Source organism: Cololabis saira, chromosome 2, assembly GCF_033807715.1.
Source record: "Cololabis saira isolate AMF1-May2022 chromosome 2, fColSai1.1, whole genome shotgun sequence".
Lineage (NCBI taxonomy): Eukaryota > Metazoa > Chordata > Actinopteri > Beloniformes > Belonidae > Cololabis > Cololabis saira.
The window spans coordinates 39,888,326-40,003,108 of record NC_084588.1 but is presented as its reverse complement, the minus strand read 5'-3'; the positions used below and the strand labels follow the sequence as shown (position 1 = coordinate 40,003,108).

Here is a 114,783-nt window from a genome sequence, read left to right as displayed (position 1 = left end):
AGACACCAAGGGTGATTGGTGCAACACTTGATTCACAATTCCTTTTACTCTGACGCTCCTCTCATCAAGGAAGAGGGGAAATTTTAACTCACCAAACCACATGAACGCTTTCCAGATTCCAGTCTTCCTGCTTCCTGCTTAATTGAAGGTTGTTTTTTATTCCTCTAGCTGGGCTTACTCATAAGTGGTTTTCTTAAAACTACACCGCTGTGTACTCAGAATACCGCTAGTTTTATTTTGTTGTATGTGGAAATACTTGTGTTTTCATGGGTCTTTCTGTTGATTTGAACAAAAGTCTAAATGATCACAATCATTCAGGATTTTGTTTTTTTTTCCCTCAATCCCATTTCTTCCTCAAAGATAATAGTTCAACTGTCCTTCCAGGATTGTTGGACAGTTCTTAAAACAATTGTATTAGTTTCAGCATGTCCTTATCTTTTGTTTGCTTGACGCAGTTCAGTAATTTGACCTTTCAAAATAATAGAATGACATAATTTCTACAAGTACAGGAAGTGTCTTTTGACATGGATGTTTAAGGAACGGGAAGCTCCTTACTGCAACAATCAGTTCAAATTAAACAATACTATCATGAGTGCTTTTCCAATTATTGCTTAATTAAATCTGGGTTGTGACTTATTTTCTTCTATTTTTATTTGAGGAAGTGACAATACTCAAGATGCTCAGCTTTCTAGATAAAGGTTGGTCTGAGATTGATCTGTTCAGTAAACATTCATGATGTTAGAGTATACTTTAATTCAGAATAAATAACATATTTAAAATGATTTGTTCAGAGAGGCTGGCCTAAAACCCTCCCATTGTGGATGTTCTGTACAACCTAAAGTTTCAGCCTCTTTAATCTGGCTTCCTGATCATCTTAGAATCAGTTGTCAAGACGCTACATGGTCTGATTCCTTAGCATATCTCAGATCTTTTATCCTTTGGTAATCCTGCTCACACTTCAGGATCCTCAGACACCCATCTGGTCCGAGCTCTCCTCTGAAGAAGCAGCTTTTCAACTTTTAAATCCAATAAATCCTTCTTTTGCATATATGGCTAATACCTTTTTTTTCCCCTATCTAAATCTTGTTCCTGTATTTATCATGAATGTCTCTTTTCTCACTGTGATTTGTGTTTTCTGTTTATTCTTCAAGTAAAACAAAGCCATCAACATAAAGAGATTAGACATAGTCTGGAATTTCGTGGCATATTTGCACATGTTAGGTTTAAAAGGCAGAACATTTTAATAATGAAAAGATGTCATTAAAGATTCTTAGCTCTGTGCTCTAAAACTGAACATTTGTTTCTCTGTTTCTAACTCTTCCCTCTACCTCTCCACAAGCAGCCAGGCAGGCTGTGCCACCACTGTGGGTAACACAAACACACGCAGTCCCCCGTGGACACCGCAGTGGAGCAGCAGCCAAGAACTGTGCCTGCCTGTTTTACTACCGGGACATCTTTGGTAGCACAGGATAAAGGTTTTTTTTTTTCTTTCAAACTTTTACCAGTTTTCTCTGGTCAAACCCGTATTTGTATCAACATACTAAAAACTACTAATACTATCAACATACTAAAAACTACTAATACTATCAACATACTAAAAACTACTAATACTATCAACATACTAAAAACCGCAAGTGTTGTAAAAGGTCATGTGATGTGACTAAAAACTAGGTCAACTAAAAATATTAACTTGAATATTAGCAAAAGCAGACGGAGAGGGAGAGAGAGCACAAACATTCATAAGTGAGAAGCTTGGGATAAAGTTTATCCTCCCCATTTATGATTTTCTTAAGACTTTTTTTTCCTTTAATCTTTCAGTCTATTAAATGAAATAAAACTTTCCCAGGGTGATAATAAGGCTGATAAAGCATTTTTTAGTTTAGCTTTTTGTTTTCTGAGCTTTAACCAGTTTTCTCTGGTCAAAACCTTATTTGTATCAACATAAAAATATTTTAGATCCAGAAGAGCTGGATCTTTAGAGCTGATAACTTTTGAGAGCCAGAGGGTTTAAACCAACATGGATTAGAAATTACAGGGACCGCAAGTGTTGTAAAAGGTCATGTGATGTGACTAAAAACGAGGTCAACTAAAAATATTAACTTGAATATTAGCAAAAGCAGACAGAAAGAGAGAGGGAGAGAGAGCACAAACATTCATAAGTGAGAAGCTTGGGATAAAGTTTATCCTCCCCATTTATGATTTTCTTAAAACTTTATTTTTTCCCTTCGACCTTTCAGTCTATTAAATCAATGTAAACTTTCCCAGGGTGATAGTAAGGCTGATAAAGCATTTTTTTTAGTTAAGTTTTTTGTTTTCTGGGCTTTAACCAGTTTTCTCTGGTCAAAACTTTATTTGTATCAACATAAAAAAATTTAAGATCCAGAAGATCTGGATCTTTAGAGCTGATAACTTTTGAGAGCCAGAGGGGTTTACATGGATTAGAAATTACAGGGTTGAGACCGCAAGTGTTGTAAAAGGTCATGTGATGTGACTAAAAACTAGGTCAACTAAAAATATTAACTTGAATATTAGCAAAGCTAAAAAGGTGTGCGTGTGGTTGTGAGTGTGAGTGTGCTTGTGTGCATGGTTTGTGTGTTTATATGTGGCCCTGCGATGGACTGGTGACCTGTCCAGGGTGTACCTGCCTCTCACCTGAAATGAGCTGGGATAGGCTCCAGCAGACCCACGTGACCCTGAAAAGGACAAAGCGGGTATAGAAAATGGATGGATGGATGGATGGATTAGCAAAAGCAGACAGAAAAGGAGAGAGAAAGAGAGATGGAGAGAGAGCACAAACATTCATAAGTGAGAAGCTTGGGATAAAGTTTATCCTCCCCATTTATGATTTTCTTAAAACTTTATTTTTTCCCTTTGACCTTTCAGTCTATTAAATGTCATTAAACTTTACCAGGGTTGTGATAAGGGCGATAAAGCGTTTTTTTAGTTCAGTTTTTTTATTTTCTGGGCATTAACCAGTTTTTTTCTGGTCAAAACCTTATTTGTATCAACATAAAAATATTTAAGATCCAGAAGATCTGTAGAAATTACAGGGTTGGGACCTCAAGTGTTGTAAAAGGTCATGTGATGTGACTAAAAACTAGGTCAACTAAAAATATTAACTTGAATATTAGCAAAAGCAGACAGAAAAAGAGAGAGGGAGAGGGTGAGAAGCTTGAGATAAAGTTTATCCTCCCCATTTATGATTTTCTTAAAACTTAATTTTTTTCCCTTCGACCTTTCAGTCTATTAAATCAATTTAAACTTTCCCAGGGTGATAATAAGGCTGATAAAGCATTTTTTTAGTTCAGTTTTTTTATTTTCTGGGCATTAACCAGTTTTTTTCTGGTCAAAACCTTATTTGTATCAACATAAAAAAATGTAAGATCCAGAAGATCTGGATCTTTAGAGCTGATAACTTTTGAGAGCCAGAGGGTTTAAACCAACATGGATTAGAAATTACAGGGTTGAGACCGCAAGTGTTGTAAAAGGTCATGTGATGTGACTAAAAACTAGGTCAACTAAAAATATTAACTTGAATATTAGCAAAATCAGACAGAGAGAGAGCACAAACATTCATAAGTGAGAAGCTTGGGATAAAGTTTATCCTCCTCATTTATGATTTTCTTAAAACTTTATTTTTTCCCTTCGACCTTTCAACTTTCCCAGGGTGATAATAAGGTCGATAAAGCGTTTTTTTAGTTCAGTTTTTTATTTTCTGGGCATTAGCCAGTTTTTTCTGGTCAAAACCTTATTTGTATCAACATACAAATATTTAAGATCCAGAAGATCTGTAGAAATTACAGGGTTGGGACCGGAGGGAGAGAAAGAGAGAGCACATTCATATTGTGAGAAGCTTGGGATAAAGTTTATCCTCCCCATTTATGATTTTCTTAAAACTTTATTTTTTCTCTTCGACCTTTCAGTCTATTAAATCAATTTAAACTTTCCCAGGGTGATAATAAGGCTGATAAAGCATTTTTTTAGTTAAGTTTTTTGTTTTCTGGGCTTTAACCGGTTTAAAGTGTCTCTGGCGCCCCCATCGTCTAAACACGGACAATAAAAAAAAGAAAAAGAAAAATCACACAGCACGGTTGTTCCCCTTCCACAATTTTTCCTGAACATTTGTGATAATCTCCCGGAGGACCAGCCTCCTCCTCCATCAGAGCAGCCGCCTCCAGCGCGGCCCCGCACGGCCCCGCACGGCCCCAGCCCCGCTCCCTCCTCCGGGACCGCCGGAGCCGGCGTCTGATTGGATTAGAGGCGGTGAGCCTTTGCCCTCTAACCCCGCTGATGTCTGCTCGCTGCTTCCTGCTGCCTCCGCTCCCCCTCGCCGACTGACGGAGCCTGCCGACGCCGCACGGCGAAGCGCCACGCACGGACACAGAGCGGAGCGCAGCGCCGGCGGAGCCAGCGCGGAGCAGCAGCAGCCAGCGCGGGCGGGCGGAGACCAAACCGAGCGAACACCACACAACCTCGCAGCCATGCGGAGGAAATCGAGGATCCTGCTGTGCTTTGCGGTGCTGTGGGTGCTGGGGATAGCCTACTACTTCTACTCGGGGACAGCGCTGAATCGAAAGGTAGGAGCTCCGTCCCTCGACTGCCTTTTTTTTTTCTTTTTTTCCCCCAGCCAGCACAAAGCAGGGGTTTTATTTCCCACAAATGCCTCTTTTCCTCCTCTCTGTTGCGTTAGTTTGTTCTTTTTTAATTATTATTGTATATATTATACCATTTGTGGGATGCTGTGCAGATAAAGGGACATTGCTTGCCATCCGTGCAGGCTTTGATTTGCGGGAGATGTTGCGGGGCTGCGGGGCGGCTGGTCTGCGGGTCGGCGTGTTCAGACCCCCCTGCTCCTACCGGCGGCGGCGGGGGGGGGGCGGAGTGCGGGCACTGGGCGGCTCTTTTACGGTGGCCGTGCCGGTTAATGCGCGGCCACGTTACAGATGCAGTGCTTGCATGTTTATTGATACGAGGCTGCTGGCCTGGCTGTCCGGGGGTTGGGGGTGGGAGTGTGTGTGTGTGTGTGTGTGTGTGTGTGTGTGTGTGTGTGTGTGTGTGTGTGTGTGTGTGTGTGTGTGTGTTGGGTTTGGGGGGGATGTCTATAGAGCACGTCAGCACAAGCTACTGCTGCCAGAGTAAAGCCTGATTTATGGTTCCGCGTTAAATCGACGCAGAGCCTACGCCGTAGGGTACGGCATGTATACGCGTCGCCGCGTTCCTTACGTAGGTTCTGCGTTGGTGTAACGCGGAACCATAAATTGGCCTTAAGCAAAGATCATGAAGTGTGCACAAACTAACATATATGTCAGAGTGACCATCCTTTTTGTTCATTTCTTCTGCTGTGAGATGCACAGATTTCCCCTTTCCGTGGAGACATTTCTCATGTTTTGTCTACGCCTATTTGTGTGAACAAACCTGAGCTAGTGTCATTGCAAATCTCAGTTTCTCATTGCAAACCTTAGTGACATGAAATTGTCTCTTTCATTTCTTGGTCCCATCAATCATCTGGATTGCTGTCGATAGCCTCATCAAATCATGCAGCGACAATCACATTGATTCCCGTGAAACCACAGTAAGTGGTGGTCCTCCCCTGAGGATGAACAAATGTGGGAATTTATTTTTCTTTCCAACTAAATGACGATGGTAAATTGAAAGTCTGTGGATCTCTGGACTCATTGTTGGACGAAACAAGACACATGATGGCATTACCTTGGAAACTGTGGCTGTTTCACTGTTTTAGCCTTTTTATAGATTACTTCAATGACATGGCAGATTAATCAATAATGACGATAACTCGTATTTGCAACCTAATTACAAACGCTCTAGACAATAGGAATCAACAGCATCACAAACCACAACCGTGACCTTCATGAATTTCCGGACTGCTGGATTGGACTGGGTTCGTTGTTAGCCAGTTCCTGTTCCTGTCCATCGGTTTCTTTAGAGGATTATTTCACATGCTTATCGTTTACCATCTGATGGCTCTTTGTTGGTGCACTTCTCACTGACACCATTGTATGAGGTGGCTTGGACTCCACAACTGCACAACACACCATGTCTGCACACATGTCCTATGTTATGTGCAGTACTGGAGTTGAAGGGGGATGAGGGGGGATGAGGGGGGATGGCATCCCCCCTGAAATAAAAACGGTCCAAATCATCCCCCCTGTAAAACGGCCATCCCCCCTTTCCATCCCTTATGTCATTTCATCAATGAATGTGGTTTTACTGCTATTTCAACATTTAGAGTCATCACCAGAAAAATAACACCAGAAAAATAACTTATTTGACAATTTTCACCTGTTTCAAGTAAATCTTCACTTGAAATAAGTAGAAAAATCTGCCAGTGGGACAAGATTTATCTTCTTATTACAAGCAAAAAAATCTTGTTCCCCTGGCAGATTTTTCTACTTATTTCAAGTGAAAATCTACTTGAAACAGGTGACATTTTTTGTTTTTTCTAGTGATGAGTCTTGCTTTAAGTGTAATGAGGTTTTTTTTTTTACTAAAATGAGACATTTTAACTAGAAATAAGACAAATATTCTTGTTAAGATTTTGAGTTTTTGCAGTGATCCATTTTACTTATCCTGTGAAGGACAGAGTCATATTGATAAGTTCAGAAAACTGTTTTTTATTGTTGTTTTGATGTATTAGATGTAAGCCCAGTGGATATTTAAAGCTTACAGAAGGCTGCATTTAACTGCTGCTATGTCATTCCTGCAGTATTTCTGCAGGTGTTTTGGTCAGTGCTATTATTTGTAATATATTATATTATTTGTAATCAGCACAAATTATCTGTCCCCGTATGATAAAATCCACCATCCCCCCCTGATTTTTTTTTTTTACAACTCGAGTACTGGTTATGTGAGACATGCACGTTAGAAACCCTCCAGGTGAGACAATAAGACATGGCAGCTTTTGTACTTATGCTTGTTTCTGGTGTGGGTGTGTCTTCCAGAGCTGATGCAGGCCTGCACATCCTGCTGTGTGTATGAGTGAAGTCCAGAGTGTGGGTGGTTTAGTGCACCATACACTGCTGTCTGTTGCCCCTCTAGATGTGTGTGTGAACAGCTGTGTGTGTTCCACCTGTCTCTCGTCTTGCCCTATCTTCCCCTCTGTGTTTGCTTTACTGCAGTCAACCAAAGCAGGCCTTTTGCTTTTCCATTAGGCTGATAGTCCCACTTGTGTGTGTGTGTGTGCGTGTCTTGTGTATTTATTTGAGCTTCTTAACAGGGTCATAGTGAAACACAAAGATAAGCGACTTTCTCTGGGGTTTGCCTGTGATTGGCATTAATATGGATGATGGGGTGCAGCTGCCAAGTGTTGGTACACAGAGGGACAGTTAATCTGTTTAAACAACAGCTCTGTTTCCCAGGTGAAGTGTTGTTTTCAGTCATGTTCACTTGCTGTTTCTGGGAGAAACGGTATTTTCTCCGGTGTCATGAGGGGAACTTTAAATTTCTAGATTTATGAATTTCTCTCGAAAGCTTTTAAAAATGCTCAACAGATGGGTGGAACTCTGGGGCTTATGAAACTGATTTAACCTAAAACTCTGTCAGCATTTGGAGATGGTTATATTATAAGAATATATATGTTTATAAGAATATTGTGTTACGTTTTTGTATCATGCATGAAAATCTGTTAATTAATAGATTGAAGTTAAATCTTCTTGAGAGCAAAGTGTTGACTGATGACCCAGAATGCACAGCGACGTTTCACATCAGTGGAGCTGGACATGGTTATTGTGTTTCTTAACAGATTATTCTCGAGTTAAAACAACCCTTTAGTCTATTGTCAGACGGTAAAAAGTGCAAACTTTTGTTAGGGACCAAAATGAGGTTAAATTAAGAAGATTTGAGTTGGAACAGTATATGTGTTTGCAGCAAAGTGCTGCACCACATTTCTGTCCTCACCTCCTTGTGTATCTGCAGACATAGGTACAACGAGCTAACTTAAAATAAAATGCTATTTTAAGGCTCTGCCAAGACTCAACAATGTAATTCTGCCTAAATGATGATGTCTACAGGGTCTCCAGATGCAGATCAAGGTTATTTCGATTGTGACTGTGTACAAAAAGTACATAAAAAGTACCATTTGTACCATCGTTGGTGTCTGGTTGCTGGCAACTTGCCAAAGATCCGAACAAGTCAACTACCGATGTCACAAACTACAGTCAACAGATGCAAAAGGAAGAGAGTTCATAGCATCTGGTTGCATAGACCTGGATTTATGAAAAAAATAGGGTGTTAGAAACAGGAAATTAACGCTTCTCAATTTGCAGTCTATTGAGTAGTTTCTGTGAAATTTGTACCCGACTTGATCAGACTTGCAATAAGATAGAAGCAACTGGACACGGATGCCTTTACAAACATTATTCTCATACAATTCCTGTATATGTACACAGTTAAAATAACCATGGTTTGTCTGTCGGGAGCGTAGCAACTCAATCACTAAAGTGCAATTACATTTTTGAGTCTTAGAGACATAATTGACCAACTGGCTTCAAACACATATTCCCTATTATCTCAAAACTCCTTAATTTCCCGTTGTTTTGGTCTCTGGAACAAATGTTTGATCTTACTGTCTACAAATAGACCTTGGGTTGTTTTAACGCCTGAATGTTTCTTTAAACTGTTTATGTCTAATTAAGTTTTTAGCAGCTTGTTCATTAGCAGTGGATGTACTCTTTATACTCTTTAGTCGTTTATACGCGGCCCACTCCTCGGCCATCATCTTATATTGCTGGTCATACTCGGCGCAGAGCTGCATGCTGTTGTTGTCATCGCTGTTCCCGAGCACAGCGAGGTGGATTGGGCGCGCTGATGGCTGGTGTGAGGAGTTTGTCTCTGTGAGATTCAGCTGGCTTCTTCAGCTCAGTCACAGTGGGATGATACTCCGACTCCTCAGATCAAAGTGCTCGCCAAACAGCGCTCCGGTTCCCATCTGCTGAAAAGTCCCCTATGTGGGGAGACGTATCTCTTCATGTGGGTTGTATGCAAACTGGAGTTTTGACTACATTTGAATGCAGTAGTGCCTGTCTATCACAGTGTTCACCGCAAATATAAAGGGTGTGAGTTTCTGACAAATGATTTCTTTTCTTTGTGGCAACGCATAAAAATACTTAAACTCAAATTTAATATGTCTTCAAGATTCAAGAGCAGCCTTTTGCACACATTTGTCATTTTCATGCTCAGAGACTGAGTGCAGTTTTTTTCTTTCCTGGAGCTTTTCGCTTGATTACATTGGGTTACAGAGTAAAATGAGAGCACATGAGTTTATAACTGTTTGGCAAGGTACTTTTTAAAGAGCAGGAGGGAGAAAAATTAGATGCATTTTTTCATTCATATGTAATCTTTTAGTAGCCTTGCATTGTATCTAGCTTACAGAAAGAAAGTGATTTCTTTTTTTAAAATTTTTTTAATTTATTTATTTCCTTTCCCCATTTTCTTCTCCCACAATCACTCCTCCTTATGTGAAATTGCAGGAAGCTTTAGGAGACAACCAGCAGCTGGACTCGGACAAATGAGCCAGGTGCCTCACTCGGATGACCTATTAAAATATTCCTCTTTGGACAAACCTAAGAGGTTTCTTTTTTTTTTTTCTTTGTCAAGAGCCATGTTTTCACTGTTGAGTGCACGTTCCCATCGAAACTGAATGGCAGATAGAAGAGGGTGGCAACCAAACTGCAAGAAAACAAAATAGATATCATGTGCTTCATCAAGAACTGCATCATGTCTTTGATGACACATCACAGCTGAACAAATTGATTTGGTAAGAAGAGGTGACATACATTTGCGTCAGGACCCAGATGTATTCTCAGAAGTACAAACCAGATTTCCAGTGACACGAAAAGGAGTCAAAACAAAGTCTGTGTGTGCGACGAAATCACAAACTCATGCTGTAAGTAGTCTCGCCGGAGTCATCCGAGCATATGTTAATGAGCGCTGTTGTTAGGGTTTGCTCTCATCCGGCGCTGCAGCACAACCTTGAACTGCAGGTATTTTCTGACTGTGTTTCTGGATCAGGTTCCTCTTGACGGCAGCTTAAGCTCTGCCAGTTCTTCGTCATCTACAAAGCTGAAGAAAGGGAGAAAAAGCAGACATGAATCAGCTCAGTAGGGATTCTGGCTGGTTGAGGACTTCGTGAGGGTGCGTGTTATCTGCAGCTCTTGGTGTTCAGCCTCTACCTGTAGCTGCACGTCAAACCCCGGCTTTATCAATACATCTGTCATCGCATACGTTCTCTTTCTTTGACTTTTTCTTTCAAGCATACGTTTTCAAAAAAAAAACCTGAATCTTTTTTCTTCTTTTTTTGTTCTTCTTCAAACAACAGCATATGTGGGGTGAAGGTGATGGTGCATTGTGGGTAGAGACTATATTTCTGTGATTTTAGCTGGTGGTATGCAGGGCAAGGTGGAGGCAGGCGTCTGTTCCTCAGAATAGGAGCGTTCGCCGTCTGTTGTGAGTCCTGAGTCAGAGATATCACTGTTGCCAGCTCTCTCAAACACATACTTTCAAACAGACTGGAATCTGTATTATATAGAGGAAAAGTTTAATGAATTTCAGCGGCTACTATTCTTGAAAGGCCTTTTGTCATTTCCGGTGATATTGAGCTGATAAGAACCTTTGTATGTTATATGTTTGGTGATTTGTACATTTCTGCCTGGTATCCTGAAACGTGAGGTTGCTATCCTGCCCAGGTCTCGGTGGGGGGGGGGGGGGGGGGTTGTCAGTGAACTACCTGGTTAAATAAAGGAAATAAATGGCGTACATTGTATCTGAACACACGCTGCTTCACTCATGATATTGATTGCACCTGTAAGAGTTCCTGCTGTTATGCAGCTACAGTAGAGTCCCATCTCTTTTAAGACCTACGGATCTGAAACCACTGGAGGCTCCAGCAGCTCGATATGTTTACAACGGCAAAATACAATGTGATGTCGCCCGGCGCGCCGATCCATTATCGCAAACTAAGTAAATGCAGCTTGACAGAGCAAGCACATGAGTCGATGAGACTCAAAATCCAGCTGGATCCAAGAAGCTTTTTCAGATGTGTAGTTTTTGTTTGAGGTATTGATTTCTTTTTTTCTTTTTTTTATGTGTGTGAGTGAGAGCAGCATATGCTCTTTTAAATCTTCATTGCTTCTGACAGATGCTCCAGTTATTTCAGGTGTTGTTGCATTTTTTTAAATTTTTTTTTAACTTGTAGTTAAATGAAATATCAGCAGAAACACCAAAAAGTCCTGCTGCTCCTTTTGACGTTACAGGAGACCTCATGGCAGCTTCCCTGGTCAGTTTTCTCTTTGGCGAGGTGTCAGGGATGATTTAAAAAAACCTTTCTTTCTGTGAATGGGATAACCCCACAGGAACAGCTAAACTTTAAACCCAAGAAAAACGATTACAAGAGCACAGTAACCATAAAACTGGATAGGATTTGTTGATTGAGAAATCAACTAGTGTAAGAATCTAAAACTGTTCTGCCGTGTTAATGAGAGGAACAGTTGCCCGGCTGTTGAACACCAACACTGATTTGTGTTCGCGGGCTCTTCTTTCTTCATATTACACCAGATTTACAGTTGGACGTTCTATTTGAACTTGTAAATTCATGTGTGTGTTAATGAATCAACTTGTACTCTTGAGTATTCAGGTCCATTAAAGGCATGTGCTGCTGAAATTTACAAGGTGATTTGTTGCATTTTATAGATGACACATTCGACCGAGTCGCTGAACGTGATTATGTAAAATTGTCACGGGGGATGTCTGAAGTGTCATTTTTCCTTCCTTTAAAGTGAGAGTTGTGCGTATGGCGTCTTCAGGGCTTCTGAAGAGAGTCTGTAGGCCCCTTCACCTGCCTGACATGTGGTGTTTACAACATCTTAGGAAGAGATTCTGTAATGGGTCTGAATTGGTCGGGTGTGCACATGACTCTCGGTGTCATAATCACTGGTTGCCTCGTAATAAAAAAACTGTATATGTGATAGTTAATGAGTGGAGAAGTGTGGCGTTGGGACACAGCTCAAAGCTCACGGTGTGGGTTAACAGTGCTTTTTAAAAGGCTGTTAGAGCCGCAGTTACACAAGTCAGATGATGCTTTCTTTTTTTTTTTTTTTTTTTTTAGAACCTGGAAGCTTTCATTCTTCCGTTGCATCCATGCCAAGCATTTAGGGCTTAAAATACACATGGAATCGATAAGCTATCACGTCTCCTATGCAGGGCATTGATAACCGCCGCTGCCTTTATAAGGCAAGTTTATTTGTAAAACAACTCAGCAACCAGGCAATTTATAGTGCTTTACATCATTAAAACATGAAAAGTAAAAAGAGGGAGGGTTACAGTGCGAAGGCATAATAAAGACAAGTTAGACTTAAGCTAGAGGTACAGTGTAAAAGTCAGCTGTAAACAAATGATTGAAAGGAACTGAGGGGTTCAACGTTCCTGCAGTTTTCTGGAAGTTTCCTCCAGATCTGTGGAGCGTAAAAGCTGAATCCTGCTTCCTCGTGTTTGCTTCATGGCGGAACTGATATCCATTGTTGAAAGAGGACTGTGTCTAGCGTGCCAAACACCCAGCTTTTCTGGATACCCACTCGCTTTAATTGCACGACAAAGGCGTCAGCAAGGGATAATGCAAAGCCTCAGACACACCCACCGTCCAGCACCGTGCGAGCCTGCCAACAAGTCTATTTAATCGAAACATGAGCAAGCTCAGAGAACAGCTCAAAAAACTTTATTGCTTGTCAAATTATTTTTATTTATACATCTGTGTGTGTGTGTGTTTTTCATTTCTTTTTGGCAGAGATTATAACTCTAAAAGGCTTGAATCAAGGCAACTGGACTCTCTTTTTTTATTTTTGATTGTGTGGACATTGTGATACTTTCAGAGTTTCCATGACCCAAATGACTGAAAGTCATTGTTCAGTCTTCACAAAAGAAAATACTTGATAGGTTGTAAATAAAACGTTAAACATCTCAGTCCAGACTGATCTCCCACATCGTTCCTCAGTAGTGGAGCAAGTCACCGCTCTCTACGTACCAGAAGGTGTTGAAAACTGTCCTCCTAGATAGGGCTGGGCGATATGGACCAAAAGTCATATCTCGATATTTTGTAGCTAAATGGCGATACTCAATATATATCGATATTTTTTCTCTGCCATAATTGGGGTTTCCCCCAAAGCATTATAGCATAGCATCTCTGTTAGCTTAATTTTTTTCTGAGGCCACCCCTTATTAAAACTGTCAGTTTTAATACAAAGCCTCGTGCCAAATGTCACACGGGTACCTTTATTAACAGAGGTCTGCACAAGATCAAGATGTATAAAACAAATGAAATAAAAATAAACTGCCTGCATATATAAAAATGCTTCTTGAACAAAATAAAACAAATATCCCTTTCCTGCATAACAATTAAATTAAAATACACTGTGCAATTAATACAATGTAGACAGTAACAGGCAGACTTTTCCACTGAGGTTGACAGTTGTGCAAATAACAAAACGTTTGTGCAAATCTCAAATAAAACATTCAAGTCAATTTGTCACAAAATAAGCTATATCAAAATCATAATTTTTTTTATTATATCGATATAAACGATATTGTCTCGTACCATATCGCGTTTGAAAATATATCTATATATAATAAAATCTTGATATATCGCCCAGCCCTAGTCCTAGAACACCTTCTGTCATGAACTGTGCTTCTCCTTTACGTCCCCCAGCACTTGAATGTCTTCTTCATGGCACTTAGCTGCACTTTTTGAAATACTGTCTTATCTGCATCTACTTTGTGATCCACCATGTTGCTGTGGCCTGATTGTTTTCCTCCGTTATAAGTCGGATTGGATAAAAGCGTTGCTAAATGTAATGTAAACATAGAGCTTGGCTAATAGGCAGTCAAAACAGTTATTTTGATCTCACTCCACTAAGAGGGGAAAATTTCAGAAATATGGAGATGAGAAGCGAAAAGAAGCAAGAAAATGGTTGTAAACTTAATCCAACTCAGGTTGTAGCTGCTTTGAGAGGTTTTAATTCCCCCAGTTGGGGGGAGCTGGTGCTGATGAGGAAGCTATGAAGCCAAGTGGCCTTCAGAAGGTTTTGGAGTTACCGGGAGATAAAGGCTGAGGGAGAGCTAAAAGTTTACATTTTGGTTTAACCAACAGCATGTTGCATATTACTGTCCTTTTACAGCGATTTTGTTCCTCTGGAGATGAGGTCGTGTCATGAAAAGGTTTAAAAAGAGGGCATCCACTGTTCACGGAGCCGTATGGGGACGAGAACAACATCAGTGGGAAACGCAGCGCTCTTCTTGTTCAGTTTATCATTGGGGAGCAAAGGTTTGCTGCCATTCCCCATCCCAGCCTGCAGAGCTTCACCGTCAGGCCTGCAGCAATCTGTGCTTCTGTTATCAAATTAAACTATTCAAATAGTCCCCTGATATGACTGCACAGGTGACCACGGTTTGCAGGATGACCTGTCTGTGACAAGGATATTCAAATAAAGAGTATTGCTCCTGAACTTTTCACTCACCAGACTGATCGCTTTTTTAAATACAATGATTTACTGACGTGTCCTTAATTGTAAACCCTTCCTCTGTAATCCAAATAGGTGTGATTTAAAGCTGGCGTTACCTCCTGTTTTCATCTTTGGACATGTTTTAACAGACATCAGTGTATGCGTCAGATCCTTCATTTTTATTTATTTCTTTTTTGCTCTGAGGCTTCTCCATCTGTCATGCTCTGTTATTTGCTACAGCCAACTTACAAAGAATATGTCATATATAAGCAAAACAGATCAAGGGAGATGCAAAAATCCTGTCCACCCACCTATTTCTCACTCTTCGCCGCAGATAAGCGTGTGTGATGTGTCACGATTGAGTCTGGGGATCCTGAGGTTTACGATGCTCCGTACATCTGCCTCCATCTCGGAGGAGCGGCACATCTTTATTTTAGCTTTTTCTTCTTTTCTGAACCCAACTTTCTGCAACATGCAGAAAACAAATACCCGTAAGGAATTGCTTTAGAACTGTATTTTAACACACCTGCAGACACTTAGGGGTAAAATGGTATATATTTTTAAATTAGATTTTCATTATAAGAAATGCTGTGTAGAAAAAAACAATAATGGCTTGATTCATTAGAGATAATTATGGCACATTCAGCAGTGACACCCTGTTTTAATTAAGTCTTCAGTGTAAATGAGAGAATCTTAAACAACAGAGTAGATTTATTAAATGCGATGTGGTTGTATAGCACAGTGCCGCTACTCCAGTGCTTAAATCAATTCTTCAAAATAAAAGATAATAGTTGTGAATCTGTCAAAGTGGTGGGCTGGTTTATAGATTTTTAAATTGAGCCTTCTGGGATATGTTTATTTTTCACTTCATTTCATGGCTGTTCAGTTTTCAACCCCCCTCCCCAAACTGTCTGTATATACTGTATATTAGTGGTTAGTGTCGTGATTTTGTAAAATCCTTTATCCATGACATATATATGCATTTTAATCTTGCAGCAGAAGTTAATGTTTTTAAGGTGCGTGAATCTGTGTGACAGTGTGTGTACAGTATGTGTGTGTGTGTGTGTGTAAGTGTGTTGTTCACCAGCCCTCTTCGACAGTCTCATCTAACATATTTTTTTAACATTTGAATTCCACACTCTGACAGAGTGGACTAAAATCACAGATGTGAAACATGAAAGGACAAGGCTGATAGGATGACAAGACAGTGATGGGAGCAGTGTGTGTAGTGTGGTGATTGCTGTAGTGTGTGTGTGTGTGTGTGTGTGCTAATGGTGACATTTTGTAAAAAAGGATGGCTATCCTAACATTGGACAAACAGACATTCATAGTAATAATGATAATAGTGACAGAAAAGACATCTACAGCAAAAACAAGGCCAATAATAACTATATTAACAATCCTAGTATCATTATTGCTAGTATTATAATTAGTATTATTAGTGTAGTAGTACTACAAACAAAACCATGGTAGTTATTATCATCATCGCCGCCATCCCGCCAAAATGCCATCCCTTTTGAGAAGAAAAATCCTCCAAGAGAAGTAAAGATTTTTGGAAGAAGGGAGAAAAAAAATCTGTCGTTTTAGATGCAATTAGATGCTCTCATTTAATATAATTTTCTTTCTGCCATCTTTAGCTTATTGTTTCTGTCAGGTTGAATGAGGGAGTGGCATTTTCTCGTTTTGGTTCTCAACAGTTGTAAGGAACGTGAAGGACAGATATTATCCTCCGAACGCGTCGATAGACAAGAATCTGAAGTAAACACACTCCCACACAGGAACAAATAAATGGCTGCAGATTCCACTGTAAAGTTTTAATGTACTTGGCCAACACTTTTAAAAGAAACGGCTCATAAAGTGTATGGTGAAATGGTTTTCAGGAAGCAGAAGTGCTGACCTGGCTCTTCCAGCTTCTTCCAGCTCATTTTAAATGGAGGAAGAAATGGGCTGAATAACTGACAAAGCGGCCATGGGAAAGACTTTTCTGACTAATCTCACATTCTTGTTTTTACAGCCTGCTAAGAGTCATCAAACTGTGGATGGAAGAAGATTAAATGACTATTGTAGAGAAATTTGAGTTTTGTGGGTGTGTATGCATGACTGACGGGCCATTTCCCACTGAAAGACACATAATTGAACCTTTGTGTCTATATATGTGAAATTGTAGCTGGAAGCAACTGTGAATTGGAGTTGTTTCACATACCAGTAATAAAAAGCAATAATGCTCCTGAGGCTGCTTGGCGAGTAAAACAGGCTGCTACTGTATGGCATGTTCCTCTGCTGACAGAATCCTTGGTTGGCAGTCCTTTAAAAATAGATACAGTAAGCATAATGGTAAAGTATGCCTCTGTTTAAACATAAGCCCTTCATTTGAACACAAACTTAGACTAAAGTCTCCACGTGACTCCTCGAAGGCCGACTTCTTCCTCAGGACTGCAGTTTTAACCATATGACTTAATTTACAGTGGTTTCTCTGTGGTAGGAAACTCTGCTGCTTCATGCAGGCTGCAGTGCCTGTCACTTCCAGTCAGGAATACTGGCATCGACATAAAACATTTAAACCCATTCAGAATTCCTCAATTTAGTAGAGCAGAATGACGAGGAATACATGAAAAGCACGTGCGACCCAAGTCCTGTTCATTGCAATTTTTGCATCTTAGTCCAGCTTTCTTTAATATCGACATTAAACAGATATGTTCGTACATTTAGGAGACTGTAATTGTGTCTACCATTGGCAGTAGAACTCATCCAACATTATATTTTCATAATAATCTGCCAGAGAAGCCACGTGGTTTTGGTTTGCAGCTTGAAACCAGACTTTCGTGCAGTCCCGAGAATTGCCTGAACCCGATGGCTTTGTACTGGGGAGGGAATGATGGGGGGGTTGCAGGGAAGGAGAAGCCCAGTAAGATGTGCCAGGCCGAAAACAAACCCAGGGATAACTCACTCAGACCTCCAGGTATAGATTTATTGACTGTCTGTCCTCATTAATGATTGAGTTTGAACTCAAGGAGCCTGTTTTTTTTCTTAATCAGAATGCTATCTTTGGTCCGGAATACTTCCTCTTTTTCTGGACTGTCTGTAAACTACATGTTGCAAGTTATAACAGTTAATGGCTCTGGATTTATGTATCATGTATTTGACCTGTTAATGTAGAATCCATTATTTAGATTTTTTTAAAAACATTTGAAAGTAATATCCACACTTTGTATTTTTTTAAGCTTGTACTTGCTTGCTGGAGTGACCACTGAAATGTTAGGATGTTCAACGCTTCACCTGCACTATTAACTTGGCAAAGCCTTACCTACTAAGCCAATGAGTCATTTTACAGTGATTTGATTGGTTCTTTGCCTTTAAATGAAAAAGAAACAGAAACTGATGGGAGTTGGAACCATCTTTTCCTTCTAAGTTATGATGCAGAGATGATTTCGCCTGCATTTCGTGTGTGTGTATATATTAAATTTGCTCGTTTTCTTTAACTCAGACTGCATTTAAACTTATCTCTAAAAACCCATATGGTAATGCAGTTATTCCCCTTGCTCTCTCCAGCCTTCATCCCTTCCTCTTACATTTCCTTTTTTTTTCTTTTCCCATGCATACTTGCTATTTGTTTTGGAGTATTTCTGTGTAAATTGTTTTTTCTTTTGAAGCGGGCCAGAAATTCAATCAGTCACCCTAGGAGCCAATTAACTCACCGGAAGCAGGAGAGCGGCCCTGACTTTGGGGCCCTGGAGCCACAGTTTTAGAAACCAGACTCGTGAAAAAAGTAGTGAAGTAGCCTGAGCTCTTGGAACAGCCCAGCATTATGCTGTTCTTCTGTGTTTCTGCCTTAAAAGGTAGCTTTGATTTATCTGTGCTTTTAGCTCGGCTGGAGTGGTGCAGACACAGCTGTGTCACACCCCATCAAGACGGGCTAAGAATAACTACAGCCATCTAACACCTTAGTTTGGATTGGTTTGAAACGGGCAGTTTCACGCTTTCTTTGCCGTCTGTTAATGCACACTGATATCTGATGTCATCTTTGTGCTGTTAACACACTCTAAAGAAGACACGACGAGCTGGAGTCGGGCTTTGGAAATGAGCCCGAGAATGAAGTTGTTTGTGAGACTGGAGGCTATACTTTTGCTTCTCACTCGCTATTTGTGGATTATGTAGTAGTTTTATCTTTTTTTTTTACAAACACATGAGCTGCTTGCTCCCATCTTTTCTTTTTTTCTCCTGAACACAGTTTCACCTGTCGGCCTCCTCGTCTTTCTGCTGTGTTAACGTGACAGCTGCAGACTGCACGATGGTGTCAGAGGTCAGAGTTTACCTGTCGGTGAATATTTGACCCAACGTTGCGTAACTACAACAGCTCACTAATTCCCACCTTTTGACGAGCATGAGGAAAGTCTGGGATGAATCTCCCGTCAGCTGACTGATTAAAATGTATGAACGCAGTGAAATGAAATGAAATTTACTCTGTCGTAACCATAATGTCAGGACTGAAATAAATTGTGGCACCAGAGTTTGTGTTTGGGCTGGACTGCAGACGGTAGATTAGTCAGCTCTCACTTGCTCTCAGTTTTCAGACAGCAGCAATACTGACACGAAATCAGTAAAGGTCTGTATACCTGAATTCACTCGGTTTGTCCACTGAATACTTTAAACTGTAGTGGAAATTCAAGGCAGGAGCAGGATGTTGATTTGCTCTTGCATTATCTTTGCAGCTTGTCTGCTAGTATTTTGTTTTTCTAACAAAAGAAAAAATCTTAAGGATGACGAGGGAGAGACCAAGTAAAGAACTGTCACCTGTTATATAGAAAGCGTTGATGAACACCGCTACCTGTGGGATTTAGACGGGTGGCAAGCGATTTCCTGGTAAAACCTCAAATCCAAGAGCAAGTTAAAGTGAATCATTAACTTAAAAGTCTGTTGACACATGCAAATACTTAACACTGGCTGATAATACAATGACCACTTTTGTTTGTTTTGTATCACTCGTGCTGCGTTATCAATTTTCTGAGGGTGCAATCTTGAAATTCACAAAAAATGACACGAAGTTAAGAAAGAAAATGCTCTTAACGTGGCATAAGCTTTCCTGACTATTGTAACTATTTACTTTTTACTTCAAATATATGGTATGTAAATGCTGCTTGCACGTCACAGATGCGACAAAACTGGTAAGGACTCTTAACTGAAGAGTTCTAGTCTTCAGCCAAATATTTGTCACAGCTGAACCCAAGTGAGCAACACACCCCCAAGCTATCGGACCAGTTCATGAAAATACTCCGATAAAGGTCTTTAATCTGTCACTGTCTCGTTTCCTTAAACTCTGTGTAATAACTCGGAATGAGACGTATCCCTCTCCCTTGAGGGAGGTTTGTGATGAAAGTGGCAATTTCTTTCAAAGGGACTATATTTCATTATAAAGAAGGATAGGCTTTTGTGTGCATGAAAAGTTGCAGAAGTAGAAGTGAAGCATGTAATTATCCCTCGTCAAAAGTCTCATGTCTGTTCCTCTCCTGCTACTACAGCCCGCTGAAGATGTCTGTGAGGTTTAATGTAAGCTGAGTTTGTGTCGTGATCCTGTCTTAGACTGACAGGCTGTGTGCTCGCTGTGTAACACACACACACACACACACACACACACACACACACACACACACACACACACACACACACACACACACACACACACACATACACACATACACACACACACACACACACACACACACACACACACACACAGGAATGAGACACACTCGTCCATCAGAGAGGCCTCCGTCGGGACCAGACATGTTAATGATGCGCTAAAGGAGGGAACGTGTCACAATAACACATGAAATTTCGTATTTACGTAAAAAAGAGCATGGCATGAGCTCCTCCGTGGGTTCTTTCAACGCTTCTTTAAAAATCGCTTTCGTTTCGCAGCTCAGTCAACTGGTTACACGGGGCGCTGCACTCTGACACAGATGGTGATGTCATCAGGAGGGTGTCCTGATGACATCACCATCCATTACAGCAGGCAGCAGGAATCAAGCCCTTGACTGATTGCTACTGTTTTGTGTGCACGATGAATGTGTGTGATAACCTATTATGACATTTTTTTTCTTTTTTTGTGTATCTTGACCTGGAAAGATCATGAGTTGGTTTTGAATCTTGACAGCTACGTTTTTTCTGCAGGGCCGATTTAACAATATACCACCCTGTTGGTTTGATGTGTGTAATGAAACATTAAAAAGGACACGGGAACTTTCACAGGTTTTATTTCAGATTGTTCCCCTATAGGCATGGAGTTTAATTCAGATTTTATGACAGTGTCCACTGTCCAAAATGTTCTCTTATTCAACCTCTTGATTGGTCAGCCTCGTTCTTTCATAGTTTTGCTCTTAGTCACCGCCAGGTCCATCAGTAATAGTTACAATAGTCAGGCATGCTTATGCCACACATTAAGAGGATTTTTTTCTTAACTCTATGACGAGTATGACCAGGACAAGAGCTCAAGGGGACTTGGGATGGTTTTAGTTGATAGGTTTTAGGTGGGGATGGGACATCAGAAAAATGAGACAACACTTATAATTAGGGATGGGGATCGATTCAAATGTCAAGAATCGATTTGATTCCGATTCTTAAGATTCAGAATCGATTATCAAGATTTGGTTCCGATATTGATTTGGGTTAGTGTTATTAAAACTGTTTTTTGAGCTGTTGCATAAATTATATGACTGTAGTTCTGCAACATATTAGTATTGTATTGAGATTAAACAGCAAGTATTGGCAGCTAATGATGCTGTAAGGACCAATTACCTCCCAGAATGCTGATAGAACTGCTTTCAGAAGCATCGTGTTGGTCAGAATTACCAAACAGATCCAGGGCAGCAAACAGAGACGGATGAAATCGGTTTTATTTTTTCCCACATTCGGTTTTTATTTGTTCCATTTTCGGTCTATTTTGGTTTTTAATTTTTGAGCATTTGGTTTTTAGAATTTTTTGCAAATGTAACCCCAAGAAAGTATATAAAGTAATTAAATATAGACAATTTATACAATTATAACCTAACACTTTAATGTTTTCATAGCTTTAAACACATTTAAAGGCAAAAACATGGCACCAATTATTCTCGTGTCCAACAAAACATGCCTTTTTTGGGGATAAACAAAAAAATAACCAAAAGTTGTAATGTAATGATGAAAAAAAAAATACATAAATAAATAAAAGAAGAAAAAAAAAACCCAAAAAATCGATCTTTAAACATATGAATCGATTTTTAGGAATTAATATGAGAATCGATTTAGAATTGGGAAATCGATTTTTTTCAACACAGGCCTACTTATAATCATCCATCCATCCATCCATCCATCCATGTGTCAAAAGAGGCCCAGACCCGCCTCTCTCCGGCCACCTCTTCTAGCTCTTCCAGGGGAATACCAAGGCGTTCCCCAAGCCAGCCAAGAGATGTAATCCCTCCAGCTAAAAATGTGTTTATGTGCTTAAAGCTCCCTTTTATTCTCACTTAACGCAATCCGACACACTCTCATGATAAAAGAAGCACGTGGTGGGCTGTGATTTAATTTGCTGTTGGGACTCTCACAATCATGAGCTCAGCACTATTTAAAGGTGTGAATTCATCTGACGTTCATTTGCATAGAATAGCACATTAAATTCACTTTGAGAAACACAAAGAGGAGTCATTTTCACAAATGACAACCCTTTTTGTTGTTGTCATAATGAACATTATGAAAAGACGCTGACACATACAGACGGATTTAAAACCTGTGGAAACTCCTGTGTCTGTAATCGCAGCGCGCCAGTGGTGGTTGAGGAGGGACAATAAGTTACTTTTAGACGGGAACAGGAGAAGCAAAGGGAGGAGGGCATCAAAGAGCAAGGAGGAAGAAGGAGCTGAAAGGAAAGAAAGGAGAGGAAGCAACTGGTTGATGAAAGCGTTTGTACTTCTGAATTCAGGATTTCAACACCCCCGTCCGCGGTACCCCACCACCCTGACCTACTTCTCCCTCTACCGATACACACTCAGATGATTCAGCATTTCACTCCAGACTCCCCCCTGACTTAATTCTCACCCTCACATTCACAGTTTTTTTTTTCCTTCCCTCCTTCCTCCTTTGTCTTGGTTTGAAACAGCCCTTTTTCTGTTTTTCCAGTGCCGCCTTCCCTTCTTCTGAAAATTGAATCTGGACTCGGCCTTTATTAGGAGTCGGTTGTTCAAATGAATTCTTAAACTCCCATTGACTACAATAGGGAATAAGTCGCTTTCACTGAGCTGAAGTATCGCTGTCACCATGTGAAACACTTGACATTTTGAAAGGGTTTTTTTTTTTTTTTTTGGATTGGCTTGACACCAACAGATGATAATGTTAAGAAACCTTGAGTGCTGCTCACTCACCACATGATGGATCATGTTTAAGTCCAGGTAGAGGGATGAAAAGCGCGTGCTTGTACAGAGAAGAACTGGCCTCTTGTTACTCGCCCACCCCTGCAGAACTCCTCACCACCCCGTCAACAAATCTGAATTGACTCAGCTTTCTTTCATGCATTGTTTCTTAGTTTTTTTGAGTGCACTCCTGGACAGAACTGCAGCGGGGCCCGTCTCTGTCCCCTCTTGCTCAACATGAAAAGAGTGTGTGTTGCTTTGAAAGCGTTATGTTTATTGTAGCAGTTGAACTATTACTGACAGAATACTGGTTAGTAGTTGGTTGTCTTGGACTGTTTTCTGGTAAACTGGCAGAACTCCTGCATTTACCGACTGATGATCCTTCACCATACTTATGCATCCTAGTAAATATTAGGATTGATCTGAAGTTGGATATGAAATGACTCTGTTAAATATATTGATTGTAGTCATTGTTGTGCTTTGCCTGGTGTTTGGAGGCTTGTAGATGATCTGCGTCAACTCACTAGAAGTAGGAAAAAGTCCTGAAACCAGAAAAAAGTCTTTAGATTTTGATATGAGAGAGGATTCTCTGTACACTAGGAATGGGCGATATTTTACCGTTCACGATTTACCGTCCAAAAAATTCCTCACGATAAGAATTTATCATCTCGCGGTAAAAACGATAAATTCCTGTTGATAAAGTTTTTGTGTAAAAATGATTTATGGTTCTGCGTTGAAGGAAGGAAGGAAGGAAGGAAGGAAGGAAGGAAGGAAGGAAGGAAGGAAGGAAGGAAGGAAGGAAGGAAGGAAGGAAGGAAGGAAGGAAGGAAGGAAGGAAGGAAGGAAGGAAGGAAGGAAGGAAGGAAGGAAGGAAGGAAGGAAGGAAGGAAGGAAGGAAGGAAGGAAGGAAGGAAGGAAGGAAGGAAGGAAGGAAGGAAGGAAGGAAGGAAGGAAGGAAGGAAGGAAGGAAGGAAGGAAGGAAGGAAGGAAGGAAGGAAGGAAGGAAGGAAGGAAGGAAGGAAGGAAGGAAGGAAGGAAGGAAGGAAGGAAGGAAGGAAGGAAGGAAGGAAGGAAGGAAGGAAGGAAGGAAGGAAGGAAGGAAGGAAGGAAGGAAGGAAGGAAGGAAGGAAGGAAGGAAGGAAGGAAGGAAGGAAGGAAGGAAGGAAGGAAGGAAGGAAGGAAGGAAGGAAGGAAGGAAGGAAGGAAGGAAGGAAGGAAGGAAGGAAGGAAGGAAGGAAGGAAGGAAGGAAGGAAGGAAGGAAGGAAGGAAGGAAGGAAGGAAGGAAGGAAGGAAGGAAGGAAGGAAGGAAGGAAGGAAGGAAGGAAGGAAGGAAGGAAGGAAGGAAGGAAGGAAGGAAGGAAGGAAGGAAGGAAGGATTCCCGTTGATGACGATTTGTGTAACAAACATGGCGGATCTGAGAGCGAGATAGATTTAGAGTTGAAAAGGTGGAGTTGAATTGGTATTTTTTTAATCGTTATGGGGATAAATGCCGGAAATTATCGTGATACATTTTTTTGTCCATACCGCCCATCCCTACTGTACACCCTCAAATAATGACTTTAAATAAGGGGCTTGCAAATGTAAGAACCCATTCAGACCTGGCATTAAACCAATCACAAATGATACAATGCTTTTGCACGGTCTGAACTCCTTCAATTCAGATCCAATTCTTTTGGATGCATTAGGTGGTCTGGAACACTTAAAGCATACTGGGATTAATTTAGATAGTGCTTAATAAACTAATGTCATGGGCCTGGGCAGTGACTCATTTGACTATTACATGTCAATGGTTTTCATAATTGTGTGTCCTTCATTGTATTGTACACACCCTGGTTTGCGCAGTCTTTCCTGAATTTAGCAAGAGAAAACAGTTACGACAGCATCTACTTTCTTATTTACAGTTTTTTTCCCTCTGCTGTCTCTCTTGTCTCAGATACTTTGTTGCCAGTGTTGTTTGATTTCTCAGGATGGATGTTAATGCGCAGTCTGAACACGGTGTAAGACTGCAGCTTTCTGATTTAATCCATATCCCACAAACGTGTTTGAGCAAAAAAAGTCTCAGTCCCACAGTCTGACATATAAAGCCTGAGTCTGGCATCTGCGTATTTTAACTTGATTCATTTTGTTTCCTTAAAGGCTCTATTTCCCCCCCATTGGTTTCCTTAATCCTGCTCTTAGTCCATTCCTCCACATGAATGCTTTTAACTATTTTCCATTGTTTTCCTAGTAGATTAATCGATGGCACTGATAAAGAGCACCTTCACACAATGCAAAGTCATGGAGTAATTAAACAGCAGCCCCCCCACCCCACCCCCATCTTTGGTGTTGGTAGGATTTAATTTAAAGAAACAAGCTACTACGCCAAACTAAAATGAATATATCGACGGACTCTTTGGTGTAAACTGAAGATGACATTAACTCGTTTTGATTGGACTAATAGACCAAAAACCAAAGGCACCAAATTTACTATCACAGAAAGCAAAGGAGTAGAGAGGAATGTTTGACATTTTTGTCTGTACAATTCTTGAGCTATCAATCACTTTTAAGAGAGGTTGCTACAAACATATTGGGTATTAGAGAACGACACTTGCGTGGAACATTATCTGTCCAGAGCCGTTAAGCTGCAGCTGTGGAAAATCAATGTAGCAGACGGCTCAAATGCTTAAAACTTGATTTCTCCCCAGAGATTGATGTTCCACTGAGTGGATATTTTTTACCAGTGCTTGGTGCTTTGTAAAGATTAATAATTGCCAATGAAAGCAGAAAAGTGTCAGTTCCGATAAACACTCTTTAGTACAATAGATGGTGCATGTGGAGGCTTTGTGACTGATGTGGCTCAATAAATTGCTTCCGTGTGGCAGCTCAACAGACTCCAGTTACACAATTGTTTCAGAAGAATCTGATGTCTCACACCTCAGCTGTGTAAAAAAAAAAAGAAAAAAGAATGCAAACTCTTTACGATTTGTTAGACTTGTTGGAGATGGTGTGCGTGTGTGTGTCGGATGCAGATGGGGTTTTGGGAAAGAGGCCAGCGCAGTGAGCGCACACAGTTGTTCCATTGAGCTGTGCTGCAGTGCCAGAGTGTCTCTCTCTCTTTCCCACTCTCTCTCTCTCTCTCTGTCACACACACACACACACACACACACACACACACACACACACACACACACACCCTGGTGAGACTTGTCACAGTTTGCTCTGTGCAGTCTGAGGTCTCAACTGAGTGATTTGAAAGCCCTTCAGCGCTTCCCTGTGGATTTTACAAATAGCCTCTTATGCTCTTATGATGTTTTATTTTATTGTTCTCTCTGCCTTCTCTGACGCTCTCGTAGTTTATCATTTGTTTTTTTGTTCAACACAGAAGGATAAAGGTTAAGCCCCTAATTTTCAAGTTAAAAACGGCCTAATTGGCTGGTCCACCTGTTTGAAGCAAAGCAGTTACTTCCTGCAGCCATGAGTCTGCAGGAATGTGTGTGTGTGTGTGTGTGCGTGTCTCTTTCAGTGAGTCTGACACACTTCTGATACTTCTTTTTTTTCATAACTTCAGTCCTTATTAAACATCAGGGAGTCTGTATGGTGGTTTTTTTATTTTACCCTGCTGTAGTCCAGGGTGCACATTAAAGTTTCTCTCTGCCACAGTCCAGGGCGAGAATTTAAAGAAAACTTATGGTACTTAAGTTTGGGCTATATTTTGCTCTATTTATGATTGACTCAGAAGACAGAAACTGAGACAGATGGAGCCTTTTTCGTCCATATTCTGCATCGTTTACGCACATAATTTGGTCAGTTTCCGGGGCCCTTGCAGATCCATTGCTTGATGCAACAAACAGATCAATACCACCGGAAAGCGCGCCAGGGCAGTGTTGAACAGTATAGCTAACATGCGACCATCAAAATGAACAAACTAGAGAGGAAGAAGACAATCAGACCATCCCCGTCTACTGCGCTGCCTCTTTTTATGTCTTTACAGGACTGTCTCAGAAAATTTGAATATTGTGATAAAGTCCTTTTATTTTCTGTAATGCAATTTAAAAAAAAAAAAAAAAAAAAAAAAAAAAAAAAAAAATGTCATACATTCTGGATTCATTACAAATCAACTGAAATATTGCAAGCCTTTAATTATTTTAATATAGCTGATTATGGCTTACAGATTAAGATTCCCAGAATATTCTAATTTTTTTAGATAGGATATTTTAGTTTTCTTAAGCTGTAAGCCATGATCAGCAATATTCAAATAATAAAAGGCTTGCAATATTTCAGTTGATTTGTAATGAATCCAGAATGTATGACATTTTTGCATTACAGAAAATAAAGGACTTTATCACAATATTCTAATTTTCTGAGACAGTCCTGTAAGAGCGTGCATTATCTCCTCCACCAGCACCATGTTTGTTGAAACTTTATTCTTCTTCTGGTGTTTTTGGGGTGTTGCAAACAATTCCCGTGGTGCATTTCAGCCAACAACCAGTGTCTGAAACTGACATCAAAATGCGGAAGTGAACTCTGAATTCAGCAATGCCCACTTGTGGGTGTATTAACTTAACAACTAAGGCAACATGAAAGCTGCATGTGAGGGCAGTGACGTATGACAACTCTTGAAACGGTTGTGGCTATTTACCTACATAAGGGAGCGTAAATGGGCCTTTACTGTGAATAGCTGAGTCACTAAAAAATGTCCTGACTTCCAAAAGAGTTGAAAATTAAACATTTATTTCCTACTTTAGACAAGACAATACTTTTGTTTGCAGATTTTACAGTTTGATAATAAGCTTAGTTGGTCAATTTCAGGCTTCTGATGCTGAATCATTGGGTGTGGATGCAGGAAGGCTTTCGTCTGATGACTAAACCTTAAAGGTCATGATTATGGTTATGGTTTCTCAGTAGAAGAGTAAACCACACCACTCAGTCAGCAAGTTAAAGTCAAACCATGGGATGAGTATTTCTGTCTAAAAATCTCTCTCTACCAATTTCCCGTCTACCTACTTTCTAAAGGCTACTAGTGCCACAAAAAAAAAAAAAATATTTGAGCACTTATTTTCCTGAAAATGTTCCTTGTTTTCTGGATTTCAACTTGATAACTTGATCTTCATCATGGCTGTTAACTATTGTTCCTTAATGATGACTTGGTGGAACAACTGCCAGAACATTTCTACAGCCATCTCCTGCCGTACAAGCATCAGCTATTTAGACTTTCAGGGAGTTAAGCAGCTGCTTTAGAGGGTAATGATTGTTGAAACAATAATTGAGGAGCCTTGGTTATAAAAATTATCTTGTTGTTTCCACAAACTCCTGTTGATAAGTAGCACTAACACGATAATTAAAACCTCATTAAAGGGTATATTTGCACTCAAATCAGTCAAATATCAAACATGTTCATGGCTCTAATCCGTGAATTTTCAGATATTGAACTGTGCATAACGAAAACCAAAGCAACAATCTTAAAATATTAAAAATAATATTCAATATCGAATCTAATGTAAAAGCATGTTAAAATAATATTCAATATGTAATGTTATACCTTTGGCATATCAGTACTCGCTTAAATATTCATAGGAACCAAATGTGTGTTCAGACCTGGCACTAAAATGTGGACAAATAAACAAAGTTTGCTTGCAAATACCAAATACATTGTTATTTAAAAAAATCAAAGGCAGCAGCTGAGGGTAATGCAGTAACATGCAGAAGAAAACAAATAAGAAGAAGTTGGAAATAAGAGAAAGATCTGCCAAAAGAAATCTTTTAAAAAATCAATTGATTAATTCTTTTACTTTTTTCCCAAACTTTGTTCAACAAAACAATGCACAGCAGGGTGTATACAATTCAAAGAAAGATTAGCATCAAACACAATGACATTTTATTGTATTTAATGGCACACAAAATTCAATCATTGCAAGCCAGTGATGTTAATTTATTAGCTGGTCCGTCCCATGATGCCTTTGTGTTCAGACTATGAAGAGAATGTGGACAAAAGTGTCTGAGACCACCTTAAAATGTATCCTACCTAGGGGATCAGGTCTGAATCCATCTCAAGACATGTTCAGGCGTCAGTCTTGGTCACTTGTGACTGGATTTCCTGGGATGCATCTTAATGCCAGGTCAAACTGAGGATCTACATTTAGGTAAACAGACTAGCTAGTGGCTACACCGCTACATCTCTGGATCAGTTGTCAGTGTATCACTAAAAATATTCAGACATGTTGCTTCCATCGATATCTTGATATTTCAACCATCATGCCACACTTTTTCCATTTTCTCTTTTTAACTTGACAGTAGTAGAGGCCTGGATTTCAGTCCAGATGTCAGTGTTCATGTTGTTATGCATCAGAAGACCTGCTAATGAAGTGAAAAGAATTGCAATCTTTTCAGTATTGACAGAGGGAAAATATTTCATGGTCCACTTAAGCTTCTCATAAGTATTTATAAATCTGTCATTGCCTGAGGCTATGTGTTACGGAAGAGTATTAGGGCCAGGCAGGACAAAAATAAAAATATTTTAGAGGAGGAAGATTTTTTTTTCATTATGCACTTCGAGAAAAAAGTCTAAATGTCGGGGAAAAAAGTCAAAAAGTCGAGATTAATGTTGAAGTAGAATTTCGAGAAAAAAGTCGAAATGTCGAGAGAAAAAAGTCAAAATGTTGAGGAAAAAAGTCAAAATTTCGTGAATAAAGTTGAAATGTTGAGAAAAAAGGCGAAATTTTGACTTTATTCATGAAATTTCGACTTTTTTCTCGAAGTGCACAGTAAAAAAAATCTTCCACTCTCAAATTTTTTTTTCTCTTGCCTGGCCCTAATACTCTTCCGTAATGTGTACACCCTATTCTGTATTCATTCCAAAACACCATTAAAAAAAAAACAGTTTGAATGATCCCCATCCCCATATTATCTAGTCAGTCATGCTCACTGGGCTAAACAAGCTTTTACTGGAAACTAACATTTGTTTGAAGACTGTCCTTGTAGTAGCTCACAATCTTTACCTTTGTATGGATGTAGACTGTTGCAGAGCTATTAAATACAGCCTTTGGCTGCATTACGGCTGATACCAAGGACGACAAAGTCAGCAGTACTTGTTGTCCTGTCTTCATTTTATCGGTTATATCTTCTTTAGTCTGTGTGTTATCATTCATTTATGGCCACATAATATCAGAGAAGGATACGTAGTGATTATAATGACCAAGAAGACAAAATCATCATGCAAATCAGTGCAATCACATCATCATTTCCAAACGTTTACAGTCTTTATTTCACTTCAACAGCTGCATTTAGAAACTGAAGTGGGATCAAAACCTTTCAGTTTTCAAGGGTGGAATTTGCCAGAGTGGTGTGGATGGCAGGTGTAACTTGCTGGTGTGGATGTAGACTGATAGACAGTTTGAACACTGCTATTTTCAACGAAGACACAAATGAGTAGTAGGAACACGTCTATGCAGTAAAGCATGATGACGTCAATTAAAACTTTTCTGCCTTTTTGGAGAACTTAAGTCAGAGTATTGCAGTCTCTACTGGACACAGTTTTTAAATGTGACATTTTGCCGTTTCTTTGCTCTCAATTGGAGGTGGTACTGAATACCACAGTACCTTGATAAGATGGCAGGCTTAGCTTTTAAAATGTCAAATGCTTTTCTTCCTCACGAAAGGAAGAAAAGCATAAAAAGGAATAAAAAGTATTAGATGCAGGCTGATTAGTGCAAATGGCATGTGGAAAGGGAGTGGAGCTGCAGGGGGGATGGAAGCTGGATGAGGGACGTTAAAATGAAGTCAAGTTAGGAGACAGCGTAAGGTGTGCTCTTCTGTCACAGTTTTCCTCTAAATCAGCTGTCACAGAGGCCTTGAACTAGTTAATTTCAGCAGGTCGTAACTCCAAAACTGTACTGTTGCTGAGCTGGGTGATGAAACAAAATGAGAGCAAATGCCAGAGGCCTTCATCTGTATCTTCTTTCCCTTGTCTAACCTTGCTCTCCTGCTGTGTAATGACATCCCATTTATTGCCCACTTTTTTTTTAAGCCTTGTTTTCAGCAACAAGCTTCTTTCGCTTCTTTCATCTTTCATATGCTGAGCTGCTGCCAGAAGTCTGTGTTTGTGGGCTTGGAGTGTGTTTGTGAGGCCTGAGGACAGAGTTGTGATTAAAGAGGAAGAAAAAAAATGTGACTTGTTCCAGATTATGTCCTCTCCTGGATAAACAACTTTCAGCGTTAGCCAGAGAGGGTGGCGTTCCCCCAGGCAGTATCACTAAATCTGGGATGTGCTTGGAGCCTCGCACTGCGAATGCTCCCAGGTCCCCCGACTCTCGTGAAGACGCATTCACAAACCCAATTTTGTGTGCCTGCCCATGCGCTGGAGGATGGAGGGGTTGTGCAAGAAGTAGAGAAAGAAGTACAAGCCGGCAATCCAATGTAGCTTTTCCAACTTGTTGTTGCCTTAAAGCTAGTTTTATGACTGTTTATGATAATTACTCATTTTCCTCTACACATTTTGAGTTATACAGTGAATTAAAAACGTTTTAGTAATCCTCTATCAGTTGTTTCCGCACATTTATGCCCTCGTGGTTGACTTTGTGCATATGAAGGTAAGCGAGCAATATGCTTTGGTAGACTTTGCTTAAAGGGGACCTATTATGACATCTAATACCTATTTTAAACAGGCCTTGAATGTCTTAAAAACAAGCTTTTGATTTTTTTTGCTAAATAAATTAGAAATTCAGCCTCTGAGCCATGTCTTTAGCATCCCAGTCTCTAACCTCATTATCTATGCAGGATTCTGAGTGGGCGGGGCTATGATAATAAGGCACTGTGCTGATTGGCTGCATGAATGACGCGATACACCGCTACGAAAAAATGTCAGAAGCTCCGGCCGGTGGAGCTAGTTGTGGGCGTGGTTTCACGCATTGCTCCCATCGTTGCGTAACGACAGGAGCAGAATCTGAACGGCTCGTAGAAGCCACATCACACTGGATGGATCATCCGGGCGGCTGTACAGACCCTGCAGAATTTGGTTGCTTTCCTCCTTCTCTGAGTTGGCAGGCTGAGGGGAGACCACTTTATATATTTTAAAGGAGCATGAGGCTCCTTTTAAGAAATGAGACTCTCTAGCGCCACCCTTCACCACGACGGCCGTTGGGGGTACTGCAGCCAACAGCGAAGCCGGCACGGGAGAACGGGGAGAACGCACATGCAGCGTCATGTGACGTCACATCTGCAGGACAGCGCAGGAAATTCGGACTCCGAATTGCAGCACATTTTGCAGCACACAGCCTGTTCAAGGCAACGGAGAGATACACTAGAGGGCTCATTCTTTTTGGTTTGGAACGCTTCATCTGACATTATTACTAGAAAACTTAAAATGTATACAAATTCTTTTCATAAATCCTGCCTCCATCCTGCCTCATGCTCCTTTAAAGCAAGCAAGAGAAACGTGTTTTCATAAAAGGTCCCCTTTAAAGTAGCAGTTGTGATTTAGACAGTCATGTGAGGTACCGGTACCTGTTTGAGTTTTGTGTTCTCTCATTCCCTGTGATGGGAGATGGCTGATGACCTCTGTGACTTCAGAGAGAAAATCATTCCTGAGATAATTTTGATCCTGATGTGACTTGGCAGGCCGGTTAGCTTCCTCTCAGTTAGAGATGGGACTGTTGTTCTGTGTATTCTTTCCTTCTCTCTTTTCACTCCTCGGGGAAGCTTGAGTTAAGTTGAGCCTGCATTCCCAGGGCTGGTCTGGAGTCTGGACCCTGCTTCTTGCTTAAAGGCACTACAGCAGGACAGATGCTGGGAGTCACAGGGACTCTGACCTCAGTCATTCAGCTGAAGGACATTTCTAATCAGAAACAGCACCGCTGATGCACATCTGTCTGCTGGGGAACAGCCTGCAGCAGAGGGATTACGGGAAAATACCTCTTTGATGATATTAACAAATTTAATGGTAAAGAGCACTCCAAAAATGACACATTAAGACAGCATAAAGGCGCAAAGTGGGTGTTAATGGGATGATGACATTTCAAGTAAAAACATTGCTGCTTCAGTAGGTGGTAAAGGGAATGTCTGTGAAATTAAAGGGGGATATTTCACTGTTTACAACCCTTTACTGATGATGCACTGAGTCATTTTAAACAAAAAAAATATATATATATTTTGCAATCCTAAAACAAATAATAAAAAAAGAATATTAGAAATAGAGATCTTCTGATTATATATATTTTTTTCTTAATTTTAGATGTTGCTTCTGATACCTGTGCTCTGGGTCTCAGCCGGTACTGTAGCGATCCGATATCAGCCTTGCTCTGGACCCCATTTGTATTTACCACAGACCGGCTCCAGAGCGTCACTTCTCTGGGATGGGAGGCCTTCATTTATTCCACTTTCAAATGTTCCATGAAAATCCAACATTATTAATGGCTGACAGCAGCTTGTCTTTCAAGACATTTTGGCTGTTATCACTTTGCCTTTTTGGCTTCATTTGGGGGTATTTCTGAGTTTTTGAAAAGGAAAACTCCGTGGTTTGCTGCTGAGATCTCCTTTGACTGAGTGAAGTGCTTGCATCCTTTCACCTGATTCCTTCTTAAAGTCTCAATAAAATTGCTTGTTGCATTTAGCAACATTCGTGCCACATTTTTTTAAACCGAATCCTTGTATAATGACCGTTTAACATAAAATAACACCATATTGCCAACATAATGCTAAATAGCCAGCTCAGGTCCGCAATTCACATCTCCATTTGCTGACTCGAAACAGAAATAACTTTCTGTGCTAGTTTTTAGAGCAAAGAAGACAAATCGTGGTGTTTTTACAAAGATTAGGTGGTATCAGTCGGTGCATGGACATAAATACTCAGATCCCAATACCCCTATTTTTGACAGGCGATTATATCCAATGCTGGTAACAGAATTGGAGCAGCTTTAGCTAGAAATGACTGCATCTGATGTCACGGTATGCATCCCCCCCCCCAATCAGTGTTTCATCACCTCCTATGCCTGCTGCTGCAGACAGCTGGTTTCCTGCCCTTATCTGTTGTCTGTTGGTGATACTGTGATAGATTAAATTTCCAGGGAAAATCCCATCATTGGCACAACTTGTCATATCAGAGACATGGTTTCATTTGGAGTCTCACTGGGAAATGAAATCCTGGTTTGGTTTCGTTGTCAAAATGGAACTTGTGACTTAGAATAATGTATTTTGTAGAGATTTGGAGATGTTTGGACATAGCTGCCATGTATGGATATGTCTCCCACCTAGATGTGCTGTAGTTTGTGTGTGGAGGTGTTGGTGGACTTGACTTTTATCTGCAATAATCTATCAGTGGATGTACCGGTAATCAGATTACTGTGGATTATCCTGACTATTAAAGGCTTGGATAAGATTAGATAATACACACTTGCAGACATGCAGTGATCATACAAGCTGACAAATCCTCACATACATAAATATAAGATGACACTTGTTAATATGCACACGCACTTACACACACTTGGTCTGTTCGTCATCAGAAAAGCAACGGTGTCAACTCGGTCACTTTGAAAAATGTTTAGAGTAAAAATCATGAGCTTTTAATACATTTTTTTTAAATATAAGAGATTGGGAGTCAGTTCTGAGTGTCTGCGACTGTTAAAATGACTGACTTCGGGTGCTGTAACAGCACGCTCTCTAGTCTAGACATTGTGAAAATGTCGCTAGTTTCCTGTCGGGTATCGTTTTCTCCATTTGGTCTTCCGTTGCCAAAGCACGACTCAGAAAGTCCTTAAACTCGCACACATCTTTTTAACACACACACACGCATTCCTTATTGCTTTGCGTGTAGTGAGATTGTTATTTCTGCCGTACATGAACCAAAAACCAAGCAGAGAGGTAAAAACACACCATAGGGACACCACAAGAGTTGTTAGCTGCCTCACGCCAGAAATACAAGCCAACCACCGCAAAAGGAAAATCCTGAAAAGGCAGTTGAAGCAAAAGACAAAGCAACAACACAAAGCCAAGGGGAACTAAATCTTGTACATACTTGAAACTGCCCTCTAAATTAGAGCCCAACTGCTGGATGAAGTATCGGCCAGATATATTGGTGCTGGCACATGTTTTCAAGTAAATGACAGGTTTAACAGAACATAATGGCAGAGTACAGTCACAGCTGAGCGGACAGTGTTTCATACTGTATCTTCACTTTAAGTCTCTTAATCCGCGTATAAAATATGTTCTTTGATAATCAATTAATTCAACTAATCTATAATTTGGTATGGTGATCTTGTTGGCAGGAGGCTGGGCTCCTGGTTTGATTCAAAGCTGAGTTCTCTTTAGCAAACCTTTAAGAACGTTGCCAAGGAGCAAGGAGCTTGGGTTTCACTCTCATAAAACCTCACTCATACTCTTGAATGATATAGTGTTAAAATCCCTTCACAAAGCTGGAACTTATCATTTGAGGGGAACAAAAATGACCACAGGTCTCTTTTCAGCACTGTAGCCAGGCTGACTGTTCTGTCTATACATTTTCATGAAGGTTTCTGTTCAAATGAAAAAAACAAAATGTATCTCAGACAGTGCAAGTTCTGCTCTACAAGTTTGACTGCCCTTACACGGGGTGTAAGTCCATTCTTAACTCGATATTTTCCAAACCACTTATCTAATCTCAAGGCATTTGCGAGTATGTGTGACTTTCCCCTCGCCTTCTAAATAGTTCAGTGTGCAGCTTTACTGATAAATTATGTTAGGATTCCAACATGGTCGTAAAAAAGCTCACACGAACACAACTAAGAACACCTCACTGTTTTGCAGGAACAACCACTTCACTCTCAGATTCCCTACCAGCTTGATGCCTTTTGGGTTTTGTTCAAAACCAGCCATGTCGGCCGGTTCTGTGTTGAATATATAGCAGCCGTTTATATCTATCTGTTCCTACTACAATATTGCTGTTTTAAAAATAAATTCCTGCTAACAAGATTAGCACCGAGACTGCATTGCTGATGTTTCCCGTTGCCTTGCCAACGAAGGGGAGAGGGATGCATGTCACCGTTTGTTGAACCACACATATGCCAATACACATTTATTGCAAGTCAAAAACTTCAAAGTTCCAATTCACAGATAAACATCACAGACGCAGTAAGGGACAATCTTGACTGTGGCCGACGCTTTCTTAAAAGTTTGTTTTCAGTGCCCAAAAGTTTGCTTTTGGACAATAGACTGAGCGCAGGAAAACAGCATTTTCTAAATAACCCAGGGATGTGTGAACTAACTTAATGAATGTAATGTAAAGGAATGCAATGGAGTAGAATAGAATAGTTCTTTATTGGAGGAATACAAATCGTGCCACTGACCCGTCATCAAGCAGAGCTTTAGAAAGAGCGGTTGAACTTGACTCTGTTCCCGGTCCATTCATGAAACAGGCACGGGTCATAAATGAGGTGATTTAGAACTCCTGCTTCTGCAGTAAAATGAATGCAGCATGATGTCAAGGTCTGGGTGGACATAAAAATAGGCTGAATTTAGGATTGGAGCTCTGGCTGTCACTTCGGTGCTGTCAGCATTTCTGAACGTCTCCTTTAAAGACACTTTTTAGACCCCGGCAGACTCAGGAAAAGGGTGAGGATTGGGTTCCATCAGAGGTTTAGAATTGGTCTCTTCACAAACCAAGATGATGTTAGTGACAGAAAAAAGAATGTTTATCTTTTTTTCTGTGTGTTTCCTGGAAATCGGCTTTACATGAAAGTAAAAAGGGGAAAAAATGAATACAGTTTCTCAACGCGGCTTTTTTGTGTAATGAAACGTGAGATTGGTGTGCGTATGTGTGAGCATCACTTCAATCAGTCATGTTTTATTCACAGAGGCGAGGTAGATGGGTGCTGCTGAGGCCATTTTCACTATGAGCCATTCATGTGATGCACATAGGGGGAATAGCTTTTCAACATCTGCTCCCCACATACCATTTTAAACCATGATTCAACCAGTAATCAGTCATATTTACAGCAACCATTTGCAGCGTTGTTAGTCTGAAATGGTCCTTTTTAAAGCAATGAATTGTTTTGATCTTCCCTGAACATTTCCTGCCTTGCTGTTTCTTGTGAAGGACTGGAATCAGAAGTACAGAAGTAACCACAGGGCATCTGGAGTATTATATTTACTATCCCACTGCTCCCTGTTGCTCCCTGTTTTCTTGATGTATATATTTACCTACAACCTGCTTCCACTGTGTATGAATGCTGTGCTTTTTTTCCATCACGCCCATTTACTTCACAGTTACCCATCAGGGGGAATTAGGGGTTTAACATCTCGCTTAAGGACTCTTTGATATGCAGACTACAGATGCTGGCGATCAAACGACTGACCCTCAGATAAAGGCAATCTCATGAGCCACAGTCGCTCCATTCCATCAGACTCCTAGACCTTAGTCAAACGTGGCACTGTGATTGATGGCACATGGCTGATGCTTTGGCTAGAGCTGTTAAGTGTTTCACACTCAACTTCTCAAACGCAGGTGTAGGTGATACCAGCTAAAATGCAGGCAGGAGTAGCATTCATGCCCTGTTTTTTTTCTTTTATTGAGATTTTACGCTTACTACTCGTCGTAGCGGTTCTCCATAACATTAGCTTTTTCAGTTTTAGGGGTCCTGGTGATGTTGCTGCTGGTTTACAGTCACTTCTGTCATGACTCACTGACACCAGACATGTGCTTTTCCTCCTCACACAAGTCAACACGTGAGGATGCCCGCTCATCATGCTTGCTCACTGAGATGATTTGATTTACAGTAAACCTACTGCACATGGACACACTGTTGTACAGTTATGACCAGGGTGCGATTTGCCGGTGGGGATGGTGGGGATTTCGTCCCCCTCTGGTTTACACGTCCTACCCTCTGCTGAATTATTTTGATCCTCGGTGGGGACAAAATGTATCCCCCCCACCCAAAGTATTTTCACCATTACATCGTAATTATTAACAAGTAATAACAACCAAAATACACAGAGTCCGTGTTCATTCTGCTTGTGCTGTGATTTTGGTACCGGGAGCGAGTCAGAGCCACAGAAAGCAGTTTTATTTTGAAAACCATCCGGATTTTCTTGCATTCCAAAAGTCCGACTTCCGGCCCGCCAAAATAAAAGAAAAAATGTGACAGAAGATGAAACCAGATCTGACATTGCTGATCGGATGGTGGACAGCATCATCTCCCCGGCTGAGGAGAGCTCCCATGTTTTCTGTTAAATTGATATCGAGAAAGAATTAAAAAAATATTAATTTTGTTTATTTATTTTTCATTTGGCACATTTAAAAACAATATTAGGAGAAAATATTCCTGCAAATGCAGCGATTCAGTTCACGTCCAAAATAGACCTGCCGCCTACATTATGTAGCTTAAGTGTAAGGTTTACACAAGAAACAAGTTTTCATATAGCCTATACTGTTGGGTGGTAATTTTTCTTTATAAAAATTTTTCTCAAAATTATCGCAGCCTGGTTATGACTCACTTAAATGTACCAGAAGTATTTTCATTTAAGCGATTTTTGGATGAGCATCCAATAGAACTTTGGCCTGACTCAAAAGTCGGTTGATAAAATCAGATTTATCTCATCACGACTGTCTTGACGAAGCTGCCTCTCGGAGCCATGTGCCTCATCCATGGAGCATCTCTGTGCAACTTCTAAGATCAACTTTATACATTTGCATCAGCGCTCACGATCCTGCACGTGGGCGCTGATGCTTATGATGCAGGTCACAGGAGACGGAGTTCCCACATCGGTGTTTGGCAGGAAACGGCTTCTATGTTGCAGTGAGCTCTGAGCAGCGAGGCATCAAGGCGCACGTGGGTTTACCGCTTTTCAATGTTTAACACTCCAAACCAGAGAAGATACATGGAGGTTTATGAGGCAACAGGGTCTGTTTATAGTTGTAATCTCAATCATAATGAGCCTTTGCTACAAATTTTGAGACATGAAACTATTTAGTTTGAAGTTGACTGTAATATATCAATAAGGTATTTCCATAAAAGGTCCTGACAATGCAAAAGTCTAAAGCTATTATGAGGTATTATTTTACCTGACAAGGTGCTCTCTTTTCTTTCAGAAACTGTCAAACTCTATTTCAGCAGGTAATAAACCTGCCAGTACTGGTTTTCATCCAATAGTCAGGATTTACTGCCAACAAGCACTCATCTCTCCTCCAGCAAATTAGAACATTTGACAGAGAGTGAAATGAACAACAGTCACACAAAACAAAAAACAGGCATTTTGTTACTTGATATAGAAATGTGTGACATAAAAGCATTTTTTAAAAAAGACCAATGTTGAGGAAATGCTTATTTTTAAAGGCGCTTGTCTCAAGTGTAGAGCTGCTCTGATAAACGCTGTGCTTGTGACAGCTCATTGTCTTAAAGCAGTAAATCAAATTGATCAATAAGACCTCTCTGAGAGGCTGAAGGTGAAGCCCAGCTACAGAACCAGAATAGAAAGAGTTGAACAATAGTTTTATCGAGCTGAGGGCGGCAAGCCTGGCAGGGACTGTTGGATGAGAATTGCTCGGCCTCCACGGTTATTGATCTGGAGGATTTAATTGTAACATTTGGACACCAGAATGACTTGTTTGGAAATCTATCTATTTGTATAAATGGGCATGATATGACTCTTTTTCTCAGTAAAACTTAAATGAATTAATGTAATTTTTGTGAGATGATGTAGCCTGGTCCACATGAATAAAGGGAATCAAGCTAGATCTGAAGTATCAGTGAGTGAAGTTATTATTTTTTTTTTTTTAATTTTTTTTTATTATTAGTTTGCTGGATGTTCTTCTGGATTAGATGATTCCTTCTAGTTGCAAAATTATTTTTCTTAAACTTTGATCTCATCAGATTCTTATCCTGTCTCACAGTATCAGCTTTCGGAGGCCACGATCTCTTTCCTACCTTCTTCAAAACATGTTCAGAATTAAATAAAATATCTATAATCTTTTTTCAGGACCATTAAAAGTAGTTAAATGTGTCTGATCTTCTCCATCTTGTACTTTTCACAAAGTTGTCATCTGATTTGTTTTTGTCATATAGATTTGAATGCATCTGAGGAATGTTAAATTGTATTTCTGTTGCTTTCAGGATGAGTGGGGATCCAGTGATTTGTCCAATAAAGGCCGATCTCAGAATTCTGATGACAAGCTCCACAGCCTGGAGACTCTGCCACCAGGTAGGAAAATGTTTGAATCACCACAAGTCCTGTCTTAATCGTTACATGATCACTTGATTTAAGGGTCTTCTCTGTTCACCATGTAAAAGCAGCCTAATGAAACTCAATAATCAACTTTTGCATGTCTCTTTCAACGGCTGTTCCATCTCTCCTGCCTCCTCCTACTAGAATGTGACGGCTTTTGAAATCAGCCAGTCATACTTTGAAAACACATGTAAACACTTTTTGGGTTTACAAGAATAGATCCTGATAACTAAAGACATGTTTTGTTGGCCAGAAACAAAGTTGTCATTCAAAGGTAGATATGAGAATCAAAACCTACCTCCCCCTCAGCACCAGCTCATGAAGCAGAGGAACTCTGCGCCTCTCAAACATAAAAGTGCTCAGCTCCGGTGGCTGTTGAAAGTGCACATAGCGTCACTACAGATAAGATGTAAGACATTTACATTAAGACGCAACAGTGGAGAGACAGAATAGCAGATTGTATGTGCTTTGTGGTTGGAGAGATGCTGGTCTGGAGCTGATGAGAGAGAGTCGATAAAGGATCAGTTCCATGAGCAGAATCAATACTGGTATGGGTTTTAATATAATTCAATGGTAGTAACACTATGATTTAAAACTAACAGTAGCATAAAATAAATAGAGGATATAGCAATACTAATAATTGTGATGTGAATTTTTTCCATTAAAACTGTCAACTAAAATGTCATAACCATGACAACCGTAACTACAACCTCTTGCAATTTCATGCAAAGTTTATTTATAATTTTACACAATGTCCTTTGAACTGCCACAAAAATGTATTTTTACTTTTTTATGTGGATCAGAACACTTTCAGGACTTTTTCTGATCTGTGGATCGGCTCTAAACTCTCGAAAGCCGCAGCCCACCCCACTCCACACGAACCTCCTCAGGGGCATTTCACACATTTTGGAGTGAACTAGTTCATATTCATAGAACTTTCTGATATGAATATGAGGTATGGGGTCATTTACTTTTTTCAGTTTTTCTTTAATATCAAGATTTTAAGCTTTTCTACATCATAAGAACCCCCCTTTACTATCCATTATCCATGCAGCCCACGGCCATCACTATAGCCAAAAGATAATGAATTACAGTGTATTACTAAAGAGTCAGAGGATTTAATTTTGAAAAGTTGTGGGGGGAAAAAAAAACAATCTCTCATAATGGGAAACGCCAAAATCTCTGAGTTTTGATTCTGATGCTTCAGCAACATCGGTCGGTCACTGGCAGATTTCCCCAAACTAACTGGACGTTGAAACTTGATCCGATAGAGCTGGATGCCAGTGTGACAGAAGTTTGGGCTTACTGGGTTCAGCTGTGACGTTAGTTGTTGCGCTGTTTTGAATTTCCTTCAGCACTAGTCATGCTAGAGAAATGAAATGTTTACAATCTGCTCTTCAAAGCATTTCAATGAACCTGAAATCCTTTACTGCGTTTGCCCATGAAAAGCCAAATGATCAGGAATACCTTCTGTCAGTAGGCAGTTTTATAATCAGAATCTGAATCAGAGTTCAGGTGTGATTGGACTAAAGGGAAAGAAGAACTATATTCCAGCTGCTGAACATCTGCATGACAGACACTGCACTTAGTATTCACACTGTATGCATTCATTTCCCAGATGTTTCTCCCACAACCGAAGTCATTTTCCTAACTCAAGGAAGAAAACAGCTCTGTTAAGAAAGAACAATGGAGGACACACTTTCTTCTTGACATGAAGAAGCTGGGCCTTACCTGAGGAACCACTTCAAAATGGGGCATCACATGTGTATATATACTCATCACATGGAAGTGATGAACCTTAGAAACAATCTACTGATTCTTCCTCTGTACCAGTGTGGTACGCTTATACTTTCTGATAATACAAAAAAACGAATTCCTCTTGATGGAAATGGGCTGAGTGTGACCCATCACACAAGTACACCTAAGGATGAGTAGAAGAGAGACAGACAGGGGGAAAGTATCAAGAATAAGAAGAAGGAATAAGGAGGGAGATTGGAACTGTAGAAGATTATCGAGAAAATAAAAAACAAGATAAAGGCTAGAACAACATCTGAAGATGGACATCAAAGAAAAGTGCTCTGCTTTTGTGTTTTGCCTCTCAAACGGCTGCAAAAAGAAACTAGTAAGTGACACTTAAGTTAAAAAAAATCCTTAAATGCTCAGTGGGAAACACTGGTAGCATACAAATGAACTAACCTTGTTTCAGTAAAAATTTTAATGCCTATTGGGTTTCTTTAATTGCTTTACGCTTTTTGAAAGTGCTTTATCTTTCTTCAAAACAAGTTGATTGCATGCTTTGTGTTGCAAACTAAAAAACACAAACACATGTATTCCATTTAAAAAAAAAAAAAAGATAATTAATGCTTTAACGATGTAGAGATGCAGTGTCGCTCTCTGACGGTGTCCACACCAGAGTGTTTTTATCTGAGCTGCTTTGTTCGGTGTTGTAGCCGCCAGTTCTGTCCGGCGTGCTCGTGTAATGTGCATCTCTGCTGTTGCTGTGCATTATTAAACGGGGGACATCAACATTTTACCGCACTGAATAAATCACATCCTTGAGATAAAAATACACACTATATTCAAACCTGCTGGACAGATGCTGATCACAGTTTTAGGCCCAAGGCCCAAAGGGATATTTTTTGTTTGTTTATTAAACATAATTCTCATACTTTGAGAAGCTGACAGGAAATACATGGGTTCTTGCTATAGTCGTTTAAATCATTATTTAAATTGCCGTTATTACTTAATTAACTGAATTTAATCATTTGACTTGCGTTGAAGAAAACATTGCATCGTTAAGTAGATTCTCTGTTGGCAAAATATAGCTGCAAAGATACGGCTGCTAAGTTGTGTGATCTTGAGGTTTCCTTTTTTCTTGTTTCTTACTTGCATTCAGAAATGATTATTTTTATCCCACAGCATCTTAAAATCTGTATGAGTTTCATGAAAAACACAGTGGCTGTGAAGTATGCAACGAATGCTCTAAAATTCACAGTGAAGTCCACAGATCTGGCGCGCTTCCAAGCGGCGTATTTCATCTTTATAGCCTGGAAACCAGACAAAATCTGACTGGTTCTGTTTCCTTTTTCTCCGGCCAAAAGTGTGAGCTCTCTTCCGCTCAAGCAGACTCCCACAGTGCCCTGTCCAATCACAAGCATTTATCTGATTTGGGGCAGGTTGTAAACGTAAATGAACAGCGTAGCGGGCCCCTTGCGAGCAGCCAAGACACCTGCCTTTTATACCAAAGCATCTTTTGAATCCTCCATTGTGTTGGTGTTTATGATCCATTGTGTCAGACTTGTGGGAATCTGTTCTCCTGGCAGTTTTGGCCGGTAAGAACGGAACAAAACAAGATGCCGTCTTGACACGTCTTTCTGGCGCTCCAGGCCACCGAGTTTAGTTATGAAACAACAATCGCCAGGGCAAAAAAATAGAGAAAAATTGAAACGCATTATGAGGCATCTGGTGTTTGCATCTTCTAAGCTGATGATGGGTAGTGTCATCATCGTTTGGTTGCGTGACAGCACTCGGAGAGACTGAGAAAATGTTGCAAAAAACCCAGCAGCCTGTTAGAAAAAGTGGATTTGAAATGCTGTTAAAACAGCTGCAGTAGCAACACACCGTACCTTTTTCACCAGCAACACCACCCACACTAAGATGGCAAATCACCTGGATAAATTAGATGTGTGTTTCTGCTAAAAGGGCTTCGGAGGACTGCAACCAATGTCAGTCTAAAGCTTGAGTTATGGTCCTGCGTCAAAACGACGCCGTGCCTACGGCGTGTGATACGCGTCGACGCAGACCACACGCCGTCACTGACGCCGTCACTGACGCCGTCACTGACGCCGTCACTGACGCTGTCACTGACGTGCACCTCCCGAAAATTTGTAACTACACGTCGAGACCACACGCAGACGGAGAGGGCTGTGATTGGTTCGCTTGGTAGCAACGCATTTCTGGTTTCTGTTTGAAGCAGTCGTGAACTTTCAGTGCTCTTTTCTTCGTGTATGTGATTGTTTTTTGCACAATAGTTGTCCTTATCTCTTTGATTCACTGTGACCGGAAGAAGTCGGATAAACCACTCAGAAAGGATTGCGAATTAGTGGTCACGGGGGGTATTGCACTGCGGAGAAATGGAGTCATGGAGAAGTCCTAAGGGTTCACGTGTGCTCTGCGTTGGTTTGACGCAGAACCATAATTCAGGCTTGACAGAAAGAAGGTGCTGAGTTGCTTTTTGGTTCATCACAAATCAAACAAGATCATTGAAAGATGAACCACCACAAAGACTGAAAATGATCCAAATAAATTACATAATGCTAATTACTTGCTTTCCATCACCACAGATATCAGCAATGACATCGTCTCCGTCACGTAGAGCAATCTCTCGAGTTTTGTTATATGATCACAAGCAGATAATTGCAAGCTTTTGTAGTTGGATGCTGCCAGGGAGGACACACACACACACACACACACACACACACACACACACACACACACACACACACACTCTCTCTCTCTCTCTCACATACTGGTTCACTTTCCCCTCGTCCGGCTGTGTTCTTCTTTCCTTCATGCACAAACTTAGCTGTGCTGAGAGGTGCTGTAATAATCTCTCAGTGCCATATGCTTAACACAGCTCATTAGCATAGCAGCTGCACTCATCTAATGAGTTGCATTATTATTCCTGGGCGCCTGTGTCTCGGCAGTCAGCGATAAACTGTGAAATTAAACATGACAACTTTCTCAGTTTAGTTCGCTGTGATCTCGGTAATCTGGGAGGACTCCACCTGAAAATAGTGTGTGACGGTTTAATGATGTGTTGTTTTTTCCCAAACACGTCGTACTAATTACTTAAATCCCATTTTTCAAAGTGATATTTTAGACTGCAGCAAATTTGCTAAATGTGGAAATGTATGTGGTTTTGTTTTTGTGTTTTCTGACTCACTGCGGCGCATAATAAATGTTTTTTGTGTTCTCCGGCTTCGCCAAAGTAGACTCGCCCCGTCTCCTGAATTCTGCTCAGCATATTCTTGCACACAGGCAGCATACATTTTCTGTCAGCTTTCCCGACTGCCGTGTTGCTGTCTTGTCAAGCAGCCGCTTGAAGGGGCAAGCTTTCATTCCCGTCACTCTTGAAGGATTCTTGCATCAGTGGGGCTTGCTGCCTGCACTCCACACATGTATAATCCCAGTTATCCCTGAGACACACTCTCAGCCTTTTGTGACCATCTTTGGTGGCAGCTTTTATTTTTTGGAATATGTTGTGTTTACTTGAGACTTGTTTTTGTTCACTAGAAAATTGCTTTGAGAAAATGTTTCCTCAGAAAATCCTGACTTATAGCGTTTGCCATATCTACATGCAAGTTTTTAAAACATTCTAGTTTTTCTTCATCCTGTTTGATCTCTGTTTTGACAACACAGAAGCTGTTGCACTCTATTTTTACACAGAAAAACACACAACATATCTTCTATGGACTTTTATGGGGATTTTTTTCCCCAGTCCACAAACTTTGCCCTGGTGCTTAATCAGGACGGGGGATTGTATCGAATGAATGTTTTGATGCAGTCCGTTGGTTTCCTTAGTGAAGCAGTGATTATTATTGTTATTTTATTGGCTTTGTATCAGTGGGACTGATTTGGAGTTGAACCGTATTGCTGAATGGCCTTGAGATTACATTTTTCATGATTCTGCGTTTTATATAAATACATTTATTCATTCATACATTTATATTTATTATTCCTTCAGTTAAAATTGTTGAAATTTCATGAACTAGTAGACTATAGTATTCTGCAAATTATGTTTAAAGCTCGTAAAAAAACTTTACCAATCAACATTCAGAAAATATTTGAAAAAAGAGAAAGCAAGTATAACTTAAAAGGAACAGAGATTTTTAAAAAACCAAGATGCAGGACAAAATTGATGGAACGTTGCGTTTCTGTGAAAGGAATCAGTTTATGGAACAATCTGAATAAAGAAAACAAAGAATCCAAATCAAACATTACATTCAAAAGTACAATTAAAGCCTGTATGTTAAGTAAATATAATGAAATATGTTAGTTGAGTTTGATTGACATACCCATAGGCGGCGGTAATTTAATTTAATTTTATTTTAGTTTTTTTATTCACTTATCTGTTGTTTTTTATTATTAGTATTTTTAATTTATGTTATTTGTGAAGTTATTTCTTGGAAAAAGGGGCTGATCAGATAAGATTCTTCTTCTTTCTGCTCCCTTTTCATTCACAATTTAAGAACATTTGTATTTGTATTGAATTATTTTATTTTTTTTGAATGAAATAAAAAATTAAATGAAAAATTAAATGAAATTTGAATTGAATTTTACTGGACCATTTGTTGACGTGTGTGTGTTTGTGTGTGTAGGTAAGGTGCGCTGGCAGGATTACGACCAGGATCTGTACGTCGGAGCAACGGTAGTCCGGCCAGGTCAGGACCCCTACGCCAGGAACAAGTTCAACCAGGTGGAGAGCGACAAACTCCGAATGGACAGAGCCGTACCCGATACAAGACATGATCAGTACGTGACTGTTTTTTAAAAATTTTCTTTAAACTGATTTTGAACATCATTATAACAGCAATCATAATGTTGCCCCTCTTAATTCCTTCTGCATGTGTGATTGTGTTTGCACATGCTGTCATTCGTCACCTGTCAATTTGACTAATTGGTAGCAGACTGGATACGATCTCCCGGGAACTCCCTCTATTGTTGTCTATCAGATGAAACCAGGAAATAGCTTCTGATCACACTCGCTGTACTCTTTGTCCTCCAAACAATAAACGCCCCCTGTAGTGATGGCTGATTGCCTTGTTTGTTTAATGAACAAGGGGACAAAAATAAGTTGTAACGTAATATCTGCTGAGGAAATGATGTCTTCACAAAGCTGAATGTCATGCTTGTTGCATGTGGATTGTAAACCTCAGAGTAGATGTAAGTGTACGTGTGTAAAACCCTCATGACGGTTTGAGTTTACTACATGGCTCTGCTCCTGATCGTTGCCAGCTTTCTTTGATCAAGAAAAACTTTTAATAATGTTTAAGATGCATTTCTGTTTTTGTTTTTCAAGTGGGGCCCATTTTCCCGTATGTTAGGATGCCTGATGTAGCATATTTGATACGCACCTTTCTGAGACCTCTGCACCCACCCCAGAATCAAAATAATTATAGATTGATAGATAGATAAAAATATATACATTTATGCAATTAAAAAAACAAACAATAGAATTCATAGAAAAATATTCTTTAAAAAATAGCCAATGTATTCATAGAGATACAAAAAACAATCTTAATTAGAAAACTGTTGAAGAGAGGATTGGGAGTATTTTTAATTTCAACATGTGTTAAGGAGTTAAAGATGAACACTTTTAAAGGTTAGTAACCACCTGTCAACCAGGCAGTTGTTCATTTTCTTTGACTAAAGTTGATGGTGTTTTCTTTCAGAGCAAGACTTCTCCTAGTACAAGACTTAGTTTACATGTGTAATGCATATCTTATATCTTAGCTGTCCCGTAGAAATGTTGTTAATAACAGCCTGTTAATAACAAGTGCTCAGTCCCATCATGGTTGCTGGTTACACTACTGCATGGATTCCAAATACTTTTTCTTCTGCAGTAATTGTGAAAAATAGAATTCAGGTTTAAAACTACTGCAACTTACCATGGAAGCTTTCACATAAGGAACATGGTTTAAACGTCCCACTTGTAAATATAACATCCTCAAACTCTTATTGTCCTTTGGATGTATCCACACAGCTATGACTTTGTTTTATAGAACTTCTCATTTTGTATTAAAGCAGCAATAATCATGATTTCAAAATCATGAAAAATTGCTTGGGAAAAAAGGAAAGCTTCTGCATGAGATGCGTGAACCTGATCCGGGTGAACCCGATCTGGGTGTGTCTTATTTATAAAGTAGTAATAGCTTTACTTTGGTTCACCTGTATTGTTGATCCAGACATCGTGTTTTTTGCCAGTGTCTTATGTTATCTTGAGAAATGGAGAAACTTTGGAAACTATTCACATTTGAAATGAAGGACATATTTAAAGTAACTTCTTCCTTTTTATTTATTTATTTATTTATTCATTTTAAGCATTTAATAGCTCTAGCATTTATGAGCCCCTCATTTGAAATTTCACATCCTCCTCCTCCTCGCACTGTAATCTCATTTCAGATATTGATACGCTCCTGTGTTTCAGCAGGAACGTTGAGGGCGGTTAATTTCAACTGTATAATTCATCGTAAAAAAGATTTTAATGTTTTTGAACAAGCACATTGGGCTGCGTGGATAAATTAACCTGAGACACAAAAAAAATAAAACTGCTGCCATCATTGTTGTCTTAATAGCATGCCATTAAACTCGGTCGGTTGTTTTATGCCAGCAGCATCTGTCAGGATTCAAAGGCCGTTACCGTAAAGCAATCACTGGCCTTCGCTCATATATTGACTTAACTTTGACAGTCGGATCTATCGGCCCTGAAAACGTGGTATGGAAGTATCTCCTACTGCCTCTGACTCATGTCATTTGTACAGTATTGTGTTGATTACAGTGTTGATTGCTTGCAATATACAATCAAAATAACTTTTAGGCTTGCGATAGGTTGTAATGAAAGAGCTTTTTCTTTTTTGGTTCAGTTTTCTTGGCACGAGTACTTTTAAGTAATTGAAGACATGAGTTCGAGACATGCGTGCATGGTTTTGAGATTTTTTTTTTTGTGTTCAGCACTTCAGCCAACTGTGTTGTTTTTAAAGTGGTTTGTAAATAAAGCTGAGCTGAGAGTTGATCTGGTCGCAGCATCTCTGAAATTTCCGGTCTTGTGGTGTGTGGCTGGTGCGCCCTGGTCAGTGTCCTCCAAAAGTGATGCAAGGAACAGTAACTAGTAACCAGTGATGCTAAAGGCTAACTTTCTGGTATTGTGAGTGAAGGCTGACCGGTACTTTTAAGAACAACATCTACCAAAAGGTTTTGGTAGACCATGGCCGTCCCATCACTGCAACAGCGGGCCCTAATGGAAGTGATTTCTTTCAGCAGGATTACAGGGTCTGCAGTGTGACAACATTTGCTCAGTGATGTGTTAAGAAATACTCCACAGGTCTCAAACCATCTGTCCTGGAAAAAAACGAGTCCGGCCGCAGAGGCTGAAATTCAGAATTAAAAGGACTCAAAGGATATGCTGCTACATCTCATCAAGCCCACTCTTGAATGAGTTAGATTTGTTTTGACAGAACAAGGAGGTCATTTGTTTTCATTTAGTTACTCATCAGCGTGAATATCAACTATCCTTATTTTTTACAGATTGACTATATTGTTACGACCTTCACACGTGTCCTTCCCCCCTTCTGGTGTTACTGATGTTCCTTAGTTATAATTTGGAGCAGGATTTATCTCATTTAAATGTGTGTGAGCTCACACACACACACACACACACACACACACGCGCACACGCGATTGCTCGGGATTTTGCTCCATCATTGTCAATCCCAGCTTCAGCAGAGCGTTGCCTTGCAATTCTGTCTCTGTGTGTTTGTGCGTCACCTTCGTGTGTGTGTGTGCGTGTGTGTGTGTGGGTGTGTGTGTGTGCGCACCTCATTGTCGGTGTGTGCAGAATCTCACTTATTGTTGTCAAGGATTCGAAATCTTTTAGGGACCGGTTCCAGCTCACAGCTTGGCTTGCACTTGCAGCATCATGCTTGTGGGTGAACAGGCTTGTCATTTCATATCTCTCCGTTTAGTTTTTTCTAATTTGTGGCATTTCTGCTTGTTTGTAGCTGCAGACATAAACAGTGGAAGTCAGACCTGCCAGCCTCCAGCGTTGTCATCACCTTTCATAATGAAGCTCGGTCCGCCCTGCTGCGGACTGTGGTCAGGTAGGTGAAAGGCTGCTGTCATTTTCTTTCTTTTTACTTCATTTCATTTCTTTCATTTTTTTTTATCTGCAAAATTATTCATACTTCATCAGCATTACATACATGTTCCCCTTTCCCTCTGTTTAGTGTCTTGAAGAAAAGCCCCACTCATTTGGTGAAAGAGATCATTCTGGTTGACGACTACAGCGATAACCGTAAGTGTTGCTGTGTGTGTGAACGCACTAAACAAACCAGCAGATCCATGTCAGCGGATAAGTGCAAGTCAAATGTGCTTGCGTGTTTTATTCTAGCGGAGGACGGGGCGCTTTTGGGGAAGATTGAGAAAGTGCGCGTGCTCAGGAACGACCGCAGAGAAGGTAGCAAGAAGAAATTTACAGATACAAGGATTGGAATGATTTTCCGTGAACGTGTTGGATGAAACCGGTTTTGTTTGTAACTTCCCCAGGACTGATGCGGTCGCGGGTCCGTGGAGCAGACGCCGCCACAGCGCCGGTCCTTACCTTCCTGGACTCTCACTGTGAATGTAATGACCACTGGCTGGAGCCGCTGCTGGAGCGAGTGGCTGAGGTATGCGACTATGCGCACACACCGCGGCAGAGCGCAGACATGCTATTAATACCAGTTCATGATCACATTTATGTGCAAATTCCATAACCGGTAGCTGAAAGTAACAGAACCCTTTTATTTCCATCACATCTCCAACACCGCCGACAACTATCCACTTCTGCTCTGCTTTAATGGGACTAGCTTTTACCTTTGGGCACTTTTAAAGGTGTTGTATCAAGCAAATCCGCTCCAGCGCAGCAGAGTCTGCATGACCTGAATGTCATCATCAGTAATCCTCATCAGATACCGACGCTCTAATCGATTTCTTCTGCCCGCTCAAACCTTCAGTCTGATTTTCACTGCACACACGTGTGTTGACTGTTTCCGTTGATTCCCTTCTATAAGAAACACCATGAAGGTCCGTTTAAACTGCAGTGGCACATAAAGCTAACTAAAGACCCCTCATGTCCGTGCTCTGTTATAGTGTTCATGGGGGATTGGGGGGAGCGTGTTGCAGTAGATCACGCTCTGCAGAAAGAGTTATGCTTCCCCTGTGCAATATCAAGCAAGCGTTATTTGTTGTGCAGGGATACAACTAAATGTCAGGAACAGAGCCGTCTGCAGAAAGCAGCGCACTTAGCCATTACCCTCTGACATTTACGTCATGCACACCTTATCGGAGACTCACATACACAAATGTCTCCTGGTCAGTGTATGCGTGTGATTCTGTAAGAGCACTTTCCCTCTGATACTCGAGGGTGAGTTCTGATGAGGATATATTTACATTCACGTCATGGATCTGCAACTGACAACAATATTACCCGGTCATTTTTAATTCGGCAACTTGTTGGTTTTACATTTAAAAAAATGTAATATCTAAAACTAATAGGGACCTAAAATACAAACTAAAAATATAATTCAATAATATAAATTGATTATGAAGTGTTTTATTTTCATATAAAAACGGCACTATATTATTCTGACTTCTTAATGATGTGAAATACAAGGATCACATGACATCACTTGAATTTGAGTTTTCACAAAGGTTTGGAATCTGTTAGTATTAAATAAAACGTATATTTTCACTGCACCAAGTCCTTGTTTCTTCTTTGTGTCAGGTTTTCTTTTTTCTGTATTTTGTTTATTGAAGCAGAATATTCTAAACTATTAGACGTGAACAGCAGTCAGGCAAAATTATTACGTTCATCTTAAATGGGCTTCTGTCTGGAAAAGAGAGAGGTCTTTAAATATTTATCCGATTCGACTGAAAATAGTCTGATTCTGCTTTTGATCCCCACAACGTGATGTTTTGTTTTTCTCAACTTTAAAAAAGAAAATAAATGCCTGGAGCCAGAACTAAAACATTTCCCCGTCAGAGTAATTGACTCAGCGTTTCTTTGCTTTAGCTGCGTTTCTAAATAATACATCACTTCTCTCCATCGCTCCAATGAAGGAAGAGATGCAGGCCTTGTGATTGCACGGTTTTGTGTGTCGTATTAAAATGTTTCTGGATTCTCATTTCTCTCTTGTCATTTGGGTCACTTGAGCAGTTCTTTGTCTGAACTGCTGCATGATGTAGATCAGGGAGTTTTGCAGCCACATCAAACAGCAAATCAGGGTGGGAATGACGAAGCAGCTTTATTTTCCATTACACTTCTTAAATACAGCAATGAACAGAACGGAACATAAACCAAACATGTGACTCATTGGTATTTTGACTTTTTTTTAAAAATCTCTGCATCACTTGCTCCTCCTGTTTGACTTGAGCCAGATTTCCTGTTCTAATTTTGTCTTTAGCGGCTGATGATATTTTCCTCTTATTTTTGTTTCTTTTTCTTTTTTTGAACCTTTCCCTCCCTAGGATAAGACCAGAGTCGTTTCTCCTATCATTGATGTCATCAACATGGACAACTTTCAGTATGTTGGAGCCTCGGCTGATCTGAAAGGAGGTAAAGTGATGAAGCGGAGAGGCACAGAGTGGCACTTGCAGAAGTCCTGTGCAGTCAGTCAGTAGGACTTGGCGATGAATCTGTGTTCAGTGTAGTTGCAGAGGACTGGTTTAGAGGGAACATATGTCATTATCTTGACAGAAGCATTAGTATGTGTTGTTTTGGCATGCAGCACTCTGCCTCAGGAGCCACTTTCTCTGTTGTTCATTTTCACACTCAAAGCCAACTCTTCTGCCAAGCACACATCCACCGTATTTAGTTTAACAGCTTACTGGATGCAAAGTCCTACCGCCACACTGGTGCATGTTAAAGCAGTCTAGGATTAGTTTTTCTATATACTTTTCATTTTGTAAACTGCATTAGCTTGTCAAACAGGGTTTTTGATGGATACTGTTAACGCACCACTCAGGGCAAATGTGCCAATGATCCCAGTCGGCTAATAAAAGCCGGCCAAATCTAATTACAAGGAAACAAAGTTATGTGGTCCAACAAATAGTCCTAATTATACTCTTTTGTCTGCGTTCATGTTGGTAGGCTTCGACTGGAATTTGGTATTTAAATGGGACTACATGACTCTGGAGCAGAGACGAGCCAGGCAAGGCAACCCCATTGCCCCCATTAAGTAAGAGATCACGGATAAAAACAGAATCACTTGTACTGTCACGTGAGTATTCACACAGCTGACACATCTGGCTTCTCTCTTTGGTCTCTGTCCTTCCAGGACACCAATGATAGCAGGAGGTCTCTTTGTCATGGACAAGGACTACTTTGAGCTGCTGGGAAAGTATGACATGATGATGGACGTGTGGGGAGGAGAAAACCTGGGTGAGTACTGTGAAGACTTAAGAATAACTTTGGACTGATGATGATGACTAGGAATGGGCGATATTTTACCGTTCACGATATACCGTCAAAAAAAATTCCCCACGGTAAGAATTTGTCATCTCGCGGTAAAAATGATAAATTCCCGTTGATGCCTGATTTATGGTTCTGCGTTAAATCGACGCAGAGCCTACAGCGTAACCTACGGCGTAGGCTCTGCGTCGATTTAATGCAGAACCATAAATCAGCCTTAACAAACATGGCGGAAGGCGGATCTGAGAGCGAGGAGCTCGTTTTTTAAACGAGGCTCCAGCTCCATTATCTGGAACTGGTTTGGATTTAAAAAGAGTGACGAGGAGCAAACATCATCTATTATATGCAGAGTCTGCAAAAAAACAGTGAGTGCAAAGGATGGCTTTTATTTATTTGTCCTGTTTCTTTATTTATCAGGTTGTATCTTTTTTCTACTTTTTGATTTTATAAGCTAAGAAAACTTGAAGGACAATGGTACTTTTGCTGTTTGCACTGTTATCCCACTATTTAAGCCGATACAGTTTGAATAAATGTTGAATCTGTTCTTACATTTCAAACTTGTTTCATTTGAGTCATTACAGTTTTGCAGTACAGGTGTACTAATTTAGTTGGTTTTTATTAATTCAATTTAATTGGTGTAGTTTAGTAGCATTTAGTATTCTTTTAGAGCAGTGTTTTGGGGGCTCCAAAGGCTGAATGTGGTGATAGATTTATAGTTACAAAGGTGGAGTTGCATAACGATTTATCGTTATCGGGATAAATGCCAGAAATTATTGTGATACATTTTTTTAGTCCAATACCGCCCATCCCTAATGATGACTCGATCACTTGTTAATTGAGGTTGTGGAGCCACACTAGCACACAGCCAATACCACAACAGAACAGATGGGGCCAGCACATCACAAGAACATTAATGCGTCATGTCCTAGCGTTGGACACAATAAAGTGCACTGTTAACCACAAGCTCTAATCATCTAACTCATGTGGTACTAAGATTCATTGACCACTAGAGGCTGGCTCCAAAGCGGGGCAATCTCCGTTGGCTCCCATGTTAAAATGTCCAGCTTTGGAGCAGAAATAAACAGTTACAGCCTGATTAAAAAAACATTTTGGTCTTAATCATTTGATCTCGCATGCAACTCTGAAGGGGTGAATTTCTGACTAATTGACAGACTGATGAACTGATTAGTGAAGCAATCAGAAGTGTGTACTAACCCAGCATTGGCTAAATGTGATAGTAATTGATTGATTTTGCCATCGAGTCAACATAACATAAACGTCTACCGGCAGCCCTGCAGATATTTCGGAAACCAAAATATCTGCAGGGCTGCCGGTAGACGTTTACATTAATGCTTCGTCCATTGTTTTTACAGTCTTTGGTTCACAACAGCAGCTGTAGAAATACAGCACAATTATTATTCAACTATAATTAACTATTAATTAACACTGACGTTGGTTTCCTTTTTTCTTTTTATCAAAAAGCCGGCCAATGTTTAATGTGTTTTGTTTGTTTAATTGTTTGTCTCCCTCCAGGAGATTCCCGTTATCTAATTTTTATCAGTTCATTCCTTATCCTCCAGATATTTAGCATACTTGATATTAATTGGGCGTTGGAGATGACTCTGACATGAGTGAGCTTCGTCAAGTCCTAATGACGACCCACTACTGAACCATTCGCCCTGTGACTTGTCTATCTGTCTGTGACTCGGTCTGTTCGAGAAGACTCAACATGATTGACATGCGAGTAGAGTACACCCTCATCCAGTGTAACTTCCTCTTCTTCAGTGGGAAGTATGAATGATTTACATCACGTCTACTTGTAATGAAGTGCTATTCCGAGGCCAGATGGAGCATCTCTACTCCTCAGCACAGTAGAGATGAAAATTTAAATATTTTTAAATATTGTAAAGAGTAAATCTTACAGCTTGGGAATAAAAAATAAAAAAAAATTAAATTCTTGATGAGTGAAAGTAACATGAATCAAATAAAAGCTTACAACGGAGTGGAAAATTGACTACTATGGCGGTTACAGAACACCAACAATATATTTTGAAGGATAACTTGAATGTTTTGGGAAACATACAAGCTATTTTTTTCCACCGAAGGTTTACAGTACTCCCCTTCGTCAAAATAAATAAAAGTTGTCTTCCTGTTTCTAGTCTTAGTGCTGAGATAAACTACTGATGGTTGTTGCTAAATATTTACCACGCAGGCAGCGATGTAGTATCCCTCTTCTAATTTCATTCTCTGCAAGAAACTGTTCATTTATTTTCCCCAAATCTTTATATTAAAGTAAAAAAGAAGAAGAAAAGAATACAGTGGACATTTTTTTTACTCCCAAAGTCTGTGTTTGGCCCACTTATAACACCTCCGCTCCCCTGTGGGGTTTGGTACTGAAGCAGCGTGTGTGTGTGTCTCAGGCTGCGGGCAGAGGTCAGCTGCATTTCCGTGCCAAAAGCATGAAGAGAAAATGCTTCAGAAGTTGTTGAATCTACATAAAAGAGTCTTCCACAGTTGTGCTGTGATTATTGATCACACTGAAAACCACGTCTACACAGTGGAGATCATTTGCAAACAGTAGAAGCACGATACAGTATAACGAGTGAACACGCTGCTCTCAAGCCACTACGAGTTCTGACGCTGTTGGACTATCGACACACTTGGGACATGTATTATGTTAAGAATACCAGGCTCAACTGTGACACAAGTCTTCTTACAAAGGGCCTCTAATAATTCACAGACATGTTTTTATTTTGACGTGTGTTTGTGTCTTTAGAGATCTCGTTTCGTGTGTGGCAGTGTGGCGGGAGTCTGGAGATCATCCCCTGCAGCAGAGTTGGCCACGTCTTCAGAAAACAACATCCGTATACCTTCCCCGGCGGCAGTGGGACTGTGTTCGCAAGGTAACACACACACACACATGTCCACATATACACTTAACACATTAAACACTGATTAAGCAGCTGGACTTCATGTACCGTATTTCAATTATGTGTTTACTCAAGCTTAACATTTTATTTTATTTATTTATTTATTTTATTCTTTATTTCATTCAAAAAAATAAAACAATTCAATACAAATACAAATGTTCTTAAATTGTGAATGAAAAGGGAGCAGAAAGAAGAAGAATCTTATCTGATCGGCCCCTTTTTCCAAGAAATAACTTCACAAATAACGTAAATTAGAAGAAAAAAAAAAACTAAGTGAATAAAAAACTAAAATAAAATAAAATTACCGCCGTCTATGGGTATGTCAATCAAACTTAACTAACATATTTCATTATATTTACTTAACATACAGGCTTTAATTGTTCTTTTGAACGTAATGTTTGATTTGGATTCTTTTCTTTATTCAGATTGTTCCATAAACTGATTCCTTTCACAGAAACACAACGTTCCATCAATTTTGTCCTGAATCTTGGTTTTTTTTAAATCTCTGTTCCTTTTAAGTTATACTTGCTTTCTCTTTTTTCAAATCTTTTCTGAATGTTGATTGGTAAAGTTTTTTTTATGAGCTTTAAACATAATTTGCAGAATACTATAGTCTACTATTTCATGAAATTTCAACAATTTTAACTGGAGGAATAATGGATTTGTTGGATCTCTATATCGTTTTCTACTGATTATTCATTTCCCTGTGTTTCTAAGTTTTGCTTTCTCTGTATGTATGTGTATGTGTGTGTATATGCATAAGTGTCAGTGGGTAAGGCAGATATTATCATGTTTTGACATACCAGGACACATGCATAAGATTCCCTCTGACACATGAATTCAGTTTGATAGTCTAACTTCAACATTGGGGGCATTTCTAGAGCAGGTGAACAAGATGTCTTTGTTGAGGTTCAGAATTTACTGTAGAGCGTTTTTACCAGCTGTGCTAGCCGTTTAGTTTGCCACGGGACGCTCACATACAAATGAGTTGTCATCCTGGTGGATGCTTAACAACAACGTGCACCATGTTGCTCTGTTAATTCCTGTGTTCAGGGAGGACGATTACAAAAAGCAGAGGTTTCTGTTAATAATTGCCTGCCAGAACGGCACTCTTACTTACAAGTGGTTCAGGTTTTTCTTCTAAACACAAACCAGGACCTGTCCATAAACCAAAGCCAGTACCTAACCAAACAGTTTATGATAACAGATTTATGTAAAGTCAGTTGAATCTAAAATGAATAATTCAGCATTTCTGATATCAGATATTCTCATGAGATTGACACAGAGAGGTGTAAATGTTCTGGTTTTGCTCAACTAATGTTTAGTATTTAAAGGCTCCAGAAAATCTGCCAAAAGGAACTTGTAGGATTAAAGGTTACATTAACTGCAGGACTTTAATGTCAACAACTCCTTCAAGTGTTTAGAGGAATGAGAATTGAAACATCAACAATCCTTCAACAACTTTGTAAAAATGTACGGACAGTAGATGAAGTCCATGCATCGTGACTGAAGACCTCAGGAGAGCAGCTAAACGGGAACGTGGCTTCTCTCTAATTAAGCTCCATCATTTTGTGGTAAACAGTAAAATGTCATGGATTCATTTAATCTACTGACATCTAATATCGGGGAGCTCTTGTTCGTATGTCATTTCCTCTCATATTTGTAAGGAACCTCACCCTCAGTTTGACACCATATATATCAGTACTTTAATCGTAGTATAGTCGGCTCCAAGTTTCATTGTATGGATTATATGTATTTTCTGCAGCTGTGGTTTCGTAATTGACCAAAGAAACATGATTTGGTTTTCTTAAAGCTCTGAGAGGCAAGACTTCTGTAGGAGAATAAAAAAAAACATTGGTTCAAGACTTCTGCTAAATATAAAAAATGTGTTGCTGCATATTCTGCTCTCTAGAGAGGCAATTAATGTGACATATGACATGCAATATAAACAGCGAACACGAGTAACGAGTAATGTGATACATGGATAGATATGGATCTGTCCTTTAAAAGGTCTCCACGCATGAGTGTTTCCTGGAATCGAGCCCATTCAACCCACATGCTCTTGATTAAGACCATATGAGTGGATCTCCAAACTGATAAGAGTGAATTTTAAATGCCAGCGTTTTGGCTCTGGTCTTTTTAATAAAATGTGCGTTTAATGCCAACTCTTCGTCGTCATCCGTAATTGTGAAACAGGTGATGGATCCTCTGGCAAATGCAGGAGAAAATCGCTTGAGTGCTCCTGCAAAATATGGCACGTCCGGATGCCAAAATGAACCTCACACGACACACGATGTCCTTGTGCTTTAACGCTTCCTTCTAAACTGCGAAGCAGATCTTTCTCGGCAGATGTTTAGTTGGGCAAAGCGCTCAAAGACAAACCTCTGTGGATATGTTTGAACTTCAGCATTAGATCATGCGGTAGCAGAGTTAAGACACCATCTGTAGGCTACAATCCCTCTATGTTTTCTTCAGTTACAGACTGACGCGTAGGGAATTACATTATCTCCTCCAGCAGTTGGAAATGTGTGCAGCACTTCTCTTCTTTTACAGCATCGTTTTCATTGAGGTAGCTTTAGTTCCCTGTCTCTCCCTTCAGTTTGGATAGAGTCCCAGACTGGGTCCCTGTGGCTGCCGGTGACTGGGGAGCTACGAGACGCCACTTGCTTTGTTTGCCTGGATGTCATTATAGCTGTTCTTCAGGGAGCAGCATTTCTAACACAGCCAAGTTACAATGGGCTGTCTGAAACGTCGCCAATTTACAAAACAAGTATCTAAATAAAGACTGCTCAGGGTATTGAGGATTAAAAAAAAAACAGAATTTCAGCCGAGCGCAAGGGTATTTGGTACATTGAAAGTACTCGCACGTTAATTCCTTAAACCGCACCTCAGACATTTGTAGCATCGGTTTAGATGTCGGGGTTGTCTGTACTAATGTTTTCACTGCAGTGATTGAGTGTTGTTTTAGAAATGTGTGCTTGCAAAAGCTTTAGGAAGCCAAAACTGCTTTTGAAATCTGCTCGCAACAGAGAGGTTTGCTGCAGCAGAGGTTATATTTCCTGGGCGAGTTGTAAAAATTAACTTTTTCTCCAGAAAAGAACGTCAATTAAAGCGCAATACTGAGGGACGAGTTTGCAAATTAAAGTCTCATATTTGTGTGGTGTCCCAGACAAAAGCACTGACGGCAGCTTCGTGACATTTCAGAGGCTCACTTGTGCACATTGTGCCATGTCTGGAATAGACCGTGGCTGTTTTGGATTGATAGAGACATCAAAGCTTTCCTGTTAAATTCCAGCCACGGCCTCTGGATCGTTCAGAGCAGAATCTTAAGGTTTCTGCCATCTTCAATTACTCAGATAAGTCTCTTCTGTGAATAAAAGATAAGGATTTTTCTTTAATATCAGTTGTTTGAGAAACAAGAAGAATGACCTGTAGCAAATCACAGCCAATGCTTTTTGTAACCACGTAAGAGCATCATTGAAGATTCGGGTTTGCTATGCATCACTGCGCAAGAGTTCACCAGTTTTTCACCAGTCAGTTGGTGTTTTCTGCCTATATTCAAACATTTTTAAGAGAGGACTTAAAACCCACCTTTTCAGCAAATCATACGCCAGCTATGATCAATGATCTGCCAAATTTATTTATTTTATTTTATTTTTTTATCTTATGACTTTTTTTTACCTTTTTCTTGTAGCACTTTGAGATTCACCGAATGGAAAGTGCATTATAAATTAAATTTATTATTATTATTATTATTATTATTATTATTATTATTATTATTATTATTTTCCTTATTATTATTATTATTATTATTATTTTGCTGTCATCTTATAATATAATACATAACCGTTGCCGACAGTGTCCAACTTTTAAAAGCTCTGGAAGTCGTAGGATCTGACCAGCTTGTACGTTACTCAGCCAGGACGAGATCTGACCGTCAGTTACAGACCCAGAAAAAGTAACGCCAACACTTGAACCACACCAACTCTGTTGACCAGTGACTGCAGCCGCAGGAAATACCAGTAGAAATCTGCCCTCTTCTGGCGAAGAGACGTGTGAGCAGGAGGCGATACACATTTTTTGTCCAGCCGCAGCTAAACTACAACTCAGAGATGACTCATTATGTCTGAGCACATCTCCCCAAGCAGCCGAGGCACATTCCTCTGCCCAGCTGTGATTTTGTTCTCCTCACTTCCTCTTATTCCTCCTCCAATCCTCATCTTCCCTCACAAACCCCTGCTCTTTTGTCTGTCATCACACCTGCCTCCACAACCTCTCATTTTTCTCCTTCCCGCCCTCTCTCGCAGGAACACAAGGAGAGCCGCAGAGGTGTGGATGGATGAGTATAAGAACTTCTACTATGCTGCTGTGCCTTCAGCAAGAAATGTCCCCTATGGAAAGTGAGTAACTATTAGCATGATCTGCTTCGTTAATAAGTAAACACCAGGCAGCTAATTAGGCTAAAATAAATGGAAAAATCCGATTGTTACATGCCTTCATACTCAATGCCCCAAAAGGAGTGATGTGAAATTGTGATGGCAAATACCAAGTGAAAGGAAGATGAGCAGATATAAAACTCTTTCATATGAGCATGTGTTAATAAAACCGTTTTTGCTGTCTTAAACATTCAGAATTAAAAATGGCTAAAGAAACGGTTGAATTGCTCAACACTGATGTTCTCAAGTGAACATGCTGACTTTATAATTCTCTAATGTGCGATAAGCAGGTCAAAGCAGCACCTGCGTTTCTTCCGTTTGTTTTTTTCTACTTGTCTCCAAGTTATCTACTACATATCGTCACAGCAAGTCCACACAGCGCTCTCACATCTGTAAATTGTAGATTTGCAGCAGTAAGAATGCTTATTATGCAGCCTTGTGGGAACAATACTCAGCGTCTCCTCCTTGAAAATAACAACATGAGTTGTTATTCTCCCCAAAGGATTTGACGTCAGACATGCCACGGGCCTCTGCCGTCTGCCTCAGAGTCCCTGGCAAAGACCATCATTTGCTCAGACTTTGTGAATGTATTGAAAACCACAAGTGATCAACCAAGATCCCCCTCCGTCTCTCCCTCAGTATCCAGAGTCGTTTGGAAATGAAGAAGAGATTAGGATGTAAGCCCTTCAAATGGTACCTGGAGAACGTCTACCCTGAACTGAGGTGAGAAAATGCTGACACGCTTTCACTAATGTGACATGACTTACGTTATCAAAATAGAAATTTACAAAACGTCTCACCGCTCAGGAAGTCCAGTTTGAAGACAACATCCTGTGTGCTTCAGCGTTAACACCCTCAGAGGAATGCAGAGACATTAATAACTCACAGTTTCAGCAGTTATTACTGAGGCACATCAGTACTTTTTTTTGGCAGATTTGCAGTTTGTCTCTTAGATTAACAAGTTTAATAACAGACAGAGGTGGGTAGAGGAGCCAAAAATTGTACTCAAGTAAAAGTACTGTTACTTCAGAATAATATGACTCAAGTAAAAGTAAGAAGTAGTCATCCAAATAATTACTTGAGTAAAAGTAAAAAAGTACTTGGTGAAAAAACTACTCAAGTACTGAGTAACTGTTGAGTAACGTCTGATTTATTTTTTTAACACAACCATTCAAACAGAAAAAAGTACAAAATAATCATCTTCAGGTAAATTAAATCAATAAAATAAATTAAAATTAATGAAAAATAGCTTAAATTAAAATAATCTTGAAGTAAATTAAAGTACTTTAATACATAATAAAATAAATAAAATAATAACAGAATACAAAATAAATTAAGCACAAGTAGCACAAAATTTCAAGCCTTTGTACTTTTCTTTTTTAACCAGGCAGAACTAGAACGAGCCCATGAACTCAAAACAAAAATTTTTCCCAAAGAATCACCCAGTGATGTCATGAGATTGACACGTACGTGGATAAAAGGGATAAAAGAAAAGTAACAGCTCAACGTAGCCTAATGTAGCGGAGTAAGAGTAACAGTTTCTTCTTCACAAATCTACTCAAGTAAAAGTACAAAGTATAGTGATTCAAAACTACTCCTAAAAGTACAAAATTTCCCAAAACTTACTCAAGTAAATGTAACGGAGTAAATGTAACTCGTTACTACCCACCTCTGATAACAGATCCATACATTCAATTCAATTAAATTGTATTTATATAGCATCTATTACAACAGAAGTTGTCTCTAGACGCTTTCCAGAGACCCAAAACATGACCCCCGAGCAATTATTACATAAAGATAAACTGAAAGATTGGCAGGTAAAAAAACTCCCCTAGTGGGAGAAAACCCTTAAGCCAAACAGTGGCCAGGAAAAACTCCCCTTTAGTAGGGAAGAAACCTTGAGCAGGACCTGGATCATAAGGGGGGAACCTCCATAAGGGGATGGGGGGGCAGGTGGAAGCAAACATAGGAATGATCAGAGGGGGGACTGCAGGGCAGCATGCCGCTCCTGAAGCTCTGGCCTGTAACATGCACAGAAGAGAAAGGGAGGGGGAAACCAGCACAACAATCTACAAGAACAATGATGGTTATGAGATACCTATAATTAAGAACTGATAAAGGAAAGAGAAGAAGGGGTGATGGGCACATTCAAAGAAATCATGTGCAGGTTTCATGTTTACTGTCCCCTAGTCATTGCTAACTAGGATTCAACTGTGCTGCATCTTGTTTGTTTAGGGTCCCCGATCACCAGGACATCGCGTTCGGAGCGCTGCAGCAGGGAGGGAACTGTCTGGACACTCTCGGCCATTTTGCTGACGGGGTGGTGGGCGTTTATGAATGTCACAATGCCGGAGGAAACCAGGTAGTGTTACCAAGGCGACACATGAGGCTCAGCTTGCGGAGTTTTTTGTTCCGGCGACAGCCGGGTGGAAGGTGGTGGAGCATTGTAGTGGGAGCACAGCGGGGCCATGAGAAAGTCTGAATTTTACATCTTCATGTTTAATCATGAATGCTCACCAAACAACCTAGTAATCAGCAGCAGTTTGTGATAATACCCACCAGTGTGTTTACATCTGAAGTTTTATATTTAAATAGGACTTTAGTCCTGGAGTCTGGGCTTTGAAGGAGAAGTATAGTAAAAGCAGGGAGATAGACCTGTTTGCTTTTACTTTTGACCTTGACCTTTGTGCATTTGAAGTAGTTAAGAGAACGACCTTATCAGTCTATATTTTATTTTACGTCATGATTACATGAGGACAGACCTGCTGCATTTTTATGATTTAGCAACTCATTGTTTTCTCAATTGAAATTTTATTAAAACAATTTTTTTTAAACTGTTCAAAAAGAGGTGCCATTAAAGCCCTTGGTTTGTTCAGAACTTTAAAACACAAAAGTATTAAAAAGAAAATCATAAAAGATTCAGACATAAAAATCTATAACCATAACCTTGTGGTTTTTGTAACAAAAAGATAATTGGTTGGTCCTAATCACTCCAGTTTTACAGGTTTTTGTCCCTAAAATTGTCATTACAACAGCTTTTTTTTCTTCTTCTGAAGGAACAAAGATTTAACTATCCTGTGCTTTTTTATTACTACTAATGGAATAGAAGATTTTGTTTTTTCATAATGAGAGAAAAGTAAAAGCAAAGAAATTTTCACAGTTTTGATTTCAGGTGCTTGCGTTTCTTAGATTTAATCTATGATATGTACTTATATTTACATACGTTTTTTGATACAATATTTTGCTCTTCGGGTAAGGCTGACACGTCATCTCAAAAATATTGCCTGTACCCATTTTATGATGTTAAAGTGATTCCCATTTAACCAGAAATTCCTGTAAATGAGATTAAACATATCCTTATTTTCTTTAATCCTGTGATATATTGACGTATTAATCACTTTGTGGCCACATCCTGTTATTACAACAACAACACATTTTATTTGTGAGGCCACCGTACAACAATCAAAACATAGAAAACACAATTAAAACAGAACATTTTTTTTCTGATTTTGCAACAGAACATAAAAGACAATAATTCATAAATGATATATAATAATTCATATTCTGTCTGAAGAAGTAGGTTTTGAGATCTGACTTGTATATTATATTTTATTATATTATAGATTCAAAGATCAGGATATAATATTGACCAAATATTTAAATCAAGCAGTTCTTTAAAAACCTTGGTCGGACACCCCCACCCCAAAACCCCTGGGCACACAGTAATGTTTTTGTCTTTTGTAAAGGAATGGGCCCTGACCAAAGATAAATCGGTTAAACACATGGACCTGTGTCTGACTGTGGTGGACAGAACAGCTGGATCTCTCATCAAACTACAAGGCTGTCGAGAGAACGACAGCAGACAGGTAAACGCAACCAGGGCACCTGGACCGGAGTACAGGACTGTCTCAGAAAATTTGAATATTGTGATTTTCTGTAATGCAATTACAAAAACAAAAATGTCATACATTCTGGATTCATTACAAATCAACTGAAATATTGCAAGCCTTTTATTATTTTAATATTGCTGATCATGGCTTACAGCTTAAGAAAACTCAAATATCCTATCTCAAAAAATTAGAATATTCTGGGAATCTTAATCTTAAACTGTAAGCCATAATCAGCAATATTAAAATAATAAAAGGCTTGCAATTTTTCAGTTGATTTGTAATGAATCCAGAATGTATGACATTTTTGCTTTTTTAATTGCATTACAGAAAATAAAGAACTTTATCACAATATTCAAATTTTCTGAGACAGTCCTGTATGTGTTTTAGTCCGACTTAAAATAAAAAAAACAATCAAGTGTTTCTCTCTCGTTATTTGCTGCCAAATTCAGGATGTTAAACCTGCGATGCCACGATGTTTGTCGTTTCAGAAATGGGAGCAGATAGAGTCCAACTCGAAGCTTCGTCACCTGGGCAGCAACCTCTGTCTGGACAGCCGCAGCGCCCGGATGGGTGGACTCACGGTGGAGGTGTGCACCACGAGCCTCAGCCAACAGTGGAAGTTCACCCTCAATTTACAATCATAGGGGGCGCTGCAGACCCCCGAGAAGACTTTGACAGTGGATTGAAACACAAAATGACTCTGAGACATGGATGAGAACACCGAAACACCCAAGGAGAATGACAAGTGGTCGTCCTCCTGCGCCGCGGAGGGCAGTCCGTCTTGTGAATTGCCCCCTGTCCCCCCACCTCCTACACCCTCCCTCAAGCAGAGAGCTACGCCCACAGGGGGGAGGGTTCATAGACTATGACGGGGCGAATGAACTGTACGTGGTGGATGGAAGGGGACAGTGATGATCAGGATGAGAGTAAAAGCGACGAGGAGGCTTTCGGTTCAGACTACTTACCTCAGTGTTTTTCATTGATGGTTCCAGAGGAAAGTGGATTCCTTTTGTTCTTTAATACTGGTAAAATGGAACTCTTTGGCATAACTATTTTATTTTCTTTTTCATATTTTTTTGTTTCTTGCTGTTAAAACACCACAAAGACTTGTTCTGTTCTTGGAAGAAAAAGAAATCCTGTAAAAGCAGCTGGAGGCTTTGAGGTGTGGTGTCGGGCAGGTGTGGGTGTCGAGTGACGTAAGGGAGGAAAATGGACTTGACTGAGCTTTTCCTCTCGTATGCCTTCACTGGTTTATATAAAGAAGAAGAGAAAAAGGAAATGGTGGCAGAAATGAGGAGGAGAACCAGTCTTATTTTGCTTTGTTTTCCATTCGGTTGTTTTGCTGCAGATTGGGTTTGGAGGAAGAAAAACCTCTTTAATTTCGATGGAGAGCGTGGTTCCTGTCTTCATGCTGCAGCACTGGCTGCTGCAGCGCCTCAGCGTCGACACTTTTATGTCTCTGAAACAAAAAGAAATCTCATCAGTCCTTATTTTGCTTGTTTACTTCTGTGAAAAAGATTGAACCAAATCGTTTTAGATAGAAAGTATGTTTTGGGTTCCAGGAAGACAAGACGAGCAATTAAAAACAGTTTCCTTCGTGCACCGTTTCTGCTCTCTGACTGTTCCCTGTGCAGAGCCTCAGTTTCCCCATCTTTTTTCTCTCCTCTGCACAGACATTTTTTCTTATCTTTGTTAACATTGTAGAGGGTACTGTTGAATAATCCCAATCAAGCGGATTTTATGCTGCATCTTTTTCCCTAAAACTGACGGATGTTGCTCGCTACCTGATGGCATTCATGTGATTCCTAATATTTTTCAGCTCACACAGACATTTCTTCAGTCAGTTCTGCCATACACTTAACCAAAGTTAAACAAAAGGAAGGACTGATGATGTGAACGTGTAGTTAATTTAAAATATTTTTTTTTATTCACATTGGTATGAGACCTCTTTTTTTATCATCAAGTTAAAGCTTCACTTTTGCCAGTCTCAGAGCAGATGTCATGAAAAAATGACATTGTCATGTACCACGACAAATCCCCACAGTAGCACTCAGTTGGTGTTTATCGTGGTGCCCGTTAGATGAAGCTGCTCCGAGGTTGGAAACTGCCATAAACAGGGTTGTACTGTTTGTCTTCTCTGCCTCTTCTGGAGTCCCGCAGACTTTTTCTGATCACACATGCATTATTACGACTACAGTAACCGCCCCTGCCCAATAGTTTATTCTGAGAGACGTTTCTGTGTCACTAAACAGCACTTCATTTTTTTTGTTGACCAGATAGTGTTACAGATACCATTTACAGTGCGTTTACCTGCCCATTTATTCATAACCTCATGCTTTTATTGCTTTTTTTATTTTTCCTCAGCGTGAGTCTATCCTAGGCTTCTTCGTCTCATCTTTATCTGGGGCTGCTGTAATCCTTGTTGGTGTTTGATGAATAACGCTGTTAAAGTTTGAGTGATGTGCTTTGATTTGGAGTGACTCATTGTTTGGCAACTACAATAACACTACTAAAAAAAAGAAGTCAGAGCGCCAATTTCCAAGTAAAGAGGGACTGTAAACACGCTACTTTTAGACTTTATTGTCAGATACACTTTTTTTATTTTGTTGACAATGACAACTGCTCACATCTGCTGTGTTGTCTGATATTTTTTTTACTCATCTTTGTTTTCTCAGATTTCCTTTGCAGCTGATGTTTTAGCTTTTTCTCATCTTTTCATCTGTAAGCAGAGTGAGAAGGGTTGAGGAGGTCGGCTGTGACTGCGGCCGGTTCAAAAGCCTATCCTGTGACTTGAGAAGTTGCTGCATCTTGTTTGCAGGGTACAAGGCTCGCTCCTTCGGTGAATATGAGTTGATTGAAGTTTAAAATCGCCTCACTCATCTTCGTTTGTGCACCGAAAGTGTGCGTGTTTCAAATCCAAATGCTCTGGAGAACAAATGTTAATTTACACACTTGAGTTTAACCAGTGTGACGTTCACCTGCTGATTCCCATTTTGTACATCTGCTCTGCTGCGTGGACTACATGCATGCAAATACTCAAGCACACACACACACACACACACACACACACACACCATTTTATTAAAGTGGCAGAACCTAACAAAGATGATTACTCTTTAGATTGGAACAATTGTACGCTGGTTGCAGGAGTTGTAGTATTAAAATCAGGTGAATTTTCATTTAATTCTGACTGGAGCAAAAAGATGGAGGTGATTGTGTCAAGCAAATCTGAAATCTGTCCTGGGTTAGACTGGTTGCAAACAACATTTTTACTTCTGTTTCATTCCCTTTGCATCTGTGAGGATCAAAACTAAAGTTCAGATGCTGAAAAGGTGGAACTTTCTCATCGTAAGGAATAATTCTCAGGTACTAATGCATCATTAAAGTGTGCACGAATCAGAAGCTCCTCAGTCAAGTTGAGAAACTGTACGTTAAGAGTTCAAACCAGGAAACACAATGATGTTTTTGTGTAGACAATAGTGCCCTCTGTTGCCACGCTTTACTGGACAGGAACAGTTTACTGAAAGGAAAGAAAAAGACCTGAGGTGATTAACTTCTGCTCCACGAGTTTCCGATTTCTTCACTCACTTCATTTTTTTTATTTCATCTTTGTATTTTTTTTATTTGTTATTGTGTTTACTCATTGATTGAAGTAATCCTACTAACGGTGGAGAAAACGGAGCAGTGGCGATAACCAAATGACACACCAACACAAACATGTCCAGGTCCTGTCTGCAACAGCAGGTCACGTGTCCTATGAAGCCTTTTCTTTTCAAACTTGTCTTATTCTTGTCAACATGAACTTTTTTCTCGTTTTATGTCTTATTATTTTTATGATGTTTAAAAGATAAAATGATTATTTGTGAAGTCCAGCACCTGATTTTGATTGGATGATTAAATGTTTACATCTTTAGCACAATGTGCCAAAGTATTTTCCTGTTTTTTTTTTTCTGTAGCGAGAAAGAATGAAAGAGGCAAAATCTTTGGAAGTTGAATAAGATTTGTTTTGTTTCGCTGAATGTGATGCGTTTTTATTGTTTTTCTCCAGTCTTAGTTCAGCGTGTAAGAGATCTGGGAAGGGGCTGCTCTCAGCAGCTGAATGATGTCAGTTTTATGATGGACGAACAATTGTAGTTACTCATGTTGTGTTTTTTGAACTGGTGACAGATATTTACTTATTTAATTCTCCATGAAAACACAAAGGAAGTGGTTAAAGAATCACTGACACACATTAGGAATGTTGACAGTCCTGCAGACAGACCAGTTTCTACATTAAAGAAACATGGGCACAAATATGAATACAAGTCTGTAAACAGGAGCATCCTCCCCACTCAAGACTTTACTTGGTTTTACTCTACTGGTTTTTTTTTAGGGAAATGATGACTGGTTCAGATCGTGTTCTCTCAGCTCTTCATTTAAACGGGGAGAAGAGTTTGGTTATAATCCTTTTTTGTTTTTGTTTTTCCTCTTTCCACTAAACTTGGTACATGGTTCCCTCTTGTCCCGCCTCAGATCCCCACTTCATATTAACACAAGAAGAGCCCTCTCTGATATGTGAAAATCCCTGCTGAAACATCCCGCTCAGCACTGCTTCAGCTTCTCCACCTTCTGAGCAACGTCACGGTGTACATGAGCCAGACAACATGCAAATAAATGCAGGATACTGTAAAGATTCATGAACCAGGAAGGACAAGTAATGGTTAGCCGTAATCAAAAGGGTGGAACGTGAACTATTGGAAGTTTGTGTGAGAAATGGCTGATGTTCAAGTACCAAGATGGGGGGACATGACTACAGGGGTCACACATGTAAAAGTGTATATTTTTGTATATACCTACATCCGTGTGTGTACAGTATGTACATATATACACAGTGTACTCTGCTGCGGTTAGTTTTGTCAGACTGTACAGCGCTTCTAACTGTTCCCTATTTTATAGATACTGCAGAAATTCAACTTTGAATGAGGGGGAATGATTAACTTAAATAAAAGCATTTATATATACAGAAAAATCAAATGGTGTGAAATTCTTTGCTCTGCCTTGGAGGATTTTTACTAACTGAGAATATACTAATGTTTATATTACAGGTTTGCTTAAATATGGAGCTCTGGATCTCAACAGTATCTGCAGAAATGTGCTGCTTTGAAGAATATATAAAAAATACTTCGTTTTTACGTTTTTTTCTGTGCTTGAGAGCATACATTTGGATGTATGGCTACCAAATAAAAAGCACGGATGTTTGTTCGCCTGTAAAAGTCTGAAAATGCAACAAATGTAATTTAGTGAGCAGGATGTGGTGGACTTAAATCATGATGAAATTACTCTGCTTCTCTGCCTTTACATCTACACAGCTTCATATTATGGTGCTTTTCTGTATTTGCGTTGAAAGTGGGATTAACACAAAGCTGCGGGGCAGATCTCAAGAGAGGCACACTGCTCAGAAAAGGAAGGAAGAGGGTAATTTCACACTTCCGACCTGCTGTGAACAGATGTGTAACATGGCTGAAAGGTGTGTATGTGTACTGCACATCTCTGTGACATTTAACCAAATCACGTCACAAACATTTCATTCACATCTGAAAAAACTGTCAACCTTTGAAAGAGAAACCAAAAAGAAAAAGTCAGTCTTGAAAATGCATAAATATAAAACCTTAGTGAACACGTAACACACTGCATTGTTGTAATCTGTAATTAATCTGTTGACTACAATCTGAAAATTAATCCTTGACAGGTGGAGGTGTGAGTATCGGGTATAAAAAAACAGAGTATCCACCGAAGTGTATGAGTACAGTTGAATATCAGATTACACATTTTTTAACAATTTAATTCCTGCAGTGTTTGACCTTTTTGTCCTGACTAATCTCAGGTTTATGTTCTGATATGGCATTTGCCCCATGTACCTTCAGCAGTTTTCTTTGTGTCTTTATGAATATTGTTTACCAGCTCTTCTTAACCTCATCAGATCAAATAGTTCACAGAAACATAAAAAATCAAAGAATAGACATATAATTTGAAGATTTTTCAATTCAAATTGCACAGCACTTTAATTTGTCAATGTTTGCATACTAATGTGAAAAGATTCAGGTAGACTGAAAACATCTTCATGCATAAAGACTAGTGTCCCCCAAAAAAGAAACTGCATGGGTGTTATCTTCTTCTTGTAGCTTAGTTGTGTCTGTCAAATGAAGGTTTGCATGAATTGCCAAATTTAACCCTTAAAAGAAGGTAAAACGTAGGGGGGGTAGATGCATGGATAAAAAAATAGACAAATTAATTCCATATTGCAAAGAGTGGTAGATATTGAGGGATTTTTTTTTAGTTATTGGAGTTATTAGAGTTAATGGAGTAGAGTAAAAACAATGAATATATTTTACTATAGTATAGTATATGAGGAATGTATTCTTAAATCATCTCTGTGATTGTGACTATATATATTATTATATTATATCTGATTGTGATTACACCAGCTGGATTATGGAGGTATGGAGGACCAAAACTGACATAATTCAGAATACAAGTAGAAATATGTATAACTTGTCTTGGTCCAGCTCCTCTACTGTTGGTCAATAAACAGACGAGCTGTTGCTTTGATGAACTCTCATTACTCAAGAGTCTCAGAGTAATCGATCACTGTGCAATAATAATAACAACCACAATCATATGCTGTAACAATGCACCTTTCAATAACCATGTCTACCTCATACTGCAGTACCTTTCACTTTTTTAAAAATTGTATATACTGTATGTTAATAAGAGCTGTCATTTGTCTGTTTACTGTACAGTGAGAGAAAATAATCGAGTCAAATTCCCGTCTTGTTTGACCTGACTAGGCCAATAAACCTGATTCTGATTCTAAATGGGAAGGATACTGCTTCTTCCTGTAATGTATTTGTTGGAGAGAAAACACTCAGTGATGAGGAGAAAGAGGCTGAGACTTAACTTATGTCTTGCCGCAAGTAGCACACTAGCTGTAAACACTAGCTGTAAACTACAACTAGCCTGCACCTATGGAGCTAGAACAGTCTCATAATTCACAAATGCACAGGACAAGTTTTACAAATGCACGGACCGATTTGCAAATACACACACAGTTTCACACGTGCACAGAACAATTCACACGTGCACAGGACAAGATTCACAAATGTATTTTTGATGCACACACAAATATAACCTGATTTACAAATGTTTTTTTGTCTGTGAGCTGCGCTGGATTTGTGTGTGAGTTTTGAGACTCCCCTGACGTGACTAGATCCACAAATGGGTTTTTTTTTAACACGGAAGGATCTGCAACCAATCAGATTAAAGGGGCGGATACACCTGCTGTTTGAACTGCGTTAGCGCTGTTCACTGAGAAAAGTGATTCATATTTCAAGTTAGTGGAGTAAAGATAAAAAACAGTTACAGGAGATAAAATATAAATAAACAGGATGGAGAGGAGATCACTGCTGCTTTTCTTGTGATCCCGGTAAATAAAACAGCGCGATTGGAGATGGTTTGTGGGGCTGTTCAACCAGAGCCGTCGGGAGAGCTCTTAGTCCTGCCGATGCAGCAACTGATGATGAGAAACAGCGAGATTTTTATATATTTGCTCTGTTTGGTTTCACGAAGTATTACTGTCCCGCTGATTGAGCTCAGAACCAGACAGACCGCAGCAGAGGCTGCGCTGTCTGACGGGGACGAGCTGCAGCGCAGGTGGAGCAGCAGCGCATGTCAGGAGATTAATTTACTGAAATATCTGGAGTAAAGTCGGTATCAGTCGACTGATAACCGAAGAACCTCTGTATCCAGCTCAGATGTTTGATGATCGGTGGACTAAACCCCGACCAGCATCATCACGGCTGCATCTTCCCATGAGCATGAATGTGCACCGGGAATGTGTTGATCTGCCGCCGCTGTTTTGACACATGTTTGTCTCTGTGTGGTGACAATGTCACATCATAAATGTGAGGATAACAGCTGCTTGTTTCTGACCTCCGTGTCTGGTCACTGGTCAGCTGGTGTCTGACCGGGACCAGCGCCGCTAGTGGACAGAGCCAGAACGAGACTGCAGCAATATTCACCCCGTCAACAGGCTCGTTCTCCTGAAAGACACCTGTAGTTCAAATACATAAATATCTCCGCTCTTTTTCAGTCTGGATTCTATAATACATCCATGATCTAGTCACGTCAGGGGAGTCTCAAAACTCACACACAAATCCAGCGCAGCTCACAGACAAAAAAAAACATTTGTAAATCAGGTTATATTTGTGTGTGCATCAAAAATACATTTGTGAATCTTGTCCTGTGCACGTGTGAATTGTTCTGTGCACGTGTGAAACTGTGTGTGTATTTGCAAATCGGTCTGTGCATTTGTAAAACTTGTCCTGTGCATTTGTGAATTATGAGACTGTTCTAGCTCCATAAGAACAGGGCTAGAGATGATTGTGGACTACAGGAGGAACGCAGCCCCACCTGCCCCCATCACCCTGTGTGATTCTCCAGCAGACACTGGACTCCTACCGCTTCCTGGGGACCATCATAACCCAGGACCTCAAGTGGGAGCTGAACATCACCTCCCTCATCAAAAAAGCACAGCAGAGGATACTTCCTGCAGCAGCTGAAGAAGTTCAACCTGCCAAAGAAAATGATGGTTCAGTTCTACACGGCCATCATTGAGTCCATCCTCACCTCCTCCATCACCATCTGGTACACTGCTGCCCCTGTAAAGCTCAGTCGCTCTGCAGAGAAGGGGACTGGCTGCATTCTTCCATCTCTCCAGGACCTGCACACCTCCAGGGCCCTGAAGCGTGCAGGAAAGATTGCAGCAGACCCCTCCCACCCCGGACACAAACTGTTTCAGACTCTTCCCTCTGGCAGGAGGCTGCGGTCCATCAGGACCAAAACCTCACGCCACTAAAACAGTTTTTTCCCGACTGCAGCTGTCCTCATCAACAAGGCCCCGGACCCCCCTCTCCCCCGTCTACCACGGACTGTCCCCCCAACCCACTCTACGTTACATTAACGTAAAGACTCCAATCCCTTATGCTTTACATTAACGCACATCGGTCACTTTTGCACAGACTCATTATCCGGCACTTTAAAACCTCATGTTGTACATTTCCTCTTTTCATTATATATTTACTCTTTGTATTGCACCAATCACCACAACAAATTCCTTGTGTGTGTCTAACAAACTTGGCAATTAACTTATTTCTGATTTCTGATACTGATTACAGTTTTTCACAATTGTTTAAACACATTTCCTGACTACCTCACTTTCTCAAAACTCTAAACACAAATTACAAAACTCACACACAAAATGCAAAATCCTACACTTCTCTTGCAAAAGCACACTCTACCCTCAAAACAGTGTTAACTCTTCACTAAATGGTATTTCCTTCTCAAATGCCAAACACATACATCATTTGAGTAGACATTTCTAAGCACCCACTGAACACTAATGTGCAGAATGGAAGACACTATAGTATAAATGGAAAACACTATATGAATGCTCAGTAGAATCATGCATTTGTATGTTCAGTGTTACACCTTCAGCTGTTGGATGTATTACAGTTTTTCTCTATTGCCAAAACACAAAACCCAGTACTCTAAACCAAATGACCAGTTGCCTAAACACATTTAGTAAAACTACCCCCCTTTTGCCACAACCACAAACACAATTCACCTGTAGACACTTTTCACAAAACCCATCCCCTTTTTCTCAAAACTCTAAACACATTTTACCGTGCTAAAACACATTTTGCGTATAACTCTGCTCCAATATGCATTGTGAAGCTCATGTGATGCAAAATGCTACCCACAATCAGCAAAACTTGAACACAATGAACATACCTGGTGTCAATCAGTAAACACAACTACTCATAATTGAAAACACCTATTGCAAATGATGTGACCAGACCTATATAAGTCAGTGCAGTTTGCTGAAGCCTCAAAAACAAAAATAGATGATCAAGACAGGAGAAGAGGAGTTCGTGTCAGATGTGTTTGGCATTTGAGAAGGAAATACCATTTAGTGAAGAGTTAACACTGTTTTGAGGGTAGAGTGTGCTTTTGCAAGAGAAGTGTAGGATTTTGCATTTTGTGTGTGAGTTTTGTAATTTGTGTTTAGAGTTTTGAGAAAGTGAGGTAGGCTATCAGGAAATGTGTTTAAACAATTGTGAAAAACTGTAACATCAATCAGCAATTCATTAGTGTATGTCTGCCACCCTACTCTCCGTTCCTAAACCCAATAGAGGAGTTCTTCTCATCATGGCGGTGGAAGGTCTATGACCGCCAGCCTTACACCAGAGAGAACCTTCTCAGGGCTATGGACCTGGCCTGTGATGATGTGGCTGTGGAGGTGTTCCAAGGCTGGGTGTGGCATGCCAGGGCATTCTTCCCACGTTGTTTGGCTATGGACAATATTGCCTGTGACGTTGATGAGGTCCTGTGGCCCGACCCAGCCCGACGTGATGACGCCCCATGATTTCGGTGTCAACATACTGTGTCAATTTTCAAACGTACTGTAATAAAAGAAATACCACCCTGAACATTGTGTTCTCAATTGTTACTGTACTGTATCTATTGTGTGTAATGGATCCTCTATGGAGTTTACGGTACTAATTTTTGCATTGAGTTGTGATATTACTGCATTTTCTGCATTATGTAACTATTCCCATGAAATGCACAAATCTATAGTAAATGCCCAAAACATATTTGAGAATAAATAAGGGTTGCTCAAATGCATCCTGGCAGTTGTGAAACTGTAAAAAGAACAGTCTCACACTGTGAAAATTGTGTTTTAAATTTTTTTGGTAATGTGGTTAATGATGCTCAGTAGTGTTTACATTTCTGCAAGCCTTGAGTGGTATTTTGGTGTCAGAGTTTGCTTTTGAGCATATGAGCAACTGTTTTGGTGTGATGGGTTGGTTTTTGAGCATATGAGCAACTGTTTTGGTGTGATGGGTTGGTTTTTGAGCATATGAGCAGCTGTTTTGGTGTGATGGGTTGGTTTTTGAGCATATGAGCATCTGTTTTGGTGTGATGGGTTGGTTTTGAAAAGAAACTGTGAGGTTTAGTGTACGTAGCTTTAGAAAAGTGTTTTGTGTTTAGAGTTTTGTGAAAAGTGAGGGCAGTATCGTGAAATGTGTTTAAGCAATAGTGAAAAACTGTATCACCATATAGTAGTCTTGTGTATAGGCTACTCAAATGGAAAACAACACACAATTCTTTACTGTAACAACAAATACAGTAATATTTTACAGTATTTGGACTCAACATGTGCAGTCCACTGGACATCGCAGCAAGCTGCTCACCTCTCTCAATATTGCCACCATCCATTGTTCTCCAAACAAACAAGGAGCTCACCTGTGGCCCTTTTATGGCAAATTGCTGGTTGCATATTTCACAACAGCCTTTGGAGTTTAGAAATGTGATTGGCTGTGTGTTCTGTGTGAACAGCAAGAGAGGGAATTCAGGAATAGTGTGCAGGATATTGGGAATTGTGTGTAGTGTTGTGAGAAATGTGTGGTATGGAATGGGAATTTGAGTCTAGAGCAGTAAATATGCTTGGAGTTCAGCAGGATTGGTTTAGCCACCTGAAACATGAGTTTCAGGTTGTGCACATTGTGTCTGATGTTCCAATAAATGTGTTTAAACAATTGTGAAAAACTGTAACACTGTTTTGAGGATAGAGTGTGCTTTTGCAAGAGAAGTGTAGGATTTTGCATTTTGTGTGTGAGTTTTGTAATTTGTGTTTAGAGTTTTGAGAAAGTGAGGTACCGGTAGTTGTGTTGTATGGATTACTGTATAGGAACTCCATTACCCAGCATGCCGTAGGTGCTTGGCACATGCGCAGTAGCTTCAATAGAGCGCCAGCTGGAAGTGTCAGTTGTTGTTGTTGCCATGACAGCCAGGAGTCGGTTATTATATCGGTCTGGGGATAAACGTCTTGATGAGACAAGCTACACGCCTCGTCTGCTATATATTTATATATTAAGACGGACAACACAGTAGTCTATCAGGAAATGTGTGTTTCAATTGTGAAAAACTGTAAACAGGCCGCTGTGCGCCCCCGTGTGCTCCCTCGTCTGTCCAGCAGGGGGCGATGGCGCAGGCAGCGAGGCCGTACAGGGAGGGCGAAGAAGAAGCCTTGGATCGTGCTGAGCAGCACCAGACGCAGCGGAGCAGCGTGGAGATTTACACATGGAGGTTCCGGGGAACAACGACGGCATAGAGGGCACGGAGAGGTTCGAGAGCCCCGACAAAGGCAGAGGTCTGCGGGCGCTGAGGCACTTCTCGGTGGGGGAGCTGGTGTTCGCCTGCCCTGCTTACTGCTACGTGCTGACGGTGAACGAGCGAGGAGCGCACTGTGAACACTGTTTCACCAGGTAACACTGCTTCACCAGGTAACTGTTTCACCAGGTAATACTGATCCACCAGGTAACCCGCACACCTGACGGGCAACAGCTGGCTGCCGTCTGCTTATCACAGTGTCATGAAACGGCAGCGCTGGGCGACTAATGTTGCCTTGTGTTTACTAATGTGCCTCTCACCACCGTGCTAGGTTAGCAGTTTAAACCCCTGAACATCTGCAGTTAAACCCCTGCACATCTGCAGTTAAACCCCTGCACATCTGCAGTTAAACCTCTGCACATCTGCAGTTAAACATCTGCACATCTGCAGTTAAACATCTGCACATCTGCAGTTAAACATCTGCACATCTGCAGTTAAACCTCTGCAATTAAACCTCTGGACATCTGCAGTTAAACATCTATAGTTAAACATCTGCAGTTAAACCTCTGGACATCTGCAGGAACTGTTTCAGACTTTAAATGGGTCAGATTGGTGCAGGAGCTCACCTGACTGCAGCAATCAGAATCAGGTTTATTGGCCAAGTCAGGTCAAACAAGACAGGGGGATTTGACTCGGTTATTTTCGCTCACTGTACAGTAAACAGACAAATGACCGCTCTCATTAACATATATACAATAAAAAAGAAAGGTGCAGCAGTATGAGGTAGACATGGTTATTGAAAGGTGCATTGTTACAGCATATGATTGAGGTTATTATTATTATTATTATTATTATTGCACAGTGATTGATTACTCTGAGTGCTGGGAGTTCATCAGAGCAACAGCTTGGGGGAAGAAACTGTCTCTGAGTCTGGAGGTTTTGGCATACAGTGCTCCCCATGCTTGGTTTTCTGTACTCTGAATTAAGGTGTCAACATGCTGACCGTCAGTCTTGAAAATGTTGTAATTGCGTACGCAGGTGAGTTGGCAAACATAGTTAAAGAAGCCATGACGTGGCTTTGGGGCGATTCCTTGTTGACACGGCCATGTCCTTAACATAGACATTTAATTCAGTGCCCTAGTCTGTTCAACCCTCTGAGCCGCCAGTGAAGACCTGATGCATCGTGATAATTGTGATGACACTCCGTAGAGTAAATACGTGTCCTGCTGCCTCCACTCTCAAACTCTTTCATTCACTAACACGTGTCGCAGGCAGCCATTAGAGCACTGGAAAGGTTAGGGAGCTAAATATAGGAAATACATGTGTCCCAAGAGAGGAGGAGACCAGAGATGAGACGACTCTACACTGTCTTTACTTGACTGTGGAGATTTAAACTTAAAAAGAAGTATCAGACAAAGTTTTTGTCCCATCTTTTTTTTTTTTTCTTCTTCCTCAAATTCTTAGAGATTTATATGAATTTACCTTCAGATTCACGTCACTGTGAAGGTTTTTGTGACTAACATGTTGGTATTTGAGTGTTAACCCTTGTGTTGGACAACATGTGTCACATACCGTACTAAAACCAGCTTGCACCTGTGTGGTACGAATATATCAGCAAAGTTTTAACTCACGTCCTCAACAATTCACTGAAAAAAAAAAACAATTCACTGAAAATCACATTAGTTGCATCCTCAGTAAGCAGGACTCAGAAGGAACAAACCCCTCAGTGATTAATACATTTATTGTTTCCATGTTATTACAGGAGAGAAGACCTTTTTAAGTGTGGTAAATGTAAGCAAGCCTACTACTGCGATGTGGACTGTCAGGTAAGAAACTTGTTTTATGCACATGAGTACTTTCTGTGTGTGCATTGTACTTAATAGAGTTACAGAGAGTAATCGAAGATCAAATAACCATACATGGTATTATACATTCATCATACTTTTTATCTTGGTCAGGTACTTTAAAAAAATAAATACAAATGATACATGTGTCTTATTTGCTTGGTTCATATTTCTGAGTAAACAAAAAAAAACGGTAAACAATTAGTCCAAGTCATTAAACAATCATATGAGTATTGTCCAAGAAACATTTACTCATGGAGCTGGCATCTTCTTTACTGTTGATACCAAGAAGAGTAACCTTATTTTTCATATGGTCTTATGGATTTTGCTTGTAGTAGTAGTAGTAGTAGTAGTAGTACCGGTAGTTTGGAAATTTTTAGTGATTTTTGCACTGCGTACCAAAAACTGAGTTGAAGACTTTCCTGCAGGCATCATCCAAAAAGCAGATGAATACTGTTGCTATGACAATCCAGGATCGGTGTTGCCAAACACACTTGATGTTGGAGAAGGCTCATTTATTACTTTTGGGTTATTTTTAATATAAAAAGTCATCATCTACTATTTATTATCTCTTCTTTTTGTGTGGCTCTTGTTTCATTTTCTTTTTAGACCCATCCTGTTAAACATGTTTCTGTGTTCTAATAACCTCTTGTATTTGCTAGTTTCTTATTTTGGTCTCATTTTGTGTGGTCGTACAGAGAGGTGACTGGCCTATGCATAAGCTGGAATGTGCAGCTACGTGTGCTTTTGGGGAAAACTGGTGTCCATCAGAGACGGTCAGACTGGTGGCCAGAATAATTATGAAACAGGTAAAGTAGCAAGAGTTTTTTTTTTAGTTTATAAACTCAGTTATAACTTAAAAAAAATCCCAATGTAAGAAACAACAACTTAGCATTTCTTCCATCATATCTGTAACACTATAGCAAACCCATATTTCCTTGGTTTTATCTAGGTTTTAACCCCCCCCCCCCCCCCCCTCCCAGGTGTAACCAGCATCATGTGTTAAAAGTATCAGTTTGGCCACTATTTTCTTCTGTTTTATCTCTTTTAATGTTTAAAGTTTACAGCCTCAGAAAGAAGGATTCAAATAAAACGATTGACTGACTTGACCTCAATAAAAAGTTCATTTAACTATTATCAGACTTCATTTACAAATGTTTGCATGGATGGTGCCATGGCCAGGGGTGTATAACACAAATTACAACACTATATAATATTACATTGATTAGCTAGATTAAAATTGGATGATTGTCAATATTACAGAATCCAGTTTTCCAGCAGCTCACTGGGATCCAGTTTTGATTCAATTTAGGAGCCATTCGATGTTGACTGAACACAATTGCTTCCATTTACATCAAATTGCACCTGGTGTTGGACACAAAGAGAGACAATTAGACTGTCTCCTGCTGTTGTATTGTGATATCTTTAGTAAAATGCTGTTCTGTTGTTATTAAAATAGTTTTGTCACATTCATCTGCGTTTCAGAGAGTTACAACAGAACGCACCCCGTCAGAAAGACTGCTTCTGCTCAAAGAGTTTGAGTCGCGTAAGTACAAGTTTCTTTGTGTGTGTGACTGAATGCACAAGTGTTTTAGTTACATATTCATGCACTTTTAGTTACATATGTGTGTATCCGTTTGTGTGAGATCTTGCTGTGTCTCTGTAGTTGCAGTGGCATATCTATTAATACCCAGCTGTAGCCTCGAGTCCTGGTTCTGTCTTTTTCACTCAATCCAAGAGTGCAGCGCTCTGGGACTTAAATCCCAAGCTTCTGGGATGCTGTAATTTTATGTTCCCTCTTTTTCTTGAACATTTACTGTCACTTTGCCCTAAAGCAAAGCACTCAGTGCAAAATGGTGATTGTCTTTGTCTTTATTGCATTTCAAAATTGCAAGAAGAAGCAGCTAAACTGCTTATTTTGTCCATGTTCTGTAATATGTTAACAATTTCTCTGTGTTATTGTCCTTCTGTGTTAGGTTTAAGGCAACTAATGTGTGATTGCCAGGATTGAACCCCATTAAGCTGCAAATGAGTTAATAAAGCTGGGCCCTTTATTTCATCCAAGTTTACACATTTTTTCTTTGCGTATGAATTATCATTTAGTCTGAGCTGTTGTTGTCGGCTCAGCTGTGGCACCACAGGATTGGTGCAGATTTAACCCTCACACCTGTTTCTTATGCGCACAAAGCAAATGTGTGGCAGCAGTTGGTGCTAGTCCGTCACTGTGAGTTTGGCAAAAAGCACAGTTCCCACAGCTTTGGTACATTTTAATGTACCTATGCTGTATCGTTTTTTGTGTGTGTGATTCCTCTTTTCTTTCTCTAGTCCTCATTGTCTCATTTTCTGTGTTTGTATTTTTTTTTCTTCTCTATTTTTATTGCCTCTGATAGATTTAGATAAGATGGACAGCCAGAAGGATGAGCTGAACGACGCTGACATCGCAGCTCTACATCATTTCTACTCCAAACACATCAGTGACATCCCTGATGAACAGGCCCTCACTGAGCTGTTTGCCCAGGTAAAAAAAAGAAAGCAGTTTGCTCTCAACAATGAAGAAACATGAAGTTGTGCTGAATTGAAGCTGAATATTTTAGAGATGTTATTTTGTTCGTACAGTAAGATATTTCGTTTTTTATTTTTTTGTTTTTTCTAGACTTTGCAACACTTTGTCTTAAATAATTTATCTTTGACTCTTAGTTTCATTCCACCACAAATCAGATGTTTTTCCGCTGTTTATTTCTACAACAGAGCCAAACTAATAATGTAACAATAAAACTTCAACACGGCCTAATGTTATCAGCCCTTAGATTGTTATAACTAATGTTTTTTAATGTGTGGTCGAGAAGCTTTAGTGCTGATTAGTTGCCAAACCCTGCTGGGACCTTTACACTCATACATATACAGAAGAGTTAATTGAACAATCTGAAGATTTTATGGTATGCTAATGACTGATCATAAATCTTTTCTGGTCCTGTACTTGCTAGCAGACTCGTATGCAGGAACACATGTTGGTGTAACAAGGAACTTCATCACACTCCCACTGGGTCCTGTTCACAGCTTTCTATAAATTGTTCTCTCTCTCGCTCTCTCTCTCTCTCTTTCTTCGTCCACGTTACACTGATGGAAATATCTTTGGCTTCTCATCACAGGGCTATATTTAATCTCCACCTCCAGATTCCCTCCTCCTCCTCCTCCTTAGTGGAGGAGATTTAATATCACAGTGGAGGGAGATGCTCGTTGTCATTATAAAACTGCTCAGCTGCTCCCAACTCTGTCTCCACCTGGTTGTGTGCTCCTTTCTCCACTCATCTCCCTCTCTTTTTGTTTCCAGGTAAACTGTAATGGCTTCACTATAGAGGATGAGGAGCTTTCCCATTTGGGATCAGCGGTTTTTCCCGAGTAAGTCGCTGACACGTCATTGTCTTCTACTTATCAGTTTTGTATAGTATACACAGTTTTCTGGAAAGGACTGTAGCCAACCCATTAAAGGGCACGCATCATTATGTCCTTGGGTTTTTTTTTGCACAGGTTGACATAATAATTGACATAATTTTCTGAGGTGTTAATTAAATATGTGACATACTTTGGCCAAAATACCACAGAGAGATAGTGCAGTTACTCTTTCAGCCATGTCTTCATATCTCTGCTCATAACATTTGGTTTTATGGGCTGTACTGAGCCTCTCCATTCCACTCCTTTTGTTTAAGGCAGGATGTGCGTTAAATGAGTTTAATACAGTGTTTTTCTGCCACACAAGTTTAGACACATAACATTAAATAACCTCTGAACCAAATACTTATATTTTTCCCTTTAGAAAGTTCCTCAACAAACACTGGTACCCTGTTGTTATTTTCACACCCCCTCCAAAAAAAGTAAAGCACACCATACAGGTTTTTAGCCTTCTTCTGTTGAATTACTAAAAGCAATTGTATGTTGGAGGTAAAGCTAGAAATGCTGTAGTTAGTTGATTGGTTGACAAAAGGTCGTCTCTTTCTTGTGGCATGGAGATAAACACAAGAGGCACTATTTTAAGTCTTTTCTCAAACAAAGCTCAGCTTCTTATTGCTAAGAAAAAAGATGCTGTGGTCCAAAGTTACTGAAAGTTGTTAATGGAGTAAAGTTGACAAGACAAAATATGAAATATCTTTTCCTACTATCAGGAAGATGTCAAACGGTGGTTGTTTTTTTTTTTTTTTTTTTTGTCTGTACCATCCTGACTTTTGTGATCTAGGCGTTGTACTTGAACGTTCACATCTATTTTTTTCTTTATTGCATTTCAGCGTAGCACTGATGAATCACAGCTGTAACCCTAATGTCATAGTGACCTATAAAGGCACGGTGGCTGAGGTTAGAGCCGTTGAAGAGATAAACCCAGGAGAAGAGGTAACTTTTGAAGCAAAATAAAGATACGAAAAAAAAGTCAATTTGAGGATTCCCATAATTGCTTATTTCTCCCCCGGTTCTCTCTGTAGATCTGTGACAGTTACATAGACCTGCTCTATCCTACTGAAGACAGAAAAGAGAGGCTGTTGGATTCCTATTTCTTTACATGCGAGTGTACTGAGTGCACCACCAAGTCTAAGGTATTGCTGACCTATGAAACGATGTATGGAGATTGATTGGTTCTCAACTATTTGTTCATTGATTCAATTTAAAAAAACACAACAGTGACAAAAGCTTCTTTTTTTTTTTTTAGATAACTTTTGCACATAAGAAAACGATGCTGTTTCATTTTAGAAAATTGAACGATTGGAAATCTGACGTTCTCTCTCTCTTGCTCTTTCAAGGACAAGGCGAAAATGGAGATCAGGAAGCTTAATTCACTACCAGAACCAAAGGAAATCCAATCCATGGTCATTTATGCCAAGAATGTCATCGAAGAGTTCAGGAGAGCCAAACACTACAAAAATATCCTTTTCTGATTTATAATATGTTCCTATCTTTTGTCAGTAACAGGCTTTCGTTTCCTGGCCTCCTCCTGCGCTGTGCTCTGGGTATCAATATTCCTTAACTTTGTTGCACCTCCCAGTGAGCTGCTGGAAATGTGTGAGCTCAGTCAGGAGAAGATGGGATCTATTTTTGCAGACACCAACGTCTATATGCTGCATATGATGTATCAAGCCATGGGTGTCTGTCTCTATATGCAAGACTGGGATGGCGCTATGAGCTATGGGGAGAAAATCATCCACCCATACAGGTAAATTAGTCGGTGGGATCTGTAGGGAAGCCGTTATGCTGATGCGGTAGATAAGTCAGTTACACTGCAGCTCAGTTAAATAGATTATTAAGATATGCAAGTATCTGTGTGATTAATGGGCCTGCAAGTTTAATATTTAGTCCAAGCCTTTGACTCATAAAGTGCGCTGAGGCTTATATACAGACATTTTTCTGTCCATGTATAAACAAATATAAATTCCAATCCAGTGGGTCGTCAGCTCGGAGTGAGAAATATATTTTGCTGATTTACAACTGTATCTTAGATTTACCGTTCTGTCTTCTCCAGGTAGGACAACTACAATAGCAAGTATTATGTTAGGTTCCTAAAGGGCCTTTTTTTAAAATCTACTTATGTTTAGCTTGATAATGCTTGACACACTTTTTATACTATATGGTGTGTGACACAGTTACATCTGCCAGTGTTTCATATTTCATCTTTATTTTCTGATATTTTGAATTTCGCAGCACCAAAACAAAACCAAATGTCACACAAATGAGATCTTTTCTTTCCGAGTCACCTTGTAGGTCTTGATGCATTGATTCTGTCTGCAGCGTTCACTATCCCACCTACTCTCTGAATGTGGCGTCTATGTATCTGAAACTGGGCCGTCTGTATTTGGGGCTTGAGAAGAAGACGCAAGGAGTCAAAGCTCTGAAGAAGGTGATATTTATACACCTTTTATCCACTGGTGTGTTGTTTTGTGGCAGGTGGAGGTAAAACTCACTGACTTCATAAAAGGGCAAGCTCTTTAAAAGCTATCCAAAGTCAGTCCAGTTATGTGAATTCTGGTACACATGATGCTCACTTTGCAATAGCTAAATTGATTTTAAGGTTGATTATGGTTGTAAACATCTCAGTTGTTTGTAATTTGATCAGCTGTCCTGGTCAGTATGTCCCTAAATAACTAGCAACACACTTTTTTTTTTTTTCTGTTTCCAGGCTCTGGCCATCATGGAGGTGGCTCATGGAAAAGACCATCATTATGTAGCAGAGGTCAAACGAGAAATTGCGGAGCAGAAGTAAAAGGAAAAGAAACTAAAGATTTAACAGAGGCTCTAGAGGGAAGAACCTCCTTGAAAGCAACAACATATACATCACAAATGCATGGCATGCATCTTATACCTCTGTTTTGAAAAAGGCAAAAAGGTTTATACTTTTTTTTTTTTTTTTCCTGCCTCTTTTGGCATCATTCTTTTACAGGCATTCATGGTGAGGATGACCATATTTTATATCTTTACAGTAGCCAACTACTTCATGACAGACCTTAAAAGTAGTCCAAGTAGGTTTACATCATTTGAAGTGAGGAAAAATATATTTTAAGTATTTCTCTTATCTCAACTTCAACTGAAAATACCGGTTTATTTGTGCTGAGGTTCACATGTATACTGTATTAAAAAAAAAAAAGAATCATGTCAGTGGGAAGAATCTCAGGATGCTGTCTTTATAACTGCCTTTAAAAGAAACTGAACTCATGTGATGGCATCATTTTCTGTATTCAGATTTTTTTTTTCCCCCTTCATTGATTCTGATTACATTGACTGCGTTTGTGGACCCATCAACCGACTGCTGCAGTGTTATGTTTTTTTTGCTTATGTTTTAGTTGTGCAGTGTTGTGCCAGAGCAGTTGCTCATGGTTTGAAACTCGGTACAAACTGCTGCGTAGTTGTACCTGAGGCCATTTATTAGCACTCATTTTCAGCCAATGCATTCAAATATTCTTTAATATTCAGAAGAAAAAAATCAGTTTGGCTTTATTTGTTCTTATTAAAACTGTGAAGATACAAAGACTGAAAATGTATCTGGCACTACGTAGCAGCAGAGAGAGAAAAGATGGCAGAAACAACTAGTATGAGTGACTAATTAATTCTTTGATTGGGTTTTCTTCCAGTGTGTTTTGCTTGTTTTGAAAAGGAGAAAGTGTTGCATGTTTGCTTATTTATTATACATTTCAAGTGTGTTTTCCTGATTAGGGTGGGCATGGGTTTATCTGATATGAAATTCATCTGTACTCTGTATCTTTAAGCAGGGGTACTGATTTGAGATCAGTTTGCCTTTACTTCAACCCTGTACATTTTGTTGTTTGTCCAAAAATGCTTAATTATATCTGTCTAGGGTTTTCTATAAAATAGCTTGAATCAAGATGTTCTTTACCCTGTGGATGAAGTACCATAACAGCTGTTGGTGAATATTAACATGTACCATTATTATATTTTAGTAATGAGGTCAGTTTTATGATCAAGAATGAGTCATATTTACTGAAAAGGGATTTGGACTTACTTTAATCTATTTACCGTACTCTGGTAAATTTTAGCATTTTAATTTACATATAACTGTACTGCTCATGGCAAATGATCTTAAGAACACGTTTATTTTCAGCAGGAATAGTAATTTAAGTATTGAAATGGTTGCATGTAGTCAGCGATTTAACTAACCACAACCCTTACTTCAAAACTGGGGACAGGATCTATTATATTTTCACTGAAGCCGATTTGACAAAATCCCATTGGAAAAAAAACTACACAACTTGTCTTTCTTTGGTGTTTGTAAATTTTATGTCGGCATGAAAAATACAGTGGAAGCAAAACAAGTGATGCAAACAATGTTACCTGAGCCTTTATTTAAGGATTCTTGTAGGACTGTACACTTAATGTGAGAAATTATGTCATACACCAAATCGATTAGCATACTTCTTTTTTACAGTCTGTAAATAGCTGGTTAGCCTGCCTGTAATGTTTCCTTTGCACTGCCAGAGGAATCTTCAAAATGCCTACACCTTTTCTCTTGTTTAGCACAGAGGAAATTCAGTGCACTGCGTGTTTGTGGCATACTTGCATATACAGTACATGCATTATATTGCCAAAAGTATTCACTCACATAAGAAATTAGGTGACATCCCATTCCTTATCCATAAGGTTCAATATGACATCGGTCCACCCTTTGCATCTATAACAGATTCAACTCTTCTGAGAAGGCTGTCCACAAGTTTCAGGGGTGTGTTTATGGGAATTTTTGACCAGTTTTCCAGAAATGCATTTGTGAGGTCACACATTGATGTTGGACGAGAGAGCCTGGCTCTCAATCTCCGCTGCTGTCGGGCTGAGGTCAGGACTCTGTGCAGGCCAGTCAAGTTCATCCACACCAGACTGTCATCCATGTCTTTATGGATCTGTTTTTATGCACAGTCATGTTTGAAGAGGAAGGGACCTGCTCCAAACTGTTCCCACAAAGTTGGGAGCATGGAATTGTCCAAAATGTCTTGGTATGCTGAAGCATTCAGAGTTCCTTTCACTGTTGGTCAAGTCCACACCATAATCCCCCCTCCACCAAACGTTACACAATGCAGTCAGACAAGTACCATTCCCCTGGCAACCGCCAAACCTAGACCTGTCCATCATATTGCCAGATGGAGAAGCGCTATTTGTCCCTCCAGAGAGCGTTTCCACTGCTCTGGAGTCCAGTGGCGGCGTGCTTTACGCCACTGCATCCAACGCTTTGCCTTGCACCTGCCGATGTATTGCTTGGATGCAGCTGCTTGGTCATGGAAAGCCATCCCACGAAGCTCTCTGGGCACTGATGTTGAGCTAATCTGGAGGTCTGTAGTGATTGACTGTGCTGAAAGTTGGAGACCTCTTTGCACTATGCACCTCAGCATCCGTCAGTTTACGTGGCCTACCACTTCGTGGCTGAGTTGCTGTCATTTCCCAAACACTTCCACGTTCTTAAAAATACAGCTTAAGAAGGAGACCTGAGCTCAGTGTAGGGCCCTCCCGGGGTTGGTAGAGGGAGCAATGCCCAGGACTGTCACTTGGGTAGGAGCACTGAGTGATAAAATGGGGGAAAAAATCAGGATAAAAAATATATTTAAAAAAAATACAGTTGACCGTGGAATATTTAGGAGGAAGGAAATTTCACGACTGGATTTGTTGCACAGATGGCATCCTATCCAGTTCCTGGAATTCACTGAGCTGCTGAGAGCGGCCCATTCTTTCACAAATAGTTGTAGAACAGTCTGCATGCCTATAGGTGCTTGATTTTATACAACTGCGGCCATTGACGTGATTAGAACACCTGATTCCGATTATTTGGATGGGCGAGCAAATACTTTGGGCAATATAGTGTATCTGATGAGTTGCTGGGGAGTGTACTTGTAGCAGTCTTGCATGTGTGACTTTTTTGTCGCCTGCAAAAATGCATTTAAAAGTTACCTGACTTACACCTCTACCAAGATAATCCATAAACACCATTTGAGCAACTCTGCTCCATATTTTTGTATTGATGAGTTTTTGCATGAGGGGAAGCGACGCAAAGTAGTCAGCATAGGCCAAAAACTGTTTGAACCCTCTGAATTGTGTGTTGAGACATTCAAATCCTTACTCATCCTGCATGTTAACTGAAATATCAAGTACATTTTTTGTTGTTTCTGTAATGAATTGTTAACTTGATTACGCATGAATGCTAATTTGTTGGAACGCATAATTAAAATCAGATCCTCTAGTTCTTTCTGTACTTGTCAGTGGAACCCAATAAATGACACTATTGTAACTTACTGTGCTGTATATACTTTATTGTTTAATGCGTATCTAGAAATAATAATCCCTGTGAATTGTTTAACCGTTTTTTTACCTTTAGTTACATAGTATTATTTTTATAAAATCTGGATTAAGTGCCATTGGAGTAATAAAGTTGCATGTTAGGTTGCAAGTCTGAACAATCTGAACATCAACACCAACTGACAGGATTCTCATCCTCTACTCTCAATAAAATACTCATGTACACATTATTTAAAAGAAACATTTTTTATCCTTGTCCAGTTTTACGTGCAATAGAAATTTTTGATGCATTTGAATCAGACCCGGATTAACTCAGTGTGGTTCCCCAGGGTGACTGCACATGAAGTGCCCCCATCCTCCCACATTTTACGGTGAAAAAAAGGGAAATGTAATATGGTTATAAAGACCAAAGATTTACATGAACGTATTGCTGAAGTATGCTCAACACTCACTCTACAAATAAATACAAATAAATGTAAAACAAGCAACCAACTAGTAACACCACAGATAGACATGAGTTACGAACGCCATACTACACTGATGCTCCAATCAGAATGCAACTAACATAATAAAATAATAACAACATAATAATAACATAAAAAAATAACTTATTTGACAATTTTCACCTTTTTCAAGTAAATTTTCACTTGAAATAAGTAGAAAAATCTGCTTTTTTTACTAAAGATTTTTTTACTAAAATGAGACATTTTAACTAGAAATAAGACAAATATTCTTGTTAAGATTTTGACTTTTTGCAGTGATCCATTTTACTTATCCTGTGACGGACAGAGTCATATTGACATATTGATAAGTTCAGAAAACAGTTTTTTATTGTTTTGATGTATGATGTAAGCCCAGTGGATATTTAAAGCTTACAGAAGGCTGCATTTAACTGCTGCTATGTCATTCCTGCAGTATTTCTGCAGGTGTTTTGGTCAGTGCTATTATTTGTAATATATTATTTGTAATCAGCACAAATTATTATATTATCATATGATAAAATCCATCATCCCCCCTGATTTTTTTCTCGAGTACTGATTACAGCATATGACTAAAAACAATCAAACAGGCCTGAATGAGCTGATGTGACGGTAGGGAACAGCACACTCACTCAAACGCAATTCTTTTTATTTTATTATTATTATTTTCATGTATTTTTATTATATCATTGGTTACTGCTGTACCTATTTGCTCCCATGACATATGGTCCAGTTAGTCATTTGATTTGGTGCTCGCCCGGTTCAGTATATAATTCGGCCTAGATCTTAATCATTATACAACTACATAATGTAAATCACCTCGGTTCACAAATCAATTTTTGTAAATATGTGGAATGTAGTCTTTACAACTACTGGAACTAAAAAAAAATACATGTTCAATTTCTACTTTGAATTTTAATTTAAAAATTTGAGTTTGTTAATTGAACACATTTAAACCGAGTTGAACACAAACTGGTTTCGCTACAAGCCTTTTGCTTGTGTGCGCATGCGCTTGCGGTAACCAGTAGTTTGGCCGTGTCTGTTAACGTCACTCAGTTTGAATTTCGAGAAGAAGATCAGTTAGAGGATTTCGATGTTAGCATCGTCCCCAAAGTAAGTACAGTCATTTTCATTGTTTAACTCTCATTGCCTAAAGAGTTGTTTTATAGTTACCCTCAAAATATTAAGCATCCTTAATCATTTTAATTTTCAGCGGATGAATGTTATTGGTTCATATCAAAATAAAGTTGTATTATGTGCTGCGAAGTTAGCGAAACCACCTTCAACTCGACAACCGGAGACTCTTAATATAACCGCTCTTAATAGTACTAATCGATGATTTGATGCTATTTAGATAGATTTTTCAGGTGTGTGTTTATCAGTTGCTCCGGGGGCATTTAATATTTTGGTGGTAGTATTATGATTATTGATCATATGTTGTTCCTCTGCTGCAGCAGGTAACACGCTGCTAGTTGCTGATGCACTGGCTTTATTATTATTATATATTATTATTATTATTATTATTATTTATTATTGTTATATTATAATTATATCTGTTAGGGTGAAACCTGCTCTTCGTACATTAAAACGTACAGACTAAATAGTTACTTCAATGGCATTTTTTCTGCTCTGTCATCTACAGTAGTTATGATGAATAGTGTGATGCAGAAATCTAAACAAAAAACAAGTAACTTATTGTTTGTTCTTATTGGGATTACTAATCAGCAAGATGTTCAGTTTCTATGTTTTTATTATTTGCTATTGACTTTTCCCTTTTAGGCAAGGCAAGGCAAGTTTATTTGTACAGGACTGTCTCAGAAAATTAGAATATTGTGATAAAGTCCTTTATTTTCTGTAATGCAACAATGTCATACATTCTGGATTCATTACAAATCAACTGAAATATTGCAAGCCTTTTATTATTTTAATATTGCTGATCATGGCTTACAGCTTAAGAAAACTCAAATATCCTGTCTCAAAAAATTAGAATATTCTGGGAATCTTAAGCTGTAAGCCATATTCAGCAATATTAAAATAATAAAAGGCTTGCAATATTTCAGTTGATTTGTAATGAATCCAGAATGTAGGACATTTTTGTTTTTTTAATTGCATTGCAGAAAATAAATAACTTTATCACAATATTCAAATTTTCTGAGACAGTCCTGTATAGCACAATTCAACACAAGGTAATTCAAAGTGCTTTACATCAACATTAAAAACGGTACGATACAATTAAACCGTAAATAACAAATAAAATGATAAGAAAAGAGGTAAAATAATAAAAAGCACAAGTTGTTAAAAAGTAAGGGCAGAAGAGCACAGCAGGTAAGTATTTCATTTAAGAGTACGCTTCAGTAAACAGTAATGTTTTTAGCCCTGATTTGAAGGAGCTGACAGTTGGAGCAGACCTCAGGTCTACAGGAAGTTTGTTCCACGGTGAGGAGCAGAATAACTGAACGCTGCCTCACCTTGATTGGTTCTGGTTCTTGGGAACCACAACAAACCAGATCCAGATGAACCTCAGGGGTCTGTGAGCTTCATAGGGAACTAACAGATCAAGCATGTATTTTGGTCCAAGACCATTCAGTGCTTTGTAGACCAGCAGTAAGATTTTAAACTCTATCCTTTGACCCACTGGAAGACAGCGTGTCGATTTCATGACTGGTGTAATGTGGTCCAGTTTCCTGGTGTTTGTGAAACCTGGTATTCGTACATTAGGGGCCTGATTTACTAAAGGTTTGCATGCGTAAAAACGTGTGCAAACTTGACATCACCCGCAAACCAATGTGCAAGCTGATCTACTAACAGCGTGCAAAGAGGACTGCGCCTCTCAAATGAGCAAAATAGCACACGCTGTTCATTTAGTACTTTTGCCCTGATGAATAATCAATATGGGGCGTACCCGCCACAAAGCGCTAAATACTGGGAGGGGAAAATGCAAATAGGTTAATTTACCACACGCAGTGAGATTTACCAAGCCTGAAAGTACGGTAATTGTGGGGATTGTGATTGCGTCTGTATTTAATACGTTCGAAAGGAAGGTGCTAATCTGCCCAGCATTACGCACCGATGGCTGCTGTTATTGTGGTGTTGTGCCGTATTCAGCACCCCTGCCGTGAAAAGCACCCCCTCATACACACTCACACAAACACATACTTAGGAGTTTATAATATATATTTACAAATATTATGCAAGACAACACAGTAAGCAGGCTATTAATTAATGACATCAATAACCATTTACCCGATTTTTGTTATCTGTGACTGTGATTGTGGGAAAGTATGACTATTGTGGAATCCATGAGCGCATTTAAACATGAATCATTAACACAAAACTGGACGCTAAACAGAACGTGACACGGAATGAGAATATAATTTTTGTCATTGTGTGTACGTTGTCATTTGTAGTAAATTAAACATGAGCATTTAGTCCTTTTTGACATTTACTTGTGAATAAGAGATCTGTGGGTATATGTCGACGAGGGGGTGCTTTTCACGGCAGGGGTGCTGAATACGGCACAACACTTTTGGTAATGTTTAAATTTCTTTGCTGTAGTTCATGAATGTGTTTATTTGCCTCTTCCACTAATATTTCTAACTCCACCACGTCAAATTTCATTTTGCGCTTGCGATCCTGCTTTCCATCCAGACTCTCCATGGCGCAAACAGACACGCAACACCTCATTTAAATACTGTGGTTTGCACCTGTTATCAATTGCGCGAGCATTCTTAGTTGATCACCCGCAAAACACACAACAACAGCACGTGCAAACTTTTTCAGTGCACACGCAATTTAGTACTCTTTATTTAGGATCTTAGTAAATCGGCTCTAAGAGTACAGACTAAATAGTTACTTCAATAACATTTTTTCTGTTCCGTCATATGATGAATAGTGCAACGTGAAGGTTGTTTCATTGAGTTGGAGCCGATTATTTTTAAATGACAATTCAAAACAAAAGGCAGAAATCTAAACAAAAAAAAAGTAACTTATTGTTTGGTCATATTGGGATTACTAATCGGCAAGATGTTCAGTTTGTAGGTTTTTATTATTTGCTATTGACTCTTCCCTTTTTATATTGACTGTTTCTTGAATTGTGTGTTTTTAGTTAGTTTGAAGTCATGAGCTGGGCCCTGGAGGAGTGGAAGGATGGACTTCCAGCGAAAGCACTGCAAAAGATCCAGGAGATGGAGGTCCAGCTGGACAAAGCCAGGAAAGAAAAGACACAAAAGCAGTTTCAGCTGGACTCCGTAGAAGCTGCCCTTCAAAAACAGAAACAAAAGGTCACCATTTATGATGAGAGATTGAATCATTTCAAAAATGTTAATTTGTGCACAAAAAGGAAAATCTTTTGCATCCCTCTCTCCCGTGTAACATTAGCATTAATTCTCAAAAGAAAGAAATAAAGCTGATAGTAATTTTGTTGAAATATTTGTGCTCACCATACCTGTCTTTTTTTTCAGGTGGACAGTGAACGTACAGAGAGCGGTGTTTTGAAAAGAGAGAATCAGTCTTTAGTGGAGTCATGTGATGCTTTGGAGAAAACTCGCCAAAAGGCCGTCCATGACCTGGGAGTCAAAGAGAAGCAGGTCAGTTTCTGGTGTGGTACAGTAAAAAAGTTGTGTGCTATGTTTTGAAATGTTTGAAACCTAGAAGGAATAATTTATTTTTACACAGTTTGATTGGCAGCCAGTATTCATATTTCATAGATTCAGTTGAATTTGGTCTGGAAAAATGTTATTTTCAAAAGAAATGATTAGATATAAAAACATTGTATTTTGTGGTTTATGCGCTGTTTGTGTTTTAAAATGTTGTACAGTAAATAGTGAGCATATAGTTGCTGTGGAGACGAACTTATCTGAATTGTAATGAAGGATTCAATCTGGTAAGGATAGAGTAATAGTAGTACTTCCCTCCCTTTTTTCCTTCTTTTTTTATAAGTGGAGTAAGCAATCGCTAAGCTTATGAACTGTTTTAAAATTGAATTAATTGATTTTCTGTCTTTGAGTTACATGTTTGTAAAAGTTAACCATACACTCTTAACAAAGTCAGATTATCTACATCGGGAATTTACATGAAACTCAACCTTCTTGTCATCCTGACTAAATAATCTCATTAAATGTAGGTGAGTTACCTGGAGGGTCAGCTCAACACCTGCAGGAAGACCATAGAGCGACTAGAGCAGGAGCTCAAGAAGTGAGTTGACTCATTTTTCTGTTTTTATACAGAGTTAAAGTGTAGTTGTGTGTTTGAAAGCTCAGTTAATGGTTTAGCAAATGCAGCATTGTGACTTACAAGTATTTAAGAGTGGTTTGAAGTTACCTCACAGTAAATGAATTATCTGTGCAGGTACAAAAATGAGCTAGATCGTTCTCAGTCTGCCGGCTCCATCTCTGAGCTGCAGCCGTACGCTACTCCGCAGAAGACTTTCGCTACCCCAGCACCTGTCCCAGCCTACAGACAGCACGGTATTTTCATTATTATTGTCTGTTGAACACAAAATTCATCTTGTGTGCAGATAAAAAAGTGTTATAGAAAGATTCACTGGTCCTGAAAGTAACAGTTCATAAAATTGATTCTCAGATGTCACAAACATGTAAATGTGTGTTTCACAGACAACGCAGCAGAGGAACTTCAGGAGAAATACAGCCAAGAAGTAGAGGAACGAAAAAGGCTAGAGAATGAACTCAAAGTGATGCAGGTTAAAGTGAGTACATTATTGCTATTTTAAAAAAAAAAATCAAAAAAGAATCTGTGCATTTGTTTCTTTGTAGTAGTAACTTGTGTGTTCTCCTCTAGCTGTTGAATCAGTCATCGTCAGTCAGTGTGAGCCACAAAGACATTGCAGCCCGCCAGGCTGGATCCTCCATATTCCCATGGCAACAGCAGGATAAGCTCCATGGTCGCCATTCTCAGGATCTCATGGAAACGCCTCTGAAGAGACGAGGGACGTCCCTTTGGGACGCCCATGAGGCCACACCAATCAAACCTGGCCAGCGGATGAGTGCGTCCATGGTCCATAGTCCCAGTGGATCCTCCCAACAGATGGACCAGCTAAAGACTCTAAACCAGGGTGGGCTATTTTTTCTTTTGCAATTATTATGATTGATGGGGTTCAGTATTTTGGTAATGATGTTTTGTATAACACTTTTAATTAATGCCTTTTTACCAGCCACTTTATTAAACTCCAAAGATCCAATAAAATGTTTTTTCTCGTTGCTTTGGAGTCCCGTTAAGATAATTAAATAGGATATGGACGAAACGTATAATCTCCACCTAAGTGTATGCCAGTTCTTAGGAGGTTAAAGCTATTTTATACCTAATAAAATAGTGGGTGTATGCTAAGACCAACTTGACCTTTGACTTGGATTATATCTGGTATAGATAAAGGATTGATGGATGGATGGATGCTAAATTTGCACCTCTTTGGTTAAACATCTCCAGTAACAGGACATGAATGTTTGTTTCTTCATCAGAGCTGCGTGGTCGTGTGTCAGAGCTGGAGAGGAATCTGTCCAATCAGGAGAAGGAGATTCGTAATCAAGCTTCCAAATTACAGGAACTACAAACTCAGTTGAACCAGGCCCGCAAAGACTTGGGTGAACGCGACAGAGACCTGACCAAGTCCAGCCATGAGCTGACTCAGGTCAGAGACAGGCACCAGCAGCTCGAGACCAAGGTAGAAGAAAATGTTGCTTATTTAATGTTTGTTTTGTTTTTTAAGACAGAAAGCAAAATGTCATGTAGATAACTGACAAAGATGATGAAAATGTCGCCGTGCTTTGTTAGTGTTCATCAGCCGAGCAGAAGCTGAAGCAGCTCACAGAGGAGATGAGTTGTCAGAGACACAACGCTGAAAGCTGCAAACGAGCCCTGGAACAGAAACTCAAGGACCAAGAGAGAAACAGTCAGAAGGTGAGTCATATTAGCATATGGCTCAAAATAATTGTATGTTTTTTTTATGAAAAACTGAAAATGAAATATTTAATTTAACAATATTCTTTATTCTGTTTTTATTTTTTCTTCTCTTTCTCTCTCTTGTAGGAACTAGCAGAGCTCCAGAATTCCCACCAGGCTTTGAATCAACAACTGAGCCAAACTAAAACCAAGCTTACACAAGAAATCCAGCAGTCCAAAAAGGACAACAATATACTGCAATCTGATACGGAGAAGGTACTTTGATAACCTATGAGCATCCCGATGCTACGCCCTTCTTTAGGTTTTTATTCTATTATAATTATTAAAAAAAAAATTTTTTTTTTTTTTTTTGGATGACAAATTCCTGAACACCCACTTTTGGCAGATTTTGACTAAGAGTTGGCAGGTTGGTTACTTGGTGACCCGACTGACTTCCAAACCACGTTTTGTCAACAAGAAAAAGTGGGAAATGATTAACGGCTATTGTTGCTCCTTAAAAAAAAAAAATGGACAGAACATGGTGCAAGCTTTGCATTATTTGCACTATAATTTGTTCAGAACACAAATGTTTTATATGGACCTGTGTCTGCAATAAAGTTGATATTTAAAGGACAAACAACAGGGAAATAATAGATCAGCACATATGGGTAGCAGAAAGCATCTCTGCTCTAGTCATTGGATCTGACACCTGATCATTTTATAGATGCGCGTCCAGAAGAGTCAGATGGAAAGAGAGATGGAGGAGCAGAAACAGAAACTGCTGCGATCAGAACAAAGTTTGCAGGCCATCCAGTCTAAAGAACAGGAACTCCGCAAAAAAATGGAGGTGAGTTGAATTACATTGTTTTTAGGTAAGTCACAACTCGCCTTTCTGCAAAACATATTTATATTTACTGTGGATTCAAATGATGAACTTATCTCCAGGACCTGCAGAAAGAGAAGAACAGTGTGACTGTCCAGTTCGATCAGAGCAGCAGACGCCTGTGTCAGCTAGAAGACGAGAAGAAAAGCTCAGAGCAAAGCCTCAAACGTGTCCAGGGACTACTAGATGATCTCAAAGGTACAATAGTATAAGCTATGCCAATAGAAGACGAAACTGTTGTTTATTATAATCATGATGCCATTTCACTGTTTAACTGACGTCTCCTTTGGATGTTCAGCAAAGTCAGAGGGACAGGCAGCGGAGCTTAAGAAACTTCAGTCTAAACTGGAGCAGCAGGCTCAGTCTTCAGCATGCGAGCTGGAAAACTTGAAGAAGTCTCTTTCTGATGCAGAGACCAAAAATGAAAGGTAGACATGCTTTTACTCAGTTACACATTTACATTTATTAATGTTTTTTTTTTTTTTTTTAAGTTTAATCTCTATAGCTTTTCTCTATTTGTAAATGTTTAATTTCTCTGTAGGTCTCAGAATGAGCTTAAGAAAGAGAAACAAGAGCTGGAGAGGCTGTGCAACAAGCTGTCAGCCTTAGAGACGGAGAGCAAAGAGTTGAAATCCAACCTCACTGCGAGCCAGAATGAGTGTAAGACGCTGAAACAAGAACATCAAGCTCTGCTGGAGTGGAAGAAAGAGAAGGAGATGTTAATAAATGAAACAGAAGCTGTGCAAAAGGAGCTCAACGACAAAATTAACTGCTTGGAAAGCAGTTTCAGCTTAATGAATGTGGCTAATGAGGACCTTCAGGTAAAACGCCTATATATTAGTATGCACCCTTGTACAAATGCCATCTATTGCTCTAAATGTGTCAAAATGTGAAATGCATAGTTCCAGTCCACTGTTCTTGTACTAGTGGTACTGATATCTCTTACTGAAAGTGATAGATGAATGGGTACACACTCTGTGAAGCTTGTACTTAAGGGGAAAAAAGGAGGCCACAAATTGCTGCTATTTGCTCGCTATGTCGAGCCCACAGTACGATGAGATATGACATTTCAAGCAGCAGCAGTAGTCGGAGCAGATTTACCATCATCCTGATCCTGAATGCATTCTCTGTCAATATTGCAGAAGAAGCTCCTGTGTGTGGAAGGAGACAAGGCCAGTCTGTCTGCTCACATCGATTCCTTGAAGGGAGAACTCCTCAACAAGAGCACGGAGCTGGAGGAGAAGGAGCACCAGCACAAGCAGCTTCAGGCTCAGCTCTCTGAAGCTGGGCAAAAGCACAGCAAGGACCTGCAAAATGTCGGGCTACAAGTTGCTCAGCTTGAAGTGCAGGTAACTTGGAGATTGTGCCTCTCTAGAGAATATGAATAAGTTAAGGATAAATCGTTAAGGGCTTATAGCTAACTAGAATTTCCTTACCAAAACAGGAAAGGCCTGTGTTCCTTTGTCATTGTTGTTTTGTTTTGTGTTTTTAAATCTTCAGTGAGTCGACTGAGGCTCGGTTCTGACAACAGCACAGGACACCCCATTGCCTTTTTGAGTTGAACTGTATTAAAAGCAATTTCCATTTATCAACTTTATAATCATTAATTGCTGCTTGGTCTTCTTTCATATAAACAGGTCAAAGAATTGGAGTCACGGTTGCAAAAGGAAGTCAGTCGAGCCGAGTTTGCTGAGAGGACGAATGTTGAGCTGCGGGAGGAGCAGCAGGCGACCTGTGACCTGGTCCATTCCAAAGACCAGCTGGTGGAGTTGGGCCAAGCTGAGATCCGGCAGCTGAGGGAGAGCCTCGCACAGACCACTGCACAGCAGGAAGAGCAAAACGCCAGGTACAGTCTTATCACTGAATAAAGTTTTGTTTAGCCTTTTTTTCTTTCTAGGAGTCCAAATGTTTCTTTGTTCATTATTTATTTATTTATTTATTTATTTAAAAGGGACAATGCACATTAATTGACATGAGCACTTGAGTCCATCATGTAAATGTGCCAGATTTAGCCATACAGGCTAATTTACATCTGCAGTCCCTGGCAGGTTGATAGCATATATAAAAAAACATTGAAAACACACACTAAAACCCTAAAACACAGAGTACAAACAATTAGTAAAGCCATGACACTCTGAATAATGACAAACAACATAAAAGAACTATAGCACACAAACACATTAGCTCACACAAATGCACATAAACGGGTATAAAAATAATAACCTGAGCCCTATACCAGATTATGACAGCATGTTAGATTATCCAGTAACCACTGTTTTATGTTTTTAGAGAAGGAATAAAGAGGTGATGTTCCTTAGTTGTATAGGTATAGTATTCCAGGTATGAGCTGCTCGATAGGAAAAGGCAGACTGCCCAAAGGCACTTTTTCTATGTGCAGTTTTACAATCTCCTCTGGTGGCAGCTCTGGTAGATGAGTTTTGATTTTGCTTAATAAACTCATTGAGTGGAGGGGGGGCCAGACCATGAAGGATTTTATAAACAAGTAAAATGTCTGCAAACTTAATCATATTTCCCCAGTTTAAAAAAACATATTTAGTTAAAATATTACAATGATGATATAAATTAGACTTTTTATCCAATGTTTTCAAAGCCTGCTTATAGAGTTTTGTTTGATTGTAATGCGGTCCTACCTGTCTGCGACCAGCTGGTAAGACAGTAGTTCACGTGTGAGAGAATCATGACATTAGACAGATCCATAAAGATTCAAAGTTATATCTGCTTTACTGTGGTGAGCCATAAAGAGCAGCGGGCTGCTAACATCATGTCTCTTACTTTTTGTATTACTAAGAAACAACACAGTGAGGGATGAATTGTGGTTTTGCTACATATAGCTGTTCCGTGCATCGCCTCTGATTCCTCAAATGAGCATTTGCAACTTGCTCTTAGTTTTTATTTCATCCCGTGTTTTTGTAGGTTGGCAGAGGAGAGGGCGGTGTTACTGAAGCAGTGTGAGGAGAGTGTGTCAGCAAAGACTGAGGAGACTGAACAACTCAAGCTGCAGATGGAGGAGGCCAAGCAAGAGCTGCTTCTCTCCAAAAACCAGGTCCGTGCTACTGACTTATAACTGCAACTAACTCAAAGGCTTTCAGTGAATCTTATGTCAGCACCACATCTATACAAGGGTTGCATAAAATACTTTTTTAAGTCTATAAATACTTTAAAAATATAAAACTATCTTTTGTCACAATTCATTTCTTTCCTTCTTTAATACATTTAAATTGTGTTTCAGATCAGTTCCCTGGAACATTTCCTGAAGGTCCAGGAGCAGCTCGGAGCTGAGCTGCAGAAACAAATTGAGACAATGTCAGATGAGGAAAAGGAACAAAGAAAGATGTATGAGACAAAATCAGAGGAGTTCAAACATCTGGAAGGGGAGCTGAAGGATCAGCAGAGCCGGGCCGAGGAGAAGGAGAAGCAGCTGGAAGAGGTCGAAGCTCAGAGGGCGTCTGTGGAGAAACAAAAGTCTGAGCTGGAAAACGCAGTTCAAGAGTTGAAGAAAGAATCAGAGGTAAAATATGGGAACATTTCTGTTTGCTTAATTTTATTCGAATATTTTCCCAATTTTATCATACATAGAAAATGAAAACTTTTTTTAAAAAGTATATATGTTGCTGTCTTTCTTACTCATAAAAAACTTTTTCCCCTTTTTTTTTTTTAAACGAAGCATCTGCAGCACATTCAGATTGTGGAGAGAGATGAGCTGCAGCAGCAGATTTCTTCCTTGGAGGAAATGCTGTCTGCGTACAGAGAAGCAGCAGAGGAGCTTCCAGTCTTGAAGAATAAGCTGGACGTGGTCAGTCAGTCCCTCTCCGATGCTAATAGGTGTCGAGAAGCTCTTGAAAAGGATCTCTCCTCCATCAGTGAAGTTAACACCAACCTGGCCAACACTATTGCTGAGAAAATGACCCTCATCACTGCTTTGGAGAAGGATATCTCCAATCTCACTGAAAAGAGGAACGAAGAGTCAGAGAGCCACAAATTGGAGATTGAAAACTTAACCAACAACGAGAAGAGTGTTAAAGAGGAGTTTAACGCTACTAAGAAATCATTGGCTGCTGCGAAGACGGAATTGAACTCTCGTCGGGAGCAGATCAAAACCATGAAGACGACTCTGTCGGCTGCCTCGCGTGGTTTGGAAGAGAGAGATAACAGGGTCAGGAGTCTCGAGGAGAAACTGAATAAAGCGGAGGTAGAGCAGACCAAAACCGCTGACCTTCTGAAGGAAAAGATTGTTGCCATGAAGAAAATCGAGGTTGGTTACTTAAGTTATTCTGGTGAGGTATTTACATTATTACTGTACAGGACTGTCTCAGAAAATTAGAATATTGTGATTTTCTGTAATGCAATTACAAAAATGTCATGCATTCTGGATTCATTACAAATCAACTGAAATATTGCAAGCCTTTTGTTATTTTAATATTGCTGATCATGGCTTACAGCTTAAGAAAACTCAAATATCCTATCTCAAAAAATTAGAATATTCTGGGAATCTTAATCTTAAACTGTAAGCCATAATCAGCAATATTAAAATAATAAAAGGCTTGCAATATTTCAGTTGATTTGGAATGAATCCAGAATGTATGATTTTTTTTTTTTTTTTTTTTTTTAAATTGCATTACAGAAAATAACAAACTTTATCACAATATTTTAATTTTCTGAGACAGTCCTGTATGTCCTGCCTCACTCTTATTGTACTTGGTGGACTCTGTATGAGAGATAACACACACACAACATACAAAAAAGTATATCTGAATTTTTTTTAATCATTTATTTTTTATTTTTTTATCCAATGAAGATGCAACTGGAAATGCTTCAGATGGACCTGGAGGAGAACGAGACAGCTATGAGCTCCGTTGACAGTCAAGTGGAAGAACTTAAGGGAGTTATAGCATCACTAGAGGCCCAACTCTCTGAAAACCAGAGCCAGGTATCGGAGATGGAGGCCAAACTGCAGGACAGCAAAGCTCAGGTTGGGTTACCATTCTACCAAAACTGTAATGCTCTGTAGATTAGGTTTTCTACTAGTGATGCACCGAATGTTCGGTAACCGCAATTGTTCGGCCGAAAATAGCAAAAAAAACACTTTTGGTGTTCGGTGGAATAAGTGGGTAAAAAAACGAATAATTAATAACGGCATGTTTAGATGACACAATCAAACAGCGAACAGCGTGGAGTGAGGGGCGTGCGGTGTTAAATGTCACATAATACTTGGATGTGGGGAAAAAGCAGAGGAAACGAGAAATGATCCAGGCTGAGTTGGATTTGGGAAAGCCGCTTGGTGATGGAGACGGTCACAGGACGCACAGCGGAGGAGATCGGGAAGAGAGCCCAGAGAAAAGGGCCCGTACTACAGATGCGGTGCGCGAACCCTCACTGTCTGATATGACGAGATCCTCCAAGAAAATAACCCAGATTTTTACAATTATTATACAAGGCTTCAAATTGCGGAGATCAGCCCCGCCCCACCGCGACCCGATTAATTGGATTTGAACGGGAGAAAATAAAAAAGGATTATGAGAAAAATTACAATATGTACAGTAAGACTAATTTTGACTGGCGGGTATTTCACTGCACATTTATTTGATTTATGCAATGGTGAAGAAATTGGCAAAATAAATGAAAAGCTGCAAAGAAGCATTGTTCGGTATTATTCGGTATTCGGCCAAGTGTTTATTATTATTTTCGATTTCGGCCACAAATTTTCATTTTGGTGCATCACTATTTTCTACACTTTTTCTTCCTCTTTGGCTCTAGCAGAGAGACAAAGTGAAAGAACATGTTTCTTATATGTGGTCATTAATCACTTGCCCTGTCTTTAGATCTCCGTCTTGGAAGTCCGATTAGACGAGGTCCAATCCGAGAATTCTCTGCTGGAGACGAAGTTCGTCACAGCTAAGGATGAGCTGTTTGAGAGGACCTGTGAAATGACTCGTCTGGAGGAGGATGCTGGCAGACGACAGCAGCTGGAAGAGACGGTTGCTGTATTAGAGTCTAAACTCAGTCACATGACAGAAGAAAACGCCAAATTTGAAACCACTCACAGCCAGATAATTCAGGACAAAGACAGCAGACTGAGTCAGTTACTCGAGGAGAAAAACAACCTTGAGACTTCGTTTCAACAGTTACTGAATGAAAAGGAGCAAGTTGATACAAACATGATTGAAGTGAAGGCAGAGAACAAAGAGCTGGAAACCAGAGGAGACAAACTATCTGAGGAGGTGAAACAACTGCAGGCTGATGTTAAGCAGCTAGACGAGGAAAAGCACGAAAGAGATGTTAAGATTGGTGAAATGGCTGTAACGGCACGTGATGCTGAGTCTATTCTTAACCAGGTCATGGAGGAGAAAGCCCAGCTCAGTGCTGCTTTAAGTCTGATGGATGAGGAGAAAATCCAACACGAGGAGAAATTCCTTGCATTACAATCTGAGAAAAGAGACTTGGTTGCTAACTTGAATCAGTTAGGAGAAGAAAGGCGCCAGCTGGAATTGAGCTACACTGAGGTCTCGGAAGAAAATGCTAAACTAAAGTCTAGTGTGAATCAGAGAGATGAAGAGAAGCAGCACTTGCAAGCGAGCATAGAAAGGCACGAAGAGGAGATTGCTTCTCTCACAGAGGCAAACGAATCCGTGCAGCGCTCCCTCGTGTCTTCAGAACAGGAGCGCCGCAGGCTGGAGGAGCAGCTCCAAATGAAGGACAAGAGGACAGAGGAGGAGAACAAAGAGCGGTGTGTGCTCTATGTGCCAATGCTCCACGTTTTTCCTACGAGTTACTGTAGTCGTTTTCTTCAGGGTGTTATATTTATGGCTACAAATGTTGTGTTGTTACAGGAGCCAGCAGTTTGAAGCAGAGCAGGCTGAACTTAACCAGAAACTTGCAGTCTTGCAGAGCGAGCTGACTGTGTTCAGGCAGCGGTACGACGTGCTGCTGGAGCAGGTGGCCCAGCAGAACGGCCTCATACAGCAGCTCTCTGGACCGCAGGAAGCTCAGACGTCTGAAGATACAACCAGTCACCAGGGACTTGAAGAGACCGAAATCAGTGGTGAGTGGGGACATGGCGGTTTTTTTAAACACTTGATTTACTTTATTTGAATGAAAAATATTTAACGTTGCATTATCTCCAGGCCCTTCTCTGGCTGAGGCAGCATTTGACACAAGTATCAGTGCCTTTACTGAGACCTGCGCAAGAGATGAATCCTTCGTGGTGTTAGAACTCTGTGAACCGTCTCACCAGTCTTTCAGGTAAAATGAGTTTCTTGCCTAGAAGGAATACATAAATGCTGTCTAAACACTGTTATCTGTTGATGGAAATATAAATATGTCTCTCTGTCTTCGTAGTGAGACAGAGATGCTCCAGGAGGAGAGGAACGAAGCATGTGAAGCTTATGTGGATCAAATGAACGGCAACGAGGAGGACCAGCCACTTCCTCAGCAGGTAGTAGATGAGAACTGTGACCTTTCTGTCAGTCATGTATTTATGTGAATGACCTGAGGTGAAAAGGTATTTTTGTGTAGTTATTACACCTGTAGCCTGATCTGTATCGGGGTGGGCAATCCTGGTCCTCGAGGGGCCGGTGTGCTGCATGTTTTAGATGTCTTCCTGCGTTGCACACCCAGGTACAAATCACTGTCATTGACAGACTTGTGCAGACCTTGAGGACGTGCCGATGATGAGCATTCATTCGAATCAGGTGTATGAATGCAAGGAGACATCTAAAACAGGCAGGAGAACTGGCCCTCATGGACCAGAATTGATCTCTATGAACATTTGGATTTTGGACAAAAATAAAATTCCTGATTTTTTTTTTTTTTTTTTTTTTTTTCCTGAAAAAAACCCGATTTTCGATTTCGATTTTTTGGTAAAACTACAAAAAACAATGGAATAAATTGTTTCAAATATTTTATCTTTATTTTTAAAGAAAAATAGCAAACAAATTTTGGGAATGAAGTGCAATTGAAAGATATTGAAAGTGACAACATTTACAATTTTCTTGACCAAACAAAGATGACTAGACGAGCTCTGTCAGCAAGGGTGACATAGCTCTGTTGATATATCATTCATGTAAGGAGGGAGTTGTGACACATGGACAAGCTTTTACAAAATAATACTTGAGATCTTGTTAAATATTTTGTCTCAGGTTTTCTGACTGTTTGCTGCTGATTACTGTATTTCTATGAAAACTTAAGAACTATTCTGGATGTTTTCCTAATTGCAAGCTTTTTATGTGATCAGTTACAGGTTTCTGAAGAAAGCTGTAATCCTACAGATGTAGCTGAAAATGAGTCTGTGATCTGCACGCTATCTCAGGGTAAGATGAGACAAATGGTCGAAATGTTCTTTTGAGTAATCAAAAATCAAATAGTGGGATTACTTGATTAATACTCATCTGTCTGTCATTAGCAGAGCTGTCGCAGGATGACATCTGCAAGGAAGTTATGTCAAAACAAGAAGATGAGCTCCAGACTCTCCGCTCAGAGGTTGACGTGCTGACCTCTGACCTTGAACTGAGAAAAGAAATAACTTCTGATTTGCAAGTCCAAATACAGAACTTAGAGATGAAAGTTCAAGCCTTAGAGGAGAAGGGACGTGGTTCAGCTGATCAGCTTTTCATCGCTCTGGAGGCCAAGAAGGGCCTGGCTACAGAGGTAGAATTATTCTGAATGCTGGGAATTGTTTCTGTGCCATTGTTTCAACTAACTATGTTTAAATTCTCTGTTTTATTATCAATATTCTCTTGTTTAGGTCACTCTGCTGTCTGAGGAGAAGGAGTCATTAACTCTGCAGTTACAGACGGCTAAATGTCAGCTGAGGGATGTTATGGAGATGTTGGAAGGACTTGAAATGGCCAAAGGTTTTCCTCTTTTTATTTATTTATTTTTTTAAGTATATTGTTAAAATGTGTCCTTAGTCATGTGATTTATTCATAGAGTAATGCTATGGAGTATATGTTCAACTTGGCTCTGCAGGTGGATGGGATGAGAAGTTTCTGCAACAGGAGAGTGAGTTGAAGAGGGTTCGCTCAGAAAAAGCGAACCTGGAGCAGCACATCCTGGGTATGGAGTCTGAGCTGGAGTCCATGCAGGTGGAGAAGGCCAGGATTAATGATGACATGGAGACCCAGAGGAGGACTTGCTCGGGCATGGCACAACAGATAGAAACACTCACGACAGAGGTGAGTAACGTCTGAAGCCTCGGCGATCAAACATCTGCATGCTTCATTTTTAAAGGCCTAATTATTAGCATTATTAGAGTACAAAAATATTAATCAATCAATCAAATTTTATTTATATAGAGCCTTTCATCCAGGTACATGAAATACAAAGTGCTTTGACATTTTGACTGAAAAATAAGCGTAATAAAAAAACAAAAAAATAAAAACTGGGGGACCAAAAAAATAAAAACTGGGAGACCAATGCACACTGACATACAATATAGTTAATTAAAATGAAATAATGATAAAAGTTCAAGGATTAAGGCTAAAAAATAATCAGTCCACAACAATAAAATATAATAATAAAAACATTACAAGAAATAGATAAATAAATAAAACAAATACCTTTAAAAAAATGTTAAACAGAATAAAACTATAAAATTTGATACTACATAAAAGCCAGGCCAAAAAGATTAGTTTTTAGTCTACGTTTAAAAATGTCCACATTTTCAGATCCTCCAGCAGGCTGTTCCACAGTTTTGGAGCATAGTGGCTAAAAGCAGCATCACCAAATCTTTAGTTCTACTCTGTGGAACAGCTAAAAAGGAAGAGCCAGAGGATCTGAGTTCCTTCCTGGTTCATAGAATAAAAACATCTCTGAAATATACTCTGGTGCAAGCCCATGTAGCGCTTTATAAACTAATAAAAGAACTTTAAAATCAACACGAAAACTAACAGTTAAGACACTACGTCAGCTCATGTGTTTCAATGAAAGGAAAACGACTGCTGATACAGCAACATCGTATAAACATGCATTGCCTTAGAAGATTCATGATCAGCCTGTGTGTAATCTCCATATTTTTCTCCAGAGCGCACAGCTGAGATGTGAACTTGTGTCCTGCTCGGAAGAGCGTGATGACTTGAGCCAGTCTTTGAGCCGCTGGAAAGAGAGAGTACATGGTTTGGAGAAGACTAACTGCGACACCAGAAGCCTCATAGCCATCCTGGAAGATGACATCAGAGCAGGAAGGAAGGAGTACGAGGTCTTGCAGAGCAGCGTGGAGAAAGTGAAGGCAGAGAGGGAACAGGTGCTGTACACACAGAATAATTCACAATGGTGGCGCTTTAAGCTTTTTGTAAGATAATATTTGTTTGACAAACCGCAAGTCAAAATGTTTTTTATTTATGTGCAGTATACAGGACTGTCTCAGAAAATTAGAATATTGTGATAAAGTTCTTTATTTTCTGTAATGCAATTTAAAAAAAAAAAAAAAAAAAAAAAAAAAAAAATGTAATACATTCTGGATTCATTACAAATCAACTGAAATATTGCAAGCCTTTTATTATTTTAATATTAATGATCATGTCTTACAGTTTAAGATTAAGATTCCCAGAATATTCAAATTTTTTGAGATAGAATATTTGAGTTTTCTTAAACTGTAAGCCATGATCAGCAATATTAAAATAATAAAAGGCTTGCAATATTTCAGTGGATTTGTAATGAATCCAGAATGTATGACATTTTTGTTTTTGTAATTGCGTTACAGAAAATCACAATATTCAAATTTTCTGAGACAGTCCTGTAGTGTAAAATGATTTGAATTTACAATGAAATCCTCCAGAATCAGTTATCAATGAGGCCGTTTCTCTTTTGTCGCTTTTCTGGCGAAAATGCAGCTTGAATGGCAAAAAACCTCTCTGCTCCAACTGGCTGGATTCAGAAATGTCCAAAACCTGCTTTATAACAATATAGTACTTAATGTGAAATGATGGAGAGATGATGCTGTGTATATAGGGTTGAAGTTAAAGGAGTGATAACAATAAGCTGCTGAGAAACACTTATGTTTAGTTGTGACTGTCTTCTATAAACTATTAGTTAAATGAAATTTTACATATTGTTTGTGTTTTCAGTAATTACTTGGCTCTGAAATTGGTTCTTTGTTTCACTTGAAGTTGGTGGAGCAGGTTAAGGTGCTGGATCAGGCGGTTTCTCAAAAGTGCGGGGAAAGAGAGGAGCTGCTTGGCCATCTTAACCAGATAAAAGAAGATCATACCTCTGCCAGTCAAAACACTGAGTCCATGGTTGGCAAGATACAGGTAAGGACAAATATTCCCTCCTGTAAGAAATAAACATACGGTATGCGTGACATTGAAGTGAAACACTAAAAAGAAAAGGATATATTTATAGCATCAATGAGTTATCGAGGGATCACACAAGAAACTCAGACGAAATAAAGAAAGCCTTTTTCTTAGAAAAATAAACCCAATTTAGTACGTTTTTACTTTAAATGTGCAAACAGCAAGCAGCCGTTCTTGTTTCTGCTGAAGGTGATGTAAGGAGTGGTTAATGGTCTGGAAACTGCTATCAGTTCCTAAACACTAGCTTTTTTTAATGTTATGTGATTCCTTATATCTAGCAATAATGATAATTAACAACATCCATCTTCCATCCACTGGCACAATGAAGAACAGTGGGTTTGCCAACAGCCATAGCAGCGATGTCATTTACGTTTCCTCAACGACGGCTGTGACCTTGTGGGAAAACATGAGAAATGCATCTTAATCTTCCAGCCGAACCAGTTGAATTTCAGATTTAGTTTTCCAACTATATGTCATGCAACATCACATTGTTCAGTGCTTCACCTCCACTTTCAAGTATTATTAAGTAATATTGTGAATGTTATTGGATGCAGACCTAAGAGCCTTCATTTTAAATATTCTTCATGGAGGGAAAATGTTTAGTCTTAACTGTATTCCTCCTCTTTTCCCTCCCATCTTCCTCCAGGCTTTGGAGAGAGAGGTGAGCCTGCTCTCACAGTCTCTGGAGTCCTCTCTGCTAGAAAAAGGAGAGATTGCCTCGCGTCTGAACTCCACTCAAGATGAGGTCACACAGATGAGGATCGGAATTGAAAAGCTTCAGGTCCGCATCGAGTCAGACGAAAGGAAGAAAAAGAAGATGGGAGAACAGCTCAAAGGTAAACCTGGTCAAACTTAAAAACCAGACTGTATAATCTGATGCTTTTCTGTGAGACATTGGTCTAAATTGCATTTTTGTGTTTATAGCGGCACAAAGAAAATTCGATTCACTGCAGGATCGCATTGACGCCCTGGAAAGAGAGAAAGAAGATTTGGAGCAAAATCTGGAGGAAGCTGTGATCCAGGTATTTGATTATGGTCCCAAGAATAAACATTTCTGCATACTGGTTTTAGTGATATGCAGCTTATTCTGATGTGCTCATAACAGACTGAAACATCCAAGGCTGAACTGGAGGAGGAGATGAGAAAGGTACTTGCATATCACAATTGTTTGGGTATCTAATACTTTTTCTGTGCAAATGTGATGTGTGTTTTATTGCTTAACAGGCAGTACTGGAGTTGAGGGGGAATGGCATCCCCCCCTGAAATAAAAACGGTCAAAATCTTCCCCCCTGTAAAACTGCCATCCCCCCTTTCCATCCCTTATGTTATTCCATCAATGAATGTGGTTTTACTGCTATTTCAACATTTAGAGTAATCATCAGAAAAATAACTTATTTGACAATTTTCACTGGATTCAAGTAAATTTTCAGTTGAAAATTTGTAAGTAGGAAAATCTGCCAGTGGGATTTATCCTACAAGCAAAAAAAATCTTGTTCCAGTGGCAGATTTTTCTACTTATTTCAAGTGAAAATCTACTGGAAACAGGTGAAAATTGTTGTTTTTTCCAGTGATGAGTCTTATTTTAAGTGTAATGAGATTTTTTTACTAAAATGAGACATTTCAACTAGAAATAAGACAAATATTCCTGTTAAGATTTTGAGTTTTTGCAGTGATCCATTTTACTTATCCTGTGAAGGACAGAGTCATATTGATAAGTTCAGAAACTGTTTTTTATTGTTGTGTTTTGATGTATTTGATGTAAGCCCAGTGGATATTTAAAGCTTACAGAAGGCTGCATTTAACTGCTGCTATGTCATTCCTGCAGTATTTCTGCAGGTGTTTTGGTCAGTGCTATTATTTGTAATATATTATATTATTTGTAATCGGCACAAATTATCTGTCCCCATATGATAAAATCCACCATCCCCCCTGATTTTTTTTTTTTTACAACTCGAGTACTGCTAACAGTAAAACACAGCAGTTGTTGTAAATGCTGCTATTTAATAGTATTTTTCTAAATGTGGCTTTCTCTTTTTCATCCTCGACTCCCTGGCCTACAGGTGGAGGAGGAGAAGACAGAGCTTAGTGACAAACTGTCTGAACTCTGTGCTACACTCGACTCCCTGAAATCTGAGAAGGCTCACCTGGAGAGAGAACTAATCTCAAAAAACAGAGAGATAGAGGAGCTGACATTAGCTAAGGATGAGCTGGAAAGAGGATTGCAGAAGGCAGAGGTAGATAGAAGAAAAGAAGAGGAAAAACACAGATTTAGAATCGATGAACTTGAGAAAGGAATGAGAGAGGAAGCTGAAAAACAAACCGGCCTCCAAGCACAGCTGGAGGCCTTTAGACAGAAAGAGATGTTGCTGGAAAAGAAGAGCACAGATACAGAAGGAGAAAGGGAGAGGCTGCAGTCTGCACTGGAGGAGTTAGAGGAGGAGATGCGACGCCTGCTGAGTTCTGTACAGGAGTACCAGACGGATGCAGACAGACTCCGCTCTCAGGGAGAGGAGGGGGAGAAGGACAGGAACAACCTGAGGACCCACGTTGAATCACTGGGAGAAGAGATAAAGGCGCTTAAGGCACTCCTAACAGTTAAAGAGGAAGAGATGCATGCTTTAGTAAAAGAGAGGGAGAACGAGGCAGATCAGAGACAAGCATCACTTAAATCCATCTCATCTCTTATGGTAGAGAAGGAGCACGTTGAGACGATAAACAAACAGCTGGTAGAAGAAAAAGAGAAGCTGCAGTCGAGCCTGATCCCAGCAGAACAAGAGAGGGACAGCCTGCGAAGCACAGTACTATCTCTAGAAGAAGACAGAGAAAGATTAAATCAAGACAGAAGCGTGTTAGCAGAGGAGAGAGAGAAGCTCCAATCAAACCTCTCTTTGACTGAAAAGGAGAGAGATGAGTTGTATGAAGCTCTGTCTTCATTAAAGCAAGAAAAGATGAGAATAGAACAAGAGATACAGAAGTTGCAAGCTGAAAAGGAAGAGCTGGAGTCTTCCCTTTCTTTGACTGAAAAAGATAAGCTACGCGTGGAAGAGGAAAAGCAGAAGATTTCAGGAGAGCGAGAAATACTTCAGACAGCAGCTGTCTCTGTTGAGAAGGAACTGGAAATGCACAAGCAGACCGTCTCACAGCTCAAAGAAAAGGTATGTAAATTGCAAACAAAATAATCACCCTTTTTTTTTAAGTTTGCAATCAAAAGCTTTTTAAGGACAAATGCACACTACAAAATGTTCAGATCGATATGAAGAGACCCCACAATATTATCACACAGTGAGCACAACACAATGCTCTGTTTTGGGTTCTTACAGTTAAAATTACAGCATGTTGAGGCACCTTTTGCAATTTCAGTATAATGTACAAGATATCAGAATGAACAAATCAACATCTTCCTGAGTTGTCCATCAAGACTGACGGGCATCCACTTAACGTACAAGAACATTATGCCATAAAAGGCCACAGAAAATGAATTACAGAAGAGTCTGTATGATGACACTCAGGAAACTACAGACGATACATGCACCTGTGATTTTATTCTAATTTGATTTAATAATCCTTGGCTTGCAGGTCTCTGAGTTAACATCTTGTGCAGCTCGTATGACGAAAGAGAGAGACTCGGCCTTGAGCAAGATGAGCCTTTGGATGAAGACCTGCAAGCAGCTGGAGCAGGAGAAGCAAATGATGCTAAACAGTTCAGGTCTGAACAAATTTAACTTTCATTTTTTTCCCTTTTAAAACCAGTTTAAAGATTATGTTTCCAAAAGGAGGGTGCCACATTGAATTTTCAAGCCTGATGTATCTTAATAATGTTTCAGGAAATGGTCGGAGCTGCGAGGAGGCACAGACTGAGATAACCCAGCTGAAAACGGAAGCAGAGTTGAGAAAGAAAGAAGTGGAAGACTTGACGACAGCCCTGGAGAAAAAGAAGACGGAGTCTCAAGAAAAACATAGCGCTGCCCTCAACGAAAAGAAAGAGGAGTTGGAGGAGAAGGCCAGAGAGCTGGAGGAGACCAAGAGCAAGGTGGAGGAACTGAATGAACTTCTTGAGGAGAAAAGCAAAGAGGCGGATGAGTGCATGAATAAATACTGCAATCTGATGGTTAAAGTCCACAAACTGGAAGAGACCAATGATGCACTGAAAACACGACTGGAGCAGATCACCGTGACTCAACGTGCTAATGAAGCCAACAGCCGCCGGCGCTCAGCGAGGAAGTCGTCCTCCAGACCCCAGGATGAGAAGATGAATGTCAACGCGGAGAACCTGGCTCCCCGATCCACACCGGGGTCTCCTCAGGGGCCCTTCGCAGGGAAGCGAGGTCACGGCGACTTGAATGATAAAGACGTCGCCCACGAGGCCCTACACAATCTTACTAAGAAGATCAAAGCCCAGGCCATGACGACACCCAAACCCAAGAGTGAACAGGTGGATGACGAATTCAGGCCAGAGGGGCTTCCTGAGCTGGTCCAGAGAGGTCGGTGTTGCATCACGATCTGGAGCTACTGTTGTTTCTGTCTGCCTGTTTCTATTTTAGTTTTAGTCTAGTCTTCGGGTCAAGCTATCATTTTAGTTTTTATTAGTTTTAGTCACGTTCATTCTCCTTTTTATTCGTATCATGTTTCACTGGACTAAAAGACATTTTAGTCAAAGATTGTATCTAGCCAAACCCATTTTACAATTCAAACAAGGTTATCTTATTATTATATTATTGTTACCTTATAGACTCGGGAATACATTCATTCCAGATACAGAAGACGTTCTAATTTGAGTTTACAACATTTTTATTTTTCCGCATTTCTCCCCGTCTTTTTCGACAACACGTTGGGGTTTCTTTTCCATGTCTATGTAGGAAAGTGTATCCAAAGATGGATCTTCTTCTTCCAGCCCCAGAGCAGATCCCCGCGTGGCCGTCAATCGGTCCCTTTCTCTATGTAACTTTGTTTTTAAACCAGAGGAGAACACTTAAAAAATGGATATTAAGGATCTTTCTTGTCGTCTCGTCGTCACATCTCGTCTCGTTTTGGTCAACAAAAATGAAGACACATTTTAGCAGTTTTTATTTTGTAATCTACATTTTAGTCTCATTTTTATTCGTCTACGATATTGCTTTGCTGTATATATTTAATTATCGTTATCGTCATCGTCAAATGACCAGGATTTTCGTTGTGTCGCGTCTCGTCTCGTTTTCCTCAGGTGATAATGGTTCGTTGACGATAATATTTAGTCATATTTTCGTTGACGAAAGCAACTTTATCTGGAGCCAAACATGCTTTAACAAGTTCAGCAACAGTTTACTTTCAGTGCTTGTGTTTTCCTGATCACTCTAGACTTGGATAGAAAGTTTTTCATTAACATCATTTATGGAGAAAATATACCCTCTCTCACTTTTATGTAACTGTTGCACCTGAGCTTTTATGGATACGGGCAGTTTCACTGGGTTGGGGTGGAGAAAAGATGAAAGTTGTTCACTCCCTGTGAGATTGACCCCTCATGTGTCCTCCAGGGTTTGCTGATATTCCTCTTGGAGAGGCCAGTCCCTTCATCATGAGGAGAACCACGGCGAGGCGCAACAGTCCTCGGCTGGCTGCCAGGCAGGCTCTGTCTGATGCAAAAGTGAGCAACGTCATTATATCCCCCTTTTATTTCACAAACTGGAAGGTGGAATCTCCTGCTTAACTATTTTTCCTGCTCATCTGTTTTTTGTCTTGTGTCACCCTATCCTTCCCCAGGTTGTGGGACCCGAGTCTCTCCAGAGTCCTTCTGCTTCTGTGTCAACCCCAAACTCCAACGATAAACGTTCACACCGTTCAGAAAACGGACCAGAGCGGAGAGAGAAGCAACTTCCTGGAGAACAAACCCAAGAACAAAACTGTCAAGTCCAGTAGATTAATTTGCATACACTTTCACACGTCCCAGTAGATTGATTTGCATACACTTTCACATGTTTTATAGCACAGATTCCACAAAATCTTAGCACCCTGCTTTTTGTTTTATGCACCACGAGGATTTTAGTTTTTTTCCTGCACCTTTTGTGTTTCATGTGGTGTTTAATCACTTCTAGTTAACCACTCAGCCTTTTCTCTCCAGGTCTTACCTAATAGCTGAATGTGTGAGCAATGACTCACACTCTAAACTTCAAAAAACTGTCTTTTAACAGTTCTCTGTTCTGAAATTGCATCTTTCAAGGACCCCAACATGTTTATGTCTCTGTTGACCCATCAGGTGCATTTGTTTTTCTGTCTAAACTTATCTTTATATATGTGTTTCTTTATCTTTTCCACTCTCTCACTGGACATTCTTATTCGCTGTTGTGTTGCTGTCTTCTGTATATAAAAGTTGTGTTTTTAGTGGACGTTGTTTCCGATCTCCACCCTCTGACAGCTTCATTCATCTATCAGCCCTGTAACAGATCACCTGATAGTCAAAGGCAGCTAAACTTATCTAGATTTTCTGCACTGACTTTTTTTTTTTCTCTATTTTCAAAATATATTTTTGATTGAGGTAAAAACAAATCTTATGTGATTTGTCTTCTTAGATGTATCTAATTTTTTTCTAGTTATTTAGGCTTGTATGGATGTCAACGCTGTAAAAAGTTGATGCAAAAATGGCATTTTTAACTAAAGTTTCTACTGCTTAAACTTGTGTTCTCTGTCTTGTGTATGAGTGCGTTGTCCTTTCTGCTGTTATTTGGTACATTTTAAACAGTTACATGAATTATAAGGAGTCCGTGCAACTGGATGAATCTTACAGTACAACGTGTTACCATGGGGGGGAGAACCTGAGCTGCAGGGAGGATACAATAGTCCGGCTGTGGAAAACGCCCATTCCGCAGTTGTGTTTGAGATGCTGAGGTGG

At 39.7% G+C, this 114,783-nt stretch overlaps 3 protein-coding genes across 3 annotated transcripts; all 3 read left to right on the top strand.

Annotated features, from left to right (window-relative positions):
* Window positions 1-4,332: 4,332 nt before the first annotated feature.
* Window positions 4,333-66,134, top strand: galnt2 (UDP-N-acetyl-alpha-D-galactosamine:polypeptide N-acetylgalactosaminyltransferase 2). Its single transcript, XM_061745411.1, has 16 exons — window positions 4,333-4,577; window positions 39,939-40,026; window positions 46,431-46,584; window positions 49,830-49,928; window positions 50,055-50,122; window positions 50,219-50,284; window positions 50,374-50,495; window positions 52,336-52,423; window positions 52,958-53,045; window positions 53,145-53,248; window positions 56,055-56,181; window positions 60,516-60,608; window positions 61,284-61,367; window positions 62,880-63,006; window positions 64,391-64,510; window positions 65,023-66,134. The coding sequence occupies exons 1-16, from the start codon at window positions 4,482-4,484 to the stop codon at window positions 65,176-65,178; spliced, it is 1,680 nt and encodes a 559-aa protein (XP_061601395.1). The 5' UTR covers window positions 4,333-4,481; the 3' UTR covers window positions 65,179-66,134.
* Window positions 66,135-76,670: 10,536 nt separating this feature from the next.
* Window positions 76,671-85,213, top strand: smyd2a (SET and MYND domain containing 2a). Its single transcript, XM_061745399.1, has 12 exons — window positions 76,671-76,899; window positions 78,507-78,570; window positions 79,287-79,397; window positions 80,074-80,134; window positions 80,979-81,106; window positions 81,920-81,987; window positions 82,869-82,971; window positions 83,061-83,171; window positions 83,376-83,496; window positions 83,611-83,785; window positions 84,358-84,466; window positions 84,746-85,213. Exons 1-12 carry the CDS (start codon window positions 76,715-76,717, stop codon window positions 84,827-84,829), a joined length of 1,320 nt encoding a protein of 439 aa, XP_061601383.1. The 5' UTR covers window positions 76,671-76,714; the 3' UTR covers window positions 84,830-85,213.
* A 4,685-nt stretch (window positions 85,214-89,898) lies between these two features.
* On the top strand, window positions 89,899-114,566 carry cenpf (centromere protein F). Its single transcript, XM_061735094.1, has 38 exons — window positions 89,899-89,948; window positions 92,941-93,115; window positions 93,296-93,421; window positions 93,958-94,028; window positions 94,182-94,300; window positions 94,448-94,539; window positions 94,632-94,905; window positions 95,309-95,511; window positions 95,622-95,747; window positions 95,877-96,005; window positions 96,454-96,576; window positions 96,675-96,810; window positions 96,911-97,040; window positions 97,154-97,433; window positions 97,755-97,961; window positions 98,250-98,458; window positions 99,547-99,676; window positions 99,863-100,141; window positions 100,298-100,885; window positions 101,429-101,602; window positions 102,453-103,357; window positions 103,461-103,672; window positions 103,755-103,872; window positions 103,969-104,065; window positions 104,864-104,939; window positions 105,035-105,276; window positions 105,374-105,482; window positions 105,598-105,803; window positions 106,652-106,870; window positions 107,736-107,879; window positions 108,568-108,757; window positions 108,846-108,943; window positions 109,027-109,068; window positions 109,982-111,076; window positions 111,498-111,627; window positions 111,746-112,402; window positions 113,432-113,541; window positions 113,658-114,566. The coding sequence occupies exons 2-38, from the start codon at window positions 92,954-92,956 to the stop codon at window positions 113,811-113,813; spliced, it is 8,364 nt and encodes a 2,787-aa protein (XP_061591078.1). The 5' UTR covers window positions 89,899-89,948; window positions 92,941-92,953; the 3' UTR covers window positions 113,814-114,566.
* Window positions 114,567-114,783: the final 217 nt, after the last annotated feature.

Coding starts and splice junctions, on each gene's coding strand:
- cenpf (XM_061735094.1), top strand. CDS start 92,954: ATGAGCTGGGCCCTGGAGGAGTGGAAGGATGGACTTCCAGCGAAAGCA. Junction 95,748..95,876: donor AAGAGAGAAACAGTCAGAAG/GTGAGTCATATT, acceptor TCTCTCTTGTAG/GAACTAGCAGAGCTCCAGAA. Junction 98,459..99,546: donor CAGGAAGAGCAAAACGCCAG/GTACAGTCTTAT, acceptor GTGTTTTTGTAG/GTTGGCAGAGGAGAGGGCGG.
- smyd2a (XM_061745399.1), top strand. CDS start 76,715: ATGGAGGTTCCGGGGAACAACGACGGCATAGAGGGCACGGAGAGGTTC. Junction 80,135..80,978: donor GCTCAAAGAGTTTGAGTCGC/GTAAGTACAAGT, acceptor TGCCTCTGATAG/ATTTAGATAAGATGGACAGC. Junction 83,497..83,610: donor GAGAGCCAAACACTACAAAA/ATATCCTTTTCT, acceptor ACTTTGTTGCAC/CTCCCAGTGAGCTGCTGGAA.
- galnt2 (XM_061745411.1), top strand. CDS start 4,482: ATGCGGAGGAAATCGAGGATCCTGCTGTGCTTTGCGGTGCTGTGGGTG. Junction 40,027..46,430: donor CCTGGAGACTCTGCCACCAG/GTAGGAAAATGT, acceptor TTGTGTGTGTAG/GTAAGGTGCGCTGGCAGGAT. Junction 61,368..62,879: donor AACGTCTACCCTGAACTGAG/GTGAGAAAATGC, acceptor TTGTTTGTTTAG/GGTCCCCGATCACCAGGACA.